The following is a 107,654-nucleotide window of genomic DNA, read 5'->3' on the forward strand; positions in this document are numbered from 1 at the left end:
AGGCTTGGGACCGTGACACCTCCCTGGGGAGCCTGTTCCAGTGTTCCACCGCCCTCTGCGTGAAGAACCTTTTCCTCATGTCCAACCTAAACCTCCCCTGACACATCTTCCTGCCATTCTCCTGGGTTCTGTCACTGGTCGCTAAAGAGAAGAGTTCGATGCCAGTCCCTCCTCCCCTTCTAAGGAAGCCGTTGCTGCCATAAGGTTTCCCCTCAGTCTCCTCTAGGCTGAACAAAGTGACTTTAATCTGCTTCTCATACAGCTTCCCCTCCAAGCCCCTCACCAACTTAATAGCCCTCTTATGGACGCTTTCCAGTAGCTTTATATCCTTTTTATCCTTTCTATCTTTTTTATCCTGTGGTGCCCAGACCTGCACGCTGTGCTCCAGGCAAGGCCACCCCAGTGCAGAGCAGAGCGGGACAATCCCCTCCCTGCCCGGCTGGCGATGCTGTGCTGGATGCACCCAGGACACGGGTGGCCCCTGGGCTGCCAGGACAAACTGTTGGTTCATGTTGCACTTGTCATTCCAGTGCTGCTGGGCCAACTTTTGGTCTGATTTTCCACAGCTTTTCTCCCTCGTGGGCTCCTTGGAGCAGCAGGCACAGGCCTGGCCCCTGGAGCGGACGGGCAGCAGGGCAGAGCAAAGCTTCTTGGCTCCCATAACGTCAGCCCAGCAGTGCTGTCCGTCCCGCTCCATTCCCAGCGATGAGGCAGATGAAGTGGCAATCCAAAAATTGGATGCAGCTGAAAACGCAAGAAAGCTGAGTGCTGCTCAGCTGGGGCAGTGGTTGTTCCACCGGTGCCACCATCACGGCACAAGAGGCCCTGGCGTGCAATGTGGTATCAGCACAGGTGTAACAGCTGCTACAAGTGTTCATGGGATCTTTGGGTCCCAGCACTTGCTCACCAATGTTTTTCACTCAGTTTTGAAGAATGAAAGTTTCCATACGTGACTAATTGTTTTCTCACCTCTCTCTACCCATAACCCTCTTTGAACCTTTTGGAAAGCGGGATATTGTGCAGCTATTGCTTTAACACGTTTTTCAAATTACACTTTTTGGCTTTTTTTTTTTATTCTTCTATTTCTGTCTTATTTCCGTGTTTTACATGATGACTTCTAACTTTAGAGAAATGTAAACCACACCTATCACATGTCTTCTCAGATCTCGGAGGAGCCAAATAAAGGCTCCTTTTGTCTAGCAAGTCATTAATAAAATCCATAAAGCAGTGATATGACAGCCAGTATTAAATCTGCAATCAGTTATTTATTCTTCTGAAGCCCTGCAGCCGTTTATGTGCTCTGCTAGTGTTTATGTGCAAAAATTGTTGGCAAAGTGTCTGTTCTGCATCAAATGCTGCTCAGATTCATCCAGCCGGGGTAATTTTCTGAAGGTCTGTGCTTTTATCTGGATCAACACATGACTGGGAGAATTTTGTTGGAATTACCAAGCCAAATATTTGGAAAAAAGGGCTGATTTGCTTTACAGGACTAATGAACAACTGAAAAAATAAGAGGAAGAAAAAAAAAGGAAGGAAAGCAGCTGTATTTCCCTCATTGTTCACAGAGGAGTTTCTCACGGCGTGCATGCTGCTGATGGCATGAGAAACACAAACTCTTTCCTAAATTGGGCATTTTGACTCTTCCATGGATGTTACAGTTTTATCTCAGAAAAATATTAACAGCATGTAAATGATTTTAGGTATGCTGTAATAGTATTTTGAGGAACAGGGGAAGCTGCTGTGTAGTGATGTCTATTGTAAGCCCAAGGAAGGTTACAAAGGAGAACCTGCTGTGCCAGCAGGGAAAGGCGCTGTCTCCTCAGGACAGCGGAAGGGTCATTACCTCGAGACATGAAAGGTAACGATGCAGATTACATGGGGATCTCCCTGTTCATTTTTCTGAAAAAGCACAAGAGCCACTTTGAAGGATTTCAAAGGACGCCAAACCACAGCAGGTACCAGCATGTGCTTTTGAGGAGTTGGCTTCAGAGTCTGCTTAAATAGATGAGAAAGTGTAGCAGATTATTATTAGTTCCATCCATCTCCAGCTCCCTCATCTACAAAGCCTTCCAAGGCTCGATCTCTTCTCCTGTTCCATCAACACAACGTTGTCATGCAAGTGATGTGGGGCTGAGGCCTCTTTTCTGAGCACAATTTGACATCATCTCTCTGTCAGTGCTCAAACAGCACCAGTTTCCAAGAGGCTTTTGTGACACCGGTTCCTGAAATGAAACTCATGTAGGACCGAGACAGCGCGGCAGCAAGGAAGAGAACACTGCCAAGAACTTCAGGGAGGCATTTTCACGTTGGAGGGATCAAATCCATGATGGAACCTATTCCGAGCCTCATCCTTGGTGAAGGAGGCATGCAGGGGATGTAAGAGCAGTCAGGTAGGCCTGTTATTAGCTGTAGTCACCAGGGACTGTTTTCATCAGCCCTTCTAAGTCATTTTAAATCTTCCTGAGGTTTACTAGGGTGCTACATTGGTGACCATGAGTTCGTGCTTTCCTTTGAGAGTAAAAACACACTGAACTAGTTCCTCCGTGGCTCTGCACACATCTGCTACAGCTCCCATTTCACTGCGCTGTTCGTGGTCTTTGTGCTGGGAATAACTGCAACAGCATGATAAAGCAGCAGTCAGAGGACTGGAGACAAAGACGGAGAATCTGTCTGTCTGCAGAGGGTAAAGGAGCCCCTTTTCCCTCAGAAATCCTGCAATAAAAATGTCACTATTTTTAAATAGCTCCAGTGGAAAAGGAAAAAGGGATTTGTTAGATTTCTGATGAATTCTGGTTTGTTTGGGAGCTGTGTGCAAATACAAACATCACAGATCTCAGAAATGTTAACATTTTCAATGTTTCAAAATATATTCACAGGTTTCAGGGGAGAGGGGGTTACAAAACAACAAAACTTTGGCTCTTAATTGTGGCTGTCATTGTACAGATAACTCACAGCACAAAGTAATTGAAAAAGGGACCAAAAGTGATATATTTGATTTAGGTAGCAAAAGGTATTTTCTTTTTTTTCCAAAACAAAACAGCTGTTTGACCGATAAATTGTACCAATCTCTCAATCTTCCAGGATCGTAAAAATTTCCATTTCTCTGTGAGGCTGCCATAGCCACTCATAGTACTTGGGGTTTCTGTGTTTATAAAACAGAACCTGCCTCTCTTTTTTGAAATTGCTTTGGTTTCTGAGTCACCTCCCAACCAAATATATTCAGTGGTAGTCAATCTAGCAGATATTTTACAGCAAGTAAAATATGTTTCTTTCAAAAAGGTTACATAAAACATTTTCAAGACATTTATTCAATTTTTCCTAAAGAGTAAAATGGGAGCAATGATTCGTATGACTACTCTATTCTAGTTATTTCAACAAAATTGTTAACAAGGTTTAGAGGTGACCTTCATGTTTTAAACTAAAATTTGATCTCTATACAGTTTTCTACTAAATGAGGTATAGAAGTGTCTTGTGCTAGGTGACGAAAATAATGAAAGCTGTGAGAAGAGGCACAGTTAAAAAGACTGTCTAGAGAGTTTATGATGAGGAAGAGAAACCTGGCGATACATTTGTGTAGAATAATGAACAGTACAGAAAGGCTAGACAAGTGTTCCCATTCCTTCTCAAATGCAGATAAAGGAAAGGGCATAGCTTTTCAAATTGAAAATTTTAATTTCATTCAGATTTGGAAAGCGAAATTGAAGCATAACCATTCAAAGCCCACAGGAAGAAATATCTGCAGCTTTTCTGCCAGTTGATTGCGGAGCAGCACAGTACATCAGCAAGTATCCAAACCCTCTAAAATTTAACATGGACAGTGCAGCCATCTAGAAAACTGCATCAGGATGAACAAATAGGAACTAAACCTCTTCCCGTTTACAGAATAAACCCACCACTATCTAAGGGACCAGGAAAAGTTCTCCAAGGCCCCATATCACCATAAGAGTCTATTAGAGAGGGTTGAATACAGTGCCGGTAGCTATTAAAGGCAGAGGGTCGATAGGTCTGACACTTTATAGGGTCTTGAATATATTTTCTTTAAATAAACAGTTTTGTCCTACTAATTTCTTTCCCCAGGAACATCAGAAATAACATGTTGTTGTCCCTGTTTTACCTGGAGTTCTCCTCGGAGAGCCAGAAAAATGGTCTTTCCTCAAGAAGCAGATTCTGAGTTTTCTCCCACTGTCTGTGAGTTGTGTTCACTATTCAAAAGAAAAAAAAAAAAAAAGAGACAACAAACTCAAAACCAAAAAAAGAAAAGGGGGTGTGGGGGGGAAACAAACAAACAATAAAACACCAAAAAACAAAACAGTGGAGCCCCTGAGATGGTACATAGCTTTCTCTCTGACAGGATGTATTGCTTTATTTCATTTATTAAGTAGCATGTAACATTTTTCTGAACTCAATCAAGGTAACTGCCTCCTTCCTTTAATGACCTTGTTAATTATTTTGAGCCGTGTTGGATTTTTTCTGTTTTTCCCAAAGCAGTGTATTTGCTCAGATCCTTTCACAGCTCATAAAATACAGAAATGCATTTCACTAAGTGGTAAACACATTCATCCGTAAGGGCCTGCCCCTTATGAAGGCATCACTTTATGAAATTAGTGTCCTTTGTGCTGAGCCTGCTAAATACAACAAACTCGACTTGGTCTTTGTGGTTCGTGAAGGAAAAGTTACTTAAAGACTTGGCATTTGGAATTGCAGCTCTAATATAACGCTTTACCAGCAACGGTTTGGGATGCTGTGTGACCAAATCTCTCTGTGTCGTGGCAGTGCTGGGACTCATCCCTGCCAAAATCAAGCTTATTCAGGTTGACAGAACTTAGGGCCACAGTTTTCACTGCAGTGTGGACATAGAGTAAAAGGCAGCACAGTGCCAGGAGTGAAGCAAGAGCCAACAGCTTCTCTCCTGGCACAGCACGGCTGGAATAAAGGGTGAAGTGTGACTGGGTGGGAGATGGCAGAGCCTCTCCGACCTGAGCTGGGATTGCAAAATGAGCTCCCTCAGGAATAAACACCACTAATTTCTGATCCTAAAGCAATAAGGCTCTTTTTTAAAATCTTTCCTCCTTCAAAGTAATTAAATATACATTTTTTTTTTTAAAGATATCCACCAGAACAAAACACTCCTTGCACTCACATCTTCCCCTAGAGATACACTGGGAAAATGAACAGCAGGAGAGATGTAAAGCACTCAGTGCTGTATTGGAAAGAGCTCAGATATGAGTACAGCTAGTCTGCAATACATAGGGTACGTGTGAATCCCTTCAGAGTCCTGCTCATTCTCCTGCTCTACAGTGTGCATGAAAACAAGGAGGCTCTGGTTTGCTCTCTGATGTCACATTTGAGGTACATCTGGGATGCTGATGGTGTGTACCACTGCTGACCTTCAGGAGCACGACTAAGAAAGAAAGCCTCCAGCTTCCCTTCCCGTGGTAGCTGATGGCTTCCGCCACACCGCTGCTCTCTGACAATCACTGACGTGCCACGCACCCCAGCAAGGAGACAGTTTTCTTGAATACAGAAAGTAGCTCCAACTGTCAAATACAAAAGGCACAGTCCTGGTCTCTGTGATGTTAATCTCATTTCAAACAGAGCAACTGAGTGGAGAATCAAGTACCCTGACAGCTCGTGTTTTCACAGTGACATTCAGACCAACTGCATCTCCTGGTGTTTTGAACCATTACTCAGTGCAATAGTGCTGATCTCATCTCCATCCTTTCCACTGACAGAGAACATCAAAGCATTAACATCTGTGTCTCCTACCTGGTACCTGTCTGCTGCCTCTCTCCTTTCCCCTCCCTGCTCCCTAGTCCATTCCGAGCTGAAACTCTTACCTTATCACATTCAGCAGTTGTCTGCTGATTACAAGAATAAAAGAACATTGAGCTGTGGCTCAGCTTGCACGACAGAGCATTTCTAAATGTCTGCAAGTCTCTACCGAGCAGAGCTCGGTGCCAGGGTCTCTTTTCATATAATGCCTTGGAGTGACTTGTCATATTTGTCACTCTGGAGGGTCCCTGAGCAGACCCTTAGCAGCACAGTTCACATGGAGAGACACAGTCAAGTTGCCTCCAGCCTTCAAAGCTCCAGTGTCTCATGGAGGGTTTTTTGGACTGTAAAGTAGGATGATATCCAGGAATGAAGCCACATCCCCATACTTCCTTCTCACAAGTGCTGGCTTGTTTATACGATTCCCTCTGATAATATGTCCCTGGAAAGTCCCAACCAGAATTATTTCTTTGTCACACTGTAGGGGTTGCACCTGTTTGTTAATGCCAAAAGGCATGTATGTCATATTTATTAGCACAACCACGCGGGAATAGAAGGAATGAGTTCTGTATAGCATTGTGCTAACCATAAAGCTCCAGAAGTCCTGGGTGCTATAAGAGGGCTACAAACATCCAAAAGATAGTTTATTACTACAGCAGGTGGAGCTAACCTAACGCCTACAGTACAATAAAGATAAAAGATTTTAAGTTAAAATAGACTGATAAAAAAACTGCATATCCTTGCAACTCTGGATTGAAAACATCAAATCTGCACTGAGTTACAACCACTGCAACAATAAGTATATATTAAATTCTGTTTAGGAAGCTCATTTTAACTTGTTTTTGTAAGTCACCAGTCATCTGCATGCATCACTGAAGAATTTTTTGCCACAGCACAGGCATTGCAGTTTCTGAGTTGGCACAGTGAAAGGCATGCACATGGGGAAGGAGGTTATTCATTTATTTCTTCTAAGACAGTGCAGGGTACCAGAAATATCAGAATACATTAGGGCATGACCAGGCCTGATGACAACACTGTAGCAAAGGGGAAATACATGCTGAAGAAACAGAAAGCAGCTTCTCAGAGTTCGATTCATTAATCTATGGAATGGTCCTACAAGGAACCAAGGGGAACCCATGACTTGAAATAGAACTTTAAGAGACAAAACAGTAATGAGAGCACTGGAAGGAACAAGGAGATTCTGCCCCAGCTCTTCTATTTTGTAGGACTCCTGTGCTGCTGGTGCCATGCCTGTTAGTGCTTGTTAATGAGAAGTCTCAGCCGGAGCTCAGACTTGTGATTTGTCTTCAATAGTGGAGAGAGAGCTTAAAAATTCCAGAGAAGGACACACAAGACCCTCTAAGGAAAAAGAGAAAAAGGGGCTGCTAACACTCATGTAACAACTGACATCTTTTGAGGTGTCATGTGGTGAAGGGTAACTTTAAGATACAGTTCCCTAAAAAGCCAATTTCCTTCACATCCCATGGCTCCAGAATTTGTGAAGTGCCAATGGGGTAGAAAGCCCCATTTAGCTTTTAAACCACTTAATGAATTTCAACAAAATTTGACAGAAAGGTCAGGGTCTCCACAATGTTACATTTTAGAAGTTTTGTGCAAGAACACAGCAGGGTAGAGAGTGCCACTTCCTTGGGCTGACACATTATTAGACACCAGAGAGACAGGCAGCAGGCGTAAGGCCATTAGGAAACCTGGCTTGCCTCCTTTTGTGGCTCACTGAACTACTTGTAAATATATTTGTTCTGAGTTGCAACTCACACTTTGACAAGGAGCAATTCAGACACTTCCCAGGATAGACTTCAGCCTCTGGGGAGCATGCACCACTTTGAGACCCTTGAATAAAAACATCACAGGTGTGATGGGGAAGTATTTTACTAAAAAAAGGAGAAATAAATGTGTCTGCTAATAATTGATGCAACATGGACCACAGATTAGAGAAGGCATGACCTGATGATAAAAACGATGACAGCAGGTTGCCTTCTAGCTTCCTAATCTGGCTGTGATAGATGCTGTGCCTCAGGAGGTCACCTCCACACTGCCCCTAAATTTAATTTTTAGTCATGCTGACTCTTAGGGTATGCACACAACATTGTAAATCTGCTTTGCAGCCACAGTGCCCCATCCTTCTCTTCAAGCTGTCCACTGATGCTACAGCCCAGAGCATGTCATCTTCCAAAGTGGTTTCAGCAGAGAAGGCTCCTTCTTCCAATTGCACATCTTAGAAATCATCAGGGAGGGAAGCACAAGACAGCAATAAAAATTGGCTAAAAATTGCTTTTAAAAAAAAAATTAGCTTCCTTGGAACAGAAAACTGTGTTGGTATTTCTTTAGAATCATTGTTCAAATTCATAAATGCTTATGAGCAATGGAGCAAAGCCTGTGGTCATCATTCAGTCGATACTCGTACTCCACACTGAAAGCAGTAGATGCTGCTGAAGAATTCCAGGCACTGTTGCCATTAAAACCCCTTCCACACCTGGATTCACAAATCATTACTTTTTTAAGAGTCTGGAATAAATATGTACCCCTGAGAATTCAAAAATTGCTTTTCTCTGAGTATTTAACAGCATTTTCCAAGCAAGGTCTCTCTGCTTTAATACATGACCGGTAGAAACATAATTATTGTAAGATGTGTTCAATTATAATGCTTTTTACTGCAGTAGTGCTGTTCAGCTGGCACATACAACATGTTTTACAAGCCTCTGGGTGCTGTACTTGTCCTGTTTCACAAAAGAGGAAAGCAAGGCTCAGCAGTTTAAGATCAGCTCATCTAGGATATAACAAAGCTGGAAGAGAGAACTAGCTGAAAGGAATTTTGCTTTCTATCCACAAAATGAAGAAATACAATATCAGTGCTGTTCTTTGAGGCAAAGTGGAAAACGTGGCAATTAAAGGTCTGCTGAAGGGGAGATAAAGGGGACAGGGAGAAGTCAGCACTGCCCATGTGTTGCTGGTCTGCTGGCAGAGCTGTTTGCTCAAGCACCTCAGTAGGGCTGGGGACTGCAACCTCTTCCACCAGCACCACTGAACCCAAGAGTGGGGTCCAGCCACAGCCTGAAGTTTCCCTGGGCCTGTTTGTATATGGAATGGGGCAAAGAAGCAACTGCTGAGCTCACAAGAGGGGTGGGAAGTGCAGAAAGCTGCCAAGCAGCAAAAGAATAGCCTGGAGGTTGACTCAGAGAGGGACGCATTTGTGAAGCACCAGGTTCCTTGGCAATGGCAAGTTTGGCCATGATGGCTGTGGCCTCCTGTCACTTGTGTTCCTGTGTCCTAGAGAACAGGGCCACATTCCATGGACACAGCCAGAGCTGCACACAGAGAAGGTGCAAAACTTGGTGTGACCGATGCAACTTGTAGGGAAACTTTTGCCTCATGGTTGTTTTCACCTGTGAGGGCTGGAATAATGCTGCAAAGTGCTGTTGCTTTTACCAGTGTAGAAACAGCTGTTCATGAGTCAGAACATGGAAATAGCTCTGCTGACAGCGAAACAAAGGCCCTGGTCTCCTGCCACAGTGTAGAGGCAGTCACTCTGTTTGGAAAAGAGCAGTTCCCAATTATGCATTCCAGTACACATACTGATTGCTCAGAGAACCAAACATTTCTGCAGAACCTTTTTACCTCCTTCAGTCCTTTTGTTTGCCTGAAAAACTACTGGCTGTAGAACACGAAGCCCAGAGGGGAGAAGCAAGAGCAAACAGGGGTACAACAAATGAGCTTTGTGAGGAAGGACCAAAAAAATGACTTAGTTTAGTCTGGAGGGGTTGGAAGAGATGTAAAGATGCAGTGTAGAAGGTAATAAAGTATTATCTGTGCCTGCCAGAAGACAAGAAGTAGCAGATTGCAGTAAGGAAGACTTATTGTTTATTCATTAGGAAGGGCTTAGAATAATCTGCTGGGAGTGGATGAAATCTCCATCGAAGGAGCCATGGAAGAGGTGAGACACCCTGTGAGCAGGAATGGTTTAGCCAAAGGAGTTCCAGCTCCCTTCCTTTTATTTCCTATCATCTTTTCTTGCACTGCTCTTATATTATGTACATGATTAAAATACCCCAGAACATGTCCCCATTGTCTGGGAGATCTACAAGAAGTACTTTAAAAGCTGCGTTTCAGGGAGAGAAGTTCTTGCCAGGCTGTTCTACCTGCTTGGGTTGCAGTGAAATTAGCTCATGTCCTTTTAATGACATAACTACAAAGACCAAGGTTCCAAACAAACTCTTGGGTATTAATGACCCAACTCTCACTGATTTTGCATGAAGCCAAGTGGAATTTCACGCGACAAAGAACTGCAGTGCCAGGCAGACCTGACAAAGACCAATGAACCCTATGCTTTAGTAAGACATATTTGCCACCGTAGCAATCTGGTGTTACCGCACTCCTTGAAGCAATAGTTTCAATCAGTTCTTGCCATGCTAGTTTTGCTATCTTAGCTTTGCTTAACTGGGTACTGCAGAGCTGTCTCAGAGAGTTGAGATCTGCACTTTGAAACAACCGGATTCCTTAATCTAACCTAGGAAAGAGAAATGGGATTTCGCATAGCAGAGCTGTCAGTGACAAAACCAGACTGAAAACGCTGAACCACTGCGTAAGTGCATTAGCTGGGGTCCACTTACTGAGCCATCTGCTGAGTCCAGCCTTGGAGATTAGCTCCCAGCAACCAAAGCCCTCAATTATTGTTTTAATAATCATGTCTGAATTCCTGTCTGAAGTCGATTACTGCTGCAGGAAACAAGTCAAATTTTACTCTGGCCTCATTGCCTGCTTTTGCTGTTGTTGTATGTACAGTCACCAAGCCCCCAGGTTTGACTGCCGCTTCCCCAGTTTTCACATGCAGATCTCTTGCTGATGCTTCTTTTGAAGGTGTTTCTGGTGTTCAAATCTTGGCTGACAGGAATGCAACCGTGCTGTGTGCTGATTACAGCTGGCAGGTGGATAGAGCACATTCAGATGGCTGTAAAATGCTTCTGTGAGACAGAAATGGCAGAACAACGGCTTATTTCACTATGAAGAGCCCAGGAACTGATGCAGACAGTCACACTGAGGAGACGAGCTGAGGAGCATGCAGACATAAAGCACTTTTTGCTTCCATGAGCCCCAAGACATCTTCCCAGCTCAAAGTTTGGGGAACCTGCTGCCAGTTCCCTTCCTCCTCACCTAAGCTGGTTGATTTCTCTGAGGTGCTGGATGTTCTCAAATTCTTCCAAAATCTGTGGGAGAGACAGTTGCCAAGTAACAAAAACTAAACACTCTTTTCCTGAAATGCACAATTCCTCATTTTTCTGTTTGGTAGAATGGACAGATGAAGCTGTGATATAGGACACTAAACCAGGCTCAGGATCATTTGTACTTTGGTCTTGTTGCTAAATAAATCTATTGGATACAAGGTTCAAGGTGAGGTAGGGATCTGAGTGCCCTTGTAGCTCTCGACTTCAAAAACAAAACTGGGGATGCATTTCATGATTCACTGAACTGACTCAGTGGCCAGTGTAATGAGATTTCATTAAGAATACAGCGATGCTGCAGCCAGGGAGAGGCAGACTGACGTTTCATCAAGAGGTGTCCTTCCCCCACACAGATCTTAAAGCGCTCATATGGCTGATCTCAACAAGGTTGGAACAAAGCTGATAGATCCCACTCTTACATGGGAATTATGAGCAGAATTCAGCCCTTTGTGATATTTATGGAGGCAGAGGAGGTCCACAGAAGAGCAAATAAAATTCATCAGGGATGAAAATTTGCCTTAGGAGAAGATGTGGCTTGAGCTGAGAGAGGAGAAAGCTGGAGAAGGAGAGCATGAAGATTTACAAAATGAAGGTGACACTGGATAAACAGGATGTTCAGCTGCTGTTCAGCAAGTCCCACAGTACTGGAACCAGAGGGCATTTGCTGAAGCTAGTAGGGGACTGGTTTAAACAGATAAAAGAAAGTACTTCTTTAAACTGTGAGGGCTGAAATTCTGGAACTGGCTGTCACAGGAGGCTGTGGAAGCAGACAGAATTGTCAGGGTCAGGGAGGCATTAGACAAAATCATAAACAAAAAGTCTAGAAATGGATACAAAATGGTCTAGACAGGGATGTCCCCTCTAACATCTCTAATACAACAGTTGTGGCTGCTGATAGGGGTATGAGAGGAATGGCCCACAAAAGTGGCCAAATTAGCATGCTTTCCCTAAACAGCATATTTTGTTGCCTCAGTCTAAGACAGAATACTGGATGTGATGGATCCAGAATTGCTGTTATTTCATATTTGTCTCTAGTTTGATAGAGGCTCTGTTCTTCCTTCACTATGGCAGAGTTCGTTCCCCTTTTGATGATACTCATCCTGGTCCCAACAGAGCCAACAATCTCCCCCACATTCCACAGAGAATCCTATTAACCTCTAAATTTCACCTGGGGGCTCATCTTCTCCTGAAAATCTTGAAATCTTATTCTGTGACTTATTTTCCTTCTTCCTTCCACGCAGCAGCAAAGAAAAGCACGTTGTAGCTGAGCTGCCTTCACGTCCTGCAGACAAACAGTGTCTGAAGGTCTGTGACACATTAGCAGAGTGCCACGGTGACAACTCCATGCTTGTGCACTTCAATAAGCTAGTTATAAACAAAAGAGTTTCTCTTCTAATGTTCACAGTCTTTGCTACCACACTGAAGAGGACTGAACTAATGAAGATCTCCTCCTGTGAGCTCCATGAGACATCTGCACTATTCCTTCTGTACTCATTACACTGAGCAGAACATAGACCAGAAAAAGCATTTTTCGCTGGCTATAAATCATGAGTGACACTAAAGTATTGCTATTAGCCACAGAAAAATACTTTCCTCCCACAACCTCATTCAGCCCCATATACATACAACACTCCAGCAAAAGGTGCTGGGGTGTCTAGATAGAAAATTAAATAGAGGTTGTGTTGTCTGAAGATAAATTTGTACCTCCCTTGGTGTGTGTGAATGACTTTCTCTTTTTCTTATTTGTCTTTTAACTTAACAAAACACTGAGACTAGAGATAATGGTGAGCTTTTAAAACCTAGCCTTCTTCCCCTCCCAGGCCCTCCTGAACAAATCCCTTTTCTGAAATGAGCTCAAAGAGAAGATAAATGTTCTGGCAGTAATATGCAGTATTATTTTTGGCACTTGAAGAATCTAAAGCTAGATAAGGGAAAACTGAAAGAAAGACAAAACTGCTTTATCAAATGCAAGGGACCAAATTCTGTTCACTGATATAAACCCAGAATCCTTTTTTTTCTTCTTTTTTTCTGGATTATTGCAGTAATTCCTGATTTTCACCAGGCTAGCTGATCCCGAGGCCTTATTTAAAACCCAGCATATTCAGAGACCCTGGTGATATCACAGAATAACAGAGCCGAAAGACAAAGGCATGCGAAGAAAGCGCCAGCTCCAGAGCTCCTGCCCAAACAAAGGCTAATTTGGTTTCAGAACATGTTAGCTGTAACGACGATAAGATTAACACCTGATATCAAGGGAAATGTCCATGACCTCCTTCAGCAGAATGGCACATATTAGCATGTGTTAGAGGAACTGCTTCTTTCCTGATCTAGTATGTATTTCCCTACAGAACCTTTGTGAAAAGCTCAGAGCAATGTTTCTGCCAATACATTTGTGGGCTTATTGAATAAAACATGTGCCATTTGACATTGTTGGCTTGGGCTGCTGTGGGTAATGGGAGAGGCCACATATTACTGCAGGGCAGAGAGCCACGAGGGGATGAAAATGGCTTTTATAGGAGCGGAATGAAGCACAAGCTTATGCAGGAGTGTGTCATGTCTTTAGTTCTAACAGTGCCCTCACCGAAAGGACCAGCTCTCCCTGCATTGATCTAAATGCCGGCTGTATTTATCGCCTTAAGACACGGAAAAGTAAAAAGCCCAGACCTTTGCCCTCTTTACGCACATTAGCTTGTTACAGACATATATGCTTTGGAAATCAAATGGGAAGGGATTTTCAGAGCAAACTAAGTGGTTTAGAGGCAAAAGTTCTAGTGCTCAGAGAGCCTTCTGCGTCCAAAGCTCAGCCTTTGCTCTGCAAATTTCTATGTGCTTTGTCAAGCCTGAAGTTTTATAAGAGACTCTGTGACTCCTGAGAGATCTTAGAGCAGCATGTAATAAAGAACAACAGTTATTGATGCTGCTGGTTTTAAATTATGATGTTGCCGCGTCTCAGCTGTTCCTGTATTTGTCTGGCATGTGAGTAATGGTTGCATGGGATAGTTAGAGGCATCCCCACCTGTGGTGTCTATTCAGAGTTAATCATCTGCTAGAGCTCACTTGGCAATTAAGAACTGTTTAGCAGTACTTTTAATAATACAAGATTTGTATTATGTGACCAGAAAGAGTGTCCTAGCATAAGAAATAGGGTTTTTCTCATAGAATTCAGAACCCGTCTCCTAAAAACTCTGAAATATCCTCAGGTCAGTTCGGTGAAGCAGCACTTTGAGAATGATGTCAGCAAGAGTCAGGAGGAGCCCTGGGGGAAATCTGTTTGGTCACCAGGAGCAACACTGACTTCCAGACAAGCTTTGATGAAACACTTGTTAATTTTCATTTTCGTCACCGTGTTTCTGACTCTGTAATGAAATACCTTATCCCTCTCAGCTGTTGTGCCATTGGCATGAGTCATTCCATCCCGCATCAGTAACACCAGGGCCAGCTCTGCGGAGAGGAGCCCAGCTTGACGGGCATTCACTGATGGACCTTCGGCAAGGAGCAGGCAGTGGGAAGATGCCTTTCACTCCAAGAATATCTGCAGCTACTGGAGGATCTGCTCTTGACACCAAAGGAACAGGATCATACCCTGTCCTGAGCTCTAAACAGTTCAAAAACTTAAAATGCTTCCAGTCTTCGGTTTCACAGAACTGATCATGGCAGTAAGACCATCTTTAGTGAAGTTTTAATATTTGGGGAACTGTCATCTCCAACAGATTCGTGTTTCATGGAAACAAATTCATTTCTGTATTCCATGCAGTCATGACAATCTATAACATACCATTTATTTTTCCAAATCAACCTTTGGTAAGAAGCTTTGCTTCCTTGCTCTCCACCTTCTCTTGTCCTGTCTGGCAGTGGACACTAGGGCCACCTTCCCTTGACAGAGGCATTGTGGTTTTCCACAGGGACATGTTTACACAACTGAGAACTGATTTTCCCGCTTGCAGCGGATGTGGAAGGCTGTAGCTTTTACCAATGGCAAGGAAAAAGCAGCAAGTTCACGGGCAGAAGTCCACCAGTAAAGCTGAACAAGTGTGTTAAATAAAGCAAACAGAACTTTGCTGTTACACTCCAAGTAAATAGTTTCTCCCTCTCCATTTGCTCCAATGTAACAGTCCCTCTGCCCTATAAATGCCATTGCCAGTATTTATTTGTGGAGAGCTGGGATCTATTTATTTATTTATCCATATATAGTTTCAAAGTTTGAGCTCAAAATTAAACAGTCATTCATAATGTCACTATCTGCCTTGCTCTGTAGTCAGATATTGTGTGTGGTGTCACAGGACAAAACCTTTGGCAAGGCCCCTAAAAGAGCAATTTAGCTCCTCATCCATCTCAGCTGGCAGCATGATTGGCTTCCAAGCTTGCATTTCTGGATGTGTTATTTTACTCTGACATATATTGAGTGTTAAATCACTTTCTGAAGTGTTTATTGGTAATAGTTAAATTCTTTCCACTCATTTAAGCTGCTTTTGAAACATAAACATTTCCTTGTATCTTGGAGTTTGATGGAAACACAGGGAGAGTTCTTTGGGAGGATGGATTGTAGAAGTGACCGGTTCATCAGGCAGGGACAGAATTAACCAGTGCTGTGGAGGAGAATATCCTCCTCCTTCTGTCAGGATGAAACAGCAAATCCCCAACATCATGCCATGGCACTTCACATGGGGCAAGTTTGCTTGTGTCTTGGCTCTTCCATCATGTCTTGGCCTGTCAGGAAGCAGATGACCCTTTTAATGGAACATCAGTGACTTCCTGACAGGATCTTTATCGAGCCTGAAGCTCCCTGAAAAGAAAAACGGCTGTGATCTGCGGAATCAGGTGCTGGGGAGGTTATTAGACATCAGCGAGCCCATGCTTCCAAGTGTGGAGCCCACAAGTGTGGTCTGCAGCCCTTGCCTGACAGCGATGCCTCTCAGGAAGGATCCAGGGACCACTTTCTACCGTCTGTTTAGGAAAATGAAGCAGGGCACAAGAGAAAGAAATAAACAGAGAGATTAAAATCTAGTGTGGCAGTGAGAAGCTGAGCTGTAGAACAAGGGCCAGAAGCAGGTCAAGCTAGGGAGGAGGCAGGAGAGCTGGATTTTCAAAGAAGTCCTTTGACAATTCATCTCTTGCGGACTCCAGATGTGACAGGCCAGCAGCCTGATCCAGGCTGGCATGCGCAGTGCTGCAAGTCCTCTTACCTCTTGTCCTTGCTCCAGTGAAGACCTACAAATCAAAGTTTTTCTTTTTATCTTTAATGAGGAGGTCTGTTGAGTCTCTTTCCTGCATCTGGGAGTTACTTTCCAATCTGATGAACACTGACTTTTAGAGACAACACCAATGACGAGCTGCTGAGATCACAGCAGCAATCAAGCCTTCTTTGATGGCAGAGCTAAAAATATGCTCTCCAGCTGACACAGCCTTAAGGAAGAGATCGTATAGTTTGGTGTGAAAGAATACATCTTTCTTTGTCTCCATGTTCTCTTCTGCCAGAGGACAACACATCTGTGATAACCATGCAAGCAGGTTATATCCATCTTCTGAACTGAAGCACCCATACTATAATATCTCCAACCCCAGAAAGAGTAAAGTTTTGAAACCCTGAGTGCCCTGGAGAGTGGTGTCATTCGCAGTTTTGCCTCTCTGGTCATTCTGTCAAGTTGTTGCATGGCAGGAGCCACATCTCATGCTCTGGAGGAAATCCCCTTTGCCAAACCCCTGGCTTTAGTTTCAGTCCTCTTGATCAGCTGCTCGTACCTCTCTTATCTGCTTCCTTGCCTGCTCTCCTCCTCGCTAAATCCAGGGCACTGGCTCACAAACTCCCTGCCTAATGAGGTGTCCCCAAAGCCTTGCTTTGGCACTTGTACAGGAATCCGTGGTCAGTAGTGTCACTGCCATCTCCTGGGCTTTCTGAGGACCAGAGCTCACTCTGTGGGCTGCAGATGCAGATTCACGCAAATGCTTTGCAAGAGATCGCAGATTGCTCAGCTTCAACCTGCACCAGCCTGTTTCCTTCCCAGGCCTGCGGAGTGATGGCACTAACCACCCTTGTTTGCAGAAGAGGGTTGGCCTCCCTCCCCTTCGAGGCATTAACCAGATGGTTCATTATGGCTTTTGGGTAGGAGACATACAGATGAGCAAGCATACACAACATATGTTCTGCATTTATCATGTGTAATATGCCAGGGGGTAAAAGGTTGAGAAACCCACTTTGGCAAATGGAAATAGCAAAAAGGGCATATTTTGGTGGCTAAATGAAAGCCTTCTCTGTGTGTGATTTTTCGTGCTTCTGCATGTATAACTTGAACACAGAGAAAGGACGATTTCATGTGTTTGGTCAGACAGAAATACACCAAATTTATTGTTTTGAGAGATACAGGGGAGTATTTCTATGTGGCTGCAGTAGCTATAATGTTTTGGCAACACAACATCCCACCAAAATAAAAAGACATTCACCCAAAAATGTCTCTGAGCTCAGTCCAGGAGGTGGATGTCCCAGCCCTAAACCTCTGTGGGCAGTTGTCCATTGCCAGGAGTCTGTTTCATGCTCCCGTTTAGGGTGTTGGTCCTGAAGATGTACGATCTCCCTCTAACTGAGCCTTCAGTGTGGATTCTTTCTGGCTTGTTCTGACAGCGGAAGAACATAAGGAAACCGTTCCGGTAGTTCTTGTTCATCCATCCATAGAGCAGGGGGTTGACAAATGTAGAGCACATGGCTCCGACATGGAAGACAGTGTACAGGAGTTTGTACTCATGGAAAATAAGAACCAAATCAAGATCAATGGCAAGCTGGAATATGTGGAAGGGGAGCCAACAAACTGCGAATACCACAACTACCATCACTAGCATTTTGGTTGTCTTCCTCCTCCGGCACTGGTTTTCATTCCTAGAAGTGGGACTGACATGGTTTTTCAGCTTGAACCAGATCCTGGTATAAGCGTAACAAATAATTGCAAGAGGAAAAACATACTGCAGGAGGAGCATGGACAGGCTGTAGATAGTGGCATCTCTGTTATTACCAGAGGGCCATTTTTCTGAGCAGACAGCCATTTTGAGGTTGATGGATGGGATTTCCTCATACCGATACTCTCTGAAGATGGCCAATGGACCTGCTAGGACAGCTGCTGCTAGCCACATGATGGTGATGATGGTGAAGCTGAGCCTTTTGGAAATCCTGCTGTCCAGGTGGAAAACAATACACCGGTACCTATCCAGGGCAATCACAGTCAGGGTGAGAATGGACACATGGACACTCAGAGCTTGAGCATAAGGGACCAGATGACAAAGAACCGCTCCAAACTTCCACTCGTCCAGGAGTGTGTACACCAGGGTGAAAGGCAGACAGAGCGTGTCCACCATCAGGTCTGCCAGGGCCAGGTTAGCTATGAAGAAGTTTGTGACAGTCCTCATAGTCTTGTACTTCACTATGATGTAGATGACCAAGGAGTTGCCAATGAATCCCAGCAGAATGATGAGGGAGTAGGCAGCAATCAGAACGACCTGGACCCCCAGGATCTTGGTGCTGTCCATCATAACACTGCGGGACCCTGCGAGATCCTGGCTAGGTGTGACAAAGTCCTTGGCATGCCAGCCTTGGGGCAGCTTCTCGTCTAATGCTGTCTTCTCCATGGTGAGGGTGCTGTTGGCTCCCTCCAACAGTCCCATGGCTGGCCTGAGCCCTTCCGTCAGGAGGAGAAGGAGGTCTGGAACACAGACACAGCAGAAGTGAGGGCACAGTAGATAGCAGAGTATCTGCAAGAGCTGAGACTCAAAGGGCATGTCCCACACACCATTTCAGGCTAAACAGCAGCAGCAGTGACATCCTCCTTCCTTCTCCTTCACCCCACATCCTTCCTCACACCAAATGGCCTTTCACGTCTCTTATACCTCCTGTTAGAGCCTGTGATTAGTTCCCCAAGGAAAGGTCAAGGGAAAATACAACTTTTCACACAAGTGTCTGAGATTCTGATTGTTTGAACTGAACAACAAAAAAACCCCTCAACCAACCAGGGCCAGATTGGTAGGCACTGGAAAGACTTTCTGCTCGTGGAGCCCCTTTACACACAGCCTCTCCTACTTCTTTGCAAAACAGGAAAGTCACTTCAAACAAGCCAAAATTTGGGACCTCTTGGGGCTAATGGAAGAAATTTATGATGGCATCAGTCATCTTCAATGCCCTGAGTCCTAACTCCTTAGAACTGCAAAAGGAGAAAAACAACAAGACAATCTCGAATTCAAGGTGTTGTTCTCCATCTACCCATAACTATTTGTTTCTAAATCGTGCAGTAGTGGTTTTTTTTCAGTTTCTTATTTCTCACATCTCCAGGTGAAAATATATGCCACCCTGTCTCTGCATGAGTCTCCACCACTGCTCCTGCTAGTGATGCTACTACCTAAGACCAGTACCCCCTGCTCCCGACCCCAGGTAATGTGGTTAGCATAACTAATGCCATTTTATGAGTTAAGCAGCCATTCTCTGTGACCAAGGGGGTCACATATTCATACCCTTTCCCTCATTATCAGGCCCTGAAGGTCCTGTGAACCAAGCAGACAAACTAAACAGTTTTATTCTTCCCCTCCCTGCCAGCCTCAAGGTTCCTGGGCACCAGGATGATTACTCCCTTCCTTGCTGGCCTTGAAAGCCACAAACACCCAACCAGACAGGTTTTGATGGCCCTGTCAGAGAACAGGGAAGCTGAACAGCATCCAGAGCCCTGTCTGTAAAATCAAGCAGTTACAAGTCCTAAGTACAGTGAGACCCGTGCCCCGCTGTGGCCAGGGACACTGCCACTGTCCTCTGCTTCCTCTGAGGATGGAGTGACTCATCTTTTTAATGATTTTTGAGTCTAGATTCTGATTGTTGTATAAATACAGCAAACCATGTACTAAGATTTGACCCAATCTGCAGGGGGTCCAGATGGTTACAAATCGTAATTTAAGTTCTATTATAAATTCAGTGTTACTTAGGTGATTTTAAATCATAAGTTGTATTATAAATTATGTATTTCTTAAATGATTAAAAATCATATGGTTTAGGTGATTAGAAATAATAAGTTGTTGTACTATGAATTCTGTATTGTGCTGCTTATAGATTGTACTACATTGATTCAGCTTGTAGAAATCCTGTGCCATTCTAATAATAAATTCTGTGTTATACTATTCATAATAGCCTGTTAAGAAAATACAGCTTTAATTGTAACCAAAGCTTTAATTGTAACCACCATCAAGTGCCATCATCGTTCTGCTGAGGATCTCTAAATGAACCTGTCTGTCCCCTTAGAGTCAGTGGCACTCAGGCATCCGCCAGCTCTGCAGAGGAGGGAGCTCCTGCAGGGACGTGCATGTGGAGGGGACAGATCGCCGAGGCTGTGAACAAGCCTCCCGCGGAGCTGCTGCTGAGCGTCCAGGCACAAACAGGCCCAAGAGCCAAAGTCCAAGTGTTAGTGAAACTCTTGCCACGTGGTGCTCAAACATCTGCGTGAGTGTGGCTTCGGGAGCAGGGGGACCGACTGATGAGCCAGAACTGACTCAGTCTGGAACCCGCTGCTGGCGTTCGGTGCCGTTGTAACAGCGTGATGTTGTCGCTGCAGGGTTTTCATTCAGTCCAAACACAGCAGGAGGAAAGACAGCTCTGTTCCTGGCTCCTTCTCAGCCTCTGTGTCTCAGAATTGCTGCTGGGATGGACGCGGCCCCTCACATCTCCCCAGCATTGTATGTGGAGCCCCCATTCCCATCGCTCTGCCCAGACAGGGTGGTCTGCAGAGCATCATGTTTTCTCCGACCTGCAGAGAGGGGGATAATACCCTGCCACGGAGGGAGGGAGGCACCGGGCTCAAATGAAGCTGGAAATTAGAGGGAGCCTGCTGGACGCCTTCTCAGCCTCCCTGAGGAATGAACTGCTCTGGGTTTGTACCTGGGAGGTGGGAGCACTGCCAACTGGGTGCTGGTGGGTTCCACAGGTCCAAATGTTTAAGGACAGCCGGTCCTTGGGAAGGGAGAATGCTTTCTCGGCAGAACACCTGCATTTCAGCTAGTTCCTTAAACAAATCACTTAAAATAATGGTGGCAAGATGGTAAAGGTGACAGCAATTACATTGCAATTAAAAATAAATGGCTGCTTGTTCTTTCATCGCTCCTCAGAGCAAGGGTTGTGATTGCCCTTTGGGAGCTGCTCCCAGGAATCTGCCTGTCCGGCTGCAAACCCAGACCCCTGCAGAGACCCAGCAAAAGGGCTGCCTGCAGTAGAACATCCCTGCACACTTCTTTCTCCTGCCCTCCCCACGTCTGTTGGTTTGCCCAACTTGTTTAACTCTGACAGCTGATTTATGCCAATGATTCCTGTAAATGCAGTTGTTGGGTTCAGACACTCTGAAAATGGAGACCTTATAGCTACTGTTAGAGGGTAGGAAGGTAAGCTTTTAAGCAGCAGGAGGGGAAAAATGGGTGGATTTGCTGGGGTGAGGGTTTGCTTAAGGGTGATCTCAGACCTCCATGACACAGTCGCCCCCAGCCCTGGGAAGGTAACCCCAAAGATAAAAGGGGGCCCTACCTTCTCAGGCAGGAGAGAGGAGCTCAAAGCCACCCTGCTCATCCAAGACAGTGGGAAATGGAGCAAGGGGACAGGCAGGACCCTGAGCAGGTGGCACAGCCCTAGCCTCTTCCACAAAGCCTGACCCACACAGCCCAGCCTGGAACCTCCCCGTGCTGCCCCGGTCCCCAAAACAAACCTCATTGCCAGCAGAGCAAGATCTGTGAAGGAAACATCAAGAGCCGGGCACACTCTCAGTGTCTGTGCTTTCCCTGCTACCTCTCCATCTGGCTTTTTCTACCCTCCATATTGTCTAGCATTACCTTCTTTATCACTTTCTTTATCACTATTCTCTTTTCTGTGTCTTGCCTGTCCCATTTATCTTTGGTAGCCAAGTCATGTGGACACTTCTTTCCCTTTTCCCTATCTCACCCACCAGCTGGCTGCCAGTTCCCCTGTTCACATCTCAGGCTGTTTCCTCTCACTGGAGACTGGCAGCTACCCACCATCTGAGAGGAGCCAGGAACATCATGATTATTGGAGCTGTTTCGCTTCCTAACAAAATGACCTTAATGGACTTATTATTTGATTTGGTTTGCTTTGTTTTTTTTTTCCAAAGGGGAACTATTAAAAATCAATTAAGGCATTTTAATTAAGCGGCAAAATGGTCATAATAAATGTTGCCACTCCAGGGGCTTCCTGGAGGTCGCAGGGATGCTGCTAGGAGTGGATTGAGGTCCATTCCAGCCAGAAATGGAAGTGCTGGCATATGTGCAGGCTGCTACCAGGCACACGCTAGATGCCAGGCTAGATGGAAAAGTCCTTGGAGCTGAGAGCCAACTGCTTTTGGGAGAACAAATCAACAGGGCAGACCAGGAGGAGACAGAAATACTACCCTAGGCCCTTTCCTCTGCACTGGGCTGCCATGAAGGGATGCAGAAGCAGGGCATTGCCTGGATCCTGCTCTTACCTTCTCCTCCAGCCAGGGTTCAGCCTGAGGCAGGGCTGGGGCCCAGGGATGGCTCCCCATGAGGCAGAAGCGCTGCGCCCTGTGCCAGGGGAAGGGGAAAGCACAGAGGAGCTGCAAAATCTAAGCCCTCTGCACATGTTTACAGAGAGCCTGGACTAGATCCCTGGGACTCAGATCGACCTCTGCTCCCTGGGGCTGCCCCAGGTCCCTCTGTGTCCCTGCTGCAGCCCCAGGCATGCAGCCAGCCCGGTCCTGATCTGTCAGGGCACATCCAGGCCTGGAAGAGCCATCTGCAAAGCCTGGCAGGGTTCAGAAAGCAGGGGTGGGCAAAGGGCTGGAGGAAACAGAGCTTGTTAATTAAAACTCTTGTTTTTGTCCCAAGCAGTGAGACTGGGATCGCTGCAGCCAGCATGGGGACAAGAGGTGCACAAAAGAGGGAGGTAAGGACAAAAATTGTTCAGACCATAGCCAGGAATTAAAATCCTATCAGAGTTATCATTGATTCAAAAGGAAGGAGTGGAAGGACTTGGCCCAGCCTCTGCTCTCTGCTCTGAATTTGGCTAATGACAGCCACAGCCTCTTTCTACTGCAGCACTGGGATATGAGGGCAGAGGCTGATGGAATTTTTCATGGCTCGGCTCACAGATTTGTTCCATGCCGTGTCCTTTGTCCAAAGCAGCTCAGCTCCATGAAACCCCTTAATCTCCAGCAACCCAGTCTGGAGCACTGACCCGTCTCATTCCCAGCCCCACACCTGGCAGCAGTCAGGTGTCTGTGGCAAAGAGGTCTGACACTGTTCCTCATCATCAGAACCCAGTTGCCACCTTGGGGCAAGCCACCTTTTACCACCTTCGTGTTCCCCTGCGGCACTGGAGAGGCAGCAGCATTCAGCCTTGAACACGCCTGAGTTCCCTCGGGCTGGGAACAGAGCCCAAGTTTGCTAACTCCAGCCTCCTGCACTCACCACCAGAGAGTACTCTGCATCTCTCTGGATAAAACCTGAACATAGATTTCAGGAGCAGCATGAAAATGCAAAATGTGAATGATGGAAGGGAGCATGTTTTGCCTTCTCTGTTTGATGGGCTGGTTTCAGGGCAAATAGCAGCTCTAGGATGATTTCCTGAAGCCAAAGAGCAGACAGAAATTGTCCCAGGTGCTTCCATCTGTGGTGAAGGGGTAATTGCCCCACTATGATGCTACGGCAGAAGGGAAGACCCTCTGGCCTGCCCATCATCTGCTGCAGCTTTGTAAATTATCTATCCAGATCAGGCCCATTGGTGAAGAAACCTAACAGCATCAGGCACACACTGCCACCCCTGCACTTGCAAAGCTCCGGGGCCTCGGAGCTGCTCCCAGGGGACCCAGGGTAGAACTGGCACCAGGAGACAAAGTGCAAGGAGGAGGAAATACACCAGGAATTTCTTGTGGTTCCTTGTTCTCAATATCTGCACATCCTTGCCTAGGCTGGAGCCACAAAAGTCTCTGAAGGGGATGAGGCAAGGAGGATGTCTTAGTCACTAAGCTCAGGACAGGATGAAAAAGGAGGTGATGAGAAGAGATTTGGCAGGGATACAGGCTTTCTCATGGAATTTTTTCCTGCAAAAGGCAGGAGGGAGCAGTGCAGGGTCCTTTGTGCTGTGGGATGTGCTATGGGAGCAGAGCAAGGATGCCAGGGACAGGGCTCAGCGGGTGACACTGCGATGGAGACACAACAGTTGTTGGGGCTGCAGAAGGGAAGAAATAGCTTGGTGGAATGATCCTGGCTAACCTGGGGAGTCTGTTACCTCCTGAAATTTAGGGAGTCTGGGGTAGATAAGACAAGGGAGGAGAGGGAAATAACAACCTACTAACAGAACAAGGGAGAAAACCCAGTATCCTGCTTTGGGACAGACCAGAAACTCTGTAGGTGAAATTCAGGCTACAACAGGACTATAAGAGGCTCTCTCTGTTCAAGAATTAATATGCAATGAGTGCAGAGAGCAAACAAGCACCAATTTTATTCATGCAGCCCCCTATCTCCCTTTGCATCTCTGTTTTTGAGAGCACTGGTCTCTGGCAGCAAGACGAGTGCCAGCAACGTGTACAGTCCCAGCACGGAGGAGCTGACAGAAGGTTTGTACCAAGACACAAGGAGGCAGATTGTGGGAGAGACCAGGATTTCTCAGATAGCTGCGCAACTCAGCCCCACACCTGCAGCATGCTGCTTCTGTAGCTGTACGTGCCTGGTTTCTGCAGCCTCCTGGAGCAACCTGCTCTCCTGACGGTGCTCACTCAGCAACCTGCTTCCCGGACTCCCTGCTTCTGCTTGGGGACCATTCAAAACTCTCCTGCTGATATTTCTTGTTCATTTTCTCTCTATTCTAGCGCTCAGGGCTGTCCATCCCCAAATTCAGCTTCCCAAAGATGCTCAGACCCTTTTTGCTCAAACCATATGGCATGGCCAAGACCTGGCTCCATCTCAGCCCTGCCACTTGGATCAGCCCTCCCCGACCCACCTGCAAAGGCCAGAGTGTCGTCCTCCTTCAGGAACCGAGCCGCTCACCTCAAGTTATCGTCTCATTGCTGGCCAGGATGGAGCGCTTCGTCCTCTCCACTCTCTGGCAATCAACCTGTGGCGAAGGGGTGAAAAGCACTTTTCTGCAACTGTCCTCTGAAAAGCGAGGAAGTCAGGCGAAGATCTGGGCTGCCGGAGGATGCTTCATCGCTGGGGGTAGCTCTGGTACCCCAGCCTGCACATCCGGAGAGCAGCCTCTTTGCAGGGTGACTGGCAGCCCCCGTCTTATAAAGCTGGATGCTGTGTTAGCTCTTGAATGAGAGAAAGGCAGGGAGCGTGTGTTTAACAAACAGAAATGGAAAAGGGGAGGGAGCCTGCTGCTGCTGTTTATACAGTGTTCAGCCACTGAGGGGCTTCTTGCATCGAGAAGAGAGACGCTTTTCCATCACATCCAATTCCCTCTCCAGGGAAAGGTGGTGGGAGCTGGAGGTTTGCAGCTTCCTCGTCAGTGGCATTGACCTGGGCAAGTGTCCATCCACCCTCATTCTACAGCTCTCCCATCCACTCAGGCTTTAAACTCATCAGGACTGGTGTGGTATTGTCCAAGGGTGGATCTCCCCTGCAGCAAGAGGTCTGCAGGTCCTGCAGCTCTTCAGAGCCTTCACAGACCTCCCCCCATCCTCCTCTGCCTGTGTGTTTGTACAGCCCCCCGTGCAGAGCAGTCTGCTGCTGTGGGACAGGCCTCAGGCACTCTTGGGATGCACATAAAAGTAATGGTGAGAAGTTTTAGCCACCTGGCAATGGCTCAGTCTGTTCCAGAGCCAGATTCAGCATGGAGCTAAGAATCCAAGTGAGTTTCTATTTTAGGGTGCTCAGCACTGCCCACATGTCTGGAGCAAGAGAGAGGCACAAAAGCAGCATCCTCATGTCCAAATCTGCCAAATCCAAGTTCATGAGAGTCCAGGGAAGCACCCTGAAGGCAGCACAGGGAAGCAGGAGAAACACAGCTCCCTACCTGGCCACAGGTTTTGCCTTCAAAGAGAAGATGTCATGTGTGTTCCCAGCATAGGATTTCCACCACAGGCAACTTGTGAGTTTGCAGCTCATCTGGGCTGGGATGCTCCCAGAGGTTAGGGAGGAGGACACTTCTCGGCTTTGAGTACCTACAACTAGAAGTTTATCAGAGGAGTCTTGCTGTTCAGCCCCACAGTGTACATTGGTTTCCTTTCCTTTGTGAGAATGGAAACAGAGAGGGTTTTCAGTCAGTTTTATGTACCACAGAAGTCACGATACACCAGGAAAAAGAAAATGTTCCAATGGCTCGGCAGAAAAAGGAGAGTGAGAACATTCCTGAAGTAAATCACACAAAATGTGGCATTTGAACCCAAGACTCAGACAAGGGTCCTCATGAGTCTCATCCTTCCCTCTCCTCTCCTCTCCTCACCTACCCTTGAGGAAGGAAAGGTTGGCGCCGACAGCCAGGCAAATCCAACAGCTGCACTAGCTGGATTTTTGTGGGAGTCTTGTGTCTTTGTTTTCCCTGAGGCTGTTGATGTAGCTGCTCTGGAGAGCATGGAGGGGAGCGCGACAAGACAAACCCACTTGGAAGGGGCCATTGCTGTGTCCCAGCAATCCACCGGGAGAGGCAAGGCGCAGCTAATGGGATGTGAGTGGTGTGTGCTGTTCCACGTGTTCCCAGTGGATGGATACTCCTCTCTAGGGTCCTCAGCCTTGGATGGTTGATTTCTACTCAAGAGAAAGATTTTTTTGCTCCTTTTTCTTCTGGCTTAAGATTTTTCTTGCCCATTCCCCACAGTACTTTGCTACAGCTCCCCACTTTTCTCTTCCCTGGGCTGGAATAAGGTGCCTGGGGAAAAGGCAGTGACTGACAGGAGAGAAACTCGCTGCAGCCTGAAGCTGTGAACCTTCATCAGGGCCATGGGGTAAATTCCAGTCATTTTTGGCACATGGTATTTGCTGGATTACAGCAAATGCAAACCCTTAAATCATGGATCAGTCATTGCAAGTCCCCATGACCATCCTCTCCCATGGTCTCAAGGGTCCAGCAGAGAGGTCAGCACCAAAACCCACGATGCTCCCAAGCATCAACTCACCTCTTCGACCAGATAACTTAGTCAGCCAAAGAGCCCTTGTGCATGGCAGAACAGACAGAGCCTGGAAGGCAGAGCTGCCCACGATCCATGGTGATGCACATGGATACAAATCATCCCCCTGCAAGTGATCCATCTGCGACATGGAGCAGTTGCGGACGGGAAGGTCGAGCTCTCAGCACGCCTGTCGCTCCAGCTGGCAGCCACGGAGCTGAAGTTTGGCCCCCACTCCCTCTGCACCCTCCAGCTCCCTCTCTGGGATCCAGGCTCTTCTCCCAGCACCACAGACGCGGGCTGCCTGCCAGCCTGCCTCATCTCACCCAGCTGCAGCAGAACCACTGCCGGCAGCGAGCACAGGCAGCGTAGCCCCAATGCTGCCCGGCCCCCGGCTTCTCAGCAGTGAAGGGACACCCTGGTGTGCTGTGGCAGAGCCTCTCTCTTCTTGGTGGTTCAAGAGGAGCAGTTGTGGCAGAGGCTGTCTGGAAGCATGAACACCGAAGTGCAAAGAGACCTCCTCATGCAGCTATTAACAGCAGATCCCAAAGCAGCTGAGGGTCTTCCCAGCCTCAATCCGCAACTACACCCCAAAGAACAAAGATGGGGAAATACAACGATGGTCGGTCCCTTGCACGATCCCAATGTGTGGAAGGCTCCACAGCGCCAAACAGAGGTGCCAGGACCTCAAACCCTGAGGTATTTGCACACACAACGTACACACAAACACCTGCACAGGTGTGCCGGGAGCCTCGTGTCCTTTCCAACACAATGGGATCGTTCAAAGGATCTTTCCAGCCCAAAAGCCTTTCCCAGTGGTTGAGTTTTGATTAGGCAAAAGCCAATCTGCTCACGTGCTCTTCTGAGAATACAATGGATTTTATGCTCCAGGGAGCAAAAATGATGTCAAAAAGCCAAGAAGTGGGGCAGAGGGCTGCCTTTTCATCAGCCCATGATCTGCTCTGCCTCAGAACGCAGGCAGGTCCTCGGTCAGAACACTTTGCAGCTGTAAACCATACTCTGTAGCTCAACTTCTGTCATAAAGAAAGGCATATTATCTGATTGTTCCCTGGGAGAAATCTCTAAGAAATCTGTTACCAAGGCTTCCAGATGCTCCAGATCATCCTGCTTCATCTGGAGCAGCAACACTGACATACCTAAAAAAGCAGCTTTTCATTTTTCAAACATCTATTTAATTCCACCTGCGTGTAACCAAAATATTTCCACTGCTCCTTCCTGTGGTGTCAAGCCTGTGTTTTGCTGAGCAGCTTCAGAAGCACCAGCATGTTGTGGTAACATGAAAGCCCCTTTTCCATTTGAGCCCTGGAGTTCACGGATGCCGTGGATTTGGGAGCCTGTGATGCATTTGGCAACTAAATTAGCCACAAAGCTGCTCAAAGGTGGGAGGGAGGATGGAAAGCTGTCTGCACCCTCTTTGAATGTAAAAGCAGGTTCTCATTTCATAACTGCTTTTTGTCCCAATATGAGCATTTCTGGAATTAGTGGAGGAGCAGAGATAGCATCAGCAACAAGGTTTTGCTGAAATACCTGAGCAATCTGGTACTGCAATGAAAGGCACAGGAGAAGCAGGAGGAGATCCTGAAACTGCCACAGCTCTGCTCTCCTTTGGGACAGACAGGAGAAGGGGACACTGAGGGTGTCTTCAGGACAAGGATCAGTGAGCCAGGAATGAGGAGATCATATGGAAAGAGATTACTGGGGTTTGTGTGCTAGAGAGGACACACATCATCACGCTTCAGCTCCTGGCAGAGAGGTGAGCAGATAGGGACAGTTGAGGCAAACCCACAGGGCTCATTTGATTAAGTTGATTAATGCCGAGGAGGGTTTACCCTTTCTGCTGCTTTCCTACCACTGGATCTCTCTCCAACATGCAAAATCCCCTTGATAATCCTCACATCAGGGCAGAAGGACTCAGGGCAGCTCAGCAGGGTCCCTCCAGGCAGGCACCGGCGGCTCTGACCCCAGAGCCAGCCCCTGCATTTATCTGCCATTTCTGCCAGTCACTGCACTCAAAGCTTTGCTAATTTATTAGAGGGTTGTTGCTTGCTGTTTGTGTACCAAGCCAGCTAGAAAACAGCTTCTATGAAAGAGGATAATTGCAGTCAGATAAGCTCTTCAGAGCCGGGACCACAAAAATATGATACATCATACACCAGGAGTTGTCCAGATAAACTAGAAATCTGGCTGAATTTTTGGGTAGGAGTGTGATTCCACGTTTGTCACATACTCCCTGCCTGCCTTTGGGCAAATCCTTTGATGTATCTCAATTCCCTGTACGTAAAAGAGGTGATAAAAATGCTTCACCCCGGCACACGCGCAGTGGACGACATGCACTACGGGGGACTGGCTGCTGGGATGCGCAGTCCCTGCTGAGACAGCTGAGGGATGACGCTTCTGCCCTGTGGGATTGCTCCCTACATTGCCCATCTCATTTAGGCAGCATGTTCTGCAAGCAGGGTCTTGCTGTCCCAGGATGGAGACTCCTGCTTCATATTCCCATGACGAAGTTACAAATCTGCAGTCAGTCTCATTGCTCCTGAGATGATAAACGGTGCTGTAAATGTTGGGTTGTGACAACAGGAGCAGGCAGGGCTGGATGGGCTGATGGCAGCTCCAGCTTGAACTGTACCTAACTGTCAAGACTGAAGGAGATGCAGGTGCCTGCAAAAAACTCAGAGCATAGCATGTTTTCCATGGGCTTGATGCTGCCGAAAGGCACCAGGTTGCCAGGACTGAGGCCCAGTGCTCAGCTCCACCACAGAGGCAGAAGGATCATGTTTGCTGCTTCATTACCTTGCTCCATCTTGCCCAGTCCTGTAGGGACCCACCTGAGCTGTCAGCAAGGAGCAGCTCATCCACGCCGTGCTCAGCTCTGCAGTGCTGGGCCGGCAGCAGTGTTAGTGCACACCGGTGCTACCGGGGAGGGAGGGTCAGATCCACTCCTGATAGAAACCCAGGCATTTGGCTGGGAATCCATTTGGCTCCATGTTCCCCAGAAACGTGACTCAGAAGCCACCGTGTGACACTGAGAGATGGGTATGTCACCAAGTTCCCCAGGAGAAAGAGCGGCGTCCCCAGGGTACAAGCAGAGCATGCACAAGCCAAGCAGAGACAGTGCTGGAAAGCACAAAGCCTTATAAAGGCAGCGCTCTGGGTTTGTCCTTTCAGCTCTTCCAGGCGACAAAAAGGACGGCTCACAGCCCTAATTAACTGGAACATGCTAATACCACTGAGCTTCCCTGGCCAGCAAATTTGGCACGAGGCATGTGGGACACTTTCCAAACAACTGCTCAGGGGAGCGTGTGCCTGCAATTTATTATTCGATGAGCAGCATTTCCACTCAGCCTCCACTGAAGAGCTCAGACCAGACACATGAGGGAGGTGAGTCTGGAGCCTGCAAATCCACTTCAAAAGCCATTTCATGCTGGAAGGAGAAGAGGCTTATTTCTCCCCAGGCATTAAATGTATTTAAGGTCCCATGGGAAATACAGTATCACCTCTGTGAGCGCCCAGGGCTTCCAAATGCTGCCCCACGTCATGCTAAGCTTCCCAGGGGGAAAACCACGTTCCTTCAGGGTGACATTTGCTCTGGGCAGAAGATGCACAGCCTCCCATGGCACCCTTGTTTGAGGACCAGAGCGGTGTACATCACCATTTTGCAGACTGGAGGAGCACAGCCAGCCCTGGTAGCCGGACAAAGGGGCAAGGTGGCAGGGGCCCCAGCACCATGTCTCTGGGGTGGGTTATTCCCTGTTTTGACAGCTGTCCTGGGCAAGGCAGTGTCCTGGCTTATTTGCCTGGAAAAGAAGGGAGAAGGAGCCTGCCTGGCTTCTATTACAGATAAAACAGTCCGTGAACTTTGAATGGGGAGCAAAGAGCAGGGCTCTGAAAAAGATCGATTCACCCCCATGGTAAGATCCTCCCTCTCGGTGTTCACCGTGCTGTCAAAACTGGAGGCAGAAAGTGCAGCCTCCCGAAAGCCACTGCCTGGCCCTGACCTCAGCTTCAGCCTGGCTGGCTCCTGCGGTGGCCCCAGGGCCGTTTGGGACAGCTCCAGCACAGGGCTTGGGCGGCAGCAAGCTGCCCAACCGAGACTGCCACAGCCTCACCAGCACAGACACGGGAACGGGCCAGAAGATCTGCGCAATATTCCCAGGACTGTGCTGGTTTGACCATCTGTCCTTTCCCCTGCTTTGGGACCAGAGGATTCCTCCTCCTGGACTCCTCCCCATCAATAGCATCTTGTCCCTCTGTCCGTCCTCCTCAGCTGGCCTGGCCCTCATCCTCAGCATCGCCTGCAGCCACTGGCTGCACGGCTGGGCATGGCACCACGTGCTTACAGAGGGCACGTCTCTCCCTGCTCCCTTCCCGTCACATCCTTTGCAAACTTGTTGTTATGGTGACAGCTCCAGAAGGAAAATGTTTTTGAGGATCTTTCAGATTTTTTAACAAAGATATAGCAACTTTAATTCTTCTCCTTAAAGGAGATGGTTATCTCACTCAATGGCAACTGAATTTCTTTAGTTTTGTTTCTGGTGACCACTTTGGTAATGCTCAGGCTCCAGATTTCACTGTGTGACAGTATGAAAGGAGAAAGGCAGAGCCAAGTGCAAAGAGCTGCTTTTAAATCCTGCTGGTGTTAGAGGAGGTGCCTGAGCTGCAGCAGTGATGAGTTTCAGTTTCTCCAGAATGAGTGAGATTTTGGAGCACATCTGCGTCTTTCTATGATAGCAAAGCCCAAGGAAAATAGCAAGGGACAAGATTTTTGCCCAGTAACCTGTGCTTTGCAGAGATTTTGTTCTTCTTGCAGGGTCTTCTACAGAAACACCCCCTGACTTTCGAGGGTAGATGAATACTCTCCGTCTGCACTAGACAGGCTGAAAATTTTCACATGTGACATTTGGGGGTGCTGCAGAAAACTACGGTCTGTGGGCATCTGTAATGCAAGTAGTGAACACAGCAAACAGTCTCGGACCAACCAGCTGAAAGCAATCTGGGGATTTGATGTGGCCACAGGGCTGGATTTCACGGTTACTGTGTCCTGACCACGGAATATGGATGATAACCCACAAAAGACTCAAGCAGTTTGAGCAGCCAAGCCTATCCAGCCCGGTTTTGTAGACTGAGCTCATGAAGACCATTCCCACATCCCTACTGTACAGAGCTGAGGTCAGAAACCTCAAAAAAAAATAAAAATCCACATACTTCAGGCCCTGCAGAGGTAGCTTGGCACACCTATGAAAGCTTTGCAGCCTCACCATGAACCGGGCATCCAAGTGCAGTAGAGGAGCATCACGGTGCATCCTCCACTTGGGGACCAGATAATGGGCTGGCTGGGGAGCCGAATCATGACACATTCTGGGGAAGGCTGAGAGGACAAAGCTGTTTTGACCAAGCCCTGTGCTGTGTGTGTAATATCAGAGTGATTTCATGCGTCACTCACAATGAACAGGCAAACAAGCGGCAGCCAGAAATGTTAATATTTGCAGAAATCTCCTGGTTTTGGCGCCTGGGTGTGAGGATGTGAAGGAGGCTGGTGGAATGCAAACGTGGATTCCTGGCTGTGTGGATGGCATGGGGAATCTCACATCCCAGCGTGTCAGACCACCTGGCAGCGCGGCTCGTGATGGGTTACACGAGGAGTCCTGGGGAGGGAGACAGCGCTGAGAAGTTCAGCAGCCATGTGGAACTGATCCCTAGGAAATGAGCTATTTGAGCATCCCTGAGAAAAACAAAAGCTGTGATTACGCAGTGTTGCTCCTCCTGTGCCTGCTCCAGGACCTGTTTTCTATACGGAATCACCAGTGGGCTGTGGGTTAAACCCTCTCTGGTGCTCCCAGAGCCATGCAGCACCCACAGAACCCCAGTCCCATTGTGCAAACTCCCATGTAGTAGGAGCTGGATTTGTCCAAGCTGGTCCCCAACCCTTCTCCAAAAGCTCCTGCACACAGGAGGTACAAAGTGACACAAACCTTTAGACCACTGGCCTTACTTGTCCTGGGTCCTTTCATGTTTGGGTTGGTTTGAACCTGCTCAACACCCTCTCACCATCTCCACCTGGCTCTCATCTGAACTGTGCTTGCTGGTTCATGGGGGTACTTGAGACCAGCTGGACGCTTTCTGAGCACAAGGCTCTAGCCTCAGCAGAACAGCACTGTCATTTGGGCCTGGGAAGAAAATATTGGCAAATAATGGCATACCCTTTGGTCACCCTCCTCCTCCAGTTATTTATGTGAAGATATCATATCTCAGAGCATTGCTTCATTTCCTGCTCACTTTTCTAACCGAGACTTTTAAATCATGTCCCTGCAGCTGAGGTCATGGAGGGATGCGTAATGTTCATTAACGGTGATCCAGCTGTTACCTTGATTCACCTCATCCCTTCTTCTTTCACTTTTTTCCTTTCTGTTTGCTATTTTCCCTTCCCATTTCTTCGTGCCTTCTGGTCTCAGTGCAGGAGAGGGCTGGCAGGAGCCCACCAAAGTGGAGTCTCCTGGGTTGCAAGATGCTTTTGGGGATGTCAGGAGATTTTCACCATGCTCCCACCCCATCAGGGATGCCATGGGCAGTGGGAAGGGCTGGCTCCAGCCTGCCCCATCCTCACCCACATGGAGCCCTCCCCCTGAGGCTTGTCTGGGGCAGCATGTGGAAAAGACCAGATTTACTTCAGCTCAGTGCCTGAAATGTGGAAATAAGGACTGCTGAAGCATCCCAGGGCAAGGACAGAGGATAGGACTGGTAAGTCTTTTGGCTGTGTTTAAAACAAACTCCCACACATGGGCTTTCAAACCCCAGAGGGCAGCTGAGCTGGGAACTGCCAAGTGCTGCTGCTCTTTGTTCCCTTACAGCCACACCAAAACCACCATCTCGGCCTGATGTCCATGTGTGGAGGACCCCCTGCCTCCAGGTTTCCAGTCTGCAGGGAAGGGGCCAGTGGGTACAGGAGGGCCCAAACCAGAGTCACACACAGAGGGGCTGCCCAGCACCTCCCTATTATGGGACCCCAGTGCTCCAGCCCCAATTTACCCCTCAGCCCCACGACCAGGCACCCCTCAGGCAGAGCCGTGGGGGACAGAGGGATTGAGAGGAATCAAGTCCTTGGAACAAAGGGGAAAACGGAAATCAAAATGCAAAGCTCCTCAAGCCCTGTTGAGCTTTTTTTTCTGTGTTTGGAGAGCCGACACAAGGGATTGATACTGTGGATCAGCAGTTTCTGCCCCTTCCTCTTGTGTATCACTGGGAGCCCAGTGAAACCCTCCGGACCACCACACTCCCCTCTTCATCCCTCTCTTTCTGTAAGGCCAAACCATGCCTCTGACACCCGTCTCCAAGAACATGTGATTACTGCAGGGGGTGGAGAACCATGAAGAGGTTTGGACCCAATCCATGAGCTTTCATCCAGACCCTTCCTGATCCATGTTATCCTTCATCTCCCCAGTGCATAATCAGGCTCTCCAAAACACGGCGTTCTCAGGTCCCAGCCCAGAGCTTGGAGCCTCCCAAGAGGAACATGCTAAAAAAAGAAAGAAAAACATTAGATTGCCAATTGAAGCGAGTGCTGAAAGGAGGGAGATGCCAGGAGCACTTAAACAAGAATTCGAGACCAGGAGACGCTCAGGCGTGTGTTTTCAATCCGCAGATGGGAGATGTGTTCATTGGGAAATGGCTGCCACTCGCTGTTAGCTTTAGACCTCGTAGCTGATGTCCCAGAAAGTTAAATGGCCATGACAAGGACATCCCTGCTTGTAGTAGAACTTTCTGCTGGGATTGATGGATTTGTGCAGTGCATGGTAAAATGGTGCCGCTCCTCCTTTGGCTCCCAAGCCTGTGTTTGCAGCTCAAACATGCAAAGATGGAGATAAGTAATTTTTCATGGTCCTGTTGGCAGCAAGGAGAGTTACTGGGGAGAGTATCATTTGCTGGAGAAAACTGAGTCAAGACACCAGTGTTCCTGGACTCCCTTGGGTGCCTGGACCCAGGCGGCAGTGCCGTGCCCTGGCACAGAGCATCACTCCTGCGAGAGCAGCGTCCCGCAGCCCCGTGCCAGCCTCAGAGGCAGCGTGTCCGCTGGTGCAGCCCCAGCCCAGCGCTGCAGCAGGGGATGCTCCTGCTGCTCACACTGCACGGAGCACCCAGCACCAGGGTCCCGCTGGGACTAAGGGGAGCTGACTGGGGAGCTCACTGTCAGCTGAACAATCCCAAATTCTGCTGTTTAAGGGTGAAGCTTCAGTTATCTGGCTACAGAGGGACTCACCTGCAAACAACAGGCCTGCAGCTGCCTCCACACGCATGGAGGCGCGGGCTGGGGGATGTCACCTCACTGGGCTCTGTCACCAGCCCTGCAGGGAGGGATGAGCTCTCCAAACACAGTACAGATGCTGATTCACAAGGACATCTCCCAGCACTGATAGCCTGAGCTGCTGGGGGAACATAACCTTCCACAGCACATTCCAGATCTCTACTGAAAAGCAATTATTGGTGCTTTTACTTCTGTGCAGGGCCACACCAATAATGGACCATGGCGCTACAAGCTGCAACAGGCCAGGGAGCGGCACCCTGGCTCACACTGCACTGCGCATCCTGGGCTTGGGCATCTTGTCTGCTGGTACGTGTGTGTATGCATAGTCTATAATTGCCTCCTGGAGAAACGGTGGCAAAGCCAGGAGATCAGAGGCTGGACATGGATGATGAAGCTATTTCCCTCTCGAAAGGATGCACCGAGGCAGATGATTCATCTCCCATCCAAAATCCGCCAGTTCAAAGGCAGCTATTTCTCGAGGATTGCTGGTGCGTGGCAGGATGACACGTAACAGCAGCCGCTGTCCCGCTGCGTGGGCGCTCCCCACTGCACAGCAGCTGCTGCGCGGGCTGGCACCCACCACTGCTCGCGGCAACCCCGGCCCATTCGCACAGGGAGATCCAGTTGACTGGGAGCACAAAACTCCGTAATTGTGGGGAATGAGGTTTTCCTGCATTGAGTCACAACTAAGTGGAGATTGTTCGGTTATCCCCGGATCCCTGTGTCATCCCTAGGTCCTGGTGCCACCGTCCTGGCGACATTCCCAAGAGTTCTGCACTGAGTTGTGCAGTGGAGAGGGGAAAAGGGCAGCAACAGGAGCAGGTTCAGCTTGTTGGAAACGCTTCCTGCCCAGCGAGTGCTTCTTGTCCCCAGTGCCTGGCGAGGGCGGGGGCTGAGCATCCCTGTCCCGCTGCCACCACGGGAGCTGGAGCAGGAGGGTTCAGAAAAGCAGAAGCAAGAGGAAGGCAGTAGATGGACAGTGCCTGGCACATTGCTCTTTTGCAGGGATGCTCTAGCAGTGGTTAGGAGGTAGATGGCCTATGCAACTCTTGCTTGTCCCTATGCCTCTCCTCCTGCCGGTTTTATTTGCTTTATCATCCAGCATTGAAAGCTCTTGCGATTTTTCCCACGTTCACAGGCGTTTGCCACTTCCCACAATGTCCCAGGGTCCATCAAGTGACCACATAAGGATAAAAATCCTTCTTTCTTCTGCTAGCAACGCTGCAGCCCTTGTGATGAACTGGACAAAACCTGAAACTCTGACCCCCTGAAGCATTGGTCTGATTCGCTCTCTGAAGGTGTGGTGACCTGGAGAGCTGGCTCAGTTCCTGCAAGCATCAGACCTCTGGTGCAGGAAAACGGGCGAAAAGCGAGGAACATATTTCACTGGGCACATTCTCTGGCTGCCGTTGCTGAATGCAGCAGTGGGCCAGTGCAGGAGCCGAGCAGTACGGGGACAGTGTCATACAATGCCGTGCAGTGCAAGGTAGTGCAACGTCGTGCAATGCTGCGCGGCGCGGTGCCGTGCAGTGCCATGCCATGCAATGCAGTGCAGAGCTGTGCAGAGCCATGCAACTCATTGCAACTCCACGCAGCTCCACGCACGCACGCGGCACCACACGCACGAAGCCCCGCCAAGCGCCTGCGCCCGCGCACACGTGACCCCATCACATGCCGGAGCCCCGCCCATCCCCCCGGCCGCAGCTTCCATCCAATGAGCGGACGGGTGGGCCGTGCATCCACACGGTGATTGGTCGAGGCGTGCGTCAGTCCGAGGGAGGGGCGGAGGCTCATAGCCGGGAGGCCCCGAGCGGCGCGGTGCGTTTGGTGGTGCGGAGACGGTAGTGGGGGGATCGAGGGGACCGGCGGGACCCCGGGGGTGGTCGGGGCTGTGCCCGGGGATGCGCAGTGCAGGTCTGGGTGCGCGGCTCAAGGCTCGGGCCCGGGGGGTGCAGCGGGCTCTCCCCAGCGCGGGGCTGGGCCCCCTTGCAGCCGAGGGGCTGCAGCACACGGTGCCGCCGGGCCCTGGGATTCAGCCCAAGGCTCCCCGGGCTGTTGGGGCGGCCGTTTTCTGCCCTGGGGCCCTGTCAGGGACACGCGGGCGGGCCCTGTTGAACACTGACTAGTTTTGCTGAAGCGATGTGAAACAGAAAGTTGTTGTTTGCAAAGGGAGTGACCCTTGACTGGAGCTTTACCGCGGTTCCCAGCGTTTGGGGTTTTCCAGGGCTGGCACCTGGGCAGGTCCTGTGCCTCCTGCCCGCGCTCTGGTAACCAGACCGTGCCCCGGTGCGCCCAGCAGTGCCCGGTGTGAGGAAGGGTAGAGGTCTGCCCCAGCCGGGAGGGGAAGGGGCTTGGGGATGGTGGTGGCAGGAAACTCAGTGTGGGACCCGTGTGCCAGCAGGGATGGCCGGCAGGAGCCAGGACCGGAGCCTGCGGGAGGAGCTGACATGTGCCATCTGCTGCGACCTCTTCAGGGAGCCCGTCATGCTGGACTGCATGCACCACTTCTGCAAGACCTGCATCCAGGGCTACTGGGACAGCTGCACCCGTGTCCCTTCCTGCCCCCAGTGCCGTCGTGAGTTCCCCGGCCGGTCGTTCCGCACCCACTACCTGCTGTCGGGGTTGGTGGAGAAGGTGCGGCGCTGCAGCTCTCCGGAGCACCGGCACAAGATGCAGGTGAGGGGCTTCTGGCTGGAGGAGAAGGGGCTAGTAGCTGCGTGAGCCCTGTGCAGCCAGCGCAAGCCCGGCACCTGCTCCTCCCGTAGCCCTGTGTGTGCTTCACCTGACCCCCCTGCAATGGCATCTGCGTCTCTTCCTGATTCATTCTCTCTCCCTGTTTACTTCCAGGTGTCTGTCTTTTGCACACTTTCTTTTCTGGCATTTGTTTCCCCGCGCAACCAGGAGTGAGGGCTGCTTGTGCTGGGTGCGCTGTGTGAGGCGCCAGGCCATGCACAAGGCAGTTAACAGCATGCAGGGGTTAAACCTTCTGCAAAGATACGCTGGGCTGGAGATCCCAGTCTTAAAAATAGATTTGTTTCATTTTGCGCACACAAATACAGTTCTCAAGCCTGTGCATCGGGTGCATTCTTCTTACTGCCTTTATAAGAAATCCTGTTGCAGCCACCCTCTACTGCTGGCCTCAGGAATTGGGGTTGCTCCTGCATCACAGCAGAGTAGTGCAATGGTTTCCTCACCTTTTCCTCATTCCTGCAGAAGCACCTGGAAGATGCTTTGCAAGCTCGTCAAAAGGAGATGGAGACCTTCTTACAGAGGAAGCATGCGGTGCAGGAAGATATCTGTGCCCTGACGGTAATGCCATGTGACAGCCGCTTTTTGTACGGCATCAGGGTTGATGTTCATAAGGGATCTGTGTATCACTTCAGCTGAGATTTAGCTCAGCTTCCTGTAAAAATCTAGACTAATGGCTGTATAGGGATCTGAACAAACTCTTCCACATGTGTGCCAAAGCCCATCACTACTGAATACTCAGTGGATGTTTTGAGAGGGGGCATAAAGCACTCCTTTATGCAGTGTTTACAAGGTGTGTTGGTGCAGCAGAGCTGGGACAGGGTGAGTGGTGAGAGCTGCCAACTGAGCAGCCTGTTCTGGCCCCACAGCACTGTCACTTTGGGAAAGGGTTAATTCTTGGAAGCTCCAGAATCCCCTTGTGTGTCTGGAGGGGTGGCAGCAAAGCTGCAGGAGCTGGGTGAGCAGCAGCGTTGGTGCTGCAGGGAGCAGTGGCTTTGTCACTAGGGCTGTGTTTGGACTCACTGCGAAGCTCTGGGATGATCTGAGGAGCCTGAGTGCTCTCGAGTGGCAGCACTGCCTGCTTGTCACTGAATGAAGCAAGAACAGCCACAGGCTGACTACGCTTCCTTCTTGAGTGACGTAGAAGTATTAAAAGCCAAGGAAGGCTTTAAGGAAAGCACAAGTAGTTCAGAGGCGAGACAAAACTGATGGGAGCCTGCCTTCTGACCGGCATGTCTGATCCCCCCTGCCTGTGCTGCCAGATTTGGAATAGAATTTTGAGGTTAATGAAGAGTTAGCAAATACGCCCATGCATCTGATGTCCCATTGCTGTGGAAGAACTGACTAAGAGGTGTTTCAGGAGCACAGGAGTAAACCGCTGGTCTGAAGGAGGAGGCCGTGCACATCCTCTGTGGTTGTGGTGTGTCAGCACCTGCTAGAGCTGAGGGGGCTGGGGTGACGTGCTGGCTGGTGAAGCTTCAGATGGACTCTGGGGGAGATGAGTTTCCTGCTGGTACAAAGGGATGTGCATTTCAGGAAGCGCTTCTCAAGAAAACAAGGAGGGCCAAGGTTGCACTTTGATATTAAAAGCTTAAAGACTGGGAAAATAAAACGTCATCGGCTGTCTCTTGTAAACAGGCAGGACAGCAGTGAGGGCACCACAAGGCTGGCTGGCCGACTAAACAACTGGAAAAAAGTGACCTCTGAAAAGAGCTGAATGGAATTTTATCAGCCTTAAGTAAAGAGATAAGTTTGTGCAGCTCCCCCATCTCTCCCATACAAACAGGAACCCTGAGAGACAAAGGCATCAAAGAAAAAGAGCAAGTTACCAGTGTCAGGCAGCTCTGACTGGGGTCTGCCACAATGTGAAATAAATCCAAACTAACCTGAACAGTTGAGTCTGCAGCTCCAGAAAAGTGCAAGAGCTCCAGTCATGCACACAGCAAATTCCTGGTGGTGTGGGAGAGGGCCATGGGCTCCCTCTGTGGCTGTGCAGGGATTTCTAGTTAAGGTGACCAAGCCATCAGTAGGGCTTCCCCCCTCTGCCCCCCGCTTTGGCTCTGCAGCCTTGAAAGTTGTCCTTGTGTCCTGTTCTCCATACAAAAATTTGTGAGTATGTCTGAGACTCTCCAGTTGCCAGAACTCTGTAAGCAGAGTAATGGGCCCAGCCATCCTGTGCACCTACTTGTGTGTTTTAACTGCTAGACTCATCTTCTGCCTTTTCCCTCTGCTCAGAAGGTGTCTGGGGAGCTGAACTTAAAGATCCAGGCGGAGTTTGCCCACCTTCATCAGATCCTGGAGGAGGAGGAGAGAGCTGTGCTGGCAGAGCTGGGTGAAAAGGAAGAGCAGTCGCTGGCACGGCTGCACGGGGACGTCTTCCGGCTGGAGGAGGGGATGTCGGTGCTGCAGAGGGACATAGAGCGCATAGAGCAGACCCTGAGCAAGATGGAAGAAGCGTCGTTGCTGGAGGTGAGCATCCTTGGCTGACCCTGGAAGGAGGCTGAGGGGTGTTTCAGGATGTGGGATGGGGAGGGTCCTAAATGACAGCACCAGACTATACCTGGAAGTCGCTCTTACTGCCAGCACTCTGGATTATCTACACTTGGAGTCTGGAGGCTTTAGCCACAAGGGTTGTGGTGGGTCTCAGAAGCCTTCCTCCTTCTCTGCAGCCTCTGTGAAATTGCCTTGGCCACAGTCCCCAGGCAGCTTCCCCCAGGATGGGGGTTCCTGGCAGGTTGGTTTCCTGTCTCAGTGCTTCGTGACAGCAGGAGGCAGGACAGGGAGCTTATTTGTGCAGCTGCATGAATTACAGATAGTGACTGCTAATTCTCTCTGCTCCTCACTGCAGGTGGAGAGCCTGGATATCAGGTACGTGTCTGGCATGAAAGAAGTTGATTCCCTTTTCAGGAGCTTATCTCTGGCCCTGGCTGGGACCACATGGGAGAGGGATCTTACCTCAAGTTTTAAAAGCATGACAAATGGCTCAGCGAGCTGCTGGTGCTGTGAGAGGTGTGGGCTGGTCCCCAGCACGTGTTGGATGCTGTCCCCAGGGAGCACGTGTGTCGAGATGGCTGGGCTGCAAGAGCAGGTGGAGGAGATGTGCTGGTTTGGGATGGGTGCAAGAGTCACGCGTACTGCAAGCAGGAGCAAGGCTTATGCCACAGACTTTGGGTGCTTGGTCTTCTCCCTGCCCTTTCTTGGCTTCTTGCAACTTATGGGCCAACAAAACTGACCCTGAGGTGCTGGTTTGTCTGAGGCTGCGAGTAGCTGAGGGCCAGAACTGCCACAGGGGAGCATGTCCCTGTCCCCTGCCTCCCTGGGGGCTGCAGTGGGGTGCAGGCCTGGCCTGTTCACCCATGGGGGGAGTCCTGTTGGGGTGTGCTGGGTGCTGCTCTGCCATGAGTCACTGCTCTATGAACAGTGCCACTGGATCTGTCTCATTCCGCAACACCTCTGCCCCGAGCTCCTTGTGCTGGGGGTAGCACCACATCAGTGGGAGCAAGCAGCCATTGGAGAGGTTTGTGTCCTATCTTTACCAAATCCATTGCATGCAGCAGTGTGCTGCAGTCCTGACCGTGCTCTTCCTGCGCTGCTCTCTCTGCCCAGGCCCTTGGTGCGTGTTGAGACCCAACCTGCCTTCAACCTGCAGCACTACAGGGACAGCCACAGCGGCCCCTTGCAGTACATCTTCTGGAGACGGATGCTGCGGTCCATCTGTCCCGGTGAGCAGATCTGTGTGAGGGATGGATGTGCTGGATGGTGGCCAGGGGTGCTCTGCAGAGGGAAGATACAACCAGTAAAATGCCATGCTCGGTATCTCCACAGCTCCTGCCCCACTCACCTTTGACCCTGAGTCAGCCCACCCCAACTTGGTCTTCTCCAGAGACCTGACGGCGGTGACAGAGAGGAATCGAGCCCAGCCTGTCCCCAGCAGCCCCCGGCGCTTCCTTCAGTGCGTCAACGTCCTGGGTGCGCAGACCTTCGACAGCGGCCGGCACTACTGGGAGGTCTGGGTGGGCAGGAAAACCAAGTGGGACCTGGGCGTGGCTGCTGAGTCTGTGGACCGGGCAGCGAAGGTCAAGCTGTGCCCAGAGAACGGCTACTGGACACTTCGCCTGCGGAACAGGACGGAGTACTGGGCCACTGCCACCCCATGGGTGCGCCTGACTCCCCGCCGCCCACCCTGGAAAATCGGGGTCTTGCTGGACTGCCAGGAGGGCACTGTCACCTTCTTTGACGCTGGGGACATGTCCCACCTCTTCACCTTCCACCAGGTCTCTGCGGAGAGATACTGCCCCTTCTTTAGCACCTGCTTCAGTGACGGGAGGGTTAACGTGGAGCCCATGCGCCTCTGCCACCTGGCCCTGTGAGGGATGGGGGAAGCGGGGTGCATTGGGATACCTGTCCCTCCCTCAGGGGGCTCCCTGGGTCTGTGCTGGAGGCCAGTTCTACTCATGTGGACATGGTGGGTGTTGGAGGGACTGTTCTGGTTTCAGTTTTGGGAGGAAGGAAGGGGATGAATCTCTTCCCAGCTCCCATCTGCCCTCTTTTCTCTGTCCCATGAGCTGTGGTCACTGCACTACATTGCCAGAGGTGCCTGGCACCCCTTGAAGAAGAGCCTTCCTCGGCTGAGTATTGCATGGTTCTGTGACCACAGTGGAGGTGGCTGTGGGCTCTTTGCACCTCCTGTTCCTCCTTGTTCCCACCCATACACCCTGTGGAGGACAGCTGACCCTGAGCACCATCAGGTGCTTCTTGACACTTGACTCTGTGTCCCCACAGTGGGCTTTCTCTGCTCAAATTGCTTCTTGGGCTCAGGCTCTGCGTCCAGACCAGCGGCAGAGGGAGCTCGGTGCACGGCGTGGGACCCACTGCAGCCCAGGGACTGCAGTGCTGCCTCCCTTATGCTTAATTCCCATTAAAGCTCATTAGAAAGACCACTGCCTGCTGGACCTGCTCATGGCTTGTGAGCTGGGTGGCATCTACTGTGCTGGGGTGTAGCACAGCCTGGGGACACAGAGCAGCCCTCCCAACCCCTGCTCCAGCCCTGGCTCCCTTCTCCCTGCACTTTCACTCAGCCCATCCCTTGGAGTGTTCCCTGCACATCTTGCTGTGGCTCTTGGGCTTTTGCAGTTTACCCCCGTGTCAGGCTGTTTGGCAACAAGGTGAGGCTGAGGGGGGGGTTGTCTTGAGCCCCCTCCTGGGTTTTAAGATTGTCTCCTCTGCCCTGCTTGGCTCTTAAGGATTTGTGTATGTGAAAAATGCCAACTCTTGTTTCTGGACAATTTCACGAAAGCTTTGGCAGCCTGTGCTGGCAGAAGCAGGCGGTGCCAGCACAGCTCTTTGTCCATCAGCCCCCCTGGCAGCACCCTCCCTGCAGGAGGGCAGCTTGGGGCTCCTGGGGGACTAAATGGAGTGGGTTAGGCTGCTGTGGGTCATGCTGGGGGTGCTGGCAACATTCCCCAGCTTGCTTGACCTCACTTTTGAGACTGGAGGTGCTGGGCTGGGTTGGGGCTGGGCTGGTGGGGGCCATGGGTGGGAGGGAGGATGGCAGTGCTGGTGTGGATGAGATAGTTGTGTTTATTCCACTCAAATCCACTCCATGGTCAAGGCAGAGGCTGGAGCTACCCTGATCTTGCGTAGCCCCCAGTGCTGGCTGGAACCTGTGTATTCCGTCTACAGAGGCTCAGCTTTCTGGGCCTTGGAAAGGGCCAGGCACAAGGGGTTTCCAGCTGCCACAGCTGGGCACAGGGACACTTTCCAAAGCAAGTCCTTTGCTGGTTGTAGCCCTGCACAGTGGGGACAGGACAGGGGACCTTGTCCTCCCACGGATCCATGAAGGACATTCCCCCTTAGGGTGCCAGCACCACTGCAGCATGCCAGAGCTGGGCTTTGCTTTAGCACCCAGTTTTGGGGTTGTGAAATGCCTGTGCCAGGGCAGGAGAGGACTTTGCAGTCAGCCGGCGGGGAGGATGGTCTCCAGTTGGGCTTTAGCTGGTGAGTTCTGCCCCCTCCCTGCTGAGCCCTGGGCCAGACTTGGCCTCCTCTGCCGGCTCCTGCCGCGTCCTCTCGCTGCACCCCAGCCTCCCTGAAATAAAGAGTGCAGAAAAAAGCACTGTTGGCTTGGAAATGCTGCTGTGAGCAGGGCTGTAACCCCCCTGCCAGGGCTGGCAGCCTCTGCAGGAAGGTCAGGCTGGTTTGATCACAGCAGGGGGGAATGAAACCCATTGACTCCCCGACCTGCCCTGAAACCACAGGCAAATAAGGCTGGGCAGCAGCAGGCAGCTGTCCCCGAGGTGTGATGGGGAGCGGATCTGCCAGGTGCTGGCAGGCAGCGAGCACAGCCGAGCTCCGGTGCTGCCAGCTCCCGCTGCCACCACTGCCGTGTGCTGCGGGGGCCGCTGCAGCGGCACGGGCTGCTGGCGTTTCGCTGCCACACGTGCCAGTGCCATTGCCGCCACCTCCTACACCTTCCCCTTGCCAAAGGCAGAGCTGGAGAGTGGTGAAATCTGCTTATCCCAAATCCCTGGGCTGAGCAAGCTTGCGAGGAAGCATGTCCTTCCTCCTCGTCACCAGGCTGTGTGGGGTGGCTGTGGCGTGCCGTTCCCAGGCAGAGCCACATTTTGGGGTATAGTGTCCTCACCTGGCCCTGTCTGCGGGGAAGGGCTGTAGCAGGAAGGCTGGGGCAGCAGAGCCCCTGCCCGCAGCATGTACGGCAGCTCCTGCGAGTGGGGAAAAAGTTGCTCTGAGCTGCTGTACATGCAGCATTAGGTGGGCAAGGAAATATCGCTGCTGTTAAATGCTGTCTGGAAAACACATTTCACTGATAAATGCAGACTAGAAGCCACAGGCATGGTGTGATTGCAGTGACCAACCGGGCCTGGCCCTGGGTTTGGGCCGGAGGAGACGGGGATGAGAGAGCTGGCACCATGGGCGCAAAGCACCCATCTCTGCTCCAGCACCCAGGCTCTACCATCACAGGGCTGCTCTCGCCACCTGCTCCCAGGCTGTATTTTCCCTGCAGGTTACCTTGTCATTTTATCCCTGGGTGTTCTCGGAGCCACCTCAGTGTGCTTTTCCCATAGTGTGCCTGGGGCTGTGCAGTGTCCAGCAGCTCCTGCCCTGCGCCCCCGCTGCAACGTGTCTCTGTCTTTTTTCTGTGCTTTGGGGAAGCCTTTGCTTCCTCAGGTCCCCCCACGTGCTGGAAGAGGGACAAGATTTTAAAATAAGATCCTTTTGTTTCCCGGGGCGGAAACAATGGAAAGGTCCCATCAGTCCCACAGTCACCCTGTGTTTGTGATGGAAAATTCCCCGTCGTCGTGGGGCGAGTCCTCCCCAGTGTCCTGCCGTTAGATGGCAGCATGGACGGGCTGGTCCCGGCCACCACCGCCTGCACGCTGCCACATCTGGACTGCAATGGATGGATGATGCGAAGTTCCCTTGATTTTTGGGGTGCCAGGGGATCCCATTCCCCACAACCCCAGGGCAGACCCTCTGCTCTTCTCGCACTCAGCCTCTCCAGGCAGCCCTCGGGCTGTGCGTTTTGTCCAGCATCTCAGCAGTGTGGTGTGATTCATCCCTCCATCACTGTTGGCATCTCACCACCTTGCCACTCCTCTCAGGTGCATGATGACCCTGGATGCTCACAGTGGTCCTCAGCATGGGTACACTGCCATGGCGGGGAGCCCCACAGCTGCCCCATCTCTGCTCGTGGCCCCGGCACAATCTCAGCTCCCTGTGGCACTATGCCGTTCTGCCCCTCGGTGCGGTCCCCAGCTCTGCCTCATCACCCTATCAATCATCACGGCAAGTTTTAAAAATTTCCCTCCAGAAAGTTGCAGGGGTTTGAGCACCCGCCTGGGGTGGAAGGACACCATCGCCTTCTGTTCCTTCTGCACCGAGGAGGGAGGTGGTCCAAGATGAGTGTGCTGAAGAGCGATGCATCTGGCACTCCCATGGTTAAAAAACTCACTAATTGGGCCCAAGGGAGTTGAGTAAAATAACTTACATGGCTTTGAGCCCCTCTGCCGGCTCTGAGAGGGGCAGGGTGATTTCTTCCACGGGTTTGGCAATGAGACCACTTGAGCTCACAAGAAGTTTTCATGTCTTTGCGAAGCCGTGAGCACATGGTTCTCATTCAAGCTTGCTCTTCACTGTCTGCCAGCATGCATAATTAATAAACCCCCTGGGTGCAGCGTGGGGCTGTGATAATTTATCTGTTCAGCGCCCCTCGGGTGTGCAGGCAGCCGGCTGGGGCTGTGCCCACCAAGTCACCGCTCTCCCCAAGCTCTGCCACCACCTCCGTCTGCAGCGTCTTCACTGTCATTTGGCACCGAGCAGGAGCTGCTGTTGCTGGCAGTGGCAGCGGTGTGGGGGCAGCACCACTGGCACACATGGAGCAGCACTGGCACTGGCACCGTCCTGCTGCCAGCGTCGCGGTCGTGTGTGTCAGTTTTGGTGTACACCTGCCGGAGTGGGGGGTGTGCCACATGTAACGATACTCGGGAGTAATGTGGCTGCTTCATGCTGCTGGCAGTGTGCATGGGTGGAAGGCATGAGTGGGGGCCCCAGGTGCTCCCCTAAATGAGTAGGGGTGCAAGCGTGTGCACACAGGAGTGAGGAAGTGCATGTGCTTTTTGCGTGCCTGGGACGTGCAGGAGGAGCGGGGCTGCAGGGAGTGCATGCAGGACTGTGTGCCTGAGTGTGTGCATACAGGTGTGAGGTATGGGCTTGGGAGGGCATGCAGGCATGAAGGTGCATGTGCAGGCAGATGTGAGATGTGCACGTACAAATGAGGTGTGTGCACACCGGTGTGAGAGGGTATTTGTCTGCATTCCCTATGATCCTAGAGGTCAGGGTGTGCACCCAGGGCATTTGCACACAGGGGTGATGTGCATGCACACAGATGTGAGTGGGAGGTACAGAACTGCACACAAGCATGCAGAGTGTGTGCTCACATGAGTGTGCACACAGGTGTGGGGGTGCTCGTGTGTGCGTGGGGCAGGGATGATGCACACCCACGCACACAGGTGGAGGACACCCTTGCACCCAGCTGCAGGGACGATGCACACCATGCACGCAGGTGCGGGACACCCGCGTAGGTGCGGGGGTGCAGACAGACACCCCACCGGTGCCCCGACCCGCAGGTGCGCCCCCCGCCCCGCCCGCCGCCCCGCCCCGCCCCGGCCCGCCCCGCCCCGCCGCCCGCCCGGCGCCCCGCGGGTTCGGCGAAGGGCGGCGGGCGGCCCGAGGAAAAGGAAGCGGCCCCGGTGCTCCCCGCCCGCCGCCGCAGCTGGGGCGCGGCGGGAGCAGAGCTCGGGAGCGGGGCGTTCCGCTCCGCATCGCTCCGCGCCGCCCCGCACGGACCTGCCCGCAGCCCCGGAGATGAAGAGAGTTTGCACCCTGTCCCTCTGGCTCTGGCTCGGCTTTGTCTCGGAGGCAGGTGAGCGCTGCGGGCTGCCCGCTCTGCCGCCCGCCCCGCACCTGCGGGCGCGCTGGGGATGGGGTTGCTCCGGCGGGACGAACCGGGCGCTGTCGCCCGCATCTCCCCGCGACCCCGCACTGGCCGCCGCGTTGTCCCTCATCCCGGACAGGGACGTGCCTTGTCCCGGCGCTCCACGCTTCGGGGTCCCCCATCCCCGACGGGGACCGGCGCTCCGCGGCCCGAGGTCCCCTATCCCCGACGGGGACCGACACAGCCCGTCGCGGCATCCGCCAAGACCGGCACAGTCCGCCCTGGGCTCCTCTATCCCCGACGGGGACACGCCGTGGTGTCCGCCCGGGTGTCCCCGACGGCTGTGACAGTGTCCGTGCAACAAGAGGACAGGACGGGAGGACCCTGCTGCCGTCCCTGCGGGGTCCGGAGCCGCGGGGGTAAGGCCGTGGGGAGCCCACAGCGTGCCCATGTCATGAGTGTGCTCACTGCAAGCCAGGAGAAACAGCACTGGGCTCTTGCAGGAGGAATTTCTCTGGGCAGGGAAGTGCCTGCCTGGGAGGGACAGATTGAAGGCCGGCTCGCTGCTCTGTTTATTTATTTTTTCATGCAGACAGTCATTAATTTGTGAGTGCCGGGCAGTGCGCTGGCGAGGAAGGCGTGAGGAGGCGGTGGTCCCTGCGATGCTGTCTAGCCTGCCTCTCCCAGCCAGTCGCTGGTAGCTCTGGTCTGCCTGGGAAGTCACCCAAGGCAGGTCCTGGTGAAATGGCTTTTCCTCTCCATGGTGTTTCTGGGGCAAAAGGGTGTTGGGCAGTGAGTTGAACCGCTTGGCCATGTCTCGTGTCAGGTGGATGAGGGGCCATGGCAGAGATGGGACTGCAATGCACTTCCAGAGAGCAGAGATGCGGGGCAGAGCAGAGCTGGGTGGGTGCTGCTAGGGTGGTGGGGATGGGGCACCAGCCCCACCAACTTCCTCCAGGGAAGCTCCTGCTTGCACGAGTAAAGCGTTTACAGCCCAGATCAGAGTGAGACCAACAGAAAGTTAGTAACGCTGGAAGCTTGCAACGTGGGGAGATGAATTTTGGGAGCATAAATAGAATTTTCTGTAGCCTCGGCTCAGTGACTCACTGTCATCGGCAGCATTTGCTGCCATCGTTGAAGTGAGCTCACAGGAGGGCTGCAGGTCTGTCCACTGAGGTGCAGTATGGACAGCATCACCGGCAGCAGCACTGTCAATCTGCTCTGCCCAGAATGCTGCTGATGGGGCTCTAGTGCTGTGGGGCTGAAGGACCCACCGTGCTGTCAGACCTCAGGGGGAGCTCCAGGAGGCAGGGCAGACAGTGACCTGCTGCCGGTGGCATTGCAGCGGGAGCTACAGCTGTTCAAAGCTCTCTTGTTAGCAATTTGCAAAGCATCATGTAGCTGTTCTCGGGTTCTTTCATCTCCTGGAGGTGCAGGGAGCTGTGCCTGGGAGGCTGTGGCCAGCGCGGCTGCGTGATGTGTGGGTCTCGTCAGCGCGGGGCTGTGCTGAGCTTTGAAGCTCTCCAGCACCGCCTGATTAGCGCAGCGATGAAGGGCAATGTGGAGCTCATCTGGGGATCGTACCCTGGTGATTTGCTTCCTCTTCTTCCATTCTACCTGAGACCAATTTATCCAGGCATAAAGAACCCGCAAATTCCTCATTAACTATAATACCAACTGTGTGTAAATGTTTGCTTCGCTTGGAAGCAGAAAGGGGAGTGTGAGGCTGTTCTACCTGGGAAGGGTGAAATACTCATCTCAGGATCATGGAAGGTCTGTTCTGGCTCTGTATCCTGCTTGTTCTGCACCTGGTTCAATGTGTCAGCACTAAGAGGGAATGTCATGTGTAAAAGCACACAGGCTCTCCCTACATCCCAGCTCCACAGTGCTCCCAGGATGGAGTTGGGGAGCTGCCCTTTGCAGGCTGTGAGATGAGGGGAGAAGGGGGAGATTCATCCCCAGCATCCCAGGCCATCTCGATTTAACCCTTTTTGGGTGGTGATGAGAGCACGGGCTCCCTGAGCCACCACGCTCTGGGTGCAGAGCAGCACTGACTGCCCCACAGCCAAATAATCCCCTTGGGGACTCCGGCTTGCTGCTTTCAAGACCACATGCACTTTGTGTGAGGGAAGGGTCTGTGCTTGTGTAGGACCTGAGCCGATTACGTTGGCTGCCGCTGCCTGCCCTCCTCTAAGATCAGACAGACCTCCCCGGCCGGGCGCTTGAACAGCCCCGTGCTGACCATGCCAGCAGCAACATTCGCCTCTGCAGCTGGGGAACTGAAGCAGTTGCTTTATTGCAAGTAATAAATGTGGCCCAATTCACCAACACCCTTTTCATGCAAAAGCCTGCGAGTGCACAACAAACCCCATTCTGGTTTAACCCAGTCACTTGTTAGTGATGAGGTAGAGCCAGGGCCTCTGAGGAGGAGGCGGGCGATGGGAGGGATGCAGCCCATGGTCCCTGGGGGCTGCCAGGGAGCAGGCAGCCATGGCCCTTGTGCCCCACCGTCTGCCTGGGGACAATTTCACATCAATGGGCTGCAACTGCCACCCTGGGATTCGGCTTGGGCACGCAAGCCCGTGGCTTACTACCTGCACAAACAGTTTGTTGCTAAGCTCAATTTGACATGTCGTTCGGGGGGACGCTCCCCCAGCAGCACAATGTCCCCAGCCAGCACGGGCCGGGCGGGAGGGGGTTTCCTCCGGCATGTCCCCCCCCACTCCACTGCCTTTTTCCTGCGGGCTTGCTCCGTGTGGGATCGCTGTCCCCAGGGCGTCCCTTGGCCCTGTGTTGGTGCGGTGTTTTCCAGGGCAGGCGTGGGAAGGGCAGGTGCTCCCAATCGGGAACCGGCTGTTCCCAGCGTCCCAGGGCAGTTCCTGGGGAGCGAAAGGGAGAGCGGGATCCCACGGGAACAGCAGCAGGAGGGGACTGTGGCCAGGCAGTGGTTTCTCTGATGCTGTACAGGGCATCTGTGGAGCGGAGGAGATTGCTTTGCAGAGTGGCTGCTGAGATGAAGTTGGGTCTTGATGGGCCTCCGGGTCTGCCCAGCTCTCAGCAGCTCTGGGGAGCACTATGGGCCTTGGAGACAGCGCCCATTTCACCCACCTTCTCCCCAATCACTTAAGCAGGTGCAGCAGAAGCATTTCCAAATGATCGTGGCATCTTTGCATTCAGCCTGCTGGACTACAACAGCCCCAAGCAATGCGGGCAGGGTAAGGGGCTCACTCACCCCCGTTTTGGGTATAGTCTGTGTTTTTAAATCCAGTGATGGGGGAAAGCTGTAGTAAGCCCAAGGCGGTGGGAATCCCGAGGGGTCCCACATGTGTCAGGGGAAGCAGAAAGCCCTGCGATGGCCGGACGCCGCAGGCTGCGCTGGGACGGGGAGCTGCAGCGGAGGAGCAGCGGTTGTGGTGGTTTCCGTGTGAGGAATGACTAAACGTCGCAGGGCTCTTCCGCTGGGGAAGACGGACTGGGGCATTGTGACCGAGGGCTGCAAAATCACAGCTCGCCTGGAGAAGGCAGTTCCTGGCGGGTTCCCGTGCTGGGAGGATGCGGAGCGTGGCAGGGGGCTGTGGGTTGTTGCACGCCACTGTGCAGTGGTGGAGCTCATTGTCACAGGGCCTTGTAGGTGTCAGACCTTTGCCTGGGTCCAAAGGCAGTTGTGCACAGAAAAATATGTGGGTTTGCAAGGAAAAAATCCACAGGTGGTTAGTGAAAGCTGAAGGTCCCCTTTCCCACCGTGGATTGCGAGACAGAGGTGCTCAGCACCATGTTTCACCTTGACCTGCTCCAGGCAGCTCCTGCCAATCTCCACCCAGGCAAGGGGCAGCAGGGAGCCGGGCACGTGGCCCTGAGAGGGTCCCATGCCAGCTGGGTGCCATGGTGGGGGACAGCAACCTGTCTGGTGTGTGCCAATGTCTGCCGGGGAGGCCAGAGGTGAGCCTTGCCCTGGGCCAGAGCTGGAATTATCTTTCGTCCTTCATTAGGAAAAGAAATACTACTGCAGCTGCACTGGCATCTAGTGACTAGTTAAATTAATTCCAGGGTTTTTATTGCCGCTGGCTATCCCAGACCTTTGTTTCTTGTTTCATGTTGTTAAAAGAGAGGGTTAGCCCAGTCCCAGGGGGGCTTTTTCTCTCTGGTCAAAATAGTTGTGATGTTTTCAGCACACAGTATTATTGCCCATCTGTGGTGCCTCATTATTAACGTAAAATAGTGGCAGTGGAGGTGGCTTGTGGTCAACTTGGCAAGGAGGTGTGAGGCCTTGAGCCCAGCGTGACCGCTTGTTTTGTTGAGTGGCCACAGGCAAATCGCTCCATCTCTAGGTGCAAGTTCAGCAAAAGGAGGGTGAAAACCTGGCCCCACGGCAGCCGGTGGCAACACTCCCACTAAGTTTTATACGCTGAGGATATTAAGCTGGGAGTCTCTCCTGGAGTGATTTCACTGCTGAGGTAGCAGAAACAGGTTTCAGCCAGTGACTTATATTTCACCTTACAACTTCTCCCACGTGTGAACTGTTTTTCTTGCTGCTTTTCTGCCCCTTTCTTCCAGGGTGAGGATCTCCAGTGCAGGCTTTGCAGGCCAAACCTGGAGGTGCCGTGGGACAGATGTCATGTGCTAATGAGGGAGGATTGGTTTCGGAGGTCAAGCAAACACTGCAAACTGGGGAAGCAGAGAACAGGGTGATGGGGAAAAGCAGGAGCTGTGGTCTCCTCTTCTCTGAGCATGTAAGAACCTGGCAGCTGCTGTTCCCCTGCTCTGCTTCTGTGCAGTGAAAGGCAGCAAGGACCCTGGGGCTGTTCCCAGGAAGGACCAAGAGCAAGGGCTGAGTAGGTTGCTGACGCTCTTGGTCTTTATCCCCCATTACTGATGGGCAGAGCTCTGGAGTAAGCAGAGAGAAAGAGGAGGTAAGATTTTACCCGCCTGCAGCAGCCAGTCCGCTGTTGGTTACAACTCCCAGCAGAGGCTGGAAAAGCCCAGATCCAGTTGCAGAGGGCTTAGTGAGAGGATAAGCTCAACCCTGCTCCCCGGTCTCAGTGCATGCAGAGTGGGAAGCGCTCAGAGTAGCTCAGTGATGCTTTTGGGACCCATTGCTGCCCTGTGAGGTGCAGCCACTCACCGGCGTGCGGGCACAGAGGGGTTAAGCCTTCTCCTGGCTGCAGCTCCACTCATCTGGGTGGACGCCAGCTGGTGCACTGAGTCCTCCAACCTCGCTCTGCGGTGCTGGTGCCAGTGGCACAGCACCCATGTGCCACCCCACCACAGTGTCACTGCACAGCATGGCAAAGCCACCCACCTGGGCAGGCTCTGGGGGCCGGGACAGCCCCCTGGGGAAGGGTTAAGCGAAGACAAGCGGTGCCAATGCCAGGCTGGGTGTCCAGGTTCTCCCTTGGCGAAGGTCAGCGGTGGTTCATGGGAAAGGAAAAATTGGCAGCTGGGCCGGATGTCCCTGCATTTCCCCTCTTCCTGCAGCCGCCTGAACGACGTTCCTTATTTAGCTTTCCTGACGGACAGGAGGAATCTGATGGCGGAAACTGTCACTGCCTGATAACAGCTCAGGGACCCCTTTATGATGGGCGGCATGGCAGGGAATGGAGCAGCGCTCCTCTTTGCCGGGAGGGGATTGCCAGGCAGCTGGGGCTGCCCTTTGCACCGGGTTTTCAGGGGCGACCGCGGGTAGGGCAGGAATGGCACTGGCAGCCTTTCCCTTTGTGCTGGTTTGTGTACAAATGCCCTCGGTACTATTTAAAAGACTCCTAAGGCCAAGAAACTATGGCAGATATATATATATATTACACTAGCATTTTTTTCTTACTTCTGGTGAGGCACGTGAGCTGCCCTGCCGAGGTTTGAGACCAGGCGAGGTTTCCACTCGCGGGCAGTGAGGACGCAAAGGGCAGCCGGGCCTGGGATACATCAGCAGGAGCTGGGAGTGATGACCAGTGCACACATCAGTACTGGCACCGACTCCCATACCAGGATGCTCTGACGAAGCAGATAAACACTGCAAAAGGGATGTTATTTCATGGTTTATTGTCCCCAGTTTTCTCTCTATAGTAGATGGCATCTTGCTAGTGTCTTAGCCATTCTCATATATGTGCCTATGGTGACCAGCCCCAAAACCACAAAAGGTCCTGAAATACAGCTTATATTTCAATATATCCATTGATTTTTATCTTGCATCTGTGGAGGCCACCAGGCTGCTCCCATACCAATAAGAGCATTGTTTCCATGGCAATTAATGTACTTAAAAAGGGCAGAATGTACGGCGAGACTGTATTTTTTAAAGAGCAAGCCCTAAGCAAGGCAGCCCTTACCGCTGGACACTCAGTTTTACTCTGTGCAATGCACCATGCTTTACGTTGGGATGCAAAGGCTGTGCTACAGCCTCACATCCCTGAGATCACTGGTCCTCTGCTGCTCAGAGAATCTTGTGTTCTCTGGGCTGGTTAGGGCTGTGTGCTCCAAGGTGTGTGTCCGACCGTGTCAGTTTTGTCTGAGCAATATTAATACTCTCCCTGCAAGACTGAAGACCTCAGCAGGAACTCTCATGGGTTGTTTCTATGCTCTCTGACCAATCTGCTGTACAGCCAGGTCACCTACTTCAGTATCCGTGAGATGCAGGATTGGGGTTTATGTCATCAAGCTATGCTGGTAGCTTAGGACCAAAAGCTTCTCATTTCAGCTAAGTTCAAACTCCTTCGTGTTTGCTTTCTGTCATAAAGCAGCAGAGTCAGGGAGACTGGTGCGGAGGGAATTGCTGTATTTGTGTTTATTTACTGCTCTGTCAGTGCCATAGGTGTGTGCTGAACCAGTGGACGTGGCAAGGAAGCGGGAGTTCCTGCCCCAAACCTCAGCGCACATTTCAAATGACCATGCTGGGGTTTGGGTACCCATGGGGGATAACAGGGTTTGGTGTCCTCCTGGCTATTCGGAGACAGGAAAAACAGGAAAACTCATATTGCAAGTTATTTGTTTAAAATTATGTGTGTTTCTTATGGTGTCACTTCCTAGTGTGACACACGGTCACCATTGCAGCGAGGTGAATTAACTTCCTGCTGTACCTTCCTGGGCAGGAGTCATCTCGCCCAGTCCCCATCACACAGAACTTTAGTGTATAGCATAAGGCACTTGCTCTATTGTCAGCAGGGGCAGAAAGGCTTTTTTGGAGACACTCCATCCCACACTCAAAGAGATGCTGAAGGAATTGCCTTTGGGGAGGTCCCCAGGTAATGGCAGAGACAGCTCCCAACCCACACAGTGTCTGCACCTGTACATGTCCCCAGGGCTGGCAATGCCCCCCTGGCAGGTTGCATTTCACCCCCCAATCCATCCTCTTCCTCACTGGCCACCCTGGCTCCCTCCGTCGTGGCAGCTGTGCCAGGGGACAGGCACAGACCGGCAGAGGGTAAAATGAAAGAACAGCATCAACCAAAACAACTGATGGCCCTAGTCTCGGGAGACGTGGCCAGGAGGAGGCCAGGAGGTAGTGGGATCATGTGGAATGAGCAGCAGACAAAGGAAGGAAGTTTTTATTACTGGGCCAAATCCTGAAGTCCTTCAGTTGTATTTAGGCAAATGTCTCAATGACTTCAGTGGAGACTGGTCTGAGGAGAGAAAAAAGGGCTTCAGCATCTGGCCCCTGAGTAATTGTGTCATGTGAGCAGCTTATAAAGAATTTCCAGGCTCATGATGGCTTTCCTGAGCAGTCAGCATTGGCCAGCGAGCAGCACACATGGCAGCCAGGCCTCCTGCCTGGGTCACCGTCCCCTTCCTTCCAGGTGATGCAAACCCATCAGTGTTTTCACCATTTTGGCTGCTGGCAGAGCTGCATGGAGCTTGGCAGACCCCATAGTGCCTGCCAGGTGTATCAGGTTGGGTAGTGGTTCCACAAGTTTGTGAAGGTCTGTCTGTGTGTTCATGAGACCCAGGAGACCCACAGAGGGTTTTGGGGTCCTCTGTCAGCAGTTTGAGTTACAGAGGCACATGGACCCTTCATGCAGCAAAAAAGTCTATAAAATATTTGCTGGTTTCATGTATTCCTCCCAAAAAGCTACAAAAAGCACAAGGCTGCATTGGAGAGCCTGGAAAACACTCCATCATTTTCCTTGTGTGTGAAAGGTCCTCTGTTGGCTGGGGGATGTGTGTACATGTCTGCACAAACGCACACGTGTGTGCTGACAGTCAGGCTCAGCTCTGGGCTTGGCTCTCTATCAGTGACTGTTGTTCTCCCACTTCTGAATTACTGGTGTCTGCTGAGATTAATGTTAGATATAGTGACCTAAAAAAATAAATACTGACAAAAGTAAGGGTCAAGTCAATATTTTCCATGGACAACAGTAAATCTTGATTTTTACTAAGGCAAGAAGGTTGGACACGAATTGTGGTTTATACTCAGATTTGGAAACTGCCAGCTCAGAATGGTGGCAGAAACAAAATTGCATCCAGCAGAGGTGACAGCATCCAGCGCTCACAGAAATCCATCACTTGTGTGTTGGGTTGTCCTAGCCTGAGCAGAGTCCCCAGTGAGGTGTAATCTGGTCTAAGTGGCCATCATCCCTTCATCACACTGCAGTGCTTGGCTCTTGGGAAGCAAAGGGCAGAAGTTTAACAGCGTGTCCCAAAAGCATGGTGGCCAGTTGCGGTGCAGGATGCTCCCGTGGGACGCATGTGATTCACAACAAGCCGCTGGATGGGCAGTGTGTGGTCCTCGTGCTGGAATGAGACATGGGAGAAGCAACCACCTTGCCTGCAAACAGAGTTACTCAGTGATGCCTTTGTAAAGCAATTTAGCTAATGTAGCTTGCATCTGGGCCTGATGACTCCTCATTTGGTTTCTTGGTTGTTGCCAAACTATCAGGCTCAGCAGGTCCTGGGCTGCTCTGAGTGCTGGCTCTGATGGTACTGCTGGTGCTGGGTTGGGGTCAGGACATACCCTGGCCTTCATCTCCTCTCTGTGCCATGACGCCCCAGTGCACAAGTGAACGGGAGCCACAGCGTACCCCATACTGCCCTGTTCTGGGCAAACAGGCTCAGACCCCAGTATGCGTCCGCTTGGGTGACAGTATTGTGGTGGTATTTTGCTATTTGGTTCAGTAGATCTACCACATTTTCTTGCTCCTGTGCTATAAGGACTAAAGGAGGCAACCAGAAGGCATGGGTTTGAACACGTGAGCATGGGTTTTGATGTCCCCAAACCTCCTGTGTTGTAGAGCCAGGAAACTTTCCAATGACACTGGTCACACCAGAATTGTGCTCGTCCCAAGACACGATGCCCACCACTGTGATGCCTACATTGCATAATTTCACCGCTCCAAAACAGTCAGCACTTCACCAGGTGTTTCAAAAAGACGGGCATCATTTCAAAGCAAAATGATTTCAAATTGGGTCCATCTTTTTGAAACACCCTGTATTTATGGCTTCCCCTTACCCTTGGCTGCTTAGACAAACAAAGTTTAATGCAGCCTGAGGCAGTTAATCCCTGGCTCTCCAGCCTCCCAGCAATAACAAGGCCTGGGTGGCATTTCAAAGAATGCACTGGGGGAGAGGGGGAGCGCTGGGGTCTCTCTTTTATATGGTGGTGGAAATACAAGCCTGCCCTCACCAAAGATAAGTGGTGTTGGCCCCGCTAAGCTCCTGCTCAGATGTTGTAGCAGTGATGGAAGGCAAGAGATTCTGAACAGCGTTGGCCCTGCAGTAACCTTTGCCAAAAGAAAAACACTTCTTAACACAATAGTAGATTTAAAAATAAAAAAAAATAAACAGGGCCCCATGTGAACTTAGGAAACCTGTGCTGGCACGAAGAGAGATGCATACAGTGAAATGGCCTGAAAAGCACCTAGGAGGGTTCTGGCCCCAGACCCGCATTACTGGGAATGGCCCAGTGTCTGCATTTGGCCCAGCGTAGTGCTGAAACAGCCCCATTGCCAGGAGGCTTTTCCTGCCTTTGCGGTCCAAGCCAACACATCTTCCCTTGGTTCATGCCTTGGCTTTCCCATGGGGCTGGGAAGGGTGTCCCCAGCCTCACCCACAGCTCTGAGTACCGAGTACCTTGCAGTGACCGAACAGGGACAGCCAAGGAAGTGGTGTGTTGTCTCTTTAGCACTATTTCCCTTTTAGTACCTGTGCTCCTTGAGTGGAAGTCATTAGCAAGTGTAAACGCTTCCTTCCCATTGCGTCTGCTTGCGTGCTCTCCCCGCTGAGCTGCATGGCAAGGGAAGCACCTATGAACAGGAAAACAACAGTCACCCTCTGAGTGTTAACAGGAGAGTATCTGGGTGTTTGTGAAACTTGGTAACCCTCTTGTAAGCTATTTTTAAAAAGCAGCATAAGGTGTTTTAACTTACTGACCTTCAAATAGCACCAGAGTCCAATACTGCCATTTGGGCTTGGTGTTGCATTGTAGGAATTGTGCTATAATATACAAAGTGTGACATTTCCAACTCAGACTTTCTTGGAAGGGAATTAAATGAGTTTCATAGCTGTGTGAGGGGTGTTATGTGGAGGTGGAGAGAGAAATCAGTGCAGATGTTAAACAGCCAGCTAATCTCATGTGACGTGAATGCCCTGATACACTCTGGCTCTCACAGATGATGATTATCATCTCCTGCTACAGCGGGTGCTGGCTTGCGGTCACAGCTCTGTGCCAAGAGAAACTGAGAGTGTGTGCGTTTGCAATTTGCCATCGATGCCCTGGGCAGCCCCATGGGGCCAACTTTCCTCCCAGTGCCACGAGTCTCTCCATCTTCAAGTCTCTTTGCCCAGTCAGGAGCGGATGGGATCACTGACCCAGGGTCGAGAAGCAACCCAGCAAAGCCCTATGTGGGGGAGAGCTTAGCTGTGTTCTCTAGAGCCTGTCCCTCTTGGGGATCCTGCAGAGAGCAGAGTAAGATTTTTTATTAACCACATCAGGGAAGAGTCTGGGTTTGGCCAGCTCTGGCTGCTTTCAAGGATGGCAGAAAGCCGAGCTATGCAGTGTTTTCCAGGAGGGCTGAAATTTCTTATCTCCTACATTGCTGTAAATGTGTTTACCTCAGGGAACTGCACCTCCTCTCCTGCTCGTGTGGATGCCAGGAGGGCTCTTAGATCTGTGGCGAGCGCTCAGAGCTCTTCCAGCAGCCCGCTCTGCTTGCGCACGTCTGACCTCGTACCTGAGGTTTCCTTCCTCTGCCGCTACCTCTGATGACTAATTCTTCTTTGAAGAGCGTGTGCCTGTGATCTTCCTGCCTCCCCTTGTGCCCACCCCGTCGGAGGCAGCAGAAGGGGTTGTGCAGATGCGTGTGTGCACGTGCGGGTGTGCATGCGAGACGCTGCGCCGTGGAGGAGCGTCCGTGCTCTCCCGCTCCCCAGGCAGCAGCTCGGTCTCATGCCCATGATCACTCTTCCCTTTGCTTTTTTTTGTTGTTATTATTATTAGGTTATACTTGATGCTTGAAAACCCTGCTGTGACGATCATGAAGTTTAAATTCCTTCTGCACTGTGCTTGTGCTTTCTGCTTTCTGGACCCATCCTCATTTAATGTAGCTTTTCCAGGTCACCTTGGTTCTGAGACAAATCCATTTTCTTTGTTCCTTGTTATCTTTCATTAGAAGGAATAGAGATTCCTCCTTTCTTGCTGGAGTATTATTTTTCCAAGCTAAAGCAGCCCCGTTCCTGCTGCCCTACCCTCTGTGGCTCAGGCAGGGATGGAAATACAAAGAGGCTGCATGATGGGTTCACAGGGAGCCTGGAGCAAATGAGGAATCAAATCCAGGTTTTCCAAGGCCAAGATCTAATTGCAAAACTCTTTTCCCCACTTACCCTGTTCATCAGCTTCTTCCTCACTCAGCAGCTGCAGATCAACTTGAGGATGGGTTGTGCTGCGGGGAACAGGCACTGCCAGCCCCAGGGCAGCTGTTTGGTTTGAGGGCTCTGAGTTGATTACAAATCACAGCTAAGTAGCAAACATCTGGATGCAAATTCCAGGGACACGAGGATGGAGGAGCAGGTCTTTTCTGCTTGGCACAGTGCTTCCCAGTCTAGCTGTACGGCTCACAGACCCCTGAAAAAGCCTGGCATGGTCAGCTTGGCTGCAGCAGCCTAGGCGGGAGGCAGGCAGGGTCCAAGAGTTTGCTCACACGGGGGAAACCTGCCCTGAATGGGGCACGGGAACTCCTTCAGTCTCCTGCTCAGCCTGTCCATAAGCCAGCGGTCTTGGGAAGAGCTAAACTTCAAAGGCCGGCAATTAAGCCCACACACATCAAGTAAAAAAACAAACCTGTGACTTGCTGCTTGCTTTCCAAATGCTGCTGCCCTTTTCTCTGCGTGCTCAGTGCCGACCCTTGGGCTCTGTCTGACTTCCCAGTCAGCTGCCTCTGCCTCCCCATCTCCCAGCGAGTGCTGGATGCTGAGGCCTCACCTAGCTTGAACTCCATCTTCCCCAACAGCACATCTGTGGCTTGCTCTGACAGGAGCTTCACCTGAGCACAGCCTCTGGGAACAGCTCATGGTGGAGATGTAGTTAATGATGTCCAAACTGAGAGTGTGCAGAGACATCGGTTTCCTCTCCACAGCTTGTTGGGCTTTTTCCTTCCTCTGTCTCCATGCAGCAAAGCCCTGGTTCTGTGGATGGAAGCCCCTGTTCAGGTGCCGGGGCTGGTCCTGGCTCTGCCCAGGCTGTCACTGGCCTTGGCATGGGCAGCTTGAGATCCGGAAAAGGGGATGATGCCCTGGTGCGGGCAGGGGGCTCCTGGCCTGATGCACCCACTCTGTTTTGGCAACTAGAAGTTTAGTGACTCCAAGACCTGGATGTCTCACCTGGATCACTGTAAGAGCTGGTGGTGACTTGTGCTCTGGGTGCTTGTCCCTCTCTTTGGGAATTTCTCTGTGGTTATCCCACAGTGGCAAAGCCCACAGTGTAGCTGAGTTGCATGTAAAGGTACTTTGTCATCTGCCTCAACCTTATCAGGTACAGTGTGAAAATCAATGGATAATAATTTCCTTTAGTGGTTTACCTTGTGTCATTTTGTAGGCTCTCACTTCTTCTCAGTGGCCAAAGATGTCTCTTCAGTGTCCCATGGGTTTGTACCCTCTGCTGCCAGAGGAACTTCAGCACACTGAAGCCCCTGGGATTACACCTGGATAGACACAGGGTAGGATTATACTCTGAATCCTGAAATGGTCAGGCAACTTCTGAGCAGTTCCAAATAGGTCAACTGGAGGCAGCAGCAGTACAAGTTTTTCCCAAGCCACCTTCCGAGAGATCCCAGACCCCCAGGTCCCGTGTGAGGAATCTCCCCGGCCCATTCTGGCCATCCCTTTGTGATGGCAATGCCTGTTTGCCAGCTACCAGATTTGGACCCACACTCATTTCACTCAAGCTGTGGACTATCCATTGCATCCCTTCAGGTTAGAGACGTGATGAACGGTGCTAATTTCTGTTACCAGCCCCCTAAAGCCATCCAATCCCTCTGCTCTTTCTACGCCACGTTAATCACATCCTGCAGGGGCAGAGAATGTGAGCAGGGCAAGATTTTGAAAGAAGTAAATTAAAACGGGAAGAGAAGCAACATGACAGTCCTTAAGATGTGAGAGGATAATTTTAATTGAGTTTTGTAAGGGTTTAGCCATGCAGTTAATAGGGGACACTGACAGAGGGGTGGCTGTGTATGCTAAGCAGGGCAGCTCACCCTGGGCTCCTGCAGAGCCACGGCGGTGGCGGAGCAGGAGCTGCCACAGGCGTTTTGGCAGGTCTGAGGATTTCTGTTCCTTGGGAAGTGAATCCTGTGGACAGAATAGGTCCTATTCCTGTCTGAAGGCACTGCGCTCCCCCCTCCCTGTGCATCCCGCTGAGCCGGAGCTGTCCTCCGAAATGACAGGGAGAGGAAGCAATCCTTGGCTTGTTAGTTTCTACAAGGAAATAAAACGCACAGATGGCTCAAGCATCCTCTATCTCAAAGGCAGGAAAAGGATTCTCCGGGCAAGATCAGGCAGCCAACAAACCCGGAGTGATTCAGGCAATGGGGGACCAAACAAAGCAGTGTCTGGCCAGCCCCTGGCCAACAGCAGAAGGTCTGGGAGGGTGTCCCAAAGAGGGGAAACAAGCTCTCTGATGTGTGGGAGCATCCCTCACCCCAGCAAGAGCAGCAAACAGCCAACTCCCCCGGGCCCAGGGAGGCTGCTGACAGCAGAGATCCTGGAGGAGGTCTGCAGGGTGGCCCCGGCTGACCCGCTGCCCCGGGCCGGACATGTGGCTACCTGACAGAGGCTAACTTTGGCTCAGGACTGAGCCTCTCGGGGAGGATGGAGTAGGGAGCGAGCACGGGGGGGTGTAGGGAGAGGAAAGACAGCAGGAGACAGAAATGCAAACATGGCCTGACAGCCGTGGGGCAGGGGGAGGGGAGGAGGAAAAAGCAGGGTAAACCTGGCAGGATGGAGCAGGAAACCGGGCTGGAGCAAGGCAGGGCGATGGTGAGATAGTGCTTCCTGTGCAGGGAGAAAGGCAGACAGATAAACACTCCCAGACAGGCGCTCGTTGACCCCTCTTTGGGATGCTTTGGGATGACGTGGTGGCAGGTCCCAAGGACAGGGGTTGTCTGTGCCCGGTGAAGACCAGAGTCCCAAAAGCAGGTGGCAGCACGGTAGGGCATTGGGTGTAGCTGTGCTCTGCTGCTTCAGGGCAGCTGGCTTGTGAAATACCTTGATTTAAATCCCTGTCTGGAGGCACCAAGGGACTGGGACTGAAGGACACAAGGGTCGCTTTCCTCCTCAGGACAGCCCAGCTCTCTGAAAAGTGGCTCCAGCTTTCACATTCCTCTGTTTGTGTCCCCTGATAAGGCTGCTGGCTTGAAGTCCAGAAGCTGAAGTAGCCCAGAGGGCTCGTGACTTTCTTTTGCCTCATTCCCCATCAGTGCAGGTGGTTATGAGATTTTTGTGCCTTGTCAGAAAAGAACTAGTTAACAAAAGTTTATGAGCACTGGGAGGCTAGACGGACCTGTTGGTGTGCGTGCATTTTGACTCAACAAACCTTTTGGACTGAGACTGTGGGGCTGTTTGGCCAGACCCATGGGCACTGGATGCACGGACATGGTGCCACGGAGTGCCAGGGGCTGGGAAAGAGGAGCAGGTCGCCTGTCCTCATGGTGCTGCCACTCTGGCTGTGGCTTCTTCTGCTTGTGTCAGGACCATGCTGCTGTTGCAGGGATCACTGCTCATGCCTCTGCCCACCCCATCCCACACCCCACGTGGCTGGCCAGCTGGGAATGCTTTGGCTGGGGTCTTCCTTGGCCACAGGTGCTGAGCTGAAGGAGAGCACTGATTTTTCTGTGTCCTTCAAATGCCCTGTCCCTTTGGACGTGCGTCCTTCCCCCCTACCTGGCATTGCTGCAGACCCATGGTGTTTGAGGTGTCTCTGAGGCAGGTGCCAAGAAAACAGCATTTCCACCAGCTCTGGTAGCCCCTTCCTCAGCCCTCAGATTGGTTCCTGCCCAGGGGTCTCCTGCTTCCAGACACTGACAAACCCACAAGTGTCTGGGGGGCATAGTTGGTGTCTCATTAGGCTTTTGCTGTTCGGCAGCAGGGATCAGACACTCAATAACGATGGTTACCTCTGTGTTTGTGAGTATTGACTGAGTTCCTATAATTATTATTGCCTTACATTACCTGAAGGAGGACAGCTGGTTAGAGGAGCATCTGATGCTTCGGAAATATCCCCAGAAAATGGTGAAGGCACACTTTGATTTGATGACATTTCAGGGCTTTGAGGTTCATGGATGAAAACCTCTAGACCAGGAGAGTGTTGTCTCACCATCAGCGCTGCCTGTTGTGAGAGAGGAAAGGTGCTGCCCTGGGCCTGAGGGAGCTGCTGGTGCGTGGGGCTCTGTTGTGCGGCTGGGACAGCGATGCTGCCATAGTGTAAGGCAGGGGGCAGAGGAGCTGATCCCACATGGAGGAGCACAGCCCCCGTGTTTAACCTCTTCTGGGTCAGGTTTGAAGCGATGGGCAACCCTGAGTTGAAGAAAAAGGAATATCTTTCATGAACCCCGTAGAAGAAAGGACCTGTTTCTTTTGCCCTTGTGAAAATGCATAGATTGTGGGAGGATTTCCAGCTTTCCATCATTACAAGTTTTAACTTATTCATCGCTTGCACCTCAGTCTGTTTCCATCTTGCCCACAGAGCCCTTTAGCGTGCCACCTCTCCATTTTTACCCCAGCCCCAGGGTGAGCGTGGCCGGCTGTCACCCTGCCCTCGCAGCCCTCATCCCATGCTGAACCTGCTCCATTTCGGTGTGAATTCCCTGCGTGGTTTGGGGCTCACCCTGCCCGCTGTCAGGCTGGAGAGAAAACACCTGGTGTTTCATCTCACCATGGCCAGAGCCTGCCATTCATTTCTCAGCCTCGTGTGATATCTCACCTCTCTACAAAACAAGCCTTTTTGTGTGCTGGCAAGCACCAGGAGGAGGAAGAGGAGGAGCTGACAGCCCTGCATTCAAATTCCCCCTGCTGTTCTGCCAGCTGCCTGCTCCTTGCATGACGTGACACTCATGACATTCACACTTTGTCACTCCAGCCCACAGCTGGATGCTTGCCCCATGTGTGAGGATGAGTCGCTCTGTGGGAGAACTTCAGCCCCATAGGTGGGAAGCTGGCCCAGCTCTGCCTCTGGACCTCCCGTGTATCTGCAGGCAACTGGGGGTCCCGCAGCACCTGGCACCAGAGCAGGCGGGGAAGAGGTGACTGCAGCAGAGGAGGAAGATGTCACCTGTGGTGCCAAGGTTAGTTCCTGCAGAGCAAGGTGTAATGGTGCACATGCAGTTTCACCAGCAAATGCTGCTAATTCAGACAGACCCAACCTGGAAAGCAGGAGGAGAGGTCTGCAGAAAGGGCAGAGCAATGTTTGTCATCCCTCTCCCCCCGGTGCCAGCTATTGCTGCTTTTTTGCTTCAAAAGGGGTCATTCAGTCCCTGTTTCCCAATAGTGAGGTTCCGGAATTTTATTGTTAGCTGTCCAAGGGCAGGTTTTTCTCAAACAGTAACTGTGGTGTGTGACTGCATGTCTAAGTGCATGCCTTGCCCCATGTGCAATGGCAGGGCCCCCCTACTGGCTTTCCAGCCTGCTGGGGCACCTTGGGGCAGCCAAGGCTTTGGGCTGGGGGTAAAACCCAAAGGAAATGGGACACACTTTGCAAGATGAGCCACATCGGGCTATATGGTAGCACTGGCTGCTGAGCAATTCCAGGGCATTCAGAGTTGTGTCAAGCTCTGGCCAGACGCAGGCTCATCTGAGGTGCTTTGTGTTGCACCCTCAGGATGTGGGTAAATTCAGGGGCTCCATCCTGGAGCCTTGGTCTGGGAATTCGGTTATGTGGTAGAAATCTGCTAGAAATCACTTTGTAGAAAGTGTTCTCGAGTTCCTGCCTTGCTTTGTCAGGATGCTCATTGACTGGGAATTTTTGTCTGAACATGGCAAAGTAGAGATGGGGAGGCTGCAGGGTCAGAGTAGCTTTGCTGGGGGAAAGGAGAGGTTTCTTCCCTTCCAGCCTGTCTTTTGCCCCAGTATAGCACTGTCATGAGCAGGCTGGACTGGGCTGGGTATGCAAGGTGCAGGGAGACAAGCGGGAGTGTGCAGCCTCATCTGGACCAGGTTTGCTCTGTGCATGTTATTTTGCAGCTCTGGGCACAAAACCCCAAAGCAGTAAGTTTGGTGGCAGGAGTCTGAGCTGTGCCGGTTAGCTGGGGACACATGGCAGCTGTGGCCAGAGCGGTCCAGTCCAGTGCCAGGGAAGGAAGTCAGCGAGAAGGACAGAGTGTGAACAAAATCCCTCTCCGGAAAGGTGCCCCGTTAATCAGTCAGCAGGGCCAGCTCAGCAGAGAGGGAGGGAAGGGGAAGCGAAGAGGGGTTGAGGTGGTGTGTGGGGGCTCGGAGGGAGAATCCGGTGCAGGCCTTCTTGCGAGTGGAAGCAGACAGAGAGCAGGAGCCGTGCCGTGCCGTGCCATGCCATACCATGCCATGCCTGCACCTCCACCCACACACAGCCTCTGCACGGGTTTTCAAAGCCATTGCTCGCTGCGGTGGTGCTGGCTCTGGCACAGCCGTTGCTCTGCAGTGATTTAGCCATCTGCAGCCATCGCAAGGGAAAACCAGGCCCATGGTGAGGCTTTCCCACAGCGTGCTCAAGGTTGGGCACAAGGCTGGAGCCTGCAGGCTGCTCAGTCTCTGCGAGACACCCTGGGGTGGGTAGCGCTTTCTGGGGTGAGTGTGGCTTCCCCGCCAGGCAGGGAGAGTCGTGGGATGTGGAACCCCAGCAGGCAGCCCTGCCGTGCTGAGAGCAGCAGTGATTTCAGGGTGCAGAAAGAGGTGGAGGGGGCTGGAGAAAATGAAGGAGCCGCCAGTGATAAGGCCGTCGGTGCACCCTGTCCGCTTTCAGAGCCACATGTTGAGAGATCAAGGCTAGGAAAACTGCTGGGAAACGCACTTCTCTGAAAATGGACAAGGTGTGAGTGGCTGTGGGATCCTGCTTCCTCTCCCCGCATCCCATCAATCCCCCTCTGTTTATTTTAATATCCTGCTGCCAACTTGCTTGGAAACCATCTTGAAAAAACAAAGCTTGCCGGGGCTGCCGCATGCCTTTTTAATTACATTAATGCTCTCCCCTCGCAAGGGCACAGTGTGGTGTGCACAAGAGGGTGAGGTCTGCTTGGAGGGCTGAGGAGATAAACCATCCGTGGGGTTGGAGGTGGGGAAGGAGGGACTCAGAAGAGAGGAGACGCTCTGCACTCTGGAGACATCTCCCTCGCATCCTGGGATTTGCCAGAGACACAAACCATCTGTATGTCGGTTAGCAGAGATTTAATGGCCAAACCCAGCACCAAGTTGAGTGTTGGGGAGAGTAAGACACAGGAAAGAACCACAGAAAGGCACGTGCTGCCTCAGGGAGCAAAAGGGTAGGGACAGCAATGGGGTGGATCCGGCTGGCAGGCATAGAGAGGGACAGAGAATATTTTGGGGAAAATCTGATGGCCTTGAAGATGCTTTTGCAGGCTGGGAATAGCGCTGTGCATCCCTTTGCTTGTCCTGAGTGCCATGGCTGGCTGTGAGCACCAACACCCCAAAGTGCCAGCCCCAAAATGAGGTGTCAGGGCGAGCAGTGAGTGCCCAGCATGAGCTAGCGCCTGATGCAGGGAGTCCCCGAAGTGCTGGCAAGGAGGCTGGACGTCTGTGAGGGCCGGCCCGGTGCTGGCTGCCGGCAGCAGGAGCATCCCCAGCCCCGCAGCGCTTTCGGAGGCAGCAGTGGTTCCTTTTCCTGTTGTACTCACGGCGGGCCATGGACAGGATGCATCTGCAGGAATCCCATAGCCTCAACCTGCACAGACCGTACTTTTTCTTTCTTCCCCTCCACCCCCCTGGTGTTGTTTGCTCACAGGTCACCAAGCGGCACGTGAAGGGAGGCAGGGAATTATTTCTGTGGCTGTCCTGCAGCCCCATTAGACCCAGCGGTGGGGCAGATGTGGTACACAGCAATGGCTGAGAGGCTCCCACCAGCCTGGACCACTTTTTTTTAATGGTTCAAGCAAAAGGGATGGTTTTGGTTTGAGACCCACTTGGGCGCCTGTCACAGCCAGCCCTGGGGATCGCTGTGCCAGGGTTTTGGGGATTAGTGTTCTGCTCGCTGCCCAGGGCACAATGAGAGGGTCTGCTGGCCCCTGCCAGCCCTATGGCAAGCTGTATCTTTCACATTTTGGGCTGAGCTCTGTGGGGGTGGTGGGTGCCCCCGGCCACTTGCCAGAGCAATGGACCATCGGGCTATGGCCATCTGGAGAGCAGTGTTTGCACTGGGATAAGTGTGTCCGGCATTAATAGGAAATACAGCTTAGCGGTCAGATTCCTTTCCCCTCCGCCTTTTTTTTTAATAAACCTTTTTACGTTTTGAAGGGATTTTACCAGAAATGTGCTCATTTATTTTCACAGCCCAGGGGCACATTTTTGTATGTGACGTCTGACGTCCCCTTCCTCGGGAAAGGGGAGGTTGGAGGCGCGAGGCAGAGTGTCCTCCGCAGGGGCCAAAAGCCACTTGGTCCCAGGTGCCACGGTGCCGCTGACCCAACCAGCATGTTGGATGAAGAAAAACTGCTGCTGTTGCCATTGTCATTGAGAGAGCGGAGTCTGTGGGACAGGCCACGTGGAGCGGGACCCCCGCGCAGGTGGAGGTGGGCTGGGACAGCCCCTGGTCTGACACCGCCTCACGTGGGTGAGGGAAGAGGAGGCGGGAGATGGCGGGAGGAGGTGGCCAGCACCCCGCCGTTGCCATGGGGGCAGCCGCGGGGACAGCCACCTCGGAGCCACGCGCGGGCGGGAAGGAAGTGGAGAACAATCGGGGAGAACAAGGCCGGCAGCCCTGGCCTGGCCGTGCTGGCGGTGAGGCTCAGCACGTCCCTCCGCTGCCGTATCCCCCTCGGCAGCCTCTCCTGGTGGCGCTGGACCCCAGGCACTGCATCTTACCCGTAGGCCTGGGTCCCCATGCCACCACTCAGAGGCTTCGTGTCAGAGGGTCTGGCAGCCATTTGGCAACTCCTGGGGCAGGTTTCCCCATAGAGAAACACTCATCACTTGGCTCTACCATGGGGCTTCCAAGGCCCGAGTCCTCAGGACCCAGCTTTGGGGGAGAGGCAGCACATGGCATTCCTGCTGCTTGTGAAACCTGTGGAAACACCACGTCCTCGAGACCTCTCCGTCCCTGCCAGATCTCTCTGATAAATGGGTTTGAATGCTACAAGGGATGCAGACAGACATACACAGAATGCAGTTGCAAAAATCTCACATTTCTGTAGAAAATCAAGCTAGCAATGTATTTTTGCGTTCTTTTCTTCCGTAGCATTTAGCATCTACCTGAGTCACAGCTTCACATTTTGCAACATTTTTGTTTTTTCTATTTTTGGTTGCCTCTTTTGCAGTCACTGAGACTTTCCTTTTGAATTATCTCATGTCTCCAGAAGCTGGAGTTTTAAGATAAAGATCATGAAGTAATGACAGAAACACTGTGCTAATGAAAAACAACAGCTACCTCTCTGAGGGTAACCGGTACTTCGAGATGTTTTGTCCACGAGGAACTCGCTTAGGGTACATGTCTGGCATGCCAGAGATGCGAGCACACACGTGGGACTCTCCCATAAAGACCTGGGAGAAGTGCTCAATAATATGTTTACCTGCCTATCCTTGAGCCTGGATAATTTCACTCCCGGAATGCCTGCCGGGCTGTGGTGCAGGGAAGGGAGCTGCTGTAATCCCCAAAGGTCTGGTCATGTTTGGGTACCCAAGAGTGCCTGGCAGGAGAAGGGCACTCAGTGAATGCCTGCTGGCTCCTGGAACCACCTCCGTACAACTGCGAGAGTTTTGCATTTGTGGTATCTGGGCACCCCTGATTTGTCCCCTTGATTACAGAAAACTACATGTATATAGAAAAATCTCCAACCAGACTCTCTCCTCTTATCAGATAACATCATTTCAGAGCAGTAGTCTAAGTGAGCTCAATCTCAGTCACCTGATGATGAACGGCCACACTTGGATTCCTTAATTTCTTGCCTTCCACTCTTTTTCTGGCCCTCCTCTGTGCTAGTCTGAGCCCAGGGGCTCTCTGGCCCCAGCCCTAGAGCTGTCTTTGAAGAGCAGACTCCTACAAGATGTTTCCTTCAAGAGGTTTTGCCCCTTGCTGGGCTTGTGATGCCAAGCTAGGGGCTGCCCACAGTGGTGGGTCCAGACTAGCAGATGTCTGCATCACCCCGTCTCTCCTTTCTCTACACAGATCTGGTGAGTGGCTATTCTATGACCCCCCCTACTCTCAGCATCACGGAGGAGGAACACGTCATCAACGCCAAGGACACACTGACCATCACCTGCAGGTAAGGTGCACGGCTCTGCCTAGACTGCTCTTACCTGGTGGGTGTTGGAGGACCAGGCAGGGAGAGCCCACTGGGGACATCTTGGCTGTGGTATACCTGCAAAGTAGCATGGCCAACTAGAAATCTGTCACATTCACCAAGTATGAATTCATCTAATTAATTAATTGAAAAGCTGAAGATGTCTCAGAGGAGATGGTGATAACCTCTGCTGTAGTCTTGCAGGCAGAAGGAAGACAGAGAAGCATTTGCATGATCTGATAGCTTCCACGTAAGCTCTTCAGGGAAACTGCTTTCCTGACTCTCGTGTCTCTCTCTGATGTTGCTTATTCTCACCTCATCAGGGGCTGCTAGGGTTGTAGTTCTGGTTTCTGAATCTGGCAGATCATTTTGGGGGACAGTGAGAAATATCCATGGCAGAAGACAAGGCTGCACTTAGTAGTAGCTGTGAGAGGCTTCCAGCTGGGATTGAACACTATTCCTTGGACACATGGAGGTGAAGAGAAACCCCAGCCAGGCCAGGTCAATAACTCTGTGAGAGGAGCTGGAGAATCCCTGGTCATTTTGGAGACTGTGGCTCTGAGAAGGTGATATGCCTGAACTGATTTATCCCATGCTGGGACACTCAGCTGTACATGTTCTCAGCACTAACCCCTATCTCGGAAAAAAAAAACCCACACAAGTGGAGAACTGACCAAGGTCAATTTTCCTGACAAAGCTGGAGTTTCCCTTCAGCAGCTGAAAGCAGATCCGTGCTCAGGATCTGAGTGCTAGGGCCCAATGGGGGTATAAATTCGGCGTGGGCCTCAAATGGGTGTTTCTCAGTGTTATATATAACCATGGAGCAATTACTGCAAACACTTGGCTGGCACTGTGTTCATGTCTTGTCATAAACATATTTAACTTTTCCTGGAACAGATGGCATTGCTTTTACTTTGTGAATCGGTTCGTAGCCAGGGAACAGGAACAAAGAAGAGGTGGTTGAAGGTTGTACTGAACTGATTTCACTTGGTCTGGAAAGCTAAGTGGTTGTGGGCTTGTTCATAAGGTGACCTGAGGAGCTGTGGTGTATGCTGGGTTGTAGGAAATGCATGAGGTGGAGGACTGTGGTTAACCATATAGCAGCTGTGGGGGCATAGAGGAAGAGGAGGGAGTCTGGGGACTCCAGGGCTCTGCAATGGCAGTTCTTTCCACAGAGGGATGCGGGAGCCAACACTCTGTTAAAACCTTGGAAGAGAGGAGAGATTCAGTGAGATTATTATCAGGCCAGACTCTTTCTCAGCAGTTGCCCAGGGAGGGACACAGAAAGTGTCTTCAAGACTGTGTTGCTTGCAGATTAAGCCAAGACTAAAGCACATACTGGAGGTAGAGGAGTGGTTAAAGAAAGTGTCTTCTGCTGTCAAGCATGAACATACCTGCTTAGAGCCATGAAGTGGAAAGTCTTTGTTTTCAGGTAACCCTTCCGGACCGTGAATGACAAGATTGCCCTTTCCATGTGCATTTGTTGTGTATTGATTAATATGAAGGAAACTCACATTAAATGGAAAAAAAATAATCTTATTTCCAACACAGACTCGGCATGGCCTGCCCTTGCAGGGAGTGTTGTACAAGCTATAGAGTCACTCCAAGTGTCAGCAACCTCCCTCTTTCCTGCTGCAGTGCTAAGGCTTGTCTTTCAGGCTCACTGCACAGCATCCCTACAGCATGCTGGCGTGGACACAGCTGAGATAAGGAACATCTCTACCCCTGGCTCCCAGGTGCTGCGCAAGACTGAACTGGCCAGGCAAAGTGCAGAAAGGCCATCTGCAAACAGTACTAAAACCCAGGCACCCTCTGCCCCTGCTGGTCCCTGGCTGACCCCCACCTCTGCACCCCGCTATCCCAGATGTGCTCCTCAGGGGCTGTGCACTGTCCTTTGCACCATCTGCAGGTAGATAAATCTCAGCAGCTTCTGTGTGGCCCAGAGTTTCCTCTTCTCCCTCCGAGATCTCAAGCTTGTGTTTGTCTAATATCTTGAGGAAAGGATTTTGACTGTGGGACACTATTACTTCATTTCGATGAAAAGTAAATCTTTCCTGGTCCCTGGATCTCTAATTACACCCAGCTGCTTCTCCAACCTCTTCTCTGGACCATGGCCCACCCTGGGAAGACCTGGCTTGTCTTAATGGAAGCTGAAGGGAAAAACATGCAGACCACCAAGAGAACAGGCAAAGGAGAGGGTGGTGGGGCAGGGTAGGGCAGAAACACATATGAAATCAAATCCAGGATCCAGGGATTCCCTGCTGAGTATTGTGTTGGAGGTGGCTTCAGTTTGACCCTGGTCTTCCCTTGAGAACAACGTCCTCTGGCTGCTCCTCGAGCTGCCCTGGCGCCAGGAGTACAGGCCTGCTTGAAGCAGTGCTGTAGCAGAAAGCTGAGCTCAAAAACCCCGTGTGAGACTCCCTGGAGACCTTTCAAGCTTCACCCACCGAGCGTGAGAGTCCCGCAGCTGACTGCGCTCTCAGGCTCCCTCACAGCAGCCTGGATCTCACCCACCCGCAGCTCTGCAGCCCCCCTCCTGCTCCACAGCCCGCCTAGCCTCATCCGTGACCAGAGTCCGTGCCCAGCCATGGGATAAGCGATGCCTCTGGAGCTGGGCATACTTACCAGAGATGCAAAGACACAGCAAACCTGCAAAGAGCCAGCAGATGCTGCAGCCCTGCTTTTGCAAATGGCATCACATACAGGCACGTTCCCCTGTCACCCTTGAGAGGTCCAGACAGAGTGAGGGATCAGCATAGGAGCACTCCTGAAAATAGAGATCATGCCAGGGCTGGCTGTGAGAGCCCCAGTGATGTTTTGATCTCAGCATATGGCAGAGCAGGGCAAAGGGGCTGATGCCCACATGGACAGTTTGGCTTTTATTAGCTCCCATCTCAAGAAGGAAGAAAAGAATATTGTGAATCTCTGCATTCATGCCCTCAGCAGCCTGTGCTCAGGGAAATCAGAGAGCTTGTGCTGTTCCAGCTCACGAACATTGGAGCAGAGCCCACAGAAGCCAGCTGCACAACAGCAGAAACCTCTGGAGGGATCAGCTCGATCCTGGCTGTGCCATCCCATGCTATCCTTTCCCATCCCATCCTGCAGGTGCTGGCACTCAAGTGAAGAGGGACCATCACCCAGCCATGGTATACAGAAAAAGAAGGGCAAGGTTGCGCTTTGCTGCCCAGTGGCTCGTTAATAGAGCTGACTTGCAAGTGCTTGTGAATGCACAAACCCTACTCTGTCAGAAAGGAAGAATTTGACCCTGGAGCCCTCTTGACTCCTATGGAGGAGATGAGCCATGTGGCAGGGCTGAAGGAGCTCGAGGACAAGGCAATGCCCTGCCATGGCTGCTCTGGAGCAGCATCTGGGGACACACAACAGCTGCTGCTCTTTCCTACATGTGTGTGACTGCTGTGAACATCCTCTGTGGTGCTGAAATAGGATCTGTCTTATCCCAGCTAAGCCACACAGCCACAGCCAGATTTGCCCATCACATTCCACACTTGGTAGCTTCAAAGAGGATTGAAGAAAAGTGGTGCCAGTTGCAACATCTCCCTTGAAGAGCATCTGTCCTAACAAGATTTAGGAAAACAGCTGTGAAGAAGCCTACAGTGCATCTGTTTCCAGCTGGCATCAGCAGAATCTGTCACCCAGAGGCACATTATCACAGAGCTGAAAGAAAACAACTTGCTGACAAATCTTCGAAGGCGACACATAGGAGGGAGGGAACCATCCAAAACTGCTGCCTGGACCTTTCCCCAAATGTAGAGTGTAGATTTAGAAACAAACCCAAGTGAGCCTGGCATGCCCTCATCCCTGTGTTCTTCTGGTCCTCAACACGCTGGTGATTCTGACTTGGACTCACTAATGCCTACAGCTTTGTGTCCCCACTGGATCTTTTTGCACAGCACATGATGCAAGGAATGCCTTAGTTTAATGCTGCCTGTGGGCTGGTCTGCGGGTCTGTTTGTACTGGCCCATCCGTGTTTATATAAATACGTGTCACTCAGCTACTGCTAGCCTTGATGGTTAATAAAACAAGTGGATCTGATAATGCGTGAAAATCCCAGTGGGTAAACAAACAGAAAGCGGAAACGCTGGAGACTTGCACAATTACCCTGATCCACGTGAAGCGCCAAAAATGCCTGAGCAAATGCAAAGGGCTTTGAGGCTCCTTTGCGTAGTCGGGGTCTGAAGCTCTTGGCTCTGGGCTGAGAGCAGGGCCAGCCCCAGAGTCTGTGCCTGGTGCAGTGGGGCCGTGGGTGCAGCAGCAATGGGCATGGCAGAGGGCACCGAGTGCTACTGGTTTGGTGATCCGATTCGCTGCCATTTTCCCTGTGCATGCATAGGATGGGAAAAACTTGAAGTTCAAGACTCTTATTTTTATCAAAGTGTTTGTGAGACTCTGATCCTTTGGAAAAGCCTGCTGTGAACCATGGATACAAGCCACCAGAGCTGTACTTCCAGTCTTGCCTCAGGCACTGATGGCACTTCTAGTGAACGCAGAAGTTTGAGCTGGATCAGAGGGGCTGCATGGCTGTCCCCAAGGGCACGTCACTGCCTCCAGAGCCCTTGTGCCTGGTGACACAGGGAGAGCACAGCACACTGCCTCCAAAATCATCCTTGGAGAGCTGGGCAGTGGGAGCTGGAAGAGAGCAAAGTCTGCAGGAAGATAAATCAGCTGCTGAAGACAAATACAAAGGGGCAGCTCTTTTTCCCCCGCGCTTGGACAGAAATCCTGTCCTCACTGCATCTGAGCCATTGTGCTCTCCCATGGCACCTTATCTCACTTCCACTAGCTGTCCCTTGCTGGCTGGATCAAGCTATTGGTGACAGCCACAGTCTGGCTGCGCTTAAAAGCATCTGCCCGCAGAGCTGCCCTGGCAGAGGAGCTGCGTGTGCCAACACACCAATTCCCAACTTGAATAATAGATGAACCCAGTTTCTCCTAATAGAGCAAACGGTGCTGACAAAAGGCCATTTTTACCCCCACAGCTGTCTCTTGCCATGTCTTTTTTTTTTCCTTTTTTATTTTTCACATTCTTAAGTGACTTTCAGCTATACTGGCAAACTTTCAAGTGGGAACTAGGCCTTCCTCTGAAAAGGGCTCTGATTTCAAAGAAGGAAACTTCCAGCATGGAATAAAAGCTTGTTTTGTTTGTAGTAAACAAGTGCAGTTATAGCAAGGGATGGCGGCGTGTGCGTACATGTGCATATGCAAGCATCCCGCTCCGGAGATCCTCAGCTATATATAAAAGCACACGTGCAAGCTCTGTCTGGGGGTTTCTTGCAGTTCCTGGACTTTTCCGTTTGCCTTTGGACTGTTGGTGAACAGGCTCTACGGCAGTGCCCTTGGAGGGGTGTCTGTAGCTCCGTGTCTCTGCAGAGCGGGAACGGGCAGCAGCCTCAGTGCGGGGAGCGTGTTGGGGGCGAGGGGGCTGCAGGGGGCTGTGCAGAGCAAGGGAACCCCCTCCCACAGCAGCAGGGAAGGAAATACAGCTGGCAGCTGGAGAGAAGGCGATCAACTGAGCCTCCCCTTGTTTTCTGCTCTCTGTGTTTTATCCCTGACTCCCCCCTGCTTTTTTTCTGTAGCTTTTTTTTTCCAGTCTGCTCTCCTTTCCTCATTCTCCTTCCCACTCCATTCATCACATCACAAGCCCCAGCCAGCAGCTGCACTGAGCCAAAGGAACTCATCACATCCATGTGGTTTTTTAATAGCTCTGAACCCTTCTTATAATGAGAGGGAATAGAAAATAAATGGAGCCTTTCCCTGAGGACCCCTGTGTGACTCCCTGTCCAATATCAGTAGGACACAGTCATGGGAGGGGGAGATGTCTTTGTGAGTGGGCTGATATCTTACAGCTTAGCATGGCTAGAGAGGTGGCCTGGGGAAGGGGATGAGCCTCTGCTTGCCCAGCGATTAGTGAAGCTGCCTGCCATCTCCTCGTGCCTGTTTTCCACCTGGCAGGATGGCCGTTCCTCCATAGCGCAGCCCAAGAGCGGTGCCTGGATGGGCCCCGTGCAGAGTGCACAGGGTGACACAGGGCAGTGAAATCCCCATCACATCCACCCTGCTCCCCCCAAAGCTAACTCTCCTCTCTGCCCATGTCTAGAGGCCAGCACCCCTTGGAGTGGTCGTGGCCCGGGGTCAAGGTGGACCCTGCTGGGAAGGAGAAAGAGACTGAGTTGGTGGCATCAACAGCCCCCATCAGCGGCCGGGCAATCCGAGAAGAAGACTGCGAGGGGACTGGCATGAAGCCGTACTGCAAGGTCCTGGTGCTGACAGAGACCCAGGCGAACGACACAGGTTACTACCGCTGCTACTACAAGTACATTGATGCCAAAATCGAGGGCACCACAGCAGTCAGCACCTATGTGTTTGTGAGAGGTAAGAGCCATCCGTCGGTGTGCACCTTCAGGCTGGGGGAACTCAGGGGCAGTCTATGCACCAGTATAATATCAGAAAGATTAAAAAACCCATCTGCCCCCTGGCCTCCTAGAGCAGAGCGTGGCTGCCGCTGGCTCAGGGAAGGGGCCAAGGGCTTGCTCCCTGCATTTTGAGGGAACCAATATCCGTCCATTTCTGGGGGATGGCAGCAGTGTCTGGGATGCAATTATGTCCCAGCCCGGGGGCATCACTCCAGCTGGGCTGGAATGCAGGAATTTAAGGAGTGAGAGCCGGGCCTCAGAGACGCTCAACTGCTGAAAAAAGCACAAGAGTTAGCTTTTGGGCAGCTGGGGGCTCTCGGAGATGCTAGTAACTAGGGATGACAACGTTCTGTAAAGCTGAGATTGAGAGAGGGAGAGGAGGAGTGGCACAGACACACCATGTGCAGCCTCCTGCTGTCCCCAGGCTGGATGGCCCTGGAGCCACCCCACCATGGCAGATCCAGATGCTCCTCTCCACACTGTCTGAGCAGAGGCTGCCCATGCACCAGGGTCATAAGACGAGTTTTGGAGGAGGAGGGCTGATCCACCAGGCTTGGAGCTGGAACTGCAAGTGGCTGTAGGGCCAGTACTCAGTTTCCCCATGCCCCAGGGGCTTCTCTGCCATCTCCCCCACTGCTCACAGCCTGCTCTAGCAAGATAAATGAGCACTGTCCCCTGGAAACAGTTGGCTGAACTATTTCTCTTTCCGCCCCCATTTATTAGTTGGTGCAGTTGTCATGAGCCAGGCAGGTCATGACATACAAGATGCATTTTTCAGAAGTCCCAGGGCAAAGCCAAATTTGCCTGTGCAGCTATGCAGAGAAAAATGCAGAGGCAAATCAGAAAAGCTGGGCAGCTGCTGGAGAGGAACTGGGATCTGTTTGGGCAATTGCGTTCTCCTCCCATAGGCTCTGCTGCCCATCCTAAAACAGGACAGAGCTTCCCTAAATCCCAGACATGTTGGACAAGGGGGGTTCAGACACTCTTGAGTGTCATATCAGGATGGGGGCAGAAAGCTTCTTACATGTGCTAAAAAGAAGTACAACCTGACAGGCTTACATGCAGGGAATGCATTTGCAAGAGGCTGATTTTCTGTATGATCCTGAAAATGTAACTTACTTCACTCCATTGTCCACCTTTTCTCACCTCCAGCCTCATCTGCAGCTCAGTAATGACTCTCTTGTTTACCAGACAGCAGCACGCATGCACACGTAGTTTAGGGGCAATAAATCCCACATTGTCAGGGCCCATGGGACTCACAGTGCCTGTGGACAGCGTGTGTGCAACAGATCCAGCCAACACCTCGCAGTGTTGCTGTGCACATGGCTGCACAGCACATGTTCATACTCATTCCAATCAAGCTGTCCCCTGTTATGGCTATCAAACGTCCAGGAAACCTCAGAATCCGCCTTTCCAGACAGGACAGGGACATGTCAGGAAAACCCAGGCATACGGTAACTATAGCCATTGCAAAGCATCCAGATGAAGCTCTGCCTGTTCCTGCTGAACTGGGCTGCAATGTGGAACTGTCCCTTGAGAGCTTGGAAGGGCTGATGTAAGTGTCAGGGATGTTTGGAGACAGCATGATCAGACCACAGATTTATCCATCAACTTCATTTCTCATGTTGAGAGCTTGGTGGAATTGCCAGGAACAAAATATCTGTGCTTGGCTGGAAAACTGGGTTTTCTGTATTTTACCTGCAGCTGAGTTCTCAAGTGAACTCCCCGCTCATATGTCTCATTTCCCATGTGTCCGGTTAGGTGTGTATTTTATTACAGCTACAGATAGCACTGTAAACATACAGAATGCCTCATCAGGGTGGAATAGGATATGTACAGTCCTCATCTCATAAAGCTTAGAATATATTAATGAAGAAGATGCTAAATTATTCCCACCCGAGTCATTAAGACAGCCTTACAGAAAATATGTGATGTGGTCAGAGAGGGGGGTTAGTGCATTAATCACAAGCTCATTGGCAGCAAGACCAGCCCAGTAAATCAGTTAGTTCTTGGCTGCCATCTGAGCTTGGAGAGGCCCTCACAGTCTCTTACCTCTGGCAGTTGTGTACCTCCTCCCTCTCATGTGCCCAGGTCTCAGGAGAGGAATGAGGAACATGTTCATACTTGGAAACAAATCTGTGATTTCAGAAGACAGCAAAACCCCAGGAAATAAAGATAAGAATTCTCTGGGAAATCAATATTTTCATAGGACCTGACCAACATGTTTCCCATGCGTGGCTTGTTTCACCTAAGCTGTAGAAAAAAGTGCTTCACCAAGAGTAAGTCTTTGCAACATGACACTCACTGAAGCAAAAGCTTTAGAGATCAAAAATTAAAGGAATTCCCTTATACACTTAACACAGTGAGCACTGAGTTGGGCCCAATGTGATTTGAAAAGCAGGATCCCCAAATGGGGATCATTGCCAAGTTCATCTCTGACTTGTCATTTTATATGAGCAGCTTTTAGGGGTTGGGTAGTAGAGGCAAAGAGTCTCAGGCTGGACAAACTGGCATCCTCATGCTACAATCCCTTGAAATCAGTGATTTAGCTGCAATCCAGATGAATGGAGAGTAATCTTTAAGGCCACTGGGATCATGTGGTCTGATTCCGGCATACCTGAAGCCATAATATCTCCCCTTGCAGGTCCCTGGGGCAGCCCCACATCTCCTAGATGGGGACCCACCCCCTCCTTATGAAGCCCCTTCACCCAGGGGAGAGTTTCCATTAACAAAACCAAACACAGCCATGTACTGGGTGAACACTTCCAGAGACATGACTCTTAAAGAGGAAAGATGCTGACAACACCAGGTATCAGAGACACAAGAACACCCCATGAAGCACGTGTCCCTGTGGAAATGGGCAGGCAGGGGCTGATATTACAGAAGAAATTATTGGTCAGTAAAGCACAACCAGAGGACACCAAGCAGCCTCATAATTCATTGTTTCTTGCAATTTTGTCTTCATCCCATTTAGTCAACCTGGGTGGCTGCTGATTCTGTGCAAAAAGTAGAAAAATCCTCAAACCAAAATGTTAATTTTAAAGAAAAGCACTGCCAAGCAGAGAGGTGAGCAGGTGCCTCAGCAGCTGCTGGCAAGACAAACCTCATCCTTCCCAGCCAGCCATGGCTTGGGGTACAAGTGTCTTTTGCATCTTGATCTCACCAGCTCTTTCTAGTGTACCTGAGAGAGAATCAGAAATGGGGTCTGTGCTGCCCTGGTAGCTTGCCGGCTCTTTGGGACTGCGTTGGACTTTGTGCTCTGTGACTGGATGGTGCCTGGCATGACGGGTCGGGGCCATAACAAATCTCCTTTATATGCTGCCATCAACTCCCTTCCACCACAGAGCCCTACTTGAGCTTTTCTCATTTGACCCAGGCAACACACTGAGCAGGATGGGGCAGCCCCTTCTGCAGACACTTTGCTTCTTGGTGTTCTCTCCACATTGAGTTTAGAGTAACACCCCTGGCCTTGCTAAGTCATTTTGCTGATTAATTTTGGGTGGTTTTGCTCTTCCTGTCAATATTTGTGCTTGCAGCAGTTGGGAGGCAGTGGGGTGGCAGCCCTGGAAAGCTCAGCTCATCTGTTTATCTGCCGACCGGGATGGCTGCAGGATGACATCTGCATACCATTCTGTTGCGGATCATTTCCTCGCCCTGGAAGGTCGCGCTGCCGCTGCTGCACCAGGGCGGCACAGCCCCACGCTGTCCCCGCCATGGGGCCACGCACTGTCACCAGCTGGGCAGGCGCTGAGCCCAGGACTGAGATGTGCCAATTTCACAAAGGGTCAGACCCAGGCAGAGACCCTGAGGGGGCCAGGGAAGGGGAGGTCATTTCCAGCACTGCCCAAACGTTACACAAGTGCCGCTCCACCCGTACAGTGTTTGCTGCGGAGGCGACTGCCTCGGCTGCTCCCTTTGCATTCCCAAGCTCCAGGTGTCTTCTCCAACTGTCACAAGTTGCAGATGGGCTGTCCAGCTCAGCACTGCTCCCTCTGGCAAACTCATGCTGCGTTGAAGAAAGCCAGAAAGCCTCCTTTTCTTCCGGCTGGTCCCTCTTCCCAGTTCTTATCTCTGTTTAGTTCTTCTTCTTCTTCTACCTCTTCTTCAGATTTTGAACAGCCATTTATCAACAAGCCGGAGACCCTCCTCATTAGCAAGAAGGAGAACACTTGGGTACCATGCCTCGTGTCCGTTCCAGATCTTAACGTCACATTGATTTCGGTGAGAGCTCGGCCAGTGGAAGACTCCAGACTGAGTTGTGTTGCATTTGTTCTGCATTTGTAATCACCTGAGTGGAAGCAGGACAGGCACTGCCAGGAATGGAAAATGCATGGGATACATTTTCCATGGAAAGTACAAGCCACTGGCTTCCTCGTTTTATTTACTGGTTGAAGCTGTGCTGTCCAGTTCCCTTGGGCAGACCCCACGGGTTTCCTGCCAACCTTACTTCTCTTCCCTGGAGCTCTATGTAACAAAACAAGACTTTGTTTTAATCCCATTTCCCCACAGCATCCCCTCTTTGCTCTGATCTCTGTGATCTACAAGCCCCCTAGGTGGTCAGCATCCCCACAAGGGAGGAGGCTGCAGCCCTGGGGCTGATGACTAAAAACAACTCTGTTATCAGTTTGTTTGTGCCTTTTTTTTTTTTTTTTTAACAACACAAATACATCCTTCCAGGATGAGTGTTACTATTGTACAAAGCCCTCCAGGGACACTCTGGGGGACGAGGACCTTTCCCTTGCCCGGGAAGGACACTACCCAAGGTCAGCACTCATCCCAGTGGGGCTGATGTTTGGGACAGTTTCCTTAGCTATCACTACAAGTTTCCATTCCTGGAAGTCTCTGGCCCACTCTGCAGATGGGGAGGCTCATGGTGCAGGACACAGCTACTCGACTGCTCGGGGTGTAGGGGATTCCTAGATGACAAACCCTCAGGGGGAGTGGGCGAGAGGCCAGCACAGCATGATGCTGCATCATTTCTTCCCACAAAGGGGATGTGTTAGCCAGTGCATGGCCTGGAAGGGGTGGGAATGTTGTTACCTTCTTATTTCAGTTGGTAATATGTTGATTTCTTCCAGCAAAATTCCCTCATCTACCCTGATGGGAAAAATACTTTCTGGGACAACAAGAAGGGGGTGCAGGTACCCACACACTTGATCAGGGACTCCTTGTTCGTCCAGTGTGAGACTGTCATTGACAAGAAGGTCTTCAAATCCAATTTCTTCATCATCCATATAGCAGGTGAATATTTGAGAGGGTGTGAGGGAGCAGTTTGGATGACTCTAAAGTCCATCAGTGTGGTTCATGGGGTTGTTGTGGTCCTCCCTAGCAACGCAGACTCTGCATGGTGCTTATATCTCCTCCACTGCGTGCCAGACAAAGATACACCAAGCAGCAGGAGGTCATGCCCAAGCCTGCTGTAACTACATAATCTGAGTCAAAGAGTTAACAGATCAGAAATGTATTTTCTTTGCCTCTTCTGCACCAGGGAGTGAGCTGTATGACATCCAGCTGTATCCCAAGAAAGCCATGGAGCTGCTGGTGGGAGAGAAGTTGGTCTTGAACTGCACAGTGTGGGCTGAGTTCAACTCTGGTGTTCGCTTCCAGTGGACTTACCCTGGCAAACAGGTACCAGCAAACATAGCAGCTCCCCGTGCACTAAACCATTTCCCTCTGAGTTGTCCCCTCCTGCCCCTTTGTTGTTCCTCTTCACATCATTGGCAGGGCTCTGATTCATGATCCCTAACCATGTTGTGCCCCGGACACCTCGGTCAGAGCGCTTTCCCATTTTTCTCTCTTGCAGCAGAAGGCTGGCAGAGGGAAAACCCCTTTTCCCAGCAGAAAGCACCCTCCTTGCTGAGGTGTTATTGCTCTGGGGCTCTCCTGAGCAAACACTGGCCTCACTTCCACCAGTGCAAATCCAGAGCAAATATTGTTGGCTTAAAAGGAACTATTCTAGCCACACAGCCCTGGTTACCAAGAGCCTGTGAGGGGGTCCATTCCCTGCTGTGTTTTCCCCCCATGGTAGACTCTGGCTGTTGTGAACAGTGAGACAGAGAAGTCCCCTGAGGGCATCGCTCTGTTCATGTACCTATAGGGCTCCCAGCCTGACTACTGGGCTGCAGACCAGAGCAAACCATGTGCTAAACTCTGGCCCCAGCCTCACATGATCAGTCACGCAGGGCTTGTTGCTTTTCCTTCCCTTTCTTTCAACTCCTTCTTTCTGCCATCTCCCACAGACGCAGCGAGCAGTGATGGAGCCTGAGCGCCGGTCCCTGCAGACGCACACGGAGCTCTCCAGTATCCTGACCCTCCACAATGTCAGCCAGCAGGACCTGGGCAAGTACACATGCACTGCCACCAATGGTGCCCAGATGCTGGAGGAGAGCACAGACGTCATTGTGCACGGTATGGCACCTTCCACTCCCTCACAGAGCCACAGCCAGAGCCGAGCTGCAAGAGAAGCAGTTCCCAGACTGCTTAGGCAGCGCTTGGCCCAAGGCTCCTGCACCTCCATCTCACTTTGCTTTAGTGAGGCCCAGCCTTCCTCCAGTCCCTCAGCCCTTCCACACCCCAGCACCGTACTGGGAGTGTGATCACATTCAGCAAGGTGCCAAAACAACAAGAGAGAGATGCAAACACCAAATTTGCCCAAATGCTAGTGGGATGGCAGGACAGACAAGTCTCGTGACCCTGTGGCATGGCTGGCCTGGGAGACACGCAGCTGCAGCACTGGGCGGCTGTCTCCTGGCAGCGGAAAGTCACGGAGCAGCACAGCCTCCCTGTGTCCCCAGTAGCTCCCCACCTGTCCTTGGTCCTTCCTGTCAGGCTCTGTCGAGAGCAGCAAAGCTTGGTGACAGCCTGTCCCTTTGTGCTCTCCTCTCCTCCATGCTCACTGTTTTTCTTGCAGAAAAGCCCTTTATCAACGTGGAGTGGAGAAAGGGCCCGGTGATTGAAGCCACTGCAGGAGATGAAGCTGTGAAGCTGCCAGTGAAAGTTGTGGCTTATCCCCCACCAGACTTCCAGTGGTAACGCATCTTTCTTAGACTGAGCCATCTTCTCTCCTCTGTCCCTCTGCCAAGTAGGAAAGCCTAGCCTGGCCTCCTTGCTAGGTCCCTCTGTGGCCAAGATAGTATCAAACATCACTTTTTTCCACCCATGGGGGTAATTTCTCCCACCTGCCCTGGCTCTCAGCTGCATAGCTTGGGACTGGAGGAGGTGAGGTCTCGGAGAGAAGCAGCAAAGGTCCTGCCCTGGCTTGGCAGCTCTGCACTGTCTGGAAGGGCCAAGTGATGCTCCCGCAGGAGCTGTCTCTCATCCCCCTGCAGCAGGGATCACGAGTGCCCAGAGGGGCAAGAGGGTCAGGTTGTGCACCACATTGTGCTGCACTTTCACCAGAGCTGGTTGGGAGCTGAGAGCTTTGCACCTGCATACTGCTCAGGGCAGAGCTACGACACCCCCAACCCCACACACCAGCTGTACAAGACAACGTGCAGACCTATAACTCAGGTCCATGGAAAGCCCAGGGGCCTCTCCGAAGAGGTTCCCAGCATCAGCAAGGGGCACTCTGACTGCGCTCTAGTGGGGACGAGCAAACCCCCACCCAGCTGCCAGTGGGACACTTCCTCCCCATGGCTGCATTTTCTCTCTGCCTCCCCACAGGTACAAGGACGGGAAGCTAATTCCCAAGCAATCTCAATCTTCAATGCAGATCAAGGATGTGTCAGAGCAGCACGCTGGGACGTACACACTGGTTCTGCGGAACAGGCTGGCAGGACTGGAGAAGCGCATCAGCCTCCAGTTAATTGTCAATGGTAAGGGAGGGAGAAAGGGCTGGGGCTGGGGGGAGAGCGCTGAGCCCATGGCCCCAGCCTCGGGGCTGCTCCAAGACCAAGTCCCCACTGATGTTCTAAAGCACTTGGTACCTACATCATCTCCTTCTCCTGCTTTGTTGAGGGATGCTCTGTTTACAGTCAGGCTGGTTCCTTGTGGCCTGGGTGACATGGCACAGTTTTGTTCCTGGCTCCATCGCTCTGGGCAGGATAAGTCCTTGCTTAGGGGCCATTTCCCAACTGCAGCTGGAGACGCTGCTGAGGGTGACCCTGACTGATGCAGACTTGAGGGCAGGGCAGCTGCAACACATATGGAGCCTGGAGCTGGACCAGTTCCTCTGGGTGGGAAGCTCCCAGGGAGTTTTCCCCAGGCAGAAACTGGTCCTTGTCATGCAGGAACCAGATGCCAGCACAGAAAGTGCTGGAAGGGTGCTGCTGCTTGGAGATTTGTCTCCAGCAAGCTCTGTAGACCTGTGCTGGGCGCTGTCAGGCAGTGCTTTGAGCCCTGCAGCACCCAGTCACATCCTGCAGAGGAAGCAGAAAGGAGATCACGTGAATCTGCCTCAGTATAACCTGCTCTGCCTTGCAGGTTTGAGCTTCCCAGGAGCTGCCCTGAGAGCTACGGTGCTTTAGTGCCCAGACTCTATAGATGAGCCTCAGGAGGGTTATGGCTGGCCTGGGGATGCAGCAGATGAGCCTGCAGCCACTCACAGTGTCACTCTGACCCTTGCAGTTCCTCCACGCATCCATGAGAAGGAAGCCTCTTCCCCAAGCATCTACTCCCGGAGGAGCCCCCAGGCCCTCACCTGCACAGTCTATGGCATCCCAGCACCGGAGGTGATCCAGTGGCAGTGGAGGCCGTGGATGCCCTGTCGGATGTTCTCCCGACGCAGCCTGTAAGTGCAATTTCTTCCAACACCCTTGTCTTACCAGGCCACCAGCCTGGCATTCTGGGCTCCTTGTGACCGTGGTTGTGTCCCAGATCCTGTCTTGCTTTTGCTGTCCATTAGAGAAGTTCCTCCCAGCCACAATGTGGCAAGAGGAGGACAGCACGAACTGATAGCTCAGAGCACTATATACCAAATCGCCCTGTAAAGAGACAGAGTGGAACCCACCAGAGACACTTGTGCTCCATGTAGGAGTTTCGCCCAGCCTGGCTGGTCCCAGACACCAAGGGCTTCCAGAGCATCCCCTGCATCCTTGGCTATCTGCATCTGGCAAGGGATGTCCATGGCCTGGCCACACCTCACAGCACCTGCAATAAAACCACTGACCACTGTGCAAATGGGGAAACTGAGGCAGATTGCAAGAAAAATTGTCACAGCCCCTTGATGAGACCCTGAGAGAGCAACTCGGATTCACCCCATTCCTGCACCAAGGTCCCGTGGGTTTTTGGTCCTTCATCTTCTGCTGGGTGACGACGGAAACAAAAGTGTTTGTAGGCAGAGGAACAGAGCTCCTGTGTGTGAGGAAGAGTTGCTGAATCCAAGGGAAGTGCCAGATTCCTGCCAGCTTCCAGGATGCTTTGCCAGGAGTGTGTTTGTGCAGGCAGCACTGACAGGTAGGCAGGAAGGGCGCTTGCCCACTGCCTGTGCCCTGGGAAGCTGGGCCAGCAGCAGCCAGGGCTGCAGTGGCATTTTTTAGCAGCAGCCTTGCAGGAAGAAGGAAAAGGGATGCTGGGGAGTTGTAGCCAAAGCATCCAGGGTGGAGGACATCAGGGTGCCTGGAGGAAGCCAGGTCCCACAGCCCTGTGCAGGGTGTTGCCAAGCCAGGGACACCAGAGAGCTCTCCGTTGCATGCAAGCGCACTGTGGCCCTGTCAGGAAGTAGAGGGGCCCATGAATTATGAGCACTGTCTCCCAAGGCCACCATATTTCTGCCTAGCATAGCTCCAGAGGATGCAGGAGGCTACTTTTGAGCTTCCTGTTGTTTACACAGCTCGCCGATGTGCTTGCCCCACTGAGCACTCTGCCTTGCACTGCCAGCACGCACCCTTGCCACTGTTTTTGGGTGCTCAGCTTCCCCTTGACTCTCAGTCACAGCAGGGGTTTAAGGCCTTGTTGCAGAGCAAAGTGGCATCAAGAACTACCCCAGGCACACATGAATGGATTTCACCCCTTCCTTTCTCCAGCCCTAGCAAGGAAGGATGAAACCACAGATCTAGGGGTGAAAACACTGCCTGGGACACCAGTATCCATTCCCTACCTCATTTTTCACATCCATAGGTAATGTTTGCCTCACTAGTGATTGCAGAGCACCCTTATAAAACACATTAAGACTGTGTAACCAAGATATGCAGAAAATTTTGCAGAGTCAAAGGACGAGGGCATCAATTCTCAGACACAATGCTATTTTTGATGCCTCTTTCCCAGCTGACCCTCACTCCATCTCTCTCCTCTTTCTTCTGCTCCTCCCTGGCTGCTGACCGTGGGTGTCTGCAATAGCAGACACCGGGCAGCAAGGCGCCATCAGCGGGACCGGATGCCCGAGTGCAAGGACTGGAAAGATGTGTCTCAGCAGGATGCGGTGAACCCCATCGAGAGTATCGACACCTGGGTGGAGTTCGTGGAGGGGCGGAACAAGGTGAGGCTGTAGCCCCAAACCCATCCTGGAGTGGGGAGCTGGAGACAGGCACCCTTGAGAGGGTCATTTGTGATCAGTCAGCAAAAGTGGCTTGGAAACGAGCCTGGCAGAACCAGGTTTGGGGAGGGCTTCACACCTCTGCTTCTAAAGTAAACCATCAGCAGCCGTTCCCAGCTCTGGGGCTCTGCAGTACCAGGCAGCCCCAGAGCGAGGGAGAGCTGTCATCTTTGAGAAATTGCTCTGTGTCCAGAGAGGCTCCCGCTGGGGCTGACTGCACAGGAGGGTTTATACAGATTGCTGCTGAACACAGGGCACCCAGTTAGGGAGGCATGGGGGAGCACGTGCTTTGGGGGCTCCTGGGGCCATTTCTGGGCACTCTTGCATGAGTTGTTCTGGGAGAGCCAAACCCCGCAGAGCAGCCTTGGCAGCTGGGATAGAAGAGCAGGAGTCACAGACTGACCAGGAAATCTCTGACCTTGGGAATATGGATGTGTGTGGGGGAGCTTTTTATCCAGCTGTCCCCATCCCAGGGCGAGGGTGGTACGGAGAAGCTGGCGTCCATCCGCTGCGTATTTGTGACTGAGAGCACGTGTGCCCCGCGAAGCCCACTTCTCCATCACAGCATTTCCTTTCTGGAAGGAACATCTCTCCCTCATTGCAGCGTGTGACCTGCAAACTACCAAACACTGCTCGCTACCTGTTTCTTTCTGTCTCTCTGGTAGCCATGAGTGTCAGGTCTGCTCCATGATGGGGTTCCTGTTCCTGCCAGTGTCGGGCACCAGCCGCTCACAGAGGGATGCAGAACAAACAAACAGGCCCCTGTTTCCGAAAGTCACTTCCTGTTTTCCTACACACCTCCAAAGGCACTTCCCGTCCCCTGGCCTGGCCGGCAGTTCGTCACTCTGCCAAAAAGGTGGCAGGGGCAGATGCTGCTCCTCCGAGAGCAGCCAAAGAGAGAGGCAGGGACCTGTGTCGCCCAGGGAGGCAAGCAGGGGTGGTGGGAGTTCCTGGATGAAAAGCCCTTGTGCCCCACTCCACATGTGACTCTCATCTTGGTCCCTTTTGATCTTTCCCCTTTTTTCTTCCTCTTCCTCCTGCTGCTCAGCTGTGTCCTTCTCATTCCATCAATTGGTTATAACTGTCCTGGAGATCCAACTTAGGTTGTGTAGGCCAGGTACATGCAAGAGCTCTGGGAGAAGAGAGCTGTTCCACTTGTGGTGGGATGCTATGTCCTCAAATCTTCTTATCCTCCCCCCCTTCTGCTTTCTGCCTGTCTTCTCTTACCTCGTCTGTTTTTTGTTTTATCTGGAAAGGCCAGAGTGAGGCATAGGGTGCGTAGTGCACAGCCATGCACTGCAGACAGCAGGATGATGTCAAACCCAGAAACCCTAACTCAAACGTAACAGCACAGACTAGAAGGAAAATCCCCCAGAAACAGGAAAGGCAGCACACAAAGGTGCCAGCAATATTTCAGCTGTATTGAATAACCCCAAGAAATGGAAAGGCAATGCACAAAAGTACTAGTCATAATGGCACTTCAGCTGTATTGAATATGCACTGAATGAATGACCATTCCTTCTGATTGGCACAAGCTAAAACATTGCCACTTAGAACAGAAATGCTTCCCAAAGTCCATGGGATGAATGGTAAAGTAACTTCCCTCTAAGAACACATTTTCTTTTGCATTTAAAAATTGTTAGATTTTTACATGTGATTAACTTGTCATTTAAACTGGGAGGGAGGAGAAACCTGCGCTTCAAACTGCAGATGTCCTCTAAGGGGAGTGCTTGTAGCACATTTGGCAGCTCACACGTGTGCAGCATAAGCCAGCAGGAGGAGAGCAGCCTCACTCCCCAGCTGCCTTTCCTGGCTCATTTGGTGGCAGCATCTCCTGGGTCAGTGCTCCCACAGAACAGCAGCCTGGCTGTTCACCCAGTCTTAGTCATGTCTCGCTGGAAGGAGGGAGGAGGAAGCTTTTAGGACCATGTCTATGTACACTCGGAATTTAAAGGGAGAAGATTACAACTCTTCCTGAAGTGATGAGAGCTGGGAGACTTCCACAGGTTTGATTTCCCCTTAGGGATAAAAGGAGTGCTTGCAGGTCTAAGTACCTACAAATGCCACTGAATTCTGTAGGACACTAAGTAGTCACTTAACTGCAGAGGGCTCAGGGAACCAAAGCCTCAGTGCCCCTTCCCTTTCTCCCCACTTTTACAAAGCTTGGCAGGAGCTTAGCCATTCCCTGAGTCCTGCATCATGTTCATGTCCTTCTTGCTGGGCACAGGTCTATCCCCACAGTGACCCAAGGGGCTTAGCAAGAAGTTTGCTCCCATGGAGAGGCATCTGTGCTGGCTGAGATCCATAAAAATGAGCAGAGATCAGGAATAAAACCATGTTGCTGTTGCTAGAGCCAGTCGATGAGTCTTGGCATGCATAAATGGCTATTGAATAAGGGGCTATTTTCACTTAATCCTTTCCCAGGTACAGCTGCTGCCTGGGGTCAGTGTGCAGTGGGGCCTGTGTGCTTTGCTGGCTGGAAGAGAGCAGCACTGATGCTACTTCCCTTCACTCTTGCCTTTCCTAACTCCTTCGTTTGCTCTCTTCCCTCATCAGACAGTCAGCAAACTGGCCATCCAAGAGGCCAACGTCTCAGTTATGTACAAGTGCATCGCCTCTAATAAAGTGGGTCGAGATGAGCGGCTGATCTACTTCTACGTGACCAGTGAGTACTGCAGACATCCCCTCTGCCTGCACCAGCCAAGCTCTCTGCTTGAAACAGGCAGGACCCTACAACCACCGGGTCCTGTCATTCACAGTTAGCACCCCGAACAGTGACAGGGAAGCCAGTGGGAAAGCAGGGCCACCCCAGAGCTCTGCTGAGTGGCAGAAGCCTGGAGCCATGGCAGCAGATAGTGCAGGCAGAGTTTGGCGGGCAGATCTGGGGACGAGCCAGCGCTGCCCTGTGCCCAGGTCCTGGAGCAGCCCTGACAGGTCCTGGGAGGGGGACATCCTGCTGGCCCAGGCCCAGGCAGCTCTCTGGGCTGGAGATGTGCTTGGTCCAAGAGCATCCTCTAGTGGCACTGCACGACCCGCGCCAGGCAGGGTCCTGCTGGCCTGAGCCCCTCGGCAGGGTCCCCACGGGATTTTGGTGGCAGAAGGAAGCTGGGAGCCCAGCAGAGTGAGCTGGAGTCGTGGCTCATATGGGGCTGGCAGGATTCTGACCCTTTTCACTGGGGACATGGACCCCACCAATAGCACAGCAGAGATTTACCTTCATCCCTCTGTTGGCAGAACCCAGAAGCCTGGGCTCATGGCCCCTGTAGGTACTACCTGTGCTGTCAGAGCCACCAGCTTTTGTGGAGACAGATGAACATCTTCAGTTGCTGTTCCAGTAATTCTCTGCGTGTGCAGTTGTCTGGCCCGGCTGTGTAGCTGCTTGCATGCGTAAAAACAGGCATGTGTGCAATACAGAATGCTGCAGCTGAGCTAAGAGTTGTAACAGCCTAATTTAGACCTCCCAGACTTGTGTTTCTCTTGTGACCCCATCTTAATTTGACCCTGGGAATTCAGCATATCCCTTAGCACTCACTGGGCTCAAAGCCATTGGTTGCTGGCAGACTGCATCTCACAGTTCTGTTCTAGATTGGTTTCCTTTACTCTCAATGAAGACAGAGAGGTCTCAGAGAGCTGAGTCCAAAGAGACCATTTCATTGTGTCTGGCAGCTCAGCCATGAAACCTCATTCACATGTTCATTTCCTTCCTGAAAGCCATTCCAGATGGGTTTGAGATTGAGTCCCAGCCTTCAGAGGAGCCCATAGAGGGGCAGGACCTACAGCTGAGCTGCAATGCAGACAACTACACCTATGAGAACCTGCAGTGGTATCGGCTGAACCTCTCCAAGCTCCACGACGAGGAGGGCAACCCCCTTGTGCTGGACTGCAAGAACGTCCACCACTATGCCACCAAGATGCAGGGGGAGCTGCGCTTCCAGCCTGACTCCAACGATGCGACCTTGCTGCTCACCATCCCAAACATCTCCCTGGGCGAGGAGGGAGACTACGTGTGTGAGGTGCAGAATAGGAAGACCCGGGAGAAGCACTGCCACAAGAAATACATCTCTGTGCAGGGTGAGGGTCCGCAGGGCAGGCGGGAGTGACAGAGGAGAGGTGGTGCTCTTGTTGCCATCAGCTTCCCAGTCCATCCCCAGGGAAAGCCATGCAAGCAAGCTAAACTCAAGGTGGCAAAAGCAGGGTACCTGGGTTCTCAAGACACCCTTCAGCAGGGTTCGGAGACCCAAAGCCTCCCAGGAACACAGATATTCTTTTGATCAATCAGTTTCCCGTTTTCCCCTCCTCCTCTTTGTGCTGCTCCTCCAGCCCTGGAGATCCCTCGCCTCAAGCAGAACCTGACAGACATTTGGGTGAACGTCAGCGACTCCATAGAGATGCGCTGTAAGGTGGACGGCAACCATGTTCCTGAAATCAGCTGGTACAAAGATGAGAAACTGGTGGAAGAAGTGTCAGGTACAGAGGGCTGGGGGGTGAATCAAAGTCATGTCCAGCAGCTAGAGATTTGAACACTGCTGGGTTCTGGGAGTTACTGTGCCCAGGCAAAGGGGCCCATTCTCTGAATTGGCTGAACTCTGTTTTTAACCATGTTCTATCCCAGTTTGATGCAGTCTCGCCAGCCAAGTCTGTGCCCTAGGGCCTGGCTCAGCTCTTTCTGTGCATGTGCACATTCAGCTGGAGAGCAGAGAGAGATAAGTCATTCACCTTCTTACTCCCAGCCCAGTGCCTGGCATCTCTGCTCATGCAGGGACCAACCCAGATCCCATGGTAGGAACATGGGAAGGATCCAGGTTAATTGCAGAGGAAAAGGAAAAGATCCTGGAGCTGAAGCAGAGCTTGACACACCAGCTAGACTCCCTGGGCACAGTCCCCATCCAGCATTGTCTGCAGGGTTTCATCTCCTCCAAACACTTCCTGGGGAAGGACCCTCCAGGGTATTTCTGCGGCTGTTATCAGTCCACAGAAGAGAGCCTCTACCAGCTGGTGTAATTTCACTTTGCTCACTAAAATGTACCAGCTGAAAAATAGGAGCCTTATTTTCAGCATGAATGAGTCCATCATACTAATCCCTGTTGTTGTGAGTGACCACAACCTTCTGTGCTTTACAGGAATCGACCTGGCAGACTTCAACCAGAGACTAAGCATTCAGAGGGTGAGGGAGGAGGATGCTGGGCTCTACCTGTGCAGTGTCTGCAACGCTAAGGGCTGTGTGAACTCCTCAGCCAGCGTCTCTGTGGAAGGTACCAGCAGCCACAACATCCCTGGGGATGAAAGGGTGGAGTAGGAGGGTGGCCAAGGTCCCATGCCTCTTTCCTGTGACACCAGGCAGCAGGAGGCAGTGAAAGCCCCTTGGCCTTGCTGGTTGGCATGGTGTTGTCACAGCAGGAGCTGTAGTCCAGAGTGTGTTTAGCTCAGGCAAACACACCTCCTCGGTCCCTCCACATGCTGAACCAGGCCACAAGGGACAGCTGAGCTGGGGCATGGAATGGGAATCTCCAAAGCTACAATTTCCTTTCTGTCCCACAGGGTCTGATGACAGGACCAATGTGGAGATTGTCATCCTGATTGGGACTGGGGTTATTGCTGTTTTCTTCTGGATCCTCCTTATCCTCATCTTCTGTAACATCAAAAGGGTACGTGACTGTCTCTGTCCCAGGGCAGGGGAGGTGGCTTAGCAGGACTTGGGGCTGTATGTGGTGTGGGGCTGTATGACAGCATCCACTAAGAGGGGGTCATTGAGTGTTGCTTCAAGCGCTCTCACTGCCAAAAACAAGGTGCATAAGGGCTGTGGTAAAGGACGTGACAGGGAATGGCCTTTGCCGGGGGAAGCAGGTAAAGGCAGGCAAAGGAACCAAATCCCTCTGGGAGTCAGCACCCAGAGCAGGGAAGGCATCTCCTCACCCTCTGTGTTGGCTGATTCCTGCAGCCTGCCCATGCAGACATCAAGACGGGCTACCTCTCCATCATCATGGACCCTGGCGAGGTGCCCTTGGAGGAGCAGTGCGAGTACCTGCCCTATGATTCCAGCAAGTGGGAGTTCCCACGGGACCGCCTGCGCCTAGGTGAGCTGGACCCCCTCCCTGCCACTGCATGCTGCAGCCAGGGCTTCCCACCAACCCTGCAAACTCACCCTCCAGCTTTCTTACACACCTCTTCGTATTTAATACCTTCTCTCAGCCTCAGGTGTTCCATCTTCTTCTCCACACTGTCCCTGAAACCTAGCCGTGCCTGGAAGATCTCTTTGTGTCTGACTGTGGATAGATCTGAGCCAACTGTAAGCCCAGACTCTACCAGTGTACCTTCACAGGCATCACTGAGACCAGGAGACCTCTAGGCATGCTTTAAAATCTATCCCCATATTCTCTAACTGGCCATCTCGACAGAACAGTCCAGTCCCACAGCAGGTAGCCTAAATTCAGGACCAGGACTGCATCCATGACCCTCATGATGAGACATCCACTTTCAGTCTCTTCCCTCTATCTGGGAGAGTTAAAAGGGCTGCAGACTACCTTTGAGGCACAAAGCAGTGACATTAGCCCTAACTGCTCTGCTGCAAGGTGTCACATTTACCCTTCCCACACGCTCTGCATGAGGGCAACAAACAGCCCCTCACTTCTTCAGGGCCATTTCCTTCCTCAGCTTTGTCCATGCCAGCTCTGTCTCAGTTCCTCCCATCATCCTTTCTCTTATTCTCACCACCAGAGCAAGCAGCCACCTGGGAAGGGCACACGTTCCACTCCTTCCTTTTCCTTTATGATCTTTTTTCTCTCTTGTTCCCATGGTTTCCTGTTGGGTTTTTTTTGTTTTGTTTTGTTTTTTTATTCCATTCTGCATCTGCTGCACCTGCCTTCCTTCACACTACCTTTCTCCTCACTCATAGGTAAAGTCCTGGGTCACGGTGCCTTTGGGAAGGTGGTGGAAGCATCAGCGTTTGGGATCAATAAAAGTAACAGCTGTGAGACCGTAGCAGTCAAAATGCTGAAAGGTATGTGGAGAGAGAAACCGAATATAGAGTCCATGGGGACAGCAAAAGATGAGGCATCTGCTAGGGCATGTCCACCCTATAAATGCCCATCTTTCATATAAAGCATTTGTTAAGGCGCTGGAAAATGTTTTATCTCCCACAAGCACTCCTGGGTGCTTCTGGCTGAGCCAGTCCTGAGCTAGGGGAGAGACTGGAGCCAGCATTTTCATTTATGGCTTCATGGCCTCAATACGGTTGATCATCTTGTTCTCCCCATGTGGGAGCTTTCGCCCCATTCACCTGCACTGGAAAGCAAGTGGCAGAGCAGACAGCCAGGACTTAGGGAACCCATCTTTCAAGGAAATTTAGCTGTCTGGAAAGGCAAAGAATGAGATTTGTCTCAAAGGAAGAACAAGAATCCAGAGCCCCTCTTTGGCAGGTCACTGAAGGAAGTGTTGCTCCCAATTGCCTTCTTCCAAATATGCCTGTATTTCGTGTTTACTGGCCAGGTTCAGAGCTGGGTAAGGAAGCAGATGGCAGCTCTTACCCAGCTTTGAGGGTTGAATTGGCTTTGCACCCAAAGCTAGTCAATCCAGAGTGAGATTTTAAGCTTTTATAGCCGCTCTTTCAGACATCCAAAACATTATTCTGTAGCTTGGCACCCACCAAAATACCAAGACAGTGTCTGGCCAGCAGTGACCTGTATGTGGAAACGAAGTCATGGCTCATCTCAGCAGCACTTAGCACCGCAAGTGCACAGATGATCTGCACAGTATTTGTGGAGAGAAGCCTGGCCATGCAAGGTTGCTTTGCAGTTCTTTGAGGCATGGCTCTCACCTGGCCCATCAGCTGCAGTTCAAGAGGATGCTTCTCTCTCTCAGACTAAATTTACAAACTTCCAAGTAAGGCAAAATGCATACGGGGAAGCAGAGAAGTATGAAAATGACACACAAAACCAGAGAACAAGCCCTGAGCGTAAAAACAGAGGATCAAGAGTTAGTGTGAATTTGGCACTCTGAGGGAAAACGCAGTACAGAGAGCTGGCAGGGGCACAACACTGTGTTTGCTGCTGGAGAACAATCATAAAAAGATATTCTCTGTTTGAGCTGTGACAGTTCTTATCTTCTCTCACGATCAAAAGACTCAGATGTCTTTTGTTTTTAATTTTCTTTCAAATTGTTTTACGGCTTGCTATCTCTATTTGGAGGCTGAAAGGGCAGAGATTCAAACATGTGCATCTGTATGTAAGCCTCAAGTGATCTTTTTCCCTGCACAACTATCACAAGGAAAAATCTGTTGGACACAGATTGTCTTGTCCTTTGCTCTGGAAGCACCGTAAGCATTACAGAAGGGATCCTGGGAGCTCCAGAGAAGGCTCTGACATTTCATAAGGAAATGTACAGTAACAAAATGTATCAAGGCTTTAGGGTCACAGCCTCCTCAGCAAGACTTGCATTAACAGTCTGCTAAGAGAAGGGTGGTGAGGGGGAGTGAAAAGCCATGAGGAGGCATCATGACATGGTCTGTGTGTTTCCAGAGGGAGCTACTGCAAGCGAGCACAAGGCACTGATGTCAGAGCTGAAGATCCTCATTCACATCGGGAATCACCTCAATGTGGTGAATTTGCTGGGTGCCTGTACCAAACCCAACGGTAAATATCCCAGGGCAACAGTCTGTGTCTGCTTCCAGAGGTCAGTACTTGTCCCGTGTCCTTTCTGCTGGCCACATGTGTGACTGCAGGGACATGTGGGGATGTTATCGGTGTGTTTGTGCACTTAGGACAGGTGCCACAGCTCAGCAGGACTGCACATAACATGTGTTGGGGCAAATTCTGCCTATCCCAAGCCCCTACCTCTTCCCTTGACCTTTGGTGTCTTCTCTCCAGGTCCACTCATGGTTATTGTTGAGTTCTGCAAGTATGGAAACCTCTCCAACTACCTGCGGGCCAAGCGGGAAGGATTCAGTCCTTACAGGGTAAGTAGCTTCCTTTGCCCCTATGGACATTTATTGTGGCTAGAGAAGGAAGATGCATAGCCTGGAAGGTGACAATGGGACAAAGACACCCTCTAGCAACAGGTAAACTTTACACAGTGATCCTGATTCATGGACACATCAGGGATGTAATTTCTGCAATGGAAGATAGGTGCTTCCAGGCCAGAATTACAGTCTAACAACAGGAAAAGATTGTGCAGCTCAAGCGTGCAGGGGTTACAGTGTATGTTCCTGCTGAGGTTTTTGTTCTCCTTGCCAGGAGAAGTCTCCCAGACTGCGTATTCAGGTCCAGTCCATCGTGGAGGCAGTGAGAGCAGACAGAAGGAGTCGTTCTGGGACTAGTGACAGTGCGATCTTCAACCGCTTTCTGATGCACAAGAGCCAGAGAGCACAGCAGATCCAGGAAGGTAATACTCCAGCCTTGCAGCAGCCCCTCACCTGGCCCACCAGAAAAATGCCAGACTCGGCTAACCTGGGGAATGGGCATAACAGTGGGCAGCTGGGACCCAGCCTTGGAGCTGATCACCCCACTGTTCTGTGGCAATTCCCTGAACAGACATCTCTTGTCTCTTGTAATAGACTCTTGAAACCCAAAAGGGGGAATTAAACCATTTTGAATTTTTTTAGCTAAAAGAAAGGAGAATTTAGGGGGACATCAGTGGGTCCTCCATAGGATGGGAACAATGAGCTGACCTTCAGAGGCCCTTCCAGCCCTGTTACCCCCAACTCTGCCTGACTGAAACGTGCTGGAGGCTGGACTAATGTTCCTCACACTTCAGCAGGTTCTTGCCATGTGCTCTTTGCCACCCAAGCAGAAAATCCTAGAGAGGAGCCGTTTACTCCAGTTAGCACTGAGGACTAACTTTATCTCATAAAAGGGCTAGTTTTATATCCCACAGCCCCAGAGCAATTCAAGGAGGACAAGAGACCACTCACTGTCTAATTATTTTCTTGTACTCCTGGACAGTGGATGACTTGTGGCAAAGTCCCTTGACTATGGAAGACCTGATCTGCTACAGCTTCCAGGTTGCACGTGGAATGGAATTCCTGGCATCCCGAAAGGTGAGTTCACCCTTCTCTTCCTTCCTCTCTTCTTTTGTGCATGCCTGACCAGAGAAGACCTGCCTACAGCTACTTTACAGGTGACACACAGAGGGATTCCATTATATGCCTCACATTTCTCAGGAAGTCTGATGCAGTTTGGTGTACACAAAGTTGGGAATTTAGTTATCTTGCATTTCATCCTCCCTTTGAAATTTTTGTTTTTAGCTCCTTCCTACCTCCATCACTCTCACCTTACACCTCGGGTTCACAAGAGAAGGAGAGAGGAGGGGGTGTTCTGCACTTCTGATGGTGGTTCCCATCCCTCTGATTTTGTTCCTTCCTCTTCATGTGCCCTCAGTGCATCCACAGAGACCTGGCAGCTCGGAATATCCTGCTGTCAGAGAACAACGTGGTAAAGATCTGTGACTTCGGCCTGGCCCGGGACATCTACAAGGACCCTGACTATGTCAGGAAAGGCAGTGTGAGTGCCATCTTCTCAAACTCTATACAGATTAGCCCCCCTTGAGGTGTTCATAAACTACTCTGGGGCTGGAATAAACTGAGGAAAAGTTGAAAAAGGAAGAGTGGAACCACTTGTGTGGCTAGGATCAGGAACCATTGGCCCAACAATGTATGTGCTGTCCTCCTCCTCCACCACCAGGCCTATGTCTCCTTTCTTCTGCCTTCCAGCTTGTCATTAATTTACTTTTTTTCTTTATACTCTTTCCTCCTCCTTTCAGTGTCTTCACCCCTTCTTCTGACCTCACCAAACCTCCATTCCCCCAAGGAGAGAGGAGCAGGACTATCAGTTCTAGTTTCCTTTCATACCATTGCTACAAGAAGGGCCATCCTGGGACATGTCCCCACCTGAACGCTTGTGCCTTGACTCTCCCTCTTGCAGGCCCGTCTTCCACTAAAGTGGATGGCTCCAGAGAGCATCTTTGACAAGGTCTACACTACCCAGAGTGACGTCTGGTCCTTTGGGGTCCTCCTCTGGGAAATCTTCTCACTAGGTGAGTGCTAAGGAGGGTCACACACTGCAGAGGGAGGCGGGACCTCTCATTCCACATAGCAGCTTGGTGGGTGAGTCTGTGCAGGAGGCCCTGATGCTCTGCAACACATCTAATGAGTGATGGCAAGAGACATCACAATAGGTAAAAGAAATATGGAAGCCATACCCATCCATGAACAGGGTGATGGGACAGGCCTGCAGAGGTGGCCTCCTGCTCACTGAGGCAGAGGAGCCTGTCTCAGGCAACACCAAGGACTTGGGCTGTGTATGAGAAGTGACTGCATCTCCCAGTGTTTTGGGAGCAAGCGCAGTCTCAGAGGAAGGACTGGTTCCTGATGGCACATTTCATGTTCCCACCCCTCTTTGAACCTCCTTTAGGGGCATCTCCGTACCCTGGAGTCCAGATCAACGAGGAGTTCTGCCAGAGGCTCAAAGACGGTACCAGAATGAGAGCCCCAGAGTATGCCACAGCAGAAATGTGAGTCAGAAACCTCCCATATCCCAGCACAGGGCACGAAAGGCCCCTCCATGGGATGCAAAGACCTTTCAGCCAGAATGGGGGATGACACAATACTCCCTCCACACCAGGCAGCTGCCTGGAGAGCAAGCCAGATGGGTCAAGTGCAGATCAGAGCTATCTAGGAACATCACTTCCCTTGCATACCCGCACTGGGATGGGTCTGTAAGTGGACAATATGCTTTCCTGCTCTGAAGGGTATCAGAGGTGTCCAAATTAGCTCCTTGTGCACTGTTACATTCAGTGCATAATGAACTACACCCCTTCCAGTAAGTTCACATGGTCAATGTGCTGCGGGGTGCCAAGCTTTCCTTCACAGTGCAGGTACCTGCTGTCCCAGTGGGCACCACATGGGTGGGAGCTGCAAAGTGGGGTAGGAGGGAGTTTCTGTGGCATAAAACCAGTATCTCTTCTTGGCAGCTACCGCATAATGCTGAGCTGCTGGCATGGCGATCCCAAGGAGAGACCAACTTTCTCTGACCTGGTGGAGATACTGGGGAACCTTCTTCAGGAAAACGTCCAGCAGGTGAAAACCTCTCTGTGTCCTTGCTCAGCTCCAGACAGGTCTTCTCCTATCGCCAGCTCCCTCTCTGTGCCCTCCTCTGACTCCCTGCCCAGTGTAGGGAGTTTGTGTAGGCCACAGGAATACAAAGGGTTTCCTGGATCTGAGAAGTCTGTTTCCCAGAGCTACTGGTGAGCTCATTTCTGCCTTAGCCCTCTTGCTGGATCCTAATATAGCTCCACTCCTTGCAGGGTGGGTGCCCTCTCAGTCGTCATTCCAGTATTTCCATCCTAATCCCCAGACAATTATTTGAAATTTTTCAGCTGAGTCAAAGCCCTGGCACTCCTGACTCCCACACTCTCACATAATAAAAAACAGAATTTCACCAGGATTTCTGTAACTCTATCGTCAGATCTAAATGTCAGGGCCATGTGAACCAAACAACTGTTGCATTACAGCAATCAGATATACAAATTTCTCTGAAATTATTACTAATCACTGCCATGCAGTAATTCACCAGAACTTTTAATTGCAATGAGCATGCAGGTCTGATTTTAACATTTCCTTGATGTTCCGTTTCATCTGACGATAGCTAAATGCTTACATACGAGTACTGTCTCATCCTGATGTCCCTAATTTTAACCTTTCAGCCCTGGATCCCAGCATAGGCATGACTAAGCCACAGTGATGTGACCCTGGAGCACAGTGCTCTGTCCATGTATTCTTGCAAATTGTAGGTGCCAGAAATATTCCTGCCCAGCTCTGACAGTTTCTGCTCGTAGAGCACTTTCTTGTGGGAAAGTCCTCCTCATAAGGCCACTCACTGTTCTTTCTACCAGGAAGGGAAGGATTACATCCCACTGAACGACTCTCACAGCTCAGAAGATGATGGTTTCTCCCAGGTGCCCTCCTCTGTCCAGCAAAACTCCGATGAAGAGGACTTTGACATGAGGATACGCTGTCACAGCCTAGCAGCAAGGTGAATCCCCCGGAAAGGGCAGAGAGAGCGCAGCAGGCAGCCAGCAGCCTGAGCTGTAAGGGCGCCTGAGGGACACAAGGAGAATCCAATAGCAAGAGGTTGGAAAAATCCCAGGTGATCAGATATGATCCAAGCCTTTAGGCCATAGCATCTTGCTTATAAATGCAAAATCACTTTCCTTTGCTGATGAGAAAGAACCCTTAACATGTAAGCCTATGGCATTCCTTCTTCTGCCTCTAGCTATACTGCCCGAGCATCACATCCCACTAAAGGCATCATGGCCCATCAGGTACATGAGGAAAGGTGTCAGCTGCCCTTATGCTATTGTGGAAGCTTAATTCCACCTGTTCCTAACTAACCCAAGCAATTAGGCCTCAGCTTCTCATCTCTGGGGAACTGATACTTAGGATCTGCATGACATTACTCTGCTTATCCAGAGTGAAGAGGTAATCAGGGTCTGATTCAATCAGAAAGTCTGGGTGCTTCCCACTGCAGAAGTAGTATGGGGTTATGAGTCCTAAGGTGACCCTATTTGTCTCCCAAAATCCACCATTTGGGTCATCTGCCCCTCTGTGTACTGTTGCACAGAGAGGAGGTTGGGTTCAGGTCCTGTTTATTCAGGACATTGACCCTGTTGGTTTTACTGAATACAGTGTGCTTCTGTCAGCAGATACTACAACTGTGTCTCATTCCCTGGGTGTTTGACGGGAGGAAATCAGATCAGGTGTCCATCCAGGATAAAGACATTTGAAGAATTTCCCATGACACATACAATGTACAAGGCACACCCGGTGAGTAGCATCTGAGTGGGGTTGAGCAAGGGGCAAAGAAACGTTCAGCTGTTTCCTGACACCTTTGCTGTTAAGATCATGGGAGGAAGATTGCTCCTATCTAACGTCAGTCTGTCTGTGTCATTTCTGTTCAGTCCGTCCAGTGCTATGCACATGCATTTCTCCACCTGGCACAGCATGTACTGCCTGAGTGTGAAATAGGGAGGTTAGATCTACACGCCAGTACTACAAAGGACCTCAGAGAAGAGCCTGCTCTTCACCCTTCTGAAATCTGTGAACATGGTCTGGTTAACTATACTGAAATCCAGCCAGGACTAGACAAACCCAGAGTGTATTTCTGGAGCTCCCCTATCCTGACCCACACAGCAGTGTGCAGTAGGGATCCTCCTGCCCTCTCTGGACTGGGCTGGTCCTTATATCTTCTATAGTGGCAAAACTTAAGTCATACCCTTAGTCTCAGTCCAGGCAGGGAATACTCTTTTTTTTTTTCCACAAAAGTGGCGCTGAACTGCACACACAAATCCTACCTTTCTTTGTACTTAGCTGCTTTAAGAAAGCAGCTAAGCAAATCAGTTCCAGCAAGACCTTGGAATATGCTGGTTAAGTGCCCCTACTCCTTTTTTTTTTTTTTTCCCATCACAGGTACATGTGATCTCATCTCCTAAATAATTCCTCTTCCCTTCCCACTCTGATAAGTCGACAGGGATATTACTGATAACTCCTGTTGCTTCCTTCCAGGACAATCAGACAGACAGTGGGATGGTTCTGGCATCTGAGGAATTTGAGAGGATAGAAAACCGACACAGAAAAGAAGGTGGATTCAGGTACTCCTTAAGCCTAGCCGCTCAGACCTCCCTGCTGCCAAACACAGACCAGGAGGCAATTCTTGGTGTCTCCCCGTAGGATATAACTCTTGGGGCTCTCAGCAGCAGCAGCCAGATAAGTCCATGCACACATTAACGAGAGGCAAAATGCAAAAAGAACAGACCTGACTGCTGCTTCCTAGGGTTTAAAAATATGAACTGTCCCCATTCAAAGAGAATGTGTCTGTTAAGATAAGGCGGCACAATGGAGCGATGGTGTTATTAAGACTGTTAATGCTTAACGACATTTTTTGGTGAAATGCGTCAGGGCTCATTCAACCAGTGGCAGGTGGAAAAGATGGAAACTTATGTGGCTGCCACCTCCCTTGCCCAGCCCTGACCCGTGTGGCACAGGGCCCCAATGTGGCATTGCAGGGATGGTCCAGGCCTTAGGACTTCCCACATGCCAGTACTGAGCCTGGCAGCTTGAGCTGGCACTCTCAGGGCTGAGGATGTTATGGATGCTTATGTCCTTGCTCCAAACTTGCAAACTGGGCAAAAACCTGTCCAACTCATCTCTGCTTGGTGCCAGAGCAGGCTGGGACCTTGTCTCCAAGACAGTGTGTTAAGCGAATCATGTCAGGTCATCTGTAGATAAGACCAGTCCCAAGCCTCTTCCTCACCTTCTCTGCCTCCCAACATCAGATCAGACTGGTCATTGTGTTTTCCCTTAGCCATAACCCTGTGGCCTCTCTGCTGTTGTATCAGACTGTCTCCTGCTTCTTGTCCTTGTCCTTTTTTCCCTAAGGCATGTTTCTGTTGTCTCCTATGCCATGAGCTACCTGGCATCCCATCTTCTGGAAAACACTTCCCTTAAACTTCCCCTTGAATGTGTCCCTGCCCTCGCTTCTTGGCAGTCACCTGGTACTGGCAGGTGCTGAGTTGTGGTTGCTGTTTCCTCCCACATCTTCTTCACCACCTTCCTTCATTTCCTTCCCTTCATCCTAGCTGTTGGTTTGTATCAGTTTCCGTTATTCCTGCCAGATCTAGGAGCAATTGAGGCAATGTCTTGTCTCTCCCTGTTCACTGGGGCTCCAACCCTTCCCTGGGCTTCCCAAAGATATCTAGAAAAGCAGAAATAACTCTGTCACCAAGTTATGTGCAGATTTTTTGCAAAACATACAGGCTGTGCTTAAATTTAGAGCCAGGCCTGGTGGTGTGCTTTGAAATGGGGGTGTAGGTCCATTCCTGCCTCTGCCCCGTTCATTAGCAGATGATGTTTCCTGAAGCTGCGATCTCTCTAAGCAGGACAGAAGCTTTCCAGGAGTGCTCAGATTGATCTTCTGTGTCTCTCTCCCTCACAGCAGTAAAGGGCCCAGCCAAACTGCAGAGATGCCAGGGGAACAGTCGGACCTGCGGGGCAGATGTCGGCCGTCGTACGGGTCCCAAATCGGAGGGCAGACTTTTTACAACAGTGAATACGGGGAGCTGTCAGAACACTCTGAGGACGGCAGCTGCACCCCGCCTGGAGAGGGAGCCAGTCCCCCCACTCTCCATGCTTCTTTCTTTTCCGAGCAGTACTAATGGCATCAGGCCCCAGAGACGCCTGCCGAGGCGTCACCTCTCACCAGCCAGGCACATCGCTCAGAGCTTCTCCTTCAACCTACGGCCAAACCCAGCAGGGAACCTACCCCGAACACACCAATGTCCTTGGAACCACAGCACGGTGGCCCAAGCAGCACCTCCAGCTGCAGCTTCTCCTTGCTGGGACTGGAGAGAGCACCTCACTGATTCCTCACGTTTCTTTTCTTCCTGTGGTCAGAAAGATGCCTTCTGCCAGCGCATGGGTGCCTGCGTTCAGCACTACAACACCTTCTGCCTAGCATCCAGCCTCCGCTCAGATCAGCTTCCCATTCAGAAAGCCCATTTCAGGTCAGATATAAATAGATCTGTCTTAGTCTCAAGTTTCTTCCTGGTGTGCAGCCTGAATGTTTTTTCCTCAGATTGCTTCCTCCTCCTCTCCTCATGATGTCAGCTGCTGAGCTGCAGAGCAGAATCAAAGGGAAGAAATCCCTAGCGGTATTAGCAGCAAGAGCAGGACATTTTAAAGAGGTGTACAGAGGGATCTCAAGGGATCTTTGTAAATGTTCGTGCACACTGTTCATTCTGGATAGGTGCCAGCCTCTCCGCCTCCTCTGCAAGGAACACCCACACCCCTCTCATCTCTGCTGGGGGAAACCTGTCAATCCGCCTTATCGCCAGGATTATTTTAGCCATCTCAACACATCTAGTGCTGAGTAGATCATCAGATGATGGCTCAAGTCCTCCCAGTGAGATAAATAGCAACTCTTTTTGCAGGCCCTGTGCAAAACAGGGTTTTATATGATCTATGCTGGCAGTAGGTTACTCACAGGTCTGCTGCTCTCACCTTCCTCTTCTCCCAGAGCAGTGCTGAGATCATTTGTTGCTCAAGTGAGAAATTAAAGCATAGTTGTGTTAATTTCTGCTGGTTTTTAAACACAGAGCGAAAACGGGTTGTTTGCTGGGAGGAAAAGGATCAAAAAGGTTGGAAGTGAAATGTTTATTTTCAAGTTGCTGCAAGGGTTTTGGAAACAATGGAAGGAACAGAGCTCCCACAATGAGGTGCCCTTGTGTGTTGGCATCACTGAGCACATGGAGGGCAGCACCTGGCCAGGGCTCGAGCCCCAGCTCTCCTGGATGGACAGTTTTGCAGCGTGACCTTTCCTGTTGCCCTGGTTCTAAGGAGGCACTCTGCCCGATCTGCTCCTCGCCAGTTTCTGTTGTGGAGCCACCAGCACAGTGCAATTATCTCTGGAGGACTACGAAACATTCATTTGCTGAGGAAACATCTCATCACTTCGGCCTTTTGTTTCTGAAAGATACCACATGAATTCAGAGCTCTGGGGAACCTCCACAGCCCTTCTCTACAGATTTCTGTGCTGCTGCCTCACCACTTCCCACTTACTTCTTTCTATCCTGCTCACAATCTGAGAGCTCAGCCCCAGAGTGTGGCCACATCACCGCCGGAGGAGTCTGGGTGAAGAGGCTTGTCTGAACAGCTTGGCATCTTCTCCCACACGCCTGTGGCTGGCAGAGCTCCTTGCACCAGGGCTTCTCAATTGCAGGCCACACCTCTACGCACAGCGCCAAGGGTTTGCTTTGGACTTTAAAAATTGTGTTTCCTGTCAGACATACTGCTTTCCTAAACTGTATTTCATTTCCGGCACAGGTTTTTATGCATTTCCTGACGTGAGCCTGTGAGTTCTTATGGATGACTTTCCCAAGTCTTAATTATAGTTCTCCACACAAGTGTAATGGGGAGATTTATTTAGCACATGGGAAAAACATGCCCATCATTCAGATTCTCTAAGCCTGTGCAGAGCACTCAATGCTCTCCTCCCTTTCCGTGTCAGCAGGATGATATGGCTGTGATTTCCATGGCAAAAAGAGGCACAAAGCTGGACCAGCTTAAGCCAAAATGGCTCAGGATGTGGAATTGGAGACTGCATGTGACAACAAATTCCCTGACTTCTACTGGTGTCCCCTGAAGTTGCCAGGAGCTTAAGCATCTTTAAGTAATTGTTATGACTCAGTAAGAATCCTCTGGCAGGAGATGCTGGAGAGCCAGGCCAAGGGAGTAGGACAGCCAACGGGCTGTAGGACAAACCATATTCTCCTGCCCTCATCTTGCCCTGGTTTTTGAACTGGTGGTTCCCTTGACAGAAGGAAGGTTGTGTGTGCCCCGTGTTGCTGAGGGTTTCCACCGGCATTCATGTGAGTGGAAGGTAACAGAGGGCTAAGCTAAATTCAGGCTGTTTGCTGGGTGATGTGCACCCATAGGACCCAGGCTCTCTTGGTTGCAGTGCTTCACAAAGAGTCCTCTGCCTGGAAACACAGCCCCATCTGAGAGCAAGCCCAACAACGAGGCCTATAAATAAATTGTTGAAAAACGGAATTCCAAGGTCCATATGTGAGGGATAGAAACGCACTAGAAAGCCCGACACTTGCAGCACACCGGCCAGATTCCCCAGCAGAAAGAGGACAGAGGCATCTGAGCACCCTGGCTGGCTGTCAACACTCCTGACCTGCCAGGACAGCTGCACTTTGTCTCCAGGTTCAGCTGTAAACTGCTCACAAACATCCTTGTGGAGCTGGGTTACTTCATTAGAGCCATTGTTAACAATCCCCCGTTTCACTCTGGGGAAAGCACTGGTGTGACGTCTGCTTTTTGAACATTCAAATAATTCGACTCGACGGAAGTTTATTTTCTCTCTTTTGCACCATCTTGGTGGGGGAGGTGGAGTCAGGTCCTGTTGTATCTGCGTCAACAGCATTGCATGAAGATGATAGCAGCAAATGCTGGTTCCTCTTCAGACACTCCTACTGAAGAACAATTATAGTGTGGGATATTGAATAGCTGTTCAGACAATTGTACTTTCACTCTCTTAAAGGTATACTAAAATTAGAGTGTACAAACCTGATACCCTTCTGCACACTCTTGCATTATTTCTGTCGTTTTTTACACTCTCCAGATAAGTGTGAGCATGAAATGAAGCTGGTCTGGTTCGGTTTGAAGGTGTGAAGCAATAGTGCTGTCTGTCTTTCCACAGTGACAAGGGAGTATTTCAACTTTTAAAACCCAGGGTTTGATGTGCCTACTCTGTTCATAGCGTTTTGTTTTGTTCGGGCTTTTTATTGGAACTCAACATTGAAGCTAAGCTATTTATCATCATCCTCCTTTAAAATGACTGTTTCCAGTCTACGCACAGTCTCATTTTTCCTTACAAAGTGTTGGTGTTCAGAGGACATTCCTGCCTCATGAAACAAAGCATTGGGTCCCCTACTTGCAAATACATGTGCATCTCTGAAAAAAGAAAAAAATGTGTATCGAGTAACACTTCATTTATATTGCAATATTTTAACCTGGTACCTGTTGTTGCTACAGCAGCATTCAATGTTTCAGTGGTTTTAGGTTACAACATGGGTTATGCGCGAGTACAAAAGTGTGGTCTGTGTGTGTGTGTTCTGTGGGTGAGTGTTTGGGTGTTTGCATGTGTGATTTTTTCCTACCAGTGAGCGTATGTGAGTGTTTATAACTCACGTTGAGTCTTGTCTCTGGAAGTTCACGGTTATATATCAAACCAGCTTTCTTTCCTCTCCTCCTATAGTACTTGTTATCCTTTTGTCATTAAGGGTTTCGTTGTAATATCTAAATGTGGAAATGAATAAAGTTGTAACTGGCAACTGCTCCCTGGTTCCTGGAGGCCGTGGGCACCGCTCCCCCAGACACCCCAGCAGCCCCACTCTGGCCCAGGCAATCAGTTGGGTTTATTATTTTTACTTTTGTGTCCCTTCTCCCCGCATCCTCTAGGAAACAGCTGGCCTTTGTGGCATTTCCATCCAGGATGAATCTCGGTCTTTTCTCATGAAGAAGCCGGATACACTTTGGTTGAGCTCCCTGACAGGAGCCCAGCGCCCAGGCCTTCGCCCCGCCGCCATGTCCCTCAGCACCGCGCCCCTTCCTCACCGCCTCGGCGCCGGGGTCTGGTTCCGCGGCCTCTCTTTGCCATCCCTTCCCCGCCCAGCGAGACCCAGGGCGGCGGAGCCCTCCGGACACCCCGTCTCCTCGGCGCACGGAGCACGCTCGGCCCGGCCGCCCTGACGAGCCCGCACCGGGCGGAGGTGCCGGCGGTGCCCTGCAGGTGGCGCCCTCAGCCCGGCGGGCAGAGCCCGGAGGGAAGATGGCGGCGGGGCCGTGCAGGGATGTGGAACCTGACGGGAAAGCCAAGGGCGGGTGTGAGTCACGGGCAGCATCGGGGCTGAAGGAAATGTTCCGTGCCCAGGGAGTAAATCCACATAGGGATTTACAGCCGTTTCTCAAGAAGAAAAGTCAGCAGTAGCCAGAGTGAAACCTGAGGCACGGCTCCCTCCTCAGCCCTGTGGTGGCTTGAAAAGACCTCAGTGCCATTTGTCCACCAGAAAAATGTCCCCTGAGGAGCAGCCACTGGTTGCCCTATGCAGGGTGGGGAGACATGGAGACAACCCTTTCAGCTCCAGCCTCTTCATCCAGCCCCACCAGCAGATGGAAGTGGCACAAAGGAGGTAGTTCTTGTGAGGTGTAGTTTTTGTGACATGGCTTCTGTGGCGCATTTTCAAGGCGTAGTATCTAGGAAGGCAGGAGAGGAGCAGCCTCGCACAGAGCAACCTCCCAGCTCCTGCTGCGTGGGGAGGGATGTGGACAGGTCCATGCAGGCAGCCGCTGCGCGTGGATTTGAGCAGCCCACAGGAAACCAGATAGCATGCAACAAAGCCACTTTCTTCTTGTGGTTAGAAAAGGAAACTGTTGTTAAAGAGAGGGTTATTAATCTAAGTCCCGTTTTGCAATATTTCATGGGATTAATATTTATTAACAACATTTGACTGTTTGTAAAATTTCCCATTTTAGCATGCCAGGAGTGAGTAACCCCAAACTAGGTAGGAGTGACCAAATCCTGACCCAGAGGCCATGCTGTTCCTGCCCCAAGAGCCCTCTCAGAACTAACTGCGCACGTGCAGCACACCCCACCTCTTGGCGCACGTCCAGCCCCCTTCCCCGTTTCAGACACTTTTAC

The 107,654-nt window shown here is 51.3% G+C and overlaps 3 protein-coding genes across 7 annotated transcripts; 2 read left to right on the forward strand and 1 right to left on the reverse strand.

Moving 5' to 3' along the window:
- Positions 1-17,347: 17,347 nt before the first annotated feature.
- On the reverse strand, positions 17,348-25,280 carry LOC136107895 (neuropeptide Y receptor type 2-like). Of its 2 annotated transcripts, none has more exons than XM_065849282.2 (2): positions 25,032-25,280; positions 17,348-18,694 (listed from the first exon to the last, which is right to left on the reverse strand). In XM_065849282.2, the coding sequence occupies exon 2, from the start codon at positions 18,654-18,656 to the stop codon at positions 17,493-17,495; it is 1,164 nt and encodes a 387-aa protein (XP_065705354.1). In that variant the 5' UTR covers positions 18,657-18,694; positions 25,032-25,280; the 3' UTR covers positions 17,348-17,492. The 2 variants fall into 2 exon arrangements, with proteins under 2 accessions (XP_065705354.1, XP_065705353.1); XM_065849281.2 differs by having other exon boundaries at positions 24,985-25,280.
- An 11,873-nt stretch (positions 25,281-37,153) lies between these two features.
- Positions 37,154-43,096, forward strand: LOC136107981 (zinc-binding protein A33-like). 2 transcript variants are annotated; one of them, XM_065849423.2, is made up of 7 exons: positions 37,154-37,226; positions 37,810-38,084; positions 38,622-38,717; positions 40,392-40,625; positions 41,005-41,024; positions 41,763-41,878; positions 41,982-43,096. In XM_065849423.2, the coding sequence occupies exons 2-7, from the start codon at positions 37,812-37,814 to the stop codon at positions 42,524-42,526; spliced, it is 1,284 nt and encodes a 427-aa protein (XP_065705495.1). In that variant the 5' UTR covers positions 37,154-37,226; positions 37,810-37,811; the 3' UTR covers positions 42,527-43,096. The 2 variants fall into 2 exon arrangements, with proteins under 2 accessions (XP_065705495.1, XP_071670813.1); XM_071814712.1 differs by having other exon boundaries at positions 37,219-37,238.
- A 4,292-nt stretch (positions 43,097-47,388) lies between these two features.
- FLT4 (fms related receptor tyrosine kinase 4) lies at positions 47,389-106,287 on the forward strand. Of its 3 annotated transcripts, none has more exons than XM_065848873.2 (30): positions 47,389-47,598; positions 69,389-69,485; positions 75,620-75,894; positions 80,044-80,156; positions 81,014-81,176; positions 81,424-81,563; positions 82,175-82,343; positions 82,846-82,963; positions 83,598-83,749; positions 84,501-84,663; positions 86,205-86,349; positions 88,963-89,071; positions 90,118-90,477; positions 90,727-90,873; positions 91,527-91,658; positions 91,945-92,051; positions 92,345-92,480; positions 93,299-93,403; positions 94,920-95,033; positions 95,268-95,356; positions 95,634-95,781; positions 96,342-96,436; positions 96,777-96,899; positions 97,320-97,431; positions 97,809-97,908; positions 98,368-98,473; positions 99,289-99,428; positions 100,096-100,219; positions 100,958-101,043; positions 102,390-106,287. In XM_065848873.2, the coding sequence occupies exons 1-30, from the start codon at positions 47,541-47,543 to the stop codon at positions 102,604-102,606; spliced, it is 4,143 nt and encodes a 1,380-aa protein (XP_065704945.1). In that variant the 5' UTR covers positions 47,389-47,540; the 3' UTR covers positions 102,607-106,287. The 3 variants fall into 3 exon arrangements, with proteins under 3 accessions (XP_065704945.1, XP_065704944.1, XP_065704942.1); XM_065848872.2 differs by having other exon boundaries at positions 100,099-100,219; positions 102,387-106,287; XM_065848870.2 differs by having other exon boundaries at positions 47,393-47,598; positions 102,387-106,287.
- Positions 106,288-107,654: the final 1,367 nt, after the last annotated feature.

The sequence above is a fragment of the Patagioenas fasciata genome, chromosome 14 (assembly GCF_037038585.1).
Source record: "Patagioenas fasciata isolate bPatFas1 chromosome 14, bPatFas1.hap1, whole genome shotgun sequence".
In the NCBI taxonomy this organism is placed as follows: Eukaryota; Metazoa; Chordata; class Aves; order Columbiformes; family Columbidae; genus Patagioenas; species Patagioenas fasciata.

Excerpts from the sequence above, each read along its gene's own strand:
- LOC136107895 (XM_065849282.2), bottom strand. The coding sequence starts at position 18,656 with ATGGGACTGTTGGAGGGAGCCAACAGCACCCTCACCATGGAGAAGACA.
- FLT4 (XM_065848870.2), top strand. The coding sequence starts at position 47,541 with ATGAAGAGAGTTTGCACCCTGTCCCTCTGGCTCTGGCTCGGCTTTGTC. Across the intron at positions 83,750-84,500 it reads CCTCCAGTTAATTGTCAATG|TTCCTCCACGCATCCATGAG; the intron begins GTAAGGGAGGGA and ends TGACCCTTGCAG. Across the intron at positions 100,220-100,957 it reads CAATGTACAAGGCACACCCG|GACAATCAGACAGACAGTGG; the intron begins GTGAGTAGCATC and ends GCTTCCTTCCAG.
- LOC136107981 (XM_065849423.2), top strand. The coding sequence starts at position 37,812 with ATGGCCGGCAGGAGCCAGGACCGGAGCCTGCGGGAGGAGCTGACATGT. Across the intron at positions 38,718-40,391 it reads AAGATATCTGTGCCCTGACG|AAGGTGTCTGGGGAGCTGAA; the intron begins GTAATGCCATGT and ends CCCTCTGCTCAG. Across the intron at positions 40,626-41,004 it reads AAGAAGCGTCGTTGCTGGAG|GTGGAGAGCCTGGATATCAG; the intron begins GTGAGCATCCTT and ends TCCTCACTGCAG.